Source organism: Mastacembelus armatus, chromosome 3 (genome assembly GCF_900324485.2).
Source record: "Mastacembelus armatus chromosome 3, fMasArm1.2, whole genome shotgun sequence".
Taxonomy (NCBI): Eukaryota; Metazoa; Chordata; class Actinopteri; order Synbranchiformes; family Mastacembelidae; genus Mastacembelus; species Mastacembelus armatus.
The window spans coordinates 16,572,589-16,716,767 of NC_046635.1; the positions used below are offsets into that span (position 1 = coordinate 16,572,589).

General features: G+C 41.8%; 7 protein-coding genes across 8 annotated transcripts in view; 2 read left to right on the forward strand and 5 right to left on the reverse strand.

Moving 5' to 3' along the window:
* LOC113122653 (potassium channel subfamily K member 2-like) overlaps positions 1 to 1,737 on the reverse strand; it is a 7,180-nt gene extending 5,443 nt beyond the window's left edge. Inside the window, exons 1-4 of the mRNA XM_026294137.1 lie at positions 1,722 to 1,737; positions 1,557 to 1,663; positions 1,269 to 1,381; positions 306 to 396 (exon numbers count right to left, since the gene is read on the reverse strand). Of these exons, the coding sequence (XP_026149922.1) occupies positions 306 to 396; positions 1,269 to 1,381; positions 1,557 to 1,663; positions 1,722 to 1,737 (327 nt within the window). The remainder of the gene's footprint in view (positions 1 to 305; positions 397 to 1,268; positions 1,382 to 1,556; positions 1,664 to 1,721) is intronic.
* A 20,991-nt stretch (positions 1,738 to 22,728) lies between these two features.
* Positions 22,729 to 30,666, forward strand: cgref1 (cell growth regulator with EF-hand domain 1). Its single transcript, XM_026293946.1, has 7 exons — positions 22,729 to 22,949; positions 25,592 to 25,697; positions 26,012 to 26,086; positions 27,605 to 27,678; positions 28,023 to 28,147; positions 28,263 to 28,364; positions 29,031 to 30,666. Exons 1-7 carry the CDS (start codon positions 22,745 to 22,747, stop codon positions 29,319 to 29,321), a joined length of 978 nt encoding a protein of 325 aa, XP_026149731.1. The 5' UTR covers positions 22,729 to 22,744; the 3' UTR covers positions 29,322 to 30,666.
* A 426-nt stretch (positions 30,667 to 31,092) lies between these two features.
* drc8 (dynein regulatory complex subunit 8) lies at positions 31,093 to 35,937 on the forward strand. Of its 2 annotated transcripts, XR_003294867.1 has the most exons (8): positions 31,093 to 31,123; positions 31,549 to 31,618; positions 33,027 to 33,099; positions 33,380 to 33,456; positions 34,050 to 34,092; positions 34,790 to 34,856; positions 35,031 to 35,206; positions 35,680 to 35,937. XR_003294867.1 is itself a non-coding variant. In XM_026293961.1 (7 exons), the coding sequence occupies exons 1-7, from the start codon at positions 31,099 to 31,101 to the stop codon at positions 35,141 to 35,143; spliced, it is 468 nt and encodes a 155-aa protein (XP_026149746.1). In that variant the 5' UTR covers positions 31,093 to 31,098; the 3' UTR covers positions 35,144 to 35,333. The 2 variants fall into 2 exon arrangements, 1 of the variants encoding a protein (XP_026149746.1); XM_026293961.1 differs by lacking the exon at positions 35,680 to 35,937 and having other exon boundaries at positions 35,031 to 35,333.
* A 3,212-nt stretch (positions 35,938 to 39,149) lies between these two features.
* On the reverse strand, positions 39,150 to 55,675 carry adpgk2 (ADP-dependent glucokinase 2). The gene is made up of 7 exons (XM_026293972.2): positions 55,182 to 55,675; positions 51,517 to 51,676; positions 50,732 to 50,922; positions 50,501 to 50,597; positions 50,210 to 50,346; positions 42,309 to 42,445; positions 39,150 to 41,824 (listed from the first exon to the last, which is right to left on the reverse strand). The coding sequence occupies exons 1-7, from the start codon at positions 55,375 to 55,377 to the stop codon at positions 41,261 to 41,263; spliced, it is 1,482 nt and encodes a 493-aa protein (XP_026149757.1). The 5' UTR covers positions 55,378 to 55,675; the 3' UTR covers positions 39,150 to 41,260.
* A 1,894-nt stretch (positions 55,676 to 57,569) lies between these two features.
* On the reverse strand, positions 57,570 to 66,248 carry ctsba (cathepsin Ba). Its single transcript, XM_026294108.1, has 11 exons — positions 66,092 to 66,248; positions 62,821 to 62,948; positions 62,640 to 62,725; positions 62,265 to 62,379; positions 61,717 to 61,832; positions 60,619 to 60,704; positions 60,380 to 60,526; positions 59,791 to 59,907; positions 59,532 to 59,660; positions 57,971 to 58,051; positions 57,570 to 57,691 (listed from the first exon to the last, which is right to left on the reverse strand). The coding sequence occupies exons 2-10, from the start codon at positions 62,941 to 62,943 to the stop codon at positions 57,978 to 57,980; spliced, it is 993 nt and encodes a 330-aa protein (XP_026149893.1). The 5' UTR covers positions 62,944 to 62,948; positions 66,092 to 66,248; the 3' UTR covers positions 57,570 to 57,691; positions 57,971 to 57,977.
* Positions 66,249 to 70,182: 3,934 nt separating this feature from the next.
* Positions 70,183 to 93,932, reverse strand: xkr5b (XK related 5b). Its single transcript, XM_026294014.1, has 13 exons — positions 93,824 to 93,932; positions 92,177 to 92,266; positions 91,991 to 92,096; positions 88,374 to 88,540; positions 76,665 to 76,798; positions 76,445 to 76,523; positions 76,073 to 76,242; positions 75,680 to 75,791; positions 75,032 to 75,199; positions 74,752 to 74,942; positions 74,460 to 74,543; positions 71,202 to 71,385; positions 70,183 to 70,823 (listed from the first exon to the last, which is right to left on the reverse strand). Exons 1-13 carry the CDS (start codon positions 93,930 to 93,932, stop codon positions 70,183 to 70,185), a joined length of 2,235 nt encoding a protein of 744 aa, XP_026149799.1.
* A 3,250-nt stretch (positions 93,933 to 97,182) lies between these two features.
* Positions 97,183 to 100,300, reverse strand: eva1ab (eva-1 homolog A, regulator of programmed cell death b). The gene is made up of 4 exons (XM_026294015.1): positions 100,255 to 100,300; positions 99,625 to 99,735; positions 99,379 to 99,507; positions 97,183 to 97,295 (listed from the first exon to the last, which is right to left on the reverse strand). Exons 1-4 carry the CDS (start codon positions 100,298 to 100,300, stop codon positions 97,183 to 97,185), a joined length of 399 nt encoding a protein of 132 aa, XP_026149800.1.
* Positions 100,301 to 144,179: the final 43,879 nt, after the last annotated feature.

Here is a 144,179-nt window from a genome sequence, read left to right on the forward strand (position 1 = left end):
TGTGCTTGTCTATCTAATAAATTGAAGATGAAAAATAAAAAAACTTGAGATAGCTGTGAGAAAGGCAAAAACTGGAGCTGTTAAAGAGAATGCCTCAAAGAAATCTTGTGTGAGTTATTGTAAGTGTCCCAGGACGGTTTAATAACTCATAATAGGACCGAACCAACAAAAATGGAAGTGCTTCTTTAGTCCTGTGCAGCTGTACAAGCTGTTCACAATGCTGAAACCTCAGCAGCTGTGCTGAATTACAACCATGTGTAGTACACACAGTACTAAAATCAGTTTAAATGTGAGATTGGTTTTACCTTAACCATCTCCTCCAGTTGACTCTGGTTCACACAGGAGTGTCTGGACAGGAACTCAAGCTTCTGGGTCAGGATGGCCAAACGCTGGGCACTGGAATGAGAAAGATGGTAACTAAAGCTGAGAAATAGTTGCAATCATGTCTTTATGTTTCACAAACAAAGTCAACCCTGCTCAAAACTCTTTTTTTTTAAAACAGCAAACAGTGAAAACAGTACCAATGAGTCTCCAAAATCAACCTGTGCTGATTTTGTTCAAACTGATTAAAAGGACTAAACTAGTATTAGTTTGCAGTTTATTTTCACTGATTAGCAAATTACCACCAGCATTTTGTCCTCTAAATTGATCCAGTATAAAGATTTGGAATAAGACCTAATGTCATAAGAGTATTTATAGTGTAGTGTTCTACTGGAGTTTGATGGTAGTTTTTTACTCTTTGGTGAAATGAATTACATCCAGTTGTTTACTTGCTGTTAAACTGCCAGTAGTGAATCTAGAGATCATATGCATAGGCATGGTAAAAGATATTGTCCTGCAAGCATACAGAACTAAATTTCAGAAGCCCAGCATTTGAATCGGGTGGGACTCCACATTTTATAGTTACCATCTAAGATTAGTAAAGATTTGTTACAAATAGCCACTGCTGTACAGGTTCAGCACTACAAGCTGAGAGAACTACATGGTTTTCAGTATATGCAGAAATTCCGGCAGACCTAAAATATATCGCATTATTTTCACAATAAAAGAAAGATGTAAAATTGCTCGTTAAAAATGTCCACACGGCATCTTTTACAAGGAGCTAAATTTGCAGTTTTCAGTGCCACTGGGGAAAACCCTAAAATAGGTGAGCAATTTACAGCTAGTAGACAGTGTTGGGTATGATGGGTATAGGTGGACTCATGAGCAGATGACTTTTCAGGCCTATGAGGCAGCCAGACAGTTAAACATATATTTAGCCTGTCTACCTTTCATGAGGCTGTTCCAGGGACTTGAAGACTGCTGCTCCCATCACCAGATACAGAACCACCAAAAGAAAGATTGCTGTCACTGTCTTCCTTTTCATCACTGTGGCAACCACCTGCAACACTTCAAGTCATGAATCAATCCACATACATACACAAGAGGCAGCCTAAAATATCCTTTAATGCCAAAACCTTAAATACATGTTAGTTTTTCCCACTGAAAAACAATAACTGTGTGATGAAAATAAAACTCTACTTTTAAAGTTTGTACTTTTTTCTCTATCCTCTCACCTCACTCTCCTCCCGGAGAGTCAGTGTGATTGGCTTCGTGGAGAAGGAGAGACGGGGCTTGTTGTTGTGTGTGGTGTTTTTACGGTCCAATAAGTCTGGAGCTGCCACTGTGAGGTAAAATGAAAAAAACATACCATTGATTTTCTCCCAACACACTTCCCCTACCTGTCTCTGCTAACATGCTCTAGTCAACATGTTTGTCTGTTCATTGTCTCAGCTCAACTCAAGCTTTATTGTCATTCTTCAGATACACTGTATACAAAAGAACAAAATGTTGTTAGTAATGGACCAAGGTGCATAGATAGTGACAAAACAATTTACATGGGTGGCTTGAGAGGGATACATCACAATGGCAGAGAGTCTGTATGCAGTGTGCCTAAAAAGTCCTGCAGCTGGCCAGGACACTCTCCACTGTTCCACATTAGAAGGTGGTTAGAATGAGACATGGAAGGCTGGCTCCCTTCAGCCTCCACAGGAAGTGAAGATGTTGTCCCTTCTTCACAGTGGAGTTAGTGTTGGGAGTCCAGGTGACATCATCAGAAATTTATACACCAAGAAACTCTCAACTATTGACTCTCTCAACTACTGAGCAGCTGATGAGCAGGGGAAGGTGGTCAACCTTCTCTAGAAGTTCACATTAAGAGACAGACTGTTGTTGTGACACCAGCTCACCAGTGATTACACCTCCTCTCTGTACAGTGTTTCATTGTCATTGCTGATAAGGCCCACTACTGTCGTATCATCAGCAAACAATGAGGTTGGATTCCGATTTTGCCGTGCAGTTGTGGGTGAGAAGCATGAACAGCAGTGGGCTGAGCACACAGTCTTGGGGGACACCTGTGCTCAGTGTTATGTTCTGCTACCAATATAAACTGACTGTGGTCTCTCTGTCAGGAAATCTAGAATCCAGTTGCAGAGTGGAGTGTTGAGGCCCAGTAGAGTTTCCTCACCAGTTGCTGGTGGATGATTGTAATCAATACTGAGCTGAACTCAATGAACAGCATTCTGACATATGTGTCCTTTGTGACCAAATGTGAAACAACAGAATGCAGGGTGGAGAACATAGTGTCATCAGTGGAGCGGTTGAAAGAGTATGTAAATTGCTGTGGGTCCAGTGAGGTGGGCAGAGTGGAGTGAATGTGCCTCTTGACCAGACGCTCAAAGCACTCCATCATGATGGGAGCAGTAATCATTGAGACACCTCATTGTTGACTTCTTCAGCACTGGGATGATGATGGTCTTTTTGAAGCTTGCAGGGCCCACAGCCTGGCTCAGGGAGATGTTAAAGATCTCTGTAAGGACACCTGCTGGCTGGTCAGCACAGTTCCTGAGTACTCTCCCTGGTATGTTATCCCAGCATGCAGCTTTCCATGGGTTGACTCTAGGTAGTGTCCTCCTCATGTCTTTTGTAGCCAGGCGGACCACCTGCTTGTCAGGGATGGGTATGGACTTGCATGTTTGTGTGTTGTTAAAAGTTCTTATAAATAAATTATCAAAATGTTCTTTAAATGGCATTAAAACCATAACATTGGCAAAAACATGAATCAAGCACAAGTGTTTAGTCCTTTTTTCTCACATTCATAATGCAGTGCTTCAGTCTGTAATGTGTGTGCTTTTTAGTAAAACAGCATGCAGTTCATGAAAGGAAGAAGGGTAAAAGAGACACAAGTTGTAAAGTGTGTATTGTAAATGTAAGACAACACTAACAGTTAAACTATGAGTGTGAGAACATGAAAGAAGAATCTAAAATAACTGTCCTGTGGTGTGCAGTTCCATCCATCCATCCACGCTATACTGGCTAATTCCTATTTCAGGGTCTCAGGGATCTGCTGGAGCCTATCCCAGAAATGTGCTGTATAAGTATAAGACCATATGTACTTGGTGTGCGACAATGTAGTTTTTCAGTAAGTCCATAATCAAAATAGACTGCACTTGAATAAGCAGGTAAAAACTGATGAAATGACTCAAATTAGATATTATATTAATGTGATTTCAAGTGTAAAAAGCCCAACTACTATGAGATACAATTAAACTACTTTGAAAATTAGGAAAAATATTGCTATAACGTTATAATATAAGCTATAACGTTTTTTTTTTTGTATTGTACAGAATGTGAATGTGTGTGAGTGATGTGTTAACTAAACAAAGGGATGAATGGAGGGTTAAAGATCAGCAAGGAGGAGGAGATGACATGGCAGGGTCAGGAGGTCTGGTACACCCAGAAAGTTTGTTACAAACAAAAAAGAAAAAAATTATTGACAGTGGTGCTTCATTTAAGCAGATATGACATATTTCTCAAAATTTTACAGTAAACTCTAAAACTGTTAAGAGCATTTTATCAGCAGACAGGATAACCAAACTATATTGTTTTCTGTTTTTGACAGAAACTACATTTGCATTGCAGTCTACATTTCCATACCAAAAGTTCACAGGTGACGTGTTATAGTTTGAACAAACTGTTTAGTTTGCATTTCTTTGGCAGATAACAGGAACCCAGTTTTAGGTGGTTATAGTTTTCAAGATTGCAGAGCTTCTGCAACATGTCAATTGATGTGAGAAATCAGAATATAAATAAAGTAAGTGCACCCCAGATGTTTGGTGGGAATATTTGTTTGTTTGGCAAGTTGATATATTTTACCAGAGCAAATATCTTCAGTTTTAAAACTTGCAGGCAGTGTGTGTAGCTGGGTGGGAACCTGAGCCGCTGGACTGTCACATTTTCGCATCTGCACCTGTCCTGCACCAGGTGAAGACATAAGATAAATGGAACAAGCCTTGCCTTTATTAGCATTAATTAATTAATTAACATCTTAACACCTACTCTGATTATATGCACAAAGTTCGATTTTTAAATTGTTCCTTAGAAACTTATTGCAGCACTCTTGCACTCGCAATTCCGTGTCATGGAATTTACAACTTTGTTAACTTAATACTTACTCCTTGCTTTTGTTTATCCGATGCCCTCCGCTCTCCTCTTCTCATCGGACTCTCTCACTGCGTTTAGGGGAATCTTTCCTCCTCTGCTTGTTGCCTCCTTGCGGTGCTGAACCGGAGGGACAGACAGGCGCTCCGTTTTTCTTCCGCTCCTCTCCTCTATTTGTACCGCTGATCAGACAGTGATGCTACTGCAGTTACTTTTATTGTATCAACAAGTACACAGCAGAGTGTTTCTTCTGGGCTTTTGTCATCCTGCCCCTATATGTCTGCTCTCTCGCATCCACTACGCTGCTGGCAATTTGAGCGCACCGGTACAGTGGTGGGATAACACAAGATGAGGGAGCTAGAGGGGAGGCGTGGAGATAACGCAGGGAAGGGTGGAGGTGACCCCAAACTGAGGTCCGCAGAAAAAATGGAGGTTCATCACGCAGTTTGCTGAGTCCCCATAGTGACTGGAGCTACTGCAAGGTTGTTCAGTAGAGTAGAGGCATAATCTACCTGTAGAAAAATGGAAAGCAACCATGCACATTTACTCATACTGTATTTAAGTTTTTATTCGTTGTTTTGTATTTGCACATTAGATATTTGTACCTTACATTTTGAGTGTTGTACATCCATCCATCCATTATCTATACCAGCTTACTCCTATTTAGGGTGAAAAGAATCTGCTGGAGCCTATCCCAGCTCTCTTTGGGTGAAAGGCAGGGGTACACCCTGGACAGGTCACCAGGCCATCACAGGGCTTTGAGTGTTGTCATTCTGCTAATTTATGGTTTATTTATGTTCTGCTAAGTGCATTACAGACGTAAATATTACACTGTTTGCCATACCTCATTACTTTTCAGAAACGGATTAATAGCCTAATATATGAAACAGTATAATTGTAAAACTGCAGTGGAAAATTCACAATCTATCCAGCAGTATATAAAGTTATTCACATTATAATTATTAGACCAAGAAACTATGATCATTCAAACAGCATATATGGTTAAAATAAGTTCCACCTTTACCATAGTATTAAAGTGATGCATCAAAAACAACAATAATAATAAAAATAAAGAGCAAAGAGAACATACATTAGTAGCGGTTCAAAGTGTCACTCTCCTGTGCTAAGTAGCAACTGTTCATCATTTGTATCAGCATGACATGTGTTATACTATAATGTCTATAGGTGGTGTTGAGCTTACACTCATACATACAGCAACCTGCACATGCACGGACCATACTGTAGCGCATACTATAATGAATGTGTACTTAGAAACTGAAGCAAAGAGAAAGCCTTGTGGTCAGGGTTTGCTGTGCACTGTGATGATTGTGTGTGGATCTTTGTTACTTTACTTCTGAACTGCAACTGTTTTGTAAGGAACATATTTGATAGTTTATATATATATATATATATATATATATATATATAAGCTCAGAGTGGATCACATCCTCTCTACTCCCTAACATGAGCCCTGCACAGCTTGGTCTGAGTAACAGCGGCCACACTGGCTTCACCTGTGGTCAGTAGTGTCTGAAACATCATCAGGGCATGTGCAGGGTATTTGCTCATGAGCGCCAATAATGTGTTACTTTGTGGACTAATTATTGTTAGACTGATTCATGATTGCTGTATGTCCAGTTGCAAAGTTTCCGGGGGAAAGGAACCTCCATGACTCAATAGTAGAACTCGAAACAAGCGTTGATGCAAATAGGAAATCCCCCATAGAGTAGGTCATCTCATTTTAGTTCAGCCCATAGCTTTGTCTATGTAGTCTACAGCTTCCACAAAGGTTGTGCCTTTGTAGAATGTGTTCTTCAAATGATGCAGCCTCTGAAATGGGGCACAGCTTTGGTTTCTGCTAATACAGCTCTTTGGTCTAATCTTTAGTGGGAACCTGCTTACATGTTGAAATATGCGAAAAAGTGTGATTATCAAATGTCATTGTTAGGTTAATGTTTTCACTGAAGTTGTAACATTGAGTTGTTGTAACCCATTGATCTATTTATCAAAGTAACCCCTCAAACTGTCCCACAAACATCTTGAAGTAGGCTCTTAAGCAAGCATGTAACAATGTCACTACTACTACTACACCAAGTGGTGAACCTCTTCATGTTCTCTCCTACTTCTTAGAACAGAGTGGACCCTTCTCTTTTTTCATTTTTTTTAATTTAGGAAAATCAGTACAAGGTCATCATTGCAAGATGTGGAATCCATTTTTGGTAGCTTGGCTTTTAGGAACTTGTAGTTGCATATTCAGTTCACAGTTTATGTGTGGTGCACTGTCAACTAAGCTCTTCATTCTTCATTCATTCTCCACCTAGTGGATATAAAGAACTGTTTTCAAAACCTGTTTCCTGTTAATTTTTGAATGTCTATATTTGTGTGTGTGTGTGTGTGTGTGTGTGTGTGTGTGTGTGTGTGTGTGTGTGTGTGTGTGTGTGTGTGTGTGTGTGTGTGTGTGTGTGTGTGTGTGCAAGCCCTATGCAGGTCTTGGTGCCCCCTCAGATGCCTGTGGAGAAATGACCCTGGGTGCTAAGTGTGGGCCATCTGCACACAATTAGAAATCCATGAAGTAGAACCATGTCAATGTGAAAATTAGTGCCTCCTCTGATTTGCCAGCTCTACTGACCTGAACTTGTGGAATGTGACAGCAACTATTTCAAACAAACTCCTACTATGGAAGTGCAGTGGTGGAAGTAGTAAAAGTAAGTAAAAGTAGAACAGTAAAGATGAGAGAAGAAGAAGTTAGTTCACTGGTTCCGAAATTAGATGACAACCTAAGGGCCTAGAGCTGATTAATGGGAGAGGAAAAAACGAGTTCAGAAACACACAATTAGATTTATTTTCTTTTATTTTTAATTTTGAGAAATTTTGTATAATTGTAAAAAAATCAAATTGTATATTTGAATTAAAAAAACAGAGATATTTAGAGGGAAAATTAGTCTTTAGTGGAAGTGAGTATAATCATAAAACTTAATTGATCAATTTTTTTCTTAAATACAGTACTTAAGGAAAAGTAATTAGTTATGTGTCTAGGTACCACAAATCTTTTGACAGGACCCAAACACTTGTCCATTTCTATAAAGTTCTAACATTTTCTGTACTATTAGTTTTCTTCTTGACACAAGGGATGAGTGAAATTTATAAGATATTGTCTTTGTAAAATGTAAATAATAAGCAGAAAATAGCTTAAAGATGGCAAGTTTAATTGGCAAGTAGCAGAATCACGAACAGTGCTTTCATGTGCTGATGGGTCAATTTTGATATTTTGATTGACCAAGACTACCGGCTGTATCAGTCCTTTATAACCAATCAGTAGCGGCCACTCAGAGTTCACACACATGCATTTGCTGAAATACAAAACTTTGTCATGTTAACACATCAAAAGGTATTTGTTGAGTTTACACATGAGGGTGGTAAACAAAAAGTAACCTGAGAAGTTAGTAACCTGTAAAGTAACAATAGAAATCAGTTTGAACAGATGTGGTACAGTATATCTCTGAAAGCACATTTTCTGATAGCATAGTTAGCAACGCATAGATAGCAACACTCCTCTGTCACCCCTACAGCTCCACCTTCTCTTCATAGTTTGAGAATAAGCATGAAGCCCATTACTTGAATGACAACAAATGCAGCTTCCCATTTTAAATTGCAGCATGACAACAGCAACAAGAGTGCAGAAGACTGTATGTGCCATTGAAATTAACAACACTCAACTACTTCTCAATACTTTCTAATGTTCAGTTGGAGGGGTCAATAATATTGATTTATCATGGCTTAGCAACAACCTACAGGTGCCTGAAGTAAGAACAGACAGTCACACGTTTTCAGTAGCAACCTAACAATTAACAACAGCTGTTGGTGGTATTGTGGGAGGCTCATACAGTGAATGCCAGGAGTATGGGTCTACAGTAGCAGCAATGACCAGTAATGTAACCATTATCACTGCAAGCTTCTGTTGATTTTATATTGAGGAACAGTGTTAAAAATAGCTCCTTGGTTAGTTAGTTCACTGTCCCTCCTCTGAACATGTCCAAACCATCTCAATCTGGCTTCCCTGGCTTTTTCCCCAAAACATCTAACATGAGCTGCCCCTCTGATGCACTCATTCCTGATCCTATCCATCCTCGCCACTCCCAGAGAGAACCTCAACATCTTCAGCTCTGTTACCTCCAGCTCTGCCTCCAGTCATTTTCTCAGTGCCACTGTCTCTAAACCATGCAACATTGCTGGTCTCACTACTGTCTTGTACACCTTTCCTTTCATTTTTGCTGACACTCTTTTGTCACACATCACACCTGACACTTTCCTCCACCCATTCCAACCTGCTTGCACACGTCTCTTCACTTCTTTTCCACACTCTCCGTTCCTCTGGACTGTTGACCCTAGGTACTTAAAATACTGCACCTTATTCACCTCTACTCCCTGTAACCTCACTGTTCTATTTGAGTCCCTCTCATTTACACACATGTACATGTACTCTGTTTTACTGCAGCTAACCTTCAATCCTCTCCTTTCCAAAGCAAACCTCCACCTCTCTAGATTTTCCTCCACCTGCTCCCTGCTCTCACAACAGATGACAATGTCATCTGCAAACATCATGGTCCACGGAGATTCCTGTCTAACCTCATCTGTCAGCCTGTCCATCACCACAGCAAACAAGAAGGGGCTCAAAGCCGATCCTTGGCGCAGTCCCACCTCCACCTTGAACTCCTCTGTCACCCCTACAGCACACCTCACCACTGTCTTACAGTTCTTATACATGTCCTGCACCACTCGAACATACTTCTCTGCCACTCCAGACTTCCTCATACAAAACCACAGCTCCTCTCTCTGCACCCTGTCATACACTTTTTCCAAATCTACAAAGACACGATGCAACTCCTTCTGGCCTTCTCTGTACTTCTCCATCAGCATTCTCAAAGCAAATATTGCATCTGTGGTATTCTTTCTTGGCATGAAACCATATTGCTGCTCACCAATGCTCTCTTCTGACCTCAGCCTAGCCTCCACTACTCTTTCTCATAACTTCATTGTGTGACTCATCAGCTTTATTCCTCTGTAGTTTCCACAACTCTGCATGTCTCCCTTGTTCTTAAAGATGGGCACCAGTACACTTCTCCATTCCTCAGGCATCCTCTCACTCTCCAATATCTTATTAAGTAGCCCAGTCAAAAACTCTACTGCCACCTCTCCTAAACACTTCCATACCTCCACAGGTATGTCATCAGGACCAACTGCCTTTCCATTCTTCATCCTCTTCAACGCCTTCCTCACTTCATCCTTACTGATCTTTGCTACTTCCTGCTCCACAACAGTCACCTCTTCTACTCTGTTCTCTCTAACATTTTCCTCATTCATCAACTCTTCAAAGTATTCCTTCCATCTTTCCATCACACTTGCGGCACCTGTCAAAACATTTCCATCCCTGTCCTTGATCACCCTAACCTGCTGCACATCCTTCCCATCTCTGTCTCTCTGCCTCGCCAACCTTGCCCTCCTTAGAGTCCAACCTATCATACAAATCCTCATATGCCCTTTGTTTAGCCTTTGCCACCTCTACTTTGACTTTACGCTGCACGTCCCTGTACTCCTGTCTGTTCTCTTCTGTCCTCTCAGTGTCCCACTTCTTCTTAGCTAACCTTTTGCTCTTAACACACTCCTGAACTTCCTCATTCCACCACCAAGTCTCCTTATCTGCTTTCCTCTTTCCAGAAGACACACCAAGTACCCTCCTACCTGTCTCCCTGATCACTTTAGCTGTAGCTGTCCAGCCATCTGGAAGAACCTCCTGACCTCCCAGAGCCTGTTTCAGCTCCTCCCTGAAAGCCCCACAACAACTTCCACCACTTTCAACTTCCACCACTTGGTCCTCTGCTCTGCCCTTGTACTCTTCATCTTCCTCACCACCAGAGTCATCCTACACACCACCATCCTATGCTGTCTGGCTACACTCTCCCCAGCCACTACTTTGCAGTCACTGATCTCTTTCAGGTTGGAACGTCTGCGCAAGATGTAATCAACTTGTGTGCTCCTGCCTCCACTGTTATATGTCACCCTATGCTCCTCCCTTTTCTGGAAAAATGTGTTCACTACAGCCATTTCCATCCTTTTTGTGAAGTCTACCACCATCTGTCCTTCTGCATTCATGTCCTGCATACCAAACTTACCCATCACTTCCTCATCACCTCTGTTTCACTCACCAACATGTCCGTTGAAGTCTGCCCCAATCACCACCCTCTCACCACTAGGGATACCCTGAATCACCTCATCCATCTCCCTCCAGAATTTCTCCTACTCTTCTAACTCACATCCTACTTGTGGGGCATAACCACTGACAACATTCAACATCACGCCTTCAACTTGCAGCTTCAGGCTCATCACCCTCTCATCACACTCTCTTCACCTCCGGAACATTCCTAGCAAAATCCTCTTTCAGGATAACTCCTACTCCATTCCTCTTTCCATCCACACCATGATAAAACAGCTTGAACCCTGCTCCTAATCTATAGGCCTTGCTACCTTTCCACCTGGTCCCCTGAACACACAAGATATAGATATCCACCTTTCTTCTCTCCATATCAGCCAACTCTCTAGTTTTCCCTGACAAAGTCCCTACATTCAAAGTCCCTACTCTAAGTCCTAGACTCCTGCCCTTCCTCTTCTCTCTTTGCCTACGAACACGCCTTCCTCCTCTCCTTCTTTGACCAACAGTAGTCCAATTTCCACTGGCACCCTGTCGGTCAGCAGCACCAGTGGGGGTCGTTGTTAACCCGGGCCGCGACCGATCTAGTATGGAAGTCATATTTGTGATTCGCATGTTTGATTTGGCTTACATTTTATGTTGGGTGCCCTTCCTGACACAGCCCTCTGCATTTACCCGAACTTTGGGACTGGCACATGAAGATGCTGGATTGTGCCCCCTTGTGGTTGCATTGAATGTTCACCTTGCGTGTATGTCACAAATTAATTTGTAGCATAACCAACACAAAGGGGAAAAAAAGTAGCATAATTCCCCTGACGGGTTTTCACAAGCACTGAATTTCAACCAAACTTAAAGTCTAATCTTGCTGGTTATTCTGCCCCAGCCCAAGACTTCCTTGGGCTGGCACAGAGGAACTGAAATTGACTCTGCAAAAAAGCAGATGGAAATCAAAAACCGGGACTTGGAGGTGGAAGCCATGCAGCTAAGAGTAAGAGCTCTAGAAATAGAGGAGGCAGCTACTGAAGGTACCACAGTCATTTTCCTCTGGTCACCATGACAGATTTGATGTGAGCAAGCACATTACACTTGTACCAACTTTTAGAGTAACAGTAGTATATTTATACTTCAGCACAAATAGGTGCTACTTTAAGGTAGCTACTTTTCTTCCATCATTTAATTTTTCCTGTTCATGGTCTATGACTAGACTTGTTTGGATTTTTAGGTTTTGGTTAGGTAGGTTTAGGATTTCTTTACCACCTATTGTTTGTTGTTTGGGCCAGGCTCATCTCGTACAAATACAATAGCAGTATTATATACTACAATATCCTCTGAACCCAGTGTATAGATGTGCTTGACTGAAACTTGTGTTACTTCTTTGTGAATCTTGTTAGGGGGGGCAGTTTAATATTGATTTTTTTATTATAGAGAGATTAGTGATATACTGGAGCAAGACATTTTCAAAGCATGTCAGGAAAAGCACAGTACCAGGAGCCTGAAATTACATCCATTACCTGTTTTACACCTACATGCAATTTAGAGCTACCAATTAACCTATCCATAAGCTGCATATCCTTAGCATATCATCTTAATTGGAGGATCCTGGAGTGTCCAGAGAAAACCCTCAAAGGCAGGGGGAGAACATCCAAACTCCACATAGACTAGGATTCAAACCTGGAACTTTCTTGCAGTGCTAACCATTGCTCCACTGTGCTAGAGCCTAAAACTGAAGCTACTACACTGCTTTCCCTACAGGACAGGTCAGAATGTCTTCTGTCAGAAAGTATATTCCCATATTGTTCCAACAAACTTTAACCTGAGTGAGTCTAATCAGCCACAATCAGCCACAGTAACTGACCTATGTGTAGGGACTTTAAGGGAAAAATCGGAATAAATGAGTGGAAAATAATAAGAATGGCAGATGCTTCCATGCAGCTGGACTTGATGATGCAATTAACATCTTAAAATGTTCTGTCACCTGCATGAAAATGCAGGATGGGCCCAGTTTCTTTTCTCCGACATACGGACAGGCATAAGGTTTAGTTAGGTTCACTCAGTAGAGGAGTGGACTATGACATTAAGTCTGTTGGAACTCTGGTACAACCTGCTTCAAGTACAAGTAAAGAGCCCTGGCTTTGCTTCAGAAAGCAAACCAGGGTCTCTGACCAAAACCCACATTGTCCCACAGCACTGTCAAACTAATTATCCAAATTACTTTGTTGTTTCTGTTCAGCCAAAGAATACATACAGTCAGGGCAGCAGGGGACTTAACAATAACAGCAATACCAGAGTGATCTTTCCTATGAAACTGGGTCTGCCAAGAGGCCCCCGAATTCACCCAACCTTTCATGCCCCCCATGTCAATCTGGTCTGTTTCAGTCCTTTCTTCTTTATTTCGTGTTACTTGTGTTTTGGACTTTTGCTTGTGTTTTCTGACTATGGTTTGTGGATTACAGGCTGACAGCAAAGGGTACACAGGCGAAGAGCTTTGCTAGTGCTTTGGATTACACATTTCTACATGGATTTTACTGGCTATTTGGTCTCTAGCTTGTTTGTGACGATTTATGTGGATTATGGTATTTCGATCATTGTTTGATTGTGTTTCTGTGGGCTAGGTGAGTGTGTGTGTAAACACCACTATTTATTTAATCTAGGCCACCATTTAATGCATGTTGTAAGATTGTCAGACACTCATGATTTACATTACCAATCCGCAGTGGAGAGGATTGTTTTCTGGTTCTTCAGAAATGGTGTTTCAATCTCCCTAATTCTCTGAACTCTTTTTTGTGAGTGGGTCCATTACATCTGCGGTTCCCTTGCCAGACAATTTCTCCTATATTAGCTTTTCTTCATTGGCATCAAGGGTATGAACTCTTTTAGTCACTACTGTAAGTACAAACCAGGATTCAAACAATTTCCACTGAATTTTCCAGTCATGTAAAATAATATAGGATCAGGCTTGAAATGTGGATTTCTCCTTTGGGATCAGTGGTTGTCCCAAAAAGGAACCAGAGGAAATGCCTCAAGTCCATTTGTTTTGCCTTCTTTTTGGATTTTTGACCATAGACTACTTTTTGTTCTCCCCGGTTTAAGTTAAGTAGCTCTGGTTTGTCGTTGTGAGTTTTTGTCTGTGTCTTGCTTGTTTCCCTAGCTCCTCTTGTGTTCAGGCTTTGTCTTGCTGCCCCATTTTCTCGTTCACCCTTTTTTGTTTCAGTGTTGCTTCTTTGTCTTGTTCATGTTCATGTGTTTTCCCTTGTGTTTCGGTGTTTCTTTGTCCTTGCCCTGTCCGCGGGGTTTTTCTATGGTGTCGGAATTCCCTGCCTTGTCCCTGAGCCCTTACAGGCTTATATGACCCTGTGTGTGTGTGTCCCAGATCCTCTACCTTTGCCCTTCTGTTTGCACTGGTCCGACTTTCTGTATTTCTTCTGTTTTTTTGTTTTAATACCTCGACCCAGTTCTCCTGTGTCTTGTTTTCTGTTTTCAAGTTTTGTTTTCTAAATAAAGCCTGATTTCTCTGAACCTGAAGTACCAGAGTGGGCGCTATTATTGTTCCGATATTCTGATAGCCCTGGTACGTGACAATGACACTGTTTTGGTCTTAGGTTGAGAATCCAAAATCAGAAGAAGAAAGTCTGTGATATTTTAAAGATATACAAATCACAACAACAAATATATTTACTGTCAGGTGCAGTAGAGTTTCATTTTAGTTTGAAGAATTTGAATACAGAAAAAGAACATGTGTCAAAAATGTAGTAAAAATAAATAATATAAAATCCCTCCAGTGATCTTTAGCAAACACCCAAACTGTCTGCTGGTCTAGTGTGTGAAGACCAGCAGCATAGTATATCTAAAAAACATTTTCCCTATAGGACCAAAGTAGTAACCCTGTAGGACCAAAGAAATGACCCTGAATGTGAATTTAATGAGGACCATTAATTAGTGCTGTGTGATTCACAGATCACACAGTCAGCAGTCAGTAGAAGATCAGCGTGATAATTAATTTTCAAATATTACATAATATTAAGTTTCCTTTATAATTGTGTGTGTGTGTGAGAGAGAGAGAGAGAGTACTTTGGTGTGGGTGTCAGTCTTAATTTGGGGGACATTTGTAGTTGTAGAGGCCACTAACTGATGTTTGAATCCAAGCCATTATTACAATATCAATACTTAATTTTTACAGTTTGCTCAGTTCAACTGTTGCTGAACTGCTTTGAATCTGAATAATTACTGTTCCCAAAGAAATTGTGAGACTAGTACCACATCCAAAATATGTCAGGAAGTGTTAGAGAAATTAAAATGTTTACCCTCCTGTGACCTGATCCACCTTACTTTAGTATAACTGAAACACTTCTAAATGGGGCCTATTGTGTATTGTGGAAATATAATTGTTGCTCTCCGTGAGCACAGTTTGCTCTAACCTTGACTATTTGATAAGGGCCCAGATGTCTTTCTGTGAGAAATCCCCTCCCTTTTTTGTTTCCATGAAAACTGATGTGTTAGGCTGCAAGCAGCCAGTGATCCTCATGCTGTACCAAGGTGCTGTGTGACTGTTACTCCTTGCAAGTAAAACTTCTATATAATCTTACCGAAGTTCGTCCTCTGAGTCTATTTGTTAAAAGAATTGACCTAACAGGAAAGTATGATTCTGAAGTAATTATACTGAACACAGAAGAATTGTAGTTTAGAATATGTCCTATGTCAAAATAATGTACCAGTGCTCATTCTGAATAATAGGAGGACAAATTAAAATTATAAGTGTTATGAAAAATTGAAAATGCATACTGAAATAATAAAAAGAAATACAATTCTCACAACTAAGATTTGAGTTTTGTCACAGTATATTTATGTATAAAAGTCACAACATTTATAATATAACATTATCCTTCTTATTCATAATGTTATACAGATGGGAGTTCAATTCAATTCAATTCAATTTTATTTGTATAGCGCCAAATCACAATACAAATCATCTCAAGGCACTTTACAAAAACTAAAACTAAAAACCCAACAATTCCCTTATGAGCAAGCACTTGGTGACAGTGGAGAGGAAAAACTCCCTTTAACGGAAGGAAAAAACCTCCAGCAGAACCGGGCTCAGTTTGGGCGGCCATCTGCCTCGACCGGTTGGGGTGAGTGGATAGAGCAGAGAGAAAAGAACAGCAACAATAAACAACAGATAGACACTGCAGGTTGGTGGGACCAGTAACTGCACATCAGCGATATACAGCTCCAGGACCAGGGACACCTGCAGAAGGTACAGAGAGAACAGAGAGAGAGGGAGAGAGCACAAACTAGGGGAGAGAGAGAGCACAAGGTTAGTGACATTCAATGGTGGAATATACAGGAGGTGGGAGGAGAGGAAGAGAGGGGAGGGGAAGGGAAAGGGGGGGCGGGGGGGTTAGGATAGGGGAGCTCACTGCACCGATGGTCCTCGGGCAGTCTAGGCCTATAGCAGCATAACTAAGGGATGGTACAGGGTTGCCTGAGGCCAGCCCTAACTATATGCTTTGTCAAAGAGGAAGGTTTTAAGTCTAGCCTTAAAAGTACAGAGAGTGTCTGCCTCCTGAACCCAGGCTGGGAGCTGGTTCCACAGGAGAGGAGCTTGATAACTAAAGGCTCTGCCTCCCAGTCTGCTTCTGGAAACTCTGGGAACCACAAGTAGACCTGCACTCTGAGAGCAAAGTGGTCTATTGGGATAATATGGTACTATGAGGTCTTTAAGGTATGAAGGAGCTTGATTATGAAGGGATTTGTATGTGAGAAGAAGGATTTTAAATTCTATTCTATATTTTACAGGGAGCCAGTGAAGAGAAGCCAATATAGGAGAAATATGATCTCTCTTGCTAGTTCCTGTCAGGACTCTGGCTGCAGCATTCTGGATTAATTGGAGGCATTTTATGGAGATATTGGGACATCCAGATAGTAATGAGTTACAGTAATCTAGCCTTGAGGTAACAAATGCATGGACTAGTTTTTCTGCATCATTTTGAGACAGGAAGCTCCTAATTTTGGAAATATTGCACAGGTGAAAGAATGCAGTTCTAGAGATTTGTTTTATGTGTGAGTTAAAGGACATGTCTGGGTCAAAAATAACTCCAAGGTTTTTTACAGTAGTGCTGGAGGCCAGGGCTATGCCATCTAGAGTAGTTATAATTTTAGAAAAGTTATTTCTGAGATTTTTTGGCCCAAATATAATGACTTCTGTTTTCTCTGAATTTAAAAGTAAAACGTTACTGGTCATCCAGGCCTTTATGTCAGTTAGACAGGCTTGAAGTCTGGTTAACTGGTTTGTGTTAACAGGTTTAATAGATAGATATAACTGAGTGTCATCTGCATAGCAGTGGTAATTAATAGAGTGCTTCCTAATGACATAGCCTAGAGGAAGCATGTACAGGGTGAACAGAATCGGTCCTAGCATGGAGCCTTGTGGTACTCCATAACTAACTTTTGTTCGTGTGGAAGGTTCATCATGGACATGAACAAACTGGAATCTGTCCGATAAATAGGATTGGAACCATTTTAACGCTATTCCTCTGATACCAGTCACATGCTCCAGTCTCTGTAATAAGATGTTGTGGTCAATGGTGTCGAATGCAGCACTAAGGTCTAGGAGGACAAGTATAGAAACAAGTCCATTATCTGAGGCTAAGAGCAGATCGTTGGTAACTTTTAACAGTGCTGTTTCTGTACTATGATGTGCTCTAAATCCTGATTGAAAATCTTCAAATAGTTCATTCCTGTGTAAGTGGTCTGATAGCTGCTTAGCAACAGCTTTTTCTAGGATTTTAGAAATAAATGGCAGGTTGGATATTGGTCTATAATTAGCCAAGACACCTGGATCAAGACTAGGCTTTTTGAGTAAAGGTTTGATTACTGCAGTCTTAAAGGCCTGTGGTACGTAGCCTGATACTAGAGATAAATTTACCAAGTCTAATAAAGATGAGTTCATTAATGGCAGGGTGTCTTTAAGCAGTCTAGTCGGGATGGGGTCTAAGAGACACGTTGATGATTTTGATGAAGCAACTACTGATGTAAATTCAGAGAGATCTATAGGAGAGAAGCAGTCTAAACATAACTGAGGTCCTACAGATGATTCAAGAGCTACTGTAGTAGAAGATTCATTTATTGCAGGTATAGGAAGCATCTGCTGATATGAATGAGTATGAATAGTTTGTGTATTACACATATCAAATACAAAATTACTGAGACATCTTGTGGTCAAATAAAAGAAGCGCAGTGCATGTTTCTTCCCACTCTGTTTGTGTGCATCTACAGTGGGTACGGAAAGTATTCAGACCCCTTTAAATTTTTCACTCTTTGTGTCATTGCAGCCATTTGCCAAAATCAAAAAAGTTCATTTTATTTCTCATTAATGTACACTCAGCACCCCATCTTGACAGAAAAAACCAGAAATGTAGAAATTTTTGCAAATTTATTAAAAAAGAAAAACTGAAATATCACATGGTCATAAGTATTCAGACCCTGTGCAGTGACACTCATATTTAACTCACATGCTGTCCATTTCTTCTGATCCTCCTTGAGATGGTTCTGCTCCTTCATTGGAGTCCAGCTGTGTTTAATTAAACTGATTGGACTTGATTAGGAAAGGCACACACCTGTCTATATAAGACCTTACAGCTCACAGTGCATGTCAGAGCAAATGAGAATCATGAGGTCGAAGGAACTGCCCAAGGAGCTCAGAGACAGAACTGTGGCAAGGCACAGATCTGGCCAAGGTTACAAAAGAATTTCTGCAGCACTCAAGGTTCCTAAGAGCACAGTGGCCTCCATAATCCTCAAATGGAAAAAGTCTGGGACTACCAGAACTCTTCCTAGACCTGGCCATCCAGCCAAACTGAGCAATCGTGGGAGAAGAGCCTTGGTGAGAGAGGTAAAGAAGAACCCAAAGATCACTGTGGCTGAGCTCCAGAGATGCAGTAGGGAGATGGGAGAAAGTTCCATAAAGTCAACTATCACTGCAGCCCTCCACCAGTCGGGGCTTTATGGCAGAGTGGCCCGACGGAAGCCTCAGTGCAAGACACATGAAAGCCTGCATAGAGTTTGCCAAAAAACACATGAAGGACTCCCAGACTATGAGAAATAAGATTCTCTGGTCTGATGAGACCAAGATTGAACTTTTTGGCGTTAATTCTAAGCGGTATGTGTGGAGAAAACCAGGCACTGCTCATCACCTGCCCAATACAATCCCTACAGTGAAACATGGTGGTGGGAGCATCATGTTGTGGGGGTGTTTTTCAGCTGCAGGGACAGGACGACTGGTTGCAACTGAAGGAAAGATGAATGCGGCCAAGTACAGAGATATCCTGGAAGAAAACCTCTTCCAGAGTGCTCAGGACCTCAGACTGGGCCGAAGGTTCACCTTTCAACAGGACAATGACCCTAAGCACACAGCTAAAATAACAAAGGAGTGGCTTCGGAACAACTCTGTGACCGTTCTTGACTGGCCCAGCCAGAGTCCTGACCTAAACCCAATTGAGCATCTCTGGAGAGACCTGAAAATGGCTGTCCACCAACGTTCACCATCCAACCTGACAGAACTGGAGAGCATCTGCAAGGAAGAATGGCAGAGGATCCCCAAAATCCAGGTGTGAAAAACTTGTTGCATCATTCCCAAGAAGACTCATGGCTGTACTAGCTCAAAAGGGTGCTTCTACTCAATACTGAGCACAGGGTCTGAATACTTATGACCATGTGATATTTCAGTCTTTCTTTTTTAATAAATTTGCAAAAATTTCTACATTTCTGGTTTTTTCTGTCAAGATGGGGTGCTGAGTGTACATTAATGAGAAATAAAATGAACTTTTTTGATTTTGGCAAATGGCTGCAATGACACAAAGAGTGAAAAATTTAAAGGGGTCTGAATACTTTCCGTACCCACTGTATAAATATGTGCCATATATAAAAACTATATTTTTTAAAAGAAGCATACATATAATTTTATAATCTGCTCAAAACATAAGGGAACACTTAATCATCATAGTGTGACACCAAGTCAGGGATATCAATCTGTCCATGTAGGAAGCACAAGTGATTGTGAATCTGTTTCACTTGCTTTGGTGCAAATCGAAGCAACAAGTGCAATGGAGAGGCAAAAGCAAGACAACCTCCAAAAAGGAATGATTTTGTATGTGGTAGTGACAGACAAATGTTCTCTTCTTATAGTACCTGATTGATTCATCTCAGGTTTTGTGTTTTGTCAGTTTCCTTATGAGTAGCATGAGGCAGTACCTTTAGCCCAGTCAGGTTGCGCAGGGAGTCCAGTTACTCCAAGATGGCACATCCATGCATGCAGTTGCAAGGTTTGCTGTGTTTCCCAGCACAGTCTCAAGAACATGGTTGAAATACCAGAAGAACGGCTGTTATACCAGGAGAGCTGGCCAGGGTCTTAGATGGACAACAACCCAACAGCAGGACCAGCATCTGCTCCTTTTTACAATGAGGAACAAGAGGAGCACTGAGAGAGCCCTAAAAACAACCTCCACCAGGTTACTGGTGTTCATGATTCTGACCAAACTATCAGAAAAACACTCCATGATGATGGCATGAGTGCCTGACGTCTTCTAGTACCACCTCGCATGCTCACAGCCCAGCATTGTGCAGCTCGAGTAGCATTCACCAGAGAAAACTAGAATTGGCAGGTCCACCACTGGCGCCCTGTTCTCACCACTGACCACTGCTTCCTTCGTGCACTCTGAACAACACTGTTGGTGTTGCTCTCCGGGTAAGCGAATCACTTTTGTCTTGCAAGCGTGTCGTGTTGTATACTTCGTCTACAGACTAGCAACAGACTAGCTATAGTTTAACACACCTAAAAACTAACTAAACTCTGAACAATTCATTAACTGCTACATTCCGGTACTAGTCAAGTACCTTTCTATTTTGACCGGTATTTATTGCGATTTCCTGACTTAGCGCTCGTTAGCGTACCGGTTAGCTTAGCTAGCTAGTTAGCTTAGCTAACATGGCCTCTCCCTCTCTCTCTCTTTCTTGCTCGGTGTGCCACATGTTTAGTTATTCCTCTGCCTCCTTTAGAGATAATGATACCTGTAATAAGTGGCGCTATACAAATAAAATTGAATGAATGAATGAATAATCCTGTGTTTTACATTCTGAATACAGTCCTCCATGAGTTGACAAACCATTTTTATGTGATTTTGTTCTTAACAAATTATTCAATCTATATTACTAAGGATTTTTAAAGTGAATAATTCGTTCATCAAAAATCAGTGTGTAATTCAATTCAGTTCGTTTTTGTATAGTGCCAAATCACAATAAACTTTACATAGAACCTCAACAAATCCCTTATGAATACCACTTGGTGACAGTGGATTGGAAAAACTTCCTTTAACAGAAGAAACCTCCAGCAGAACTGGATGGCTATTTGCCTCTACCAGTTGGCGTGAGTAGATAGAGGAGAGAAGGGACAACAACAATAAACAACAAATAAACAATGCGTAGATTGGTGGGGCCAGTAACTGCACATCAGCAATATACAGCTCCTGGACCAGGGATACGAGCAGAAGGTACAGAGAGAGTGAGAAGGCACAGTGTTTAGCAGTATATTTTACACACTTGGGTTACACACAATTGCAACTGTTTGTTATTCAAATCAATAAGGCTCATAGTTATCTTTTGATCAGTTTACTAAACAGAATCCACTATCAGTTGACTGATATGTAAAGATTCAGAAAATAGAAATAAATGCCATCACAATGTCCACACCTTTCAAATGATCAAAAGCCAAAAAAAAAAAAAGTTAAACTAACTAAAGAAGATGGGATGAAAAATGTTTGGCAATTTTGCATATTAATAAAATAATCATCTGTTTCAGAAATACTACAGATAACTTTTGTGAATTTAATAGAATAATATTTGTGTGGTTGTGCAGTTGAACAGTAGCCTGTGAAGTTCTCTGCCAAATTTTGTTTACATTAAAGCTTTACAATAAAAACAACATGCAAAGCAAAAAAGGCTGAACAAATTAAACAGATGGAGAAGGACAGATAGGGGGGGTAGGCTTATGAAATAGCCTAAATAATAAATGAATAAATATATAGCCTCAAATTTGTAGCTTAACTACTGGCTAGGAAGGTATATAATGCCAAATAACACAGACATTTAGAAATGATCTCATACTAACGCTAGACTATGTTACAGCTGTTCTAAGTCTTAGTTTTAAAAGCTTAGCGGATACGGACGTAAAAGCCCATCCCGAGGACTGCTCCCGGAATCGGACTGTTGGTGAGGACGTGGCGCAGCGAAAAACCCGGAGACAGGAGCACAAAGAGGAGGTCTCTTCCACGTGGACCCTGTCATTGACCAAAACACGCTCCGGTCTCTGTGGCCGCTGGAGGGAGGGAGGAAGTCATAGAAATACACACATAGTGTTTCATAGGTGTTTATGAAGTACGTCTCATCCGCCGCCATATTGTGTCGGTGGTACCTGCCTGTTCTGACCAGCCTCAATAGCATAAAATGCTAGACTTTGGTGTTTTTGGAATCTCTAAAAGAAATAACAAAAGCAAATTACAGGGAATCACAGGTTACATGAGAAAATTTTATCTTACTTATACTACTGTTATAGATGTGTAATATATATCAATAAATACTCTTAAGGTGATAAAGTTTATATATAACATTATTGTTATTATTATTATTATTATTATTATTAATTCGATTAAATTCAATTTATTTGTATAGCGCCAAATCACAATACAATCATCTCAAGGCACTTTACAAAAAACAAACGTATAAACAAACAAACAAAAAACCCAACAAATCCCCTATGAGCAAGACCATGGCGACAGTAAGGAGTGAGTTTTAACGGAAGAAAAAACCTCCAGCAGAACCAGGCTCAGTTTGGGCAAAAGAAGAAAATATTGTATTAACATTATTATTATTTGTAACAAACCATCTGTGAAATAATTTGTTAAATTCAATGAGATTTTTTTTTATAGGCCTTCTGCCTTCATACGGTTTTCACAAGTAGGAAGTACGATATCCCCCGTCTTAACATGGCGGCCAAGCCGACGCGCTGCTGCAATGAACAAGAGGCTCATGCGGCATGTAAATGTAACAGTTCTATGTGAAAGCGAGGGGAGGCGAGTGCCGCCGCCGTTGCGCAGTGCAGAGCACTTGGCGCAAGCAGGACGGAGCGGGACAGAGAAGCTCTCCAGATATGAACCTGTAAATGCAAACCTTCCCGAATTAAAGCTATTTCCTACCCATACATCAACAATGAAGAAAGGTAGGCACATTAGCACTGTGAATACAAATAGACAGCAGCCTCTATTCATCAGAGGTTACGGAAGGGTTCAGTCTGAATGTCACTACATATAAATATGTAATCTAGGCAAGTCTTAACAGATGCGTAGTCAGTAATACTAAATGAGGCTGTTATTTTCATTCTTTAATTTATTTTAGTTTTAATGCAGGATTGGAATTCAAAGCAGGAAGGCAGCGAATCAGAAACTATTGGTGTTTTAATGCATGTGTTCAAGCTGTAATAATGCTGCAGTGAGTTAGTGCCACCCAGTCTATGGGGTTCTGTGAGCCTTGGTGATGCTGCTGCTTCACAGGACAAAGTTGTGATCGCAATAATCCAGAAATCTAACATGTTCTTGTCTAGATGGACTGAAGACTAACAAACATATTCTCTGTGAAAATATGTGTATATGTCAATGTTTGATTATACAGTACTTAACATTATACTGCCATTATTTGAGAAAATTTGTGTTTATGAAAAATATTACAAATTGCAATGTTCAGTGATTGGAAAGGAGTAAACCTAGTTCAACCCTTGTTTTGAGTTTTACGACCACAAAACCCACAATCTGTTTACAAAATAAAAGGTGCAGGAGTGCAACACTTTTATGGTATATGTATACAATGAATGGTTTGTGTTTCATTTATATGCTCTGGTGGTGAGGAAGATGAAGAGGACAAGGGCAGAGCAGAGGACCAAGTGGTGGAAGGTGAAAAAGGAAGAATGTTGTGTGGCTTTCAGGGAGGAGCTGAAACAGGCTCTGGGAGGTCAGGAGGTTCTTCCAGATGACTGGACAGTTACAGTTAAAGTGATGAGGGAGACAGGTAGGAGGGTACTTGGTGTGTCATCTGGAAAGAGGAAAGCAGATAAGGAGACTTGGTGGTAGAATGAGGAAGTTCAGGAGTGTGTTAAGAGCAAAAGGTTAGCTAAGAAGAAGTGGGACACTGAGAGGACAGAAGAGAACAGACAGGAGTACAGGGAGATGCAGCGTAAGGTGAAGGTAGAGGTGGCAAAGGCCAAACAAAGGGTGTATGAGGGTTGGACACTAAGGAGGGAGAGGTGGATTTGTACAGGTTGGCGAGGCAGAGAGACAGTGATGGGAATGATGTACAGCAGGTTAGGGTGATTAAGGACAGGGATGGAAATGTTTTGACAGGTGCCACAAGTGTGATGGAAAGATGGAAGGAATACTTTGAAGAATTGATGAATGAGGAAAATGTCAGAGAGCACAGAGTAGAACAGGTGACTGTTGTGGAGCAGGAAGTAGCAAAGATCAGTAAGGATGAAAGTGAGAAAGGCATTGAAGAGGATGAAGAGTGGAAAGGCAGTTGGTCTTGACGACATACGGTGGTGTGGGGGGGTGTTGGCCGCCCTCCTGATTTCTTGTTTTTTTGCACACATTGGTGTTCCGGCTCATCAGACGAATTTGGATGTTGGTTGGGGATAGCGACGGGTGAACGCATCATGCAGTTTTTAAATGAAGGTTTTTGTTGTTGGGGGAGGGCAGAATCCAAATCTGCATGGCCCTGTTTGCCCCCTAAACCTAATAACTGGTTGGACCAATCTTAGCAGCAACAACTGCAATCAAGCGTTTGCGATAACTTGCAATGAGTTTATTACAGCGCTGTGGAGGTATTTTGGCCAACTCATCTTTGCAGAATTGTTGTAATTCAGCCACATTGGAGGGTTTTTCGAGCATGAACCGCCTTTTTAAAGTCATGCTGATGGACTTGCTGGTGTGTTTTGGATCACCCAAGTTCGCTTCAGCTTGATGTCACGAACAGATGGCCGGACATTCTCCTTCAGGATGTTTTTAGTAGACAGCAGAATTCATGGTTCCATTTATCACAGCAAGTCTTCCAGGTCCTGAAGCAGCAAAACAGCCCCAGACCATCACACTACCACCACCATATTTTATCGCTGGTATGATGTTCTTTTTCTGGAATGCTGTATTACTTTTACGCCAGATGTAATGGGACACACAAAAAGTTCAACTTTTTGCTGGAAGTAGCAGAGCTGAAGATGTTGAGGTTCTCTTTAGGTGTGACGAGGATGGATAGGATCAGGAATGAGTACATCAGAGGGACAGCTCATGTTAGATATTTTGGAGGAAAAGCCAGGGAAGCCAGATTGAGATGGTTTGGACATGTTCAGAGGAGGGACAGTGAATACATTGGTAAAAGGATGCTGAGGTTAGAGCTGCCAGCAAGGAGGACTAGAGGAAGACCAAAGAGGAGGTTCTTGGATGTAGTGAAGGAGGACATGAGAATAGTTGGTGTGGGTGAGGAGGATATAGAGGATAGGGTTAAATGGAGGCGGATGATTCACTGTGGTGACCCCTGAAGGGAGCAGCCGAAAGGAAAAGAAGAATCTCTATGTGTAACATATAGATTCTGAACTGTGCTGTGATCACTTTATACAATTGGGCCTGCCCAACCACCAAGACATTTCAGTATAACTTTATTGTTATAAAACTGGTACAAACTTCAAATAACAACACAATGTGCAACACACATGCTTGTTCTATTTAGTTGCACCTTTTGACACAGTGTGAAGTATAGGTATTGATTTCTGTTGGCAAAGATACAGTGGTCTGTCATGAGGCCATGTCTGTGTGCTTATAGGTGTGTTCATTGAGTCTCACCTAGAAAAGTTGGCCCCATGTGTCCTGTCCCTGTTCCTGTTCATACAGCTGTGCATGGCTGCACCAGGTCTACCTGGGACACAAAGGTAAGACCACCTCTGTACCCACTCAGCCACACTCTCTCCTTGTTTCTATTGGTCTCCTGAGTAAATATGTTACAAAATGTTTTGTCACAAAACCGAATTCATAAAATAGAAGTGTTTAAAGTAGATCCTTTTCAAACAAACAAACAAAAAAACTCATGTTTTGTGCAAATAGGGAACAGATCTGTTGCCAGCATTGCCACTGAAAGAAACACCTCATATTTTGTGGCTTTAGTAGAATAAAGTGCTGTTATTAAATGGAAGTAAAAGGAAAGGCTTTCAGAGTGTTTTATTTCAATTATTTGTTTTTTATGAAGAGAGGAATCAGCCAATGCACGACACCCTTCAGTAGCACTACCCAATCCATTTGGCACTGGGGAGGAGGACCGCAGGTGAGTGACACATAGACAGTGTGATTGTGTTGCACATCTAACACTTACACGTTTATTTATAAATTCAAAATCCAAAGAAGGATTGAAAGTCTCTAAGTAGAAAGCCCATTTTGCCTCCCTTCCTGTAGGAACTATAAGGAAACCTTGAAATGCTAAACATTTGCTTATTACATTCTATTACATAGAATAAAGATCTGTCATTCACTGTTTTGTCAAACTTATTTTGGTAATTAAACTAAGGGTGCCTGTGTTTACAGGTAACTACTGGGTACAGTGATTAGTACTAAGCTAAAGGATGAGTGCACACTGAAGAAGGCAGACCTTAAGCATCTGTGCATGTTTTCCTGTGTGCTCATATGTGACTATTTAAACTTAAAGAAAAAAATTGCTCTGGATGTGCAAACACATTTGTGTTTTATTTTTTAGTAGGTGGTATTAAAATCAGAGTGACAGCATGGAAAGCACATCCAGATTTTTTTAACCTGTCATATTTTTAGTGGATTGCACAACTACTGTCTTGTCACTCTGTGAACTTTGGCTGCTGTGTTGGACTAATGACACGGTCTCCAACATATACTGATAAGAACACAATTTTACACAATTTTGATTTATTCAGGGAGCAAAATTAAGAGACATGCCCTAAATGCCACAGTGTGCTGAGCACTCCATAGCCAAAACATATTTCCACTTATCAGTAAATGTGTACATTATTCTAGCAAACTGAGTCTGCTGTTTGTACAGGTAAATATTTGTCAGCTGTGTAGAATTGCAGTTGATAGGCTCTTACCTCCCTAGATAAACACTGCACATTGATTCGTGTGTGTAGTCAGAATTAATACAAATGTCATTTTTTTAAGAAACTTTTTTAATTGTAAGGAGAATGTTGGAAGTATTTTTATATCTTATGTAAAGCATGTTGAATTGCTTTTTTGTTGATACGTGCTATGCAAATAAACATCCCTTGCTTTGCCTGGACTCAAGACTACTAATCTTTAGGCAATAAGACAGCAGAATCACCTGAATTAGCATTAACAAACACTTACAAAGGCAGAGCAGCGCAAAGGACCAGTGAGCGTCACTGTGGGCACAAGTGTGGCTTCTCACCATCTGGTTCATGCAAAACCTTTAGATTCCAAACGACTGAATAAACATGAGTTTAAACATCATATTTGTTGATGAGCTGACACCCCCATCTGGCATGTTGACTAATATGTTTGGTAGCCCAAAATTCTGCCGTCTTGTGGCTATATATCATATAGATCACCTGCTGTAGTAACAGTACCATCCAGCCTCCTTACAAGTAGTCAAGCATGTTTGTGTATATTGAACTGTGCTATAAAAATAAAATGTAAATGTATTATTAAATTATCCACACAAGTATTTTTATTATAATTTTTCCTTTCTATTCTATTCAATATATGTGACTCAAATCCTACAGAATTGAACAAATCTGACCCCTAAATGTTAATTAATGTCTCTTAGTGTATTGAAATATATTGTGTACTCTGTGTACCATAGACTGCTGCAGAGTTACATTTGGTCCAGTCTGAAAGATGGCCAAGGTGGACCAGACCTCATCACCTGGGAGCAAGGTAGAGCTCTGCACCTTTAGGGGCTCTGACATAGGATATTCCTTTTGATTATCAAACTCTAATTACACAGACAGTAGTTTTCTGGAATAGTTAGGAAAGTATCCAGTTGTTATAGGGGTTTTCTACAGCTTTGGCTTTGGAATCCTTCTTATGCTGATGAGTTGACATTTTCCAAGCTCTTTGTCTGTAATTCTGGTAGAACATCTGTATCTATGTCACTGAAATTGTTTTGTTCGTGTAAACAATGGGGCATTTTCTCACTATATCTCCTGTGCAGCTCTGCAACAATGCCGTATTTGAAATGTGTGCGCTGTTAAATTTGTAATTCTTCTGTTTTGTGTCAGAGGTGTTCTTCCTGTTTCATCTTTATGACTATGATCGTAATGGGCTCTTGGATGGCTTGGAGATGATGAAGCTTCTTTCAGACTATAACGCCCATCATACACCTGAATCACAGGCCAATGAGCTGGTGAGGAGGAGTGGCTATAGGTGCCATTATATTTATGTTTACTTGTACATGTCTACTATCTACATCCTTTGTGGCACCTTTCCCTGACCTTGAGTATGTGTATACCTGCTTTCAGGTGGTGTCCCTGGTAGATTTTTTATACCAGACCCAGGATCTAAACCAGGATGGTCTATTGACCCCATCAGAGCTGTTGTCTCCTCAATTACTTTACAAACAGGTGTTGTACAAGTCCTAATACAGTCTCTATTGATCTATTGATTATGATGATAGAATCTAATATTTATTTAGTTTATTTAGTGTTTAGTTTTATTTATTTTTAACTTTAGTTATTATCATTTCATTTTATATATAGGCAACTTACATGACATTCAAGGACACCTTACAACAAAAACAAAGAAAATCATTGTTACAAAATAACAGACTGAATACAAACAATCACATAAAAGCCACCCTGAAAAGATGTGTCTTTAGGCGGGATTTAAAAACAGTAAGACTTTCACTATTTCGCACATCTTGTGGTAACAAGTTCCATAAATAGGGAGCTGCATAACTACAGGCTCGAGAGCCCATAGAAGTTGTGCGAATACGAGGAGTGATCTTAGAGTATGAGTAGGAGTGTAAATATGAAGAAGATCAGACAGGTACGAAGGAGCGAGGTTATTAAGTGCATTATACACAAGTAGAAGTACTTTAAATTCAATACGGTATTTAACCGGGAGCCAATGTAAGCGTTCTAGAACAGGAGTAATGTGTTCAGATATGGGAGATCTGCAGATAATCCGTGCAGCTGAGTTGTATACTAACTAAAGTTTAGGAAGACGTTCTCTCATGTTAATATTAGGTTAAATTTTAGTTGACTGTAGTGTGACACTTTGCATCACAGGTCTCCGAAAACAACAATACATCTCACCAAGTGGAGCAGGTGATGGCTGAGGAGAACCTGTCAAACCCCACTATTGAATCCGAGAAGCAAGAAGCAGCGGAGCAGAGAGAGGAGGCTCATGAAGAGATTCAGTCGCAAGAGGAAGAGCAAATGCAACTTAAAGTGAAGACAGGAGAACAAGAAGACTTTAAGCAAATAGACAAACAAAATGAACAATTCCAAGAAGCTCCAGCAGTGGAGCAGTTGCAGGACCATGGGGTGCCTGTACACCAGGGGCAACCAGAGATATGAACGTACACACCTCCACACACTAGAGAAACAAACATGCTGGCTCTGTTTGTTCAATCATTCTGGTTTCTTTGGTTCAGCCTGTTGAAGACTGGTGATAGAGCTAAAAGTACTGCTAGTACCTGAAAAAGCTTTTCATTTTCAGTCCAATAAATGGTCCCTCTTTAGATCTGACTCTGAGATTCTACAATCCATTTCATCGGACTGTTAGCCATGTAGAGGGTTGGTAAAAAGATACATCAGTCACTGTGTTGGAATACTCTTCCTACAACCAGTAGTGGTTTTGTTATGACTGCAAAATATCTAGAACTGAAAGGGATGGTCTTGAATTCAAAATACATTTTTTTTGTATACATAAAACAGAACGCATAATTCTCCCAGTAAGAGAAAGAGCTGATCCTCCATCCATCCATCCATCCATCCATCCATCCATCCACCCATTATCTATACCTGCTTGTTAGGGTCATGGGGCTCTGCTGGAGCCTAAAGGAGCTGATCATTTCATTTTAAATCATGTGACAACTGCAAAATGTGCTTAGTCTGGAATATACATATATATTGCTTTAATTGTTTTTCTGATTGTTTTTCTCATACCTTGAAAGGTTTGCATGTTTTTAATATATCACTATTTTTTAAGTACAAACTGTTGTTTCATGTACACGTTGGGTGGCTTCATTGCATCAGGACTGTTTAACCGGTCTTATTTCAAGCCACCCAGTAGTAGTATAAAAATAAATTTGGTCCTCCCTGAGAACTTCTTTAACCCACACAATAATGTAATTCATTAACTGAAAAAAATGTGTTTATTTAGAAGAACATACAGTACTGTCCAGGCCTTAATTTTTCTGTACTTGTGTACAATCAAGTTTCCATTATGTTTTGTTGAAGGAAATAATGTGTCTGAAAGAGATGGGAACCATGAAATTACAGAACAGAAAGTGCTCCTGTGCCATCTAACATCCCTGGGATAGAACAGGAATGGCCCTGTTAAAAAAGAGCTATAGTTTACCTAGTGTGTTTACAGTGTGTTTTTTGTTCAACTTTTAAAAAAAAATAATTTATGCTTTTAATCAGCTGGTGAAAATAACATTGCCTTGTCCCTTAGTACCTTCATTATGTGTCCTGTTTCTCAGATTTGTTCATTTGGCGGGATTCCATCCATCAATCAATCATCTATAGCCGCTTATTCCCAACCAGGGTCACAGGGATCTGCTGGAGTCTATCTCAGCTCTCTTTGGGTGAAAGGCAGGTGTACACCCTGGGCAGGTCACCAGTCCATCGCAGGGCCTTGGCAGAATTCGATTTATATAAAATTAAGTTTTAAAGGCAGAAACACAATACACACATCCAACACTGTATGTTATTATACTCTTAAAGAAATAAACACAACATAGAACAGTTTGCATTACTCTTTTACATAAACTGTTTTAACATTACATGTCATATTAACAGAGTTTAAAGTTAGCTTGAATATCAAAATTTTCCATTAAAACATAAAAGCTGAAGACGGCAGACGAAGTATTATGTCGGCAGAGTACAATTAAAGTTATGAATATTGGTAACAAGCTCTTGCCAAAAGCTCTGTATATTACAGTGAAAATTTAATTTCAAAATTTTTGAAGAACAATGTCCTAAATTAAAGTATTAAGAATGCATTTGGTTTTCTTATCTATAGGTTTAGGTATTTGTAAAGTTGTTACTAATCATTAACCGCATTGTCACTTGTTTGCTGATTAGGATGCATGGTGGTTACTAGGCAACAGAGCAGCTACAATCAAACATGGCAGCGAACAAGCACGACGGAGGTTCGTATGATTTAGCTTTAACTACGCTAGCTAATCAACCTTAACTAGCTTTATACCGACAACAAAACGGCAGTTTCGGGTTATGTAAAGCTTTAGATGAAGTGAAACTGCATTTGTGGATAATCACATGCCACTTTTGTGATAATGGCATAAATGCCGTTTCCCTAGCGAAATCAGTTAGCTGTTGACGATTACCAAGTGATGTGCTACTTTCTTCCATTTACTAGCTAATGGCAGACTGTTGTAAGCCACTCATGTGGCTCAACAGTAACCGCCACAGGACTGTCCCATCGGTGAATATGCAGATTTGTATTTGGATGAAAAGATCTGATACTAGAATTACAACTGAAGCTACAACTAACTAACGTTAAAGCTGACGCTAACCTAACTCTTGGCTTGGCCCTTGTTTTTCCTTTTTGTGTCAGATGTCCACAAGAAGATTAAAGCAGCTTTTCAAGCGTTTGACTATGAATCTAACGACACAGTGAATGTGCGGTGAGTTAATTCAGGTCAAAGTGAGATGGCGATTGTGGGACAATATTGCATTATTCTAACACAGTAGTACAGTATTAGGGCTTTAACCAATTTGTTCAATATATTCAACTGAAAACACCAAAATGCTGAGTGTACTGTTACAGTACACAAAGGGAAACTAACAAAATATCATACTGGAGAAGCCAATATCAATGAATTTACTTTTATTGCAATTTATTACAGATTAAATAATTATGAAAATTACTACTAATTATTTTTCTTGCATACATCTCATTTATGAATCATTTAAGCAATATAGGCAAGGCAAGTTTATTTGTATAGCACAATTCATACACATATGAGTAATTTGAAGTGCTTTGCAGAAATAAAAGACAAGTTAAAAGTACATAGGCAAAAATCAAAATAAGAAACAGCAAATAGTAGAAGATTAACTTGAAATGAAATTAAAGGGAAAGGGGGAGGAGGAGCTCTATATTCATCTTGGCTTCTGAGTATCTGGGTAAATACTGATGTATTGTGGGGGTTAGTAAGAACTCAAGAGGGTCCCTTAGAAGGTTATTACAGCTAGGGGAAGTAATCTCATTCTTTGATTAAGTAAAGGAAGCACTACCACAGTGTAAAACTACTCTGTTACAATTACACAATCTTGTTTAAGTTATTACAAAGTATTGTACATTAAGTGTAAGTGACGGTAGTTAAGTCATGTGAAAGAGTTTTGTGCTTTTAGTTTGGTAATTTCCTCTTGGGGCGTTGTGCGTTGGATTAAGACGGCAAAGGACCATAAAGTAAACTTACAAAAGCATCAGTTTTAGGCTTTCTTCTTCGACCGGGTGCTACATTAAGTATTATTAAGAATTACACGTTTGCGAAATAGGATATTTGTTATCTTCCCCACAGTATATTTATATATGAACAAGTTATTACATTGGAAAATAAAAATCAAAGCTAATCATTTTTTCAGGATTTCAGGGACTATACTGTCGAATCAGCCACATACCTAAAACATCTGTGTAGCTAATAGATCATCATATTTTAAAAGCTGATCATGTATTTTGTAATGAGTGTAGTGCATTGTAATGTACAACCCATGGTTTCAGACAGTGAAACTATAACCAAGAATTACAGAATCTCACACCACCAAGGATGCTTTGTGCTTTAAATTGTAAAACTATAACAAAAACAGTGAGTGAACAAAATTAAGGTGTAGTTTATGAGGAAACACATCTTGTGTAATATTTTAAATGTCTCCTTGCAAAGTTGATTTGACACAAAATGAGGATGAGGCTAAATATTGCGCTCGTGCTCTAGAAGAACTAGAAAAGCAAATATATAATTTGTTTAGCATTTAGCATCTATTTAAAATTGTGATTTTAGCATTTTAGTGTTAATTTCTTATCGTGTTTTGTAGGGAGATTGCCACCATAATCTATTCTCTGGGCTGCTTCCCCACACAGAAAGACATCCATGACTTTATTGCGCAGGTCAGAAGAGTATCTGCTTACATTTTTGGCCATAATTAAGATGAATAAAGCAAACAGTCAAATAAATCATCTGAATCTTTCTTCAGGTGTACATTTAAAATTAATTCTAACATTGCAATATCTACTTTGAAAAATTATAATCAAGATGCTTAAAAGATGTAATAGACGGACAAAGTGTTTTTTATTATGCTAGCTATTGCAATGTTCTAAGCAGCCTTTTTTGTTAGATACAGAGCTTGTTCAAGAAGTAAAGCCCAGCAGCCTTGTCCTGTTCATTCAGGTGGAAGAGGACCATACAGGATATGTTCATCTGGAGAAGTTCCTCCCAGCTATGACCACAGTACTGTTCGAGACCAAGTAAGACAGTGCGGTTATCTCTGGTGTATATTTCTGAAATATTTTAAATTAGATGTTACTGAGGGTAGTAAATGAATAACATGTCAGTACTACAAATTTTCAATGGAAGGCTACGTTTAGCCTGCACGTGCACATGCATACGTCATATGTATATGTCACCACGCAGCTGATACTGCCACCTGGAAGGCGTAGTAAATTGATTGTCATTTTCAAATTTGCACAACCCACAACTGCACACGCTAATAGTAAATAGTGCCGCCTAGTAGGTGGAATAAAATGATGTCATTTACAAATTTGCACCACCCTGAACTTGTTGAAACCAATGACAATTAGCGCTGCCTAAAAAAAGGAGAAATTAATGACATATATTTTATTGGTTCATGATGTCACGTGGTCATATGATCGGATACACCCACTTTTGACCCCCCCTCCTTGCGCCCACCCTAGATAAACCATAATTATATTACTCACAGTGCTTGGTTTTCTGAATATTATGATGTTTATTCACCATCTGGAAAATTCATTAAGAAGGTCAATGAGATAGACACAAACACCAATTGTGTCTGTGTATGATCTTTTCCTTTGTCTGTTAGGTTTCCTCCCATTCCTGAGGACCTTGTACTTCAGGCCTTTGAGGTAAGACCAGTGGATGTTTCTTGGCTAGTTACAAGAAAAAGAAGTGGAGTCAGGTGATAGCAACCTTGAAGTCCAATCAGTAGAATAGACGCGTGGTTTAGAACTAGCTTGAGTTATAAAAACCCTCAAACAGCGTCAGTGTTCTATTTACAAGCATCAGCTGATGTGAGCCACACCTCATAAAAATGCCATCAAAAGACCTGTTGCTCAGGGCAACAGATCCTTTGATGGTGGATCAACCTGTCAATTAATGAGCAATTCAGGATATCAGTCTCTAATCTGAGTGAAAGTTCTCAGATTCAGTGACAAGTTTTCTGGGTGAAATAACATAAATTATACCCCCTAGAGTTTCTGCATAAGTTGCTTCTTGTATTTCACATCATGTGACCAACTTCCTGTGTTTTCTTAAAAGAACCACTGTCATCAAAAAACAATGAATTACCTAGAAACGTAGGGATTAAAGGGATCACTTTGTATGCTTAACAGGTGTATTGAATAAAGACATGAAAGATCATGTTTTATCAGCTTGGAAATACTGTATTTGTGTTTGTGACATTGGTGAAGCTCAGATCACATTTTATTATCAATTTATGCATAAAACTAGGAACAGTGCCATTACTTTTTCTTGAAACTGTATCACTTAGTTACTGGTATTATTTAAAAAAACACTCAATGAGTGCACTAATTGTGGTTTCAGATTTTGGACAAAGAAAAGAAAGGATACCTGCAGCCCGACCAGCTGATAAAATACATGACACAGGAAGGTAAAATTGAAATTTTCAGTTTATACTCCTAAATAACGAATGATTAGTGTGTGGTCAAATGCAGCAGATCATCTCCACTTAGATATGTTATTCTCATTATTCCCATCAATTATCCTATAATGTACAAACGTTTTTCAAACCCCAGTTGTTTGTCCATGGTTGTCTTCGCACCAGGTGAGCCCTTCACTCAGGAAGAGATGGATGAGATGCTGACAGCATTCACTGACCATGAGAACAACCGTATCAATTACAAAGTCATAATCAGCCAGCTGACCACTGACCCATGATTTGTAGTCAGTGTCACAGTGTGGGTGTGTGTTAGCTTATCTGCTGACAGATATTACAGACAGGTTTGTGTATTAAATTTATGCTCCCCTGCATTTGCATATTGTACCCAACCTTTCTTTCCTTATACCTAAGTCTGACATCTCAGAGATGCACGCATTCCCCAGAATCACATTAAATTGGAAACTACAATCAGTTGTCAGTTTATTGGGTATACCTAGCTAACACAAATAAATAAGATACACTTTGCATGCATGTTAGACTGCACAACACCACTGACTAGTCAAAATTTGAATAGCTAAACTGGATAAGTAATTGACGACATGTCTGTATCAGACAAATTATAATATGTACATAATACTGAAAATATAACAATCGCATAGTGGTTAATGACACTGAGCAGTTGAACGTGAATTTTAATCAGAAAAGGTGTGTTAATAAAACAAAGGCATCTTGATGGGGAACAGATTTCGACGCACCTTTGCAGTTAGCTGTTATGTTACTCCATGACTTATATCTTGTGTTTGCTTTCCTTCAGACTCTAACTGTGAAAATGATTTGGTTGAAATCATGTATGCTCCCAGCACTCAGACATGTACAGTGATGCCGTTCAAGGCGCCGCATATGTCAATTCTGGTTTCCTCAAGGTAATGTTACTGATAGCAAAAATTAGCACTGGCTTTTATTCATTATTCACATTTCACAACAAATCAATCCAGTCCCTTAGGAGGACATTAACTGTTAACTTGTGTAACAGTATAGCTTTTGTACTGCTGTACCGTTTACCAGTAGTCTATGCAGGGATTTAAACGGCATGGGGGCACACCTCTGACTGCTCTGAATAAACATGAGCTGTCTCAGGGGCTGCATCCTTCGAAGGCTGTATTAAGGCTGTAAAATTTCATATAAGGCAGTGTCACAAGATTTTGGAAAGTGGCATACATGAATACGTTTACTATATATGTTTACTATATATATAATATATTTACTTTTGCTTACCTCCTAAGCTGCACATCTATGCTGGAAGCTTTGGAGTTTTTTTTTTAATCACGTGTGTAGTATTTGGCACAAGGGAAAACACTTTTGGTAAAACAGAGTCAAACTCATCTTTCTGTGTGTGATGCAAACAAAGGGCATGGTAGTCGAGGAGGCCAAACAACACATTACAGACAAACTGCAAAAACTGTCAAAAGCATTATTAGGAAATCACTGTTTACCAGTGCCCTTTAAAACCAGTGGCACAAGGCCAAAGCGACATTCTGTCAGAGCATCCAGATAGGCTCAAAAACCCATTGCGTTGTTGGATGTGCTCGTTGCTAAGCTGCATGGGCATTTTCCCGTTGTGGAGTGGCTTCTCTGTCCCAACAGGTGTCAGAACAAGAACTAGGATCATCAACTGCCATGTTGAACTATGGTTTGGTGAAGAATCCTCCAGAAAAAGAAATACCTCAGACCTGCATCAATTCAAGGACAATACGTGGAACACATTATGCAACACAATTTTGAAATTGCAGATTTTGAGCAACACATATCAAACATGTATCAAGCCAGTTCATCATCATCAAGAACAGTGAGTGAAGCGGGAAAGCAGTCATTCCCACCCAGAGTCAAAATACTTTCATCCACCTTCTTCTCCAGAGCCTGCACTATCACAGGTATCCTGCATTTACTTCATTATGTGTGATGATGTATATATGTATGATAATAACTTCATATCTCATTTATGTGTGTATAGAAAAGGTATGATGTGCCAGTGACATGATATATATTTTGTGTTTGAGAGGCTTCAGAGCTACATGCATTCATTCATGCACTCAGAAAACACAACAAACGCAGAATATGTGGTATGACATTTCTCTAGTGAATAATGAAGTTTCTCCACATTTTTTTGATACGACAGTTGCATTGAAATGTTTTTAAATATAGTTACTTAAGTCTGCACTGCCCATGTCAGCATGCCGTGTCAATACATATGAGAGACTATAACTTTCAAAGGCATTCTATTTGATGGATGAATTAAATGATTTTTCCTACCTTCCAGACATTCATTTCATTCTACTACTTTATCAGAATAAAGGTTTTGACACTTAAAATATTCTTTCCATATGTAGTCCATCATCTCCAGGAAAATGTGTATTCATTTTTTCAGTTGTATAATTGAGGAATGCATGTAAGTGTTTTGCGACCGTCTCATTCGGTCATTTCTTGTTTACCATTTCACTCGGTTTTCTAGTTTCCAGTTTCATTCGGCTTTGTGTTTTTTCCCCTCTCCTGGTGATCCCAGGAGAGGTTATAAAGTCTTTGGTTCTGCATCTGGGTCCTGCCGCCTCTCCTTCACTCCTGCACCTCACACCAACTCCTGACATAATTTATCATTTCCATATAGTTCTACTCAGATTGCACATCATTATTGTTACTGAAGCTATTTTTAGCACCATGGTTTTTATTCAATTTGCACGTCGGTTACTTTGCACATAAGCCATTATTGCATGCTACTTTGCACTACAGTTGTATATAGCCTATATTTCTATTTCTTTGTTATATTTTTTGTTTCTTTCTGTACACAGTGCATTTGCTATTTATCTAGTTTATATCTTTATTACTTGTATTTTGGCATTTCCTATGGACGCCAAAGAAAGTTTCATTGTACAGGGAAACATGTTTTCCTTACTGTGCATATGACAGTAAACACTTTGAAATCTTTGAAATCTTTCTTCAAAAGATTATTGAAGTCACTTTCCACCTTGCTGCCAAACAAAACAATGTATGGAACAACATATACATAGTGAATGAATGATTCTCTATGAAGAAAGAACTCAGCTCTGCCATCATGGTTTGTCAAAGGTAATCTGTCTTTGTTGTGATTGGCAGATTCCAGGTTACCAAAACTTAATGAATTGTATGCACAGTTAATGATGTCATGCATTACTACTGCTACTACTAGCAGTAATAGTAATTAGTTTTAATGATAATTAACACCTATGGTCATGAACTCTGGGTCATGACCGAAAGAACGAGATCGCGGATACAAGCGGCTGAAATAAGCTTCCTCCGCAGGGTGGCCGGGCGCTCCCTTAGAGATAGGGTGAGGGGCTCGGTCACCCGGGAGGAGCTCGGAGTAGAGCTGCTGCTCCTCCACATCGAGAGGAGTCAGTTATGGTGGCTCGGGCATCTGTTTCGGATGCCTCCTGGGCGCCTTCCTGGGGAGGTGTTCCGGGCATGTCCCACCGGGAGGAGGCCCCGGGGAAGACCCAGGACACGCTGGAGGGACAATGTCTCCCGGCTGGCCTGGGAACGCCTCGGTGTCCTCCCGGAAGAGCTGGAGGAAGTGTCCAGGGAGAAGGAAGTCTGGGTATCCCTGATTCGGCTACTGACCCCGCGACCCGGCCCCGGATAAGCGGAAGAAGATGGATGGATGGATGGATGGGTGGATGGATGGATAATTAATACTATTCCTAGTATGTAGATAAAAATGTATGTTTGGACATGAGGTAAAGGTCTAAGTTTGTGATGTATTACTCCATTAGGGAGGAGGAATGAAACACGCACTGTTGCTATTGTAACACAGACCATGTGGCTCCACTGCAATGCAGTCCCAGATTAGAATCTGATGACAAGTTCCTTTCTGTGTATTTCCATTTTATCCTCATGTCTCAATGACTTTCTTTGGCTTCCCTCCTCCAAAGACCAGAGGTCAGAGTTAAAACAGACCACTAAGTTTTGGTGAATTGGACAATCAAAGACAAGTTGTGTCAGTGTCACTGGCTCAGTGGCAGAAAAATAGAGGTAATTTAGTCATTTAGGTTATGACAGTAGGGAGAAAGGAAACAACCTTCATCCTGGTGTTTGATTCTGTGACAAAAAGCGTGACAGTCCCTTGCTATTCAGCACAAGCATCTAGAAATGTTTTCCATAAATTCAATGATAAAATTTGACAGACATGCAAAGACATAATGGTCATGATTCTTGCCAATAATGAACTCAATTATAAAAAACAAAGGCAATGACTGCTTTGAGTATAGCGTTTTATTTTGTGTGACTGCACTGAATGGTCAACATGCATGAATATATGGTAAGGTTTTATTTCACAATAAGAAACTCAAACTCCAATCACCATGTGTAGTGAAGATAATAAAACAGAACACTACAGTAATAGAAAAAGTATGCATTAGACATTCCCTGGTCATTTAACACCAAAAGTAAAAAAAGAGTAAAAGGCTCAATTACTTTCAGTATAATCAAACAGCTTCAATACAGTCTTGCTAAAAGATAAAAAAAATTTAAAGGAAGTCTCTCACCTTTGGATTCTGATTTTCTCTTGATCTCATGTCATGTTGCATTATAGCATGAATAAACATTTAACAAGTAAAAAACAAACCAAACTAATTGACATTACATTATGTAATCAAGAAAAAAAATACTCTGCATTCAAGTTGAGGTGTACTGGTGAAACATACTTCATTCTGAATGGAGAAAATAACTGAAGCTTGGTCTGCGGTTGGAATGTTAGATATCCAAATAATGACAAATACAACAGGTGTATCCCCATTTATGTCCAGTCACATCTGTATATAAAGTCTGAAATAAAAGCAATTCCTATCCTGAAAGTCATCTAGATATAGTGCACTATTTTCAGATATGGATCATCTCAACATCAATTATTTTGGGAAAAACATAAAAAAGTAGTAGCTTTGACAAAAGAGTGAGTGTGTGTGTGTGTGTGTGTGTGTGTGTAGTGATGAGCAACGGCCCTGACCAACAGCACCAACACATTTTAGGTCTTCTTTGGAGCTGGAAGCGGAGGGGAGAAACATCAGGCAACAACAGAGATGAAGACTAAATGAGGAAAACAGAATTTCAGTGTGGTCCCCAATTCCACAGATTAGAAGGATTCATAGTAAGTAACACCATGGCTTCAAGTCAAAATCCCAATATCATGTCGCTAACCCCTCTTAGAACAATGTAAAACTAAAGATGACATTGCGTTCCACAGCAATATCAGATGAGAATGCAAAAATGCAGCTGCCATTAACTGCCCCTTCACAAAGATGTTGTCTAAGGTAGTGCACACAGTTTTTGGTCCTTTAAGAGCATAAACAACCATGGATGGTAGGGACATATGACAGATAATACATGGCAAACATGGAAGAGAGAAAATATAAGGAGAAGTAGAGAGATTTCTGAAATCATATCTAATCAACAGTAGTGTCTTATTGTTTTTTGCATTACTGCACAGCAACTGACACACAATAATAATCCAAAAACAAGTCAAACACACACAAACCAATATACACATTTTTCACATATTCTGGGAAGAACAAGAGGTGATCACGTCTCTAGCTTTTTACTTGCAATCCTTCCCTTCTTCGGATGAAACAGAAGAGGGAAGAGGCAGGACAAAGCTCACACCTGACCTTAAAAAGCCTCAGTCTGGCTCTACTAAAACTGCACTTGTTGCAAGGAAGGTGAAGTTAAAGGCTTTTTAACTTGTTGGATGAGTATAAACACCTAACCAACATGGTGCCAAGAAACCAAAGATTCAGCTTTTTTAATTATCAAACACTGGATACGTCTGCTGCATAGTAGCAAACTTGTCTTTCAAGCACAACAGACTTCCAGTGCATCAAACTCTTAATACACAATTCAAAAACACTACGCCACAGGTCTGGTAGTGTGGTTTTATAGGACAAGGTTGTGTCTCTTTGACTGTATCCAAGCCTCATCCCTGTTCATCTCATCCTTAGTAAAAGCCGAACCTTGTAGGTTCTGGCGAAGTTTAGGACAGGACATGCAACTCTCTACAGTCAGATAATGGGCAACAGTGACTTGGCATAGACAAGGCAGTGTCTGCTCAACATTCTTTAACTAAAAATCTAAATCAAACATTAATAATCACTGCACCCCATCAACTGACTCCTATGAGTGACAGTTGGTCTTTATGGTCCACCTTACACCATGTCATGCAAAGGAGATAACATCTGCGTGATACCCATTGTAACCACTACTTTTGTTTGCCATAGCAGCCATTTTGCATCACACCAATATCAAGTTTCCAGAATCACATTATTTGCTAACATCAAGTTAGTACTACACTTCAACAGATCATTTAGTACTGTTCTCTAGATCTGCAGCACAAGGCCAGCAGCTGAGATGTTGTCCCCTCCACCTGCAGTTTGGTAGACCTCAGTGCACACCAGCACTGGTGCAACGCAGATCTCATAGTCCTCCTCCTTCCAGCAGCTGACAGGCCTGGTCTCTTGCAGAGGGATACGCTGGCTGCCCTCCTGCCGACTCACAGAAAAAGAGTCGTCCATAATGAGTCTTGCCTTGTTGGGGTTAATGTCATTAGAGCCACAAACATGGCGGTTAGCTGTGAGAGAAGCCTTGGCGGTGGCTGACATGGTGTTCTTCCACTGGGAGCCGCGTGTCACAATCATGGCCTGAAAGGCCAGTGTGTGGACATGGAGGCGGGTCAACGGCTTACCTGTAGCTTTAGCACCATTTGTGCCGCTTTCTGTACTTGTATACTTGTAGCGCTGGTTCAGAATGCGATAGACCTCCCTCATCTGGTCGAGGACAGTTGCTACACGAGGGTTTGGGTCTGACAGCACTGTGATGTTGGAGCCTTTAAGCAAACTGAGCAGGTTGGGAAGCTCCTGCTCATTCATCCCCAATGAGTCAGCCTGAAAAAGCGCAAACAGGATTGTTTAAAGTACTGACATGCATTTAACTGAACAATACATCTTTAAATCAATCAAACAAAAACATAACTGCTGCACTTGATATATTCTTTCATCATGATCATGTTTTCAGAAATAACACTGTTGACTGACAGAGCTGATTGCAATTAAAAAACTACAATACAAATACAAATTTTAATACTGACAATTTTTTAAGATATATGCATATGCAAACAAAATCTAGTCTACTCTCATACATCAATATGTAACAAGTTGAAAAATAAAACTGTGCAAATGTGGGAAAACAAATCTAGTTTCCACTGTGTCAGATGCATTCTACAAATTTATCTAAGCAGATCTAGTTTAAGACTACCTGGTGTAGTTTGGTTCAGTTTTTCACAGGAGAACAGTTCATATATTTTTCTTCCATGATCATTCTAGTCTCATATAAATTAGAGTCTTAGTTCATTGGTTTAGTTATACATACATGGGGGATAACATAGTGAAGTAGGTCTTCCATGATACTCTCCTCCACAAAACTGGCCATCTCAAAATGGACACCAATTTGAGGAGATGAGGAGGACAGCAGATCGGCCAGGCGGACGAGGAGAGCATCCCGCTCACCTGGAATGATAGAGGATGTAGCGATAAAGCAATCCTCTCAGCAACCCCTAAGATTAAAGTGTAAAATTCTTCATGCCAGGGGGGCTCACTTTTGGGTGGCTATTTTCCTAAAAACCTAATTAATAGCTTATGTGACAATATAGCTTTGGCCTCCAGTACTCCTGTGAAAAACCTTGTATTTTTGACAAGATATTGTATGCCCTGTCTCGTCTGGTCTCTCATTCTCCCCTCCCTCCTGCAACCGGGCCCCGCATAAAGCAGCAGAAAATGGATGTTTGGTATTGTATTGTTATTTTTGCATGACACTTAGTGATGGGCAAATGATACCGAGGCTTCGGAGCTTGTGTCACTCTTCCTGAAGCGGAGTGATTCGAAACACTGTGTCGGAGCTTGTATCAAAACACCAGTGTCAGTGTTTCGCTTCGCGCTTCATTGCTTCAAAATGTTTCAAAGCTTTTCATTGGCTCATAGTCTTTCAGTGTGTGTCATTGGCTCATGGCGTTTCAATGCATTCTGAGCCGATGACAGCTTGACAGGTTTGACAGATTTGAGTGGTTTGGTGCCATACCAGCTATATAAGATACATCATTCTGCTTCAGGATTTGGAGAGGGAGAGTGAGAGTATTTTGGCAAGTTTCACGGCGAGTCCCACCAATAAGCGACGTTCTAAAGTTTGGGATCATTTTGATCTCAAGAGGTCTGAACTTTTATTGCTGTCATGGGATTGAAACAGTGCCAGTGCTTCAGTCGTGCTCTTTAGAGGTTGCTATTGCTTCAGTTGTCCACCAGATGTCACAGTCACTGAAGTCTCGAAGCTTTGAATCTTTTTCCGCACAATTGTCAGGAAAGCCTCAGTGCTTCATGAGGCTTCACTTGCCCATCACTAATGACACTGGAAATTTTTTTAGTTGGTGAGACCACTTACTGCTAACTAAAAATGATCAAACCTGGTCTTATTATCTGAAGTTTTCTATCAAAAGTTGTGGTGAGAAAGGATTTATTTCTTTTTGTTCAACTTAAATATTAGTCTGTAATATGAGAAGGGTATTGCAGAAAGCGAGTTTAGTGAAAACTCAGAGTAGTTTATTCCTGGGCCCAGATAAAAATCATTAGATGGTAACCAATAATTTATCTTTGCTAATATAACTGTTTATATTATTGGTCAGTGTCAGGACAGAGATGTCTCCTCGCATGTACAAGGGGGTTGAAAAAGGCCCAAATAGGCAAAATATTAGAGGAGAAGCGGGATACTAGAGAAGCCTTCCACCCAAAGAGAGCTGGGATAGCCTTCAACAGATTCCTGTGACCCTAATTAGAAATACGCGGGTATAGAAAATGGATGGATGCGATACTAGAGAAAGGATGACAAATGAAAATTAAAGTGGATCTGGAGGAGGTGGGCAATTGGTAACTCTTTGTCTTCAGTCACTGTAAATATCAATATAGGTAGCTGATCTCACAGCACAGCTGCACCTAATCTTTATTAGGGATGCAATATTCGAACACCGAAAATTTTCGGCCGAAAATGGCCCAAAGGTGCATTTTCGGTTTTCGGCCGAAAGACTTATATCCTCCAAAACATTACGGCCGAAATGCTGTGATGATGCAAACAGAAACCGCGACCTGCACGTGCTTGTCTGAAGCAACATGTCTGCGGTGTGGACGTATTTCAGTGTATCTGAAAAAGACCCACGGACAGCGATTTGCAAAACATGTAATGCCGAAATTTCAAGAGGGGGTGCATCTGCAAAGACTTTCTCCACGTCGGGTTTAATTTATCACCTGAAATCCAAACATTCCGATCGCTACGCTGAATATGAGAGGAACGCGGCACAGAAAAGCAAAACGCCCCCGAGCACGCCCACTCCGTCTGCTCAATTTTACAACCTTTCAGCAGGCCAGTAGGCCTGTACATTATTATTTAATGTACACATGAGTGGGGTCAAGTTAAACATTTTAGTTTGAATTTTATTTTATACTGTGCATTGTTGCAATGTGCTAAATAAATATTTGCATAATTTGTAATTGATTTATTCCTTGAAACTTTAATATTAATTTATGCAATTGCAATGCCTTGGTTTTAGTAAAGTTAGTATACAGCCATAGCCATAAATGCAATGGTACTAATAATTGGCATAATTTCTTTCGGTGTTTTGGTTTTCGGCCTTGGTTTCCTCTTTTTCGGTTTTTGGTTTCGGCCAAGAATTTTCATTTCGGTGCATCCCTAATCTTTATATGTGTTTTTTTGGTTTCAACAATACTACAAGCCAGTACATCTGAAAAAGACCTGGATACATAGACGGCAAAGCAGAGTCTGGCCAAAAACTACTGCTATGGCTGCCGAAATGTAGCTCATGGAACTTGTTTTCAAAGCAAGCAGAAACAAATGCAGAATCGAGGCCTATGAGGCATAATCTGCCTGCCAAGGTGATACTGTCAACATGCCCTTTCCCCTTTTCCTTATTTTAGTTTCTGTCCTTAGAAACAGCCAGCACTTAAAAAGTGGTCAAAATCCAGCCAAATTCAACACCTGACTATCATGAGCTTAAATGACTTTTACAGGCGTGACAGGGTGTAAGGTCTCTAAGTGTCCTCAGTTCATTAGCTTTCATACTGTTCTGAGACACAACACACAGTGTGTTGGATTTTGGTGGTGAATCATTGATCACATTGTCCATCATCACCTTGTTAGTTTCGGAAACGTCAAAAGTTTTTCTTTTCGCTCCAGTGACAAAGTTGTACATTGTCCAAGGGCAAGTGCCTTGCTGTTTCCTCCTGTTGCAAGCGTGTTGTGCTATATTGTTCGTGTACAGCAGGGGTATTGAACTAAAATAGCAACAGACTAGCTTTAGTCTAACACGCCTGAAACCTAATTAAACTCTCTAAACAATTAATTAACCGCTACACATTCCGGTACTAGCCAAGTACCTTTCTATTTTGACCGGTATTTATTGCTATTCCCAGAGTTGGCGTTCGTTGGCCTACCAGTTAGCTTAGCTAGCTAGTAACATGGCTTCTCCCTCTCTCTCTCCCTTTCCTGCTCGGTGTGCTACATGTTTAGTTATTCCTCTGCCTCCTTTAGTGATAATGATACGTGTAATAAGTGCAAGGTTCTGCTAGCTTTGGAGGCGACGATGTGTATTTTCCCAAAACAATGTCGCATTCCGTAATTTTCTCTGGACCTCTCCCTAATCTGACCAGTGATGACGTTTAACCGCACGTCGTAGTTCCGTCGCAGGCTGTCTAGGTGGTGTCCAGCAAACATTGTGGGCTTCATAGATAATTGGGCCACTTTCTGGGGAAAACCTGGTCTGGTAGCAAGGGACGGCATCCATCCCACTTTGAATGGTGCAGCTCTCATCTCTAGAAATTTGGCCGAGTTTATTAGTCAACCTAAAGTTTGACAATCCAAAGTGGGGACCGGAATACAGAGACTCAACCTAAAACACCTCTCTGCAGTTTTCTTAAGAGCCGTCGCCCCCCTAAAACCACACAGATTGTGTCTGCCCCTCAAACATATAAATCAAATAAATCAGATGTTAACAGAAGGGGAGTTATTCATAAAAACCTAATAAAAATTAAGACCACTCCTCTTATTGAACAGAAAAACAGAACAGTCAGATGTGGATTATTAAATATTAGGTGTCTTTTGTCTAAATCTCTGTTAGTAAATGATTTGATAACTGATCACCAAATTTACTTACTCTGTCTTACTGAAACCTGGCTACAGCAGGATGAATATGTCAGTCTGAATGAATCAACCCCCCTCAGTCATAAAAATTGTCATATTCCTCGAAGCACAGGTCGAGGTGGAGGAGTAGCTGCAATCTTCCACTCAAACTTATTAAACTTTCATCCTCAGAACAGTTATAACTCATTTGAGAGCCCTTACTCTTAGTCTCTCACATCCAAACTGGAAAACACAAAAACCAGTTCTACTTGTCATTGTGTACCCTCCACCTGTCCCTTACCCAGAGTTTTTAACTGAATTTCCAGACTTCTTATCTGATTTAGCACTTAGTTCAGTTAAAGGCATTATAGTGGGAGATTTTAACATTCATGTAGATGTTGAAAATAATAGTCTCAGCCGTGCATTTAATTCAATATTGGATTTCAATTCAATTTCACTCAAGATGTTGATAAGCCCACCCACTGTTTCAATCACACACTTGATCTTGTTCTGACCTATGGCATCGAAATTGAACATTCCAACATCCTATTTTGTCAGATCATTCTTTAATAACTTTTGAATTTAAGATGATAGATCATGCAGCATTTGGAAGAAAATTCCACTGCAGAAGCTGTTTATCTGACAATGCTGTTAATAAATTTAAGAAAATGATTCCATCCTTATTTACATCTATGCCATGTACGAACACAGTGGAGGGCAGCATCTTACACAACATCTTATTACAGAGACTGGAGCATGTGACTGGTATCAGAGGAACAGCATTAAAATGGTTCCAATCCTATTTATCGGAGAGATTCCAGTTTGTTCATGTCCATGATGAACCTTCCACGCACACAAAAGTTAGTTATGGAGTTCCACAAGGCTCTGTGCTAGGACCGATTCTGTTCACCCTGTACATGCTTCCTTTAGGCAATGTCATTAGGAAGCACTCTATTAATTACCACTGCTATGCAGATGACACTCAGCTGTATCTATATATGAATCCTGTTAATACAAACTAGTTAATCAGACTTCAAGTGTGTCTAACTGACATAAAGGCCTGGATGACCAGTAACCTTCTACTTTTAAATTCAGAGAAAACAGAAGTTAGTGTATTTGGGCCTAAAAACCTCAGAAATAGCTTTTCTAAAATTATACCTACTTTAGATGGCATAGCCCTGGCCTCTAGCACTACTGTGAAAAAACCTTGGAGTTATTTTTGACCAGGACATGTCCTTTAACTAACACATAAAACAAATCTCTAGAACTGCCTTCCTTCACTTGCGCAACATTTCAAAAATTAGGAACATCCTGTCTCAAAATGATGCAGAAAAACTAGTCCATGCATTTGTTACCTCAATTCTAAATTACTGTAACTCATTACTATCTGGATGTCCCAGTATCTCCATAAAAAGCCTCCAGTTAATCCAGAATGCTGCAGCCAGAGTCCTGACAGGAACTAGCAAGAGAGATCATATTCTCCTATATTAGTTTCTCATTGGCTCCCTGTAAAATGAAGAATAGAATTTAAAATCCTTCTTCTCACATACAAATCCCTTCATGATCAAGCTCCTTCATACCTTAAAGACCTCATAGTACGATATTATCCCAATAGACCACTTCACTCTCAGAGTGCAGGTCTACTTGTGGTTCCCAGAGTTTCCAAAAGTAGAATGAGAGGCAGAGCCTTTAGCTATCAAGCTCCTCTCCTGTGGAACCAGCTCCCAGTAAGGGTTCAGGAGGCAGACACTCTCTGTACTTTTAAGGCTAGACTTAAAACCTTCCTTTTTGACAAAGTGTATAGTTAGGGCTGGCTTCAGGTAAATCTGAACCATCCCTTAGTTATGCTGCTATAGGCCTAGTCTCCCCAAGGAGCATCGGTGCACTGAGCTCCCCTAACCCTAACCCTAACCTCCCTAACCCCCCCGCCCCATCCCTTCTCCTCTCCTCTCCTCCTCCCTCCTCACATGTATATTCCTCGATTGAATGTCAGTAACTTTGTGCTCTCTCTCTCTCCCCTGATTTGTGCTCTCTTCCTCTCTCTCTGTACCTTCTGCAGGTGTCCCTGGTCCTGTAGCTGTATAATGCTGATGTGCAGTTACTGGCCCCATCAACCTGCAGTATCTATTTGTTGTTTATTGTTGCTGTCCTTTTCTCTCTCCTCTATCCGCTATCCCAAATGGTCGAGGCAGATGGCCGTGCAAAGTGAACCTGGTTCTGCTGGAGGTTTTTTCTTCCGTTAACCCTCTGGGGTCGACGCACGCGCCGGCGCGTTTTGACGCATCTTTTTCTGATAAGGCCGAAACAAACTTAAATTACTCCGTCAATTCTGATCGTACAGATAAAAGAAGCATATCATTCAAATCTGTAAAGGGTCTAGTTTTAGTGGTATACCATCATAATAACAACAAAACCTTGTGCTTTTTTTAAATAAAGAAAGCCGACAGGGTGCGCTCTCGGACTTTTCTGTCTCTGCCATTTCTCTTCACAGACGCGTAAATAAAACAACCCGAATCTCAGCGAATACTTGGCTCCTAAAAATAAGAATTATATGGCTAGAAAGCTTGAAATGTTTTCTTTTGAGTGAAACAATTCAAGTCGAAAACAAATCATCACTTTTTATTTAATCCGTATGAACGTAAGGAGAAGTCCATTTTTTCCTGTCTCACCTCATTACAGGTAATGCGGTCCCGCCTTGTACACTGTCCACTGTTCACATGTAAATAATCTCAGGTGAACCAGGTAAATATGTGCACGCCCCCGAGAAATGACACAAAATATCAAACTTCATCATAGAATTTACTCACTTTTTCGGCCCGTTTGGATGATGGTGCGTTACGCACGTGAAGCGGCGCTCCTTACATTCCACACAGAGACAAATAGTTTAGCTTGTCCTCAGAATAAAAACACTGATTTTAACTCAAATGAGGATCGTTTGCTCCTCATTGTGTTGTATTGTACAGCACTAATCCGTCCCATCTACATTGACTGAAAGGCTCATTATGCGCGCCTTTGTCTGGACGTTCAGTGCGTCTTTTGTGTTCTCAGGTAAATCACATGACTATTCATCCTTAGACACACCCTCTTGCATATGGCCTTTCTGGACAAAAAGTGTCTTAGGAAATTTAAATCAGTGTATTGTTTTCTGTGAATGTGTGAACAAGATGACATTCACAGCACTCTGAAGTAAACACTTTAGCCTACAACATGCTGGTCTCCAAAGTCTTGTGAACCAATGTTCTGTTTGTGTTTTATGGTCTTATTTCAGTGAGTAAAAAATTGTAGTTTTTCACTAGCCATGCATAAACACTTTTTTCTCAAAAACACAATAATGTATAAACTTGCTGCTCATATATTATTGTAGCCAATTTTGTGCTGATTACAGTGTTATTAGACTTTAGACATTAATATGTTTAAAAAACACTGAAAAAAGCACAAATGTCAGGACATGTCAAAATTTGTCCAGGCCCCAAAAACCCCCTCAGACCCCAGAGGGTTAAAGGGAGTTTTTCCTCTCCACTGTCGCCAAGTGCTTGCTCATAAGGGATTTGTTGGGGGTTTTTTGTAAAGTGCCTTGAGATGATTTGTATTGTGATTTGGTGCTATACAAATTAATTGAATTGAAATGACTGGCTGGTGGTGACCATTTATATTGCATAACTGAGTAGCGCCAATGCAATGTGACAACACAACATGGTTATCCACGTATGTTTGCACTTTAATAATTATGCAAATACTTTGTAATTATGGCCAAAATAAATACTCCTTTAGCAGAGGCCTACTCTACAGATGTTCCCTAGAAGGAACAAGGTTACTTTCAGCAAAACTTAATTGGCACAAAACTCAATTCACAAATAACAAGAACCCCAAGACCTTATTTGACTTTCACGTTTATCTCAACACAGACAACTTATTAAATAATTGTGATAAAGTTAGCCAAAAACAACCAACATCCCCACATCTACTCAGCAAACTATTTTTTTTTTAAAGAGTTCTAGGTGCTATTCTATTTCACAATCCAGAGCAGAAGATTCTAATAATACATACATTCCTCATCAATAACAAATAAGGGGTTAGCACCAGTTTCCTATTACCTGACTGGAAGGGGAAGTTATCCATCATCTGCAACCCACCAACCACAAGCAGATCTGGTTTGAATTCCTCAAGTTCCTCAGCAAATTGCTCCAGGGATGCCAGGTATGGATTATGGTCATCACTGTGGATAATGTACCTATAGAGAACAAGCAAATAAAGCCCAGTACAGTCAGCTTTATTTATCCCAGAGACATTAAACACATATGTACATAAACACACAATGTCCACAGTTTACCTAACACAATCCCTGAGATTCTCCAAACATGTACAAATGTTCAATTAAGCCATACCTATTGGCTCTACGTGAGGTATAGTGGCCCCAGCTAGCTCCAGAAGGATACTCTAGGATCAGATGAATATCTGGCTCCTCTACAATGTTACCTGCCACTGGAAAGACAGACTAGGTTAAGGTGAATGGAGGAAGATATAACAGTGTTTTGAGAAATGGAAAATGGTAGAGGTAGAGAGAAGCATAGAATTGGAAAAGTTAAGAATATGTGTCGGTGTAAGCTTGTATGTACCTGTAATGTGCTGGGACAGGATGTCAGTAAAATCAGGGCTGAAACTTCCCCCTAGCAATACATCACATCCCTCAGTTGCCATGCGACCAGCCATTACTGGGGCATTGCCACCAACTGACCACCTGTTGCCAGGTAGGTCACGGGAAGCCTCCACCAGCTCATTAAAGAGAGTGTCATTTAGCATAAAACGTCTGCAAGAAAGAAAATACAGCGCATTCAGAAAGTATTCAGACACCCTTCACTTTTTTCAGTTTTGTTATGTTGCAGCCTGATACTACAATTGTTTCAATTCATCTCTTTCTCATTAAACTACACTCGGTACCACATAATGACAAAGTGAAAACATAATTTAAGAAATCATCTGTAAATTTATTAAAAACCAAAATCTGAAATATCACATTTGCATAAGTATTCAGACCCTTTGCAACAACATGTAAAAATTAGCTCAGATGCCTCCCATTTCTCTTGCTGAGATATTTCTACACCTTGATTGGAGTACACTTGTGGTAAATTAAATTGATTAGACATGATTTGGAAAGGTACACACCTCTATAGAAGGCCTCACAGCTGGCAATGCAGTCGCAGTGAATGTCTTCATTTTACAACATTTGTAACATGAATAGGAAAACTCAACTAACCAGTCTTAGCACATAAAAGAAAAAGTATTCAAGGACTGCAAGAGCATGTGTACTCTATTTCTCCTACTGTGACTTTAGGATTAATTACCTGAACGAGACCACACCTATTTAATGGCTAGCTCTTGTTCACACAAACACATCACTTACTCTGCAGCAGCTCCTGGTGCAAAGAAGTAGGCAAAGCTCTGAGCCAGCTGTTCTGCATTTTCTATGTAGTCATGATGAATGGGCTGGTCTGTGGGAGGGAGGCCAATCTTATTAAGCAATGATACCCCATCCACTATCAGGTCAACACAACCTCCGAAGCCTGAGAATGAAAAACATTGACACGGAAAAAGATAAAGAGAGATAAATATGTAATAAAAACAGGCAAGTAAACAACTAAACAGCTTGGGCAACAAAAAGGAGAAGATAAACTGAAACTAAAACTAAATGACTGAATCACACAGGCAGTTTCTTTCAGGCACTGCAGTAAACTAAACAATACGAAGAGAGTAAAGCCAATTATAATGGCAATACATGCACTTTCACCAAAGTGCATGTATTGCATGTAAAACAATGCTATCCTGTTGCTGTGGCTTTTGTCTGGTTACATGCCAGTACAGTTTCAAACATCTGTCTCATCAATCCATAGCTTTCCATTATAAAACATTTTCTATCATGTCTGAACATAAAGTGCACAGACAACCTGACACTTAGGTAATTGAAACAAGACTGAAATAGTCACACAGTTGAATTACTTTTGAATATCTGAGTGTGGTGTAAGTCTACCTTCAAGTTGCTTTGTCATTGCATGTTTATTTGCTGCTAGCTCACCATCTAGGTGATTTTCTGACCTTTTACCTGGATATAAAACAATGTTCTTGAATATCAATACAGAAGAACAGGTAGTGTTGTAGTGTTTAACTCTAAGCAGGGTGTCCGCGGATCCTTAAAAAGTCTTAAATTCCATATTATAAAACTAAGGCCTAAATTAGCATTAAAATGTCTTAAATTCACGTTTCAAAGGTCTTAAAATGAAATCTAACCGACCCCATAAAGAAGATTTTATTTTCATCTTGAAATCAATTTGAAAGCCTTTCGCGTATTTGTTACGCAGAACGAAATACGCAGAACCAACTAAAATACGCGTTTGAGGGGAGTTCATTTAACACATGCTTTCTGGCAGCTGCGTGAACTGCGGTAAAGTTTCAGCATTAGTGTTTTGCCATGGGTAAATGTAAATTTAATGACAATTGGTTACCCTAATTTTGCGCCGCGGTTAAGTCCAGTTAGTGGCAACGTATTCGAGGTCCGGTGCAGGCTGTGCAAAAAAATTTAAAACTCGGAACAATGGGTATGAAAGCTTTGGAGACCCACATGCGGTGTGAATAAGACAAAGCGGCTGTGGAAACCTGTCGGAAAACACCTGGCATTTTATTTTTGTTTTAATAAATCAAACGGTGTGTAAACAGTTTATATCAATAAACAGTGTGTTATGGTAAACAAAATTGGTCTTAAATTTCATTCAGCGTGGTATTAAAAAGGTCTTAAAAAGTCTTAAATCTAGCTCTTAGAAACCTGCAGATACCCTGTCTAAGTCACCACCTAATATATCCAATAGGAATACAAAATGAATCTGTAATATTAAGTGACATATTATGGTATTCAATCGAATTGTGAATAATAATAATGTAAAATGTCTGACAGCATGGCTGAATCTCTTTTTTAGCTGGGTAAAGGTTGGATGGATACATTTGGTCATTTCTGTTGTGCATTTATTTCAAGGTTCCAATGACAAGATTTTACGATTAGATTGTAAGAAATAGAAGGGTGTCACACATATACTATGTTTCCTTAAACCTGTCTGAAGCTGTTTGCACTCTACAGGTGATATCCTGGTAAAGACTTAATGCTGACTGTTAACTCAAGACAAGCTTAAGTCACTTTATTTGTGATATAAGGAAGACATTAGTTATTACAGTTAGGTTCACCTATGTTCAATGTACAAATATCACCACTGTGCCCATTCGTCTGTGCACTTTTCTTTTAACGCTCATCAATCCATACATTGATCTCCATTGATCATTGATCTCTGCATAGAACAAACTGGTCAGACAAAATGCTGATCTACACTAAAACAGAAGGCTCTTTACAGGTGTTGCTGGAGTTCTCCCTCTACGGTTTTAGGTACAGTCAGATGACTGAGTGAGCAAAAAATGCACAATAAGCTGACAATATCGATCTCAGCAATCAATGTATACACAATGGTGTGAAAAAGTATTGGCCCCCTTCCTGATTTCTTATTTTTTTTGCAAGTGTGTCACATTTTGTATCAGATCAAAAAAATTTTTTTTATTAAGTTTTTATTATTAAGGGAAAACAAAATCCAAAACTACATGGCCCTGTGTGAAGAAGTGTTTGCCCCCCCTGTTAAAACTTAACCATGGTTTATCACACCTGAGTTCAATTCCTCTTACGGCTGAACGATTTTGGAAAATAATCTAATTGCAATTTTGCGATTGCGATTTACAATGTGATTATTTTTTCAAAGCTTTTTCTATTCTGTATTTTTCGACAATGACAAGCATAAATAATTGAAGTATGAAAAAACAATATTTAGATAGATTAAACATAAATGTTCTTTTCTGTAGACCAGGCCTATATGTTACAATGAAATCCTGTGATGCAAGAATTGATATAAATTAAATTTTTATTTATATATATATATATATATATATATATATATATAGATATAGATATAGATATATAGATATATCTATATTTATATATAGAGAGAGAGAGAGACAAATAGATATGTATATTAGTACATGTGGAAGTTCCTGCTACTTTGTAGTGCAGACACTAATGTGCTTTTTGTGCAACGTGACAAACTTCATGTTACGTTGGTTATTGTCAGCCCTAAACACATTGTACATTGATTTATATGTATACTTAGAGCAGTCTAAATTCTGCTCTTAGTCAAACGCAAGTTGGATAGTTCCAAAAAAACAAAGACTGACCTATTTTAAGCCTAAAATGCTCCCACCTTACCCTCAGGTTAGCTAACTTATGCGTTAATTATTGATAATGAACGCAGGTTTACCTGAGTACAGTGAGCTGGAAGGTTTGATACTGTCGCTTGGTCAGCCACGTTTCTTACTAATTTATAAGCAAATTAACGGTAGCACTAGCTAATTTAAGAATATTTTATGTATTTAGATGTCTATCTCAAATTTGACTTTTATCTTGACCACAGTTAAAGTCAGATCCCAATGATCAGGGAGTCGAAGTAGGCTGAGGTAACTGGTTGAGATTAAGGCAACGTTAGCTAAGCACCAAGTCGCGAGTGGTTAGGGCCAAGGGCTTGTTCAGATAAAGCAAAAGGAAAACATTTCTATGCTACACCTAGAATTTACTACTAAACCTTGGATAAAGAGAAGGTAACGTTATATGAAGTGAGCGCTGCGACAAACTAACGTGAATATACGCTAAAGTTATCACTGCACATAAAGAAGCTTTGTAGCTAGTTCTTGAAATACTTTTAATAAACATGTTTTATGTTCACCTTACTAATACTAGCCAATTTCAAGATGGACTAACGTTAACTTAAATTACAAAGTAGTTACATGGTTATCAAATTTTACTTTTCTTCTAGCTGACGTTACTGCTAGTGAGAGTTCACAATGACCGAAGTTAACGTTAACAATGCGGCTACTAACGACAGTGCCAGCTATTTTACTTTTTGTTAGATAGAATATTAACCCAGAATCTTAATCATAATAATAAAGTTAGGTAAGGCTAGCTAACGTAAGGTAGCACACACCACTTACCAATAGCCACTTTCGGTCTGGCGACATCGTTCATTCCGACTTTGCGTTCAGCCCGAAGCAGCGAGGACAGGACCATGTCCAGTCGGTCGTTCAGTACTTCATTCTGGGGTGACCGGAACCACAGAGCCAACAGAACTACAAAAAAGGACACAAGGGGCCCATATTTCACCCACGAGACAAAACCTCCTCCCTCCATCGCTCGCTGGCTAGCTATCAACGGCGACTCACCGTGTTACGAACGATTGTAAAGAGCCGAGCGTTGTCTGTTTGTTTATAGAACCGAAGTGTCCCGCCTGACTCAAGTGGAAATGTAGTGAGCGCAATCCTGGATTTCTGCCATTTATTCAAAACGCCACAACTTTAACTGCGTTTTAAGTGTATATGTAAGCGCTATCTTTGTAGGTAAATGTCAAAATAATTATTCTTTTTGCCAAAGCAAACCGCTCCTCAGGTTGAATAATGGGCAGACGCCGGTGATAAAAACCAACACGATTTACAAAGGCGGTGTTTATCTTTGCTGACAACAAGGCGGAAATGGCAAACCTTACAGCCCCTTTACTGATCTCTTAAAACAAAATGTTTCCTTTTGCATTCCGGCTTTGATTGCTATTATCACTATAGAAATTTTAGCTTGCACATTCCATCCATTTGTGGAAAGTAATTACATTTACTCCAATACTGATTTTAAATAGGGTTAACCAACTAGTTTGGGATTTGGCCATTATGCTCACCTGGGAGGAAAATTATCTAGACTACAGAATACAAATATTTGGCTCTGGCAAACAAGGAAACTATGTACTGAATTTTCAGGTGTATGTACTGTGTGTCCACATTCCCCATAGCTGGTGATATAACCTGATCCTGGTACGTGGCTACATAGTCTAGGTTTACTATTTTTACTAGTTAAAATATAACTTAACATAACTTAAATATAACTATCATTGCTATGATACAACTCCTCCACACTGTGTAGCAAACTGTATAGCCTACTATCGATTTAGCACACTATTACTCACCTAGCCATGCTGGGTATGTTGTGTGTGTATTTCAGTGCTGTTGACTGTTTTTGACCTCTTCCATCAGTTTCTGCTGCCTTATGGATTTACATTTTCAGCTATTTCCTATAAAGATATATGTCACTTAATGTACACTGTATGGAGAGCATGTTTTGATACTCTTATTAACAATGATATATATAGTATATTTCAATAGACCACTATACCCTATCATGCTAACGCAGTATAGAATTAGTCATTGTACACTTTACACCACTTCTTACTCCATGTACTGTTAAATGACTGCTAATAACCAAGATAATCATAATATATTGATTAATATATTAATATTGATTGTGATGTTAAAATGTTATGATAAAAACAACTTTAAAACAATGAGTGTAAAACTCACACTGCATTTCAAAGGTTGCACAAATTTGTGGGCGTGGAAACAGCGTGCAGGTTTGTGGGTCTGGGCATGTGCAGAACAGGTAAGTATGATATCTCAACAGGTATCTCAAATTGACACAACACGTGCCGACGCCAATGATATTGGTGGATGGTTGCAATGCATTATGGGTGCTACTTATATGGTCGAAAGACGTAATGACGTTTTTTGGCACTTTGTTTCAGCCTTGTTTCAGGATTCTGAGAATTTATCCTTCTGCTATCTTATTGTGGTCAAGGAGCAGATCACTAGGAAATGTCACAGTGCTCCCAAGTGTCTGTCCGTCACTGGAAACACATTTTGCTTATCCATTTATCTAATAACAATGTGACCCACACTTTCTTTGAGAAGTCAATCCCACCTTGCGTGCATGGTTTCAAATCAGTCAGACAGAATTATGGATTGATTTAAAACATCAATGTGCATGTTAAGAGCATCAACACCACATTTGGTATCAAAGATTGTTTTATTTAATTTAGAATGTAATGTTATGTGGCATTTTTGATTAACAGACAAAAGCATTCAATTTCCAACCATGTTAAAAAAAGTTTGTCTGATGCTACAGTTTAAAAAAAAAAAAAAAAAAAAAAAAACAGCCACCAGAGTGCATCCACACATTATAGAATGGTGTTTGTGACACCAAGAATAAAAATGGTATTCAATAAAAACATAATTATCAAAAAAATTGCTCTAAAAGGCTTACATTCAAACCAGTTCAGAAAACAAAGATTAATAGGGGTACAAATGATTGATTTCTACAATGAGAGATAAAATGAAACGCACACGTGCTTTAAAAAACACTTGTACAACCTTTTGATTGACAAAGAGTTGGAGGAGCAATGCCTTGCACCAGCTCAAAGAACCACATTCAGTTTGCATGCAGGTCCATTGTTACTGTTATAAAGAATTTGCTAATCTACCTACATGAAGTAAAGGCTGCTTTGGATTCTGATGTAGAAAGAAAACTATATGCCCTTGTCTGAGATCAGTGGACTATAACTATAAAGACAAAAAGCAGGAGTGTGTCACCCTCTATTGATTATGTAGTCCATACTGCAGCTCAAAACCTGCAAAAAACAGTTAGTTTTTAGCCCACAGTCATTTGAGATTTTCCAAAGACAATAGAATAGCACACCTGAAATGTAAAGTACTGAGCTGGGAAACAATCAGAAGTCAATGTGGACCTATAAGGCCTGTGCACAAATACAAAGCCATGTAATCCAGTTTTGTTTTTGAGATTAAAGTGGCTCAAACATAATGCCAGTGCTGTACTCTATAGGCTCACAGTAAACACAGGTTTGTATGAGGCCAATACCTCATATTGCCATTATAATTTATTTTCTTACCTAATTTTTATTTGGGGATTCCAGCCACAATCTCAGATTCAATACCACAGTGATCAGATCCACGCAGGATTTTGAAGAATCCTGAAAACCAGAGACAAACAGACAAAGGACTGATTACAGATCAATTATCAGAACAATTGTTCTACCTTTCTGTCATTTAACACTTATTCTGACACATCCAGGGTCACAAGTGGCTGGGGCCAATCCCAGTTGACATTTGTTGAGAGGCAGGACAGACCTGGACAGACCACCAGTCTTTCACAGGGTTGACACAGAGCCACTCATATTCACATTGTCACCAATTAACCTAAACCCAAACTGCTTGTCTTTGGACTGTGGGATGAAGGTGGAGCATGAAAACTCTGAAAATTCTCTCTGTGAGGCAACAGTCTTAAGCACTTTACCACTGTGTCACCTGGAAACAATTGTAGGTATAAAATATTTTCACAGTAAATGCCCATTTGTTTCATTCAGAACAGCTGCTAGGAGTTCTATTTAGCAAAATATCATGGCTGTCTTGATTTACTGACAGTTAACATGTTTCACAGAAGCACTGAGTAGTAATACCACAATGCAAAAATAGTATGCTATTATGGATTTTGTATACAGAGTAAAAGGAATTTATTTTGAAAAATATTCCTATTTAGACCATTTAGTTATTACTGTAGCATATCAATTAATCAAATCAAATTTATTTACAGAGAGCCTAAAAGCACAAAGTGACCCCAAGTGCTGTTCATAAAATAACACTGATAAGTGATACAAAATACATAACCCTATGCATGTCACCAAACTAGTAAACATTAGTGGCCATCATGGACTGTAGCACTTCTCAAAGGTATAAGTCTTTAGTTTAGCTTTGAACCCCCCAATATCAGTAGAAGATTGCCAATCTAGGGGCAGAGAACTCCAAGGCCACACAGTCTCCATCAAGACTGCATCCTGGGCACATTTAGTAGGTGCTGACTGGTCGCCCTTTCATTTTATGAAAGAGCTCTGAGGAAAAACTGGAGCTACATTAAAAAAAAAACATTAAAACACACCATGAGGGGCAATTACTTAAAAAAAAAAAAAAAAAAAAAAAAAAAAAAAAATCTCTCTCTCTCTCTATATCTATTTATATCTCAATCCCAAATCTCACAGGGAACCAATGTGATGAATATAAAGTGGGAGTAATATGTTCAAACCTTTTAGGTTCCTGTTAGAATATGAGCTGCCACGTTCTGAACAAGAATGAACAATAGTCCAATCCCTGCATGTATGTAAATACAAGGGATAATGTTTACTGACTATTCAATTTTATTTGTAATATGTAATGCCAAATAATACAGTCATCTCACAGCACTTTACAAAAACAAAACAAAACAAAAAAAAAACCCTAATGAGCAAGCACTTGGCAACAGTGGAGAGGAAAAACTCCCTTTAACAGAAGAAACCTCCAGCAGAACCGGGCTCAGTTTGGGCGGCCATCTGCCTCGACCGTTTGGGGTGAGTGGATAGAAGAGACAAAAAAAGAACAATTATTTGCTGTGTAAATGCTAGTGAATGTGTCTCTGCTCACCTTTATCACCCCAGTCAGTGTTCCAGGAGTTAGCACAGAGCCAGTAGGGAACACTGTTCTCCTCCCCCCAACCCAGGACCTTGATGGCATGGCCACCCACAGCAGACCCAGACACATGCTGATACACACCTGAAATCAGAAAAAAGTCAAAAACATTTTACACAACCACAGAGAAAAATGTGCAATCAGCATCAACGGAGTGCAAGTTCACAAGTTTGTTTATACCATGTGTGTCTGTCAATGGCGCAAGTGTTCTTACCAGACTTGTATAGCAAAAAGTCATCATAAACAGTAAAGGCTCCCTCTACTGGGCCATTCTTGTAAATTTCATACTGAATCTGCTCTTCATTTGCCATCACACTGTACGATGTTTTACCTGCAAAATATTTCGAGTTAGGTTCTTGTGCTCCTTGTGTGTCTGTGTAAAGAGCAGTGCTCAGTATCATTAAGGTCAAGTTCATTTCAGGACATCACATGCATGCTACACACAAACACGACTAAAGGTACAGGACTTGTCATACTGTAGGTAAGAGCTAACAAATGCAATCAGCATGTATAACGTTTTATCCATGTTTTGATTACCATTAGATTTACCAACAGTTAACAAAGCCTATTAAACACATTTAGCCACACATTTATACAGTAAAGATGCATTAAAAATTTAAGAAAATTATAAAATGTGCTTCCTATAGGTTTGTTCTGTTAAAGTAGTTCTTGAAAAATTCTGAAATGCTTGAACATAAAATACTTTTAGAATTAGTATGATAAACATGTTTATCAACATGTTAGCATCTTTAACCCTAAACCCTCTCTTATTTAGAAAAGCCAACATTTTCCCTCTTCTTTACCATAGTGCTTGTCCTCGTTATAGCTGGGTGTGTATCCAGGTTCACACTTGTAGACACACTGAGGTGTGTCTCCACCCTCTCCCGTGCATGGAGGTCTGCTACCATTCACGTGGTGCTCACAGGGGGGGATTGTGTATGGACGGCAACCTACAGACCCAGACAGATAGCGTCAATGCAAATAGTGTAAAGTACCTTGAGTGTGCAAAAAAGCACTATGTAATCCATTTACCATCCCTCACCTATGTGGGAGTCATAGAGACCTCCAGAGACCAGTCCCTCCTGAGTCCAGAATTCCCAGGCAGCAGAAGGGTAGCCACCATTACATCTAAGAAGTGAGGGAAAAGAGCATGAACACCAAATTTGTCTACCTTCATCGACATCCAGGAAGTACTCTTTGTCTGCAAGGCTTTACAGTAGTACGACACACTAATTTAACTTTTTCCTCTCTCAGTACCTCTTTCACCGATACCAAAGTGTTGATTCAATAATGCTTATTCATTGTATCATGGTCAATACCCAATCTTATTAATAAGCTCAGTTTTCGTCCACATACTAAGTCTACTAAGTCTGTGTATTGGATTGGTGCCCCCCCCCATGGCTGTCAAAAAGAAGACATTAACGCAAACTAATTTTAACAGCACTAATTTTATTAACGTGCGATTAACGCGGCGCACATTTCCTGTTTGACCCATGACCTAGCCCGTAGTAGGAGAAATCGAAAATGAAGCATAGACAAAAGTGCAGCAGCAAACAGAAATGGAGAAAGAAAAAGGTATTCTGAACAGTAAATTCATTTAGAAAACGTGCCACATCCATATCTTCTGAAAGATTGTTTTCACTGTCACTGGCCATGTTGTTCAGAAAAAGCGAGCTGCCCTGTCATCTGAAAATGTTAACAGGCTTGTCTGTCTGAACAACTGTCTCAGTGCAAAGAAAGAGAAATAATGTGAACTTGCGTTCTTTCTATGTTCTTTTTTTCCATTAATAGACATGAACAAGTTCTTTGAAAAACATATACTGTCTTTGAAACATGTCTTATGTTCTTTATGGTGTATGTTTAGGGTGGTTTCACTAATAATAAACATACATTTGCATAAAGCATCCATGTTTGTCCATCTCCATGTTGATTAGAGTATTAACAACTCATGACAATCATGTGATTAATTCCGATTAAATATTCTAAGGACTTGACAGCCCTAATGCACGCACACCCACACAATTTCATTTGTGTAATCATTCCTGCAATGGCATACTTTTCTACTGAGTTCTGTCCACATAGGTCACTACAGCCATCTAGTGGTGAGTAGTGCAACAGTCCAAACATTACTGTGTCCTACCCCATGCCACAGCTGTTACAGCAGGTCAGCAGATCTTCAGAGGAGATCTCCACGCTGACTTTGCCATTGCTGTGGATGCACACACGGTCAGAGATGGCCTCTGCAGCACCAAATGCCTGTGGGCAGAAAAACCAAGACATATTACAAACAATTAATATGGAGAAACAGGCTACAAGTACTTAAATGACAATTAGGTACAGTTACGCTGAATAGTACATCTTAGTAGGTCTAAGAATGGAGGGTGTAATTTGGTTTTCCGATTATAAAGCCATCAAAGGCAAATAAACATGCCAACACCCCAACCGGTCGAGGCAAATGGCCGCCCAAACTGAGCCCGGTTCTGCTGGAGGTTTTTTCTTCCGTTAAAGGGAGTTTTTCCTCTCCACTGTCACCAAGTGCTTGCTCATAAGGGATTTGTTGGGTTTTTAGTTTTAGTTTTTGTAAAGTGCCTTGAGATGATTTGTATTGTGATTTCAAAATTGAATTGAATTGAAAAATATCCCAGTTACATGTGATTACATCTTTTGAGCAGTGTGTGTGTTTCTCACCCAGCAGGATCCACAGGAGCCCTGGTCTCTAATCTCTTTCAAAGTGGGACAGTTGGACCACTGGTCTCTGGAGTCAAACTGTTTGGGCAGCTTTAAGCGTCCAGTATATTGAACCCTGGAGAAGAAAAACAGTGTTGTAGAGTCCAGTATTATTATGCGCAACTCACAACCACAATGTAAGCTGACTTGACTTAGGTAGCTATATAGAGCCTTGCTCAGTGATAACGAAACCAGCACTACTTTATATATACAATATATATGGTGCATCTATGATTAGAGGAAAGTACAACACAGAAAATTTTTAGCACATATGAGCATAAGTGAAATTTGTCTTGTGTGTTTCACACTCTATAAAAGGTAGTATATGAGACCCACATGACTGGCAGTCTAGGCCCCTTCAGCATTGTACCACAGAGTCTCTGGACATAACTGTAGTCAGCATTATGGAAGTTGTGACCAGCCTGCAGTGAAGGAAGGAGATTGGTTAGGAAAATAGACTTGCTCATACCATTGTCAGATGTACAAGGTAAGAGTAAAAAATATATAAAAATCTAACCTTCCAGGTAGTGTTGAGCTTATTGATGTAGTTGACCATATCACTGGATAGTGGGTGGAGGTGGGGTCTGGCCAGGTTCACAGACAAGCTGGCAGCCAACAGCAGGAAGGCTGCACTCCACATTCTGCCTAAAAGACAAAATAAAGGAGACAAGTTAATTGGCTATTGACTTTACAAAACGTGATGGAGTATTTTGATTTTCCTCCACTTTACGAGTCAGAATCACAATTGGATTTATCACCAAGTATGTTGGGCACAAGAAATTTGACATTACAGTGGCTCTTAATGTGCTTTTCACAACAATGCCACAAAATATGCACATAAGTGAAGGAAAAATAAACATTAAATACGAGGAAAAAGATACAGATGAAGTGTGGAGTGTAGAAGAGCTTCCAGATAATTGTTATATATTCAAGGCTAAACTGATTACAATGTCTCAAAACCAAAGCTTTCGTCTTTGTAATCAATACAAGTCTGAGACAATGTAATGCTTGAAACAAATTACTCCCCAACTACACAATGAACTGAAACTAGACTGCTTAAAAAGCTCACAGCTGACCAGTCATATGTTACTTTTACAAGTGGGACAATGTACACAGGCCAGAGAAAACTTCTTATCCTCATGTTAGTCAGCATCTTTTACAGTGATTGAATAGACTGCATCAGCAAAGAGGAAATCACATGACATGAAATATGCATTTACTTTTGTACAAGATTCCACTTTACTGTAATCAGAGAGGGTTTCAGTTCCTATTAAATGTGCGAAAAAATTTTTTTTACTCATGCTATATAAAAATACCATTCACAGTATGATACATAGTGGGGACAATATTACCAGCTGAAATGTATTTGTTAGAGTCAAGATCACTTCCATGTTGTAGCCCATTAAACTGAAAAGCAGGGCATGCTCAGGGAACATAGAATGTTTAAACTTAATGCCACTGTGCTTCTGTATGGAGGTCATGGGAAAAATTAACACAGATTCAACCCCCCAAAAATAATGATGTTAGCTGATCTTAAAGCCTGGACAGCAGTGGTGCAGAACAGGGAGAAAATGTTTTAATCACTGGGTGATTGTGATATTTATCCGTGTTACAAAATTAGCCACTTATAGCAAATACTCAATATGAATCATTCTGTGTAACACATTTACAAATCGACTTCAAGAACTTCACAGATTCGTCGTGCTTCCGTTGGTTCATTGACACACACATTTTCTCAAAAATAAGTCTGCACACCAGTTTGGACATGTCTTGTTGCTGTTATGAAGAGAATCAAGTGAAAACACTTCAGATCTGTCTCAGACACAAACAACATAAGACTTCCAGTGTAACTGATTTCATATGACATGACTGAGTCCACTGAAATGTCCATTTCTATACCCGCTTATTCCTTAACCAGGGTCATGGGGGCTACTGAAATGTTGTCAGCAAAAATGTACATAGAGGAAGTAAGAGCTGATAATTCCTCTTTACAGAAAATGATTTGTTCTCATGGATGTGTTCACTTGCCATAGTGCAGTCACCAAAGTCTCAAATATGTGCTTATAAGTTCTCAAACTGCATTAATACCAAAAACTTCATAATATTTCGTAGAAAATGAACAATGGTGATTTTTTTGGCTAGGCATTAGAAACATGCTTTAAAACACAAGGTTTTAGTAATAGATTGGCTATACAGAAAGTTCTATGGGTCCTCCAGCTGTTGTGGGTGAACAATTTGTCTCCTCACTGCATGTGCATGTTATGATTTCTGTTTCTCTGAACCATCTACATGCTGCACAAGCTATCAGCTGCAGACAAATTCAGATTGACAAATTCACAATTAAGAGAAGTGACACACAAAAAAGTCTTGTAGCTGATTTAGGAGGTGATCAGGGGGAAGGAGAGAAAAAAAACGAAAAAAAAAAAAAAAACACTTGTCATACTGGCACATAATGGTTACAATAACTTGCTGAGTCATAGTGGAGGGCTATGAGGCCTTCTTTGGCCCTACCTTTACATCTGAATGTTAAATTCAAATGCTCTTAGATTGACCATTATTTTGGATGTTAACCAACCAGATTTTTAAAGGGGTTGTGAAATTCACCCCATGAGGGAGGGTTAAGACAAACAGCATGGTCAGTACATCGACAAAGGGGGGGGGGGGGGACTCCTTACCCCACTTCTTTACAAATTGATGTCTATGTTTAATCTTTAAGTTCAGAATTCAGGTATGCTGGCCTCGCTTTATACTCCTATCTTCTTGCTTCTTTACATTACACATTAATACTACTTCTCTTCCTTTGAAGAGAAAAACTTTAAAGTCAAATTCTTGTTGTCAAAATAGTTTTAAAAAAAATGCTGTACTTTTGAGAGGACAAGACCAAAGAATGTTTTTTTTTTCTCGTTATATAAACCTATGGCTCCAGAACACAGACCATGAAGTGGTGTTAAGATGCTGCTAAGTTTGAATCTCTCATAACATATGGAAAGTAACACACAGGCATTAATTATTGTCTGTACTTTTATTAACATAGCAACGTAAACATAACATAAACTCTGGTGAGACTGTAAATCTGGCAGCAATTCTTCCTCATTTGTTCACAGACCTAACGAAACACATTTCCTGATTTACTCATCTAGGGGCCAGGCCAATTATCATCGTACTTGCAAACATGAAAACAAATCTTTTTCGTGTGTTTAATAATTTTGCAGTGAAGCGAACAGTCCTTTGCAACAATTGTGGTGAGCCAAGTATGTGGTCGTTTATCAAAATTCAGTACATTACGGTTTACGTTCCCTGTGCTATGAAAAAGCAGGTTGCAATAAGACGTAGTTTCACTTTCCATTTCCCGTTTAAACGTGCTCGACAGTATTATGTTTCATATTCATTTTAATTTAGCTAGATATGAAGTTATTTTCCCCCCTACAGTCAGATTCCACCGGTTATTTTGGTGTGTCCTACTAATTAATTTTTGAGACGCGTGTCTAATTTGCTCCTATTACTACCTCTTACCATGAAGCTAGCGTTAGCGTTAGTTTAAAAATAAGTTAAAATGCTTAAATCGTTCGTTCTATTATAACAAGGCAGTCGATGTAAAATGTAAACGTCAACTGAACTGGTGAATAGTTTAACGCCATGCCAAACACAGAGTAGGTTTATTAGCTAAACGATAAATGTTGGCTAACAGATTGCTAACTCGTCGTGTAAACGACCTGTAAATAAATAACTTCTGACAACTGGAAGCTTAAGAAACAAAACAACACAGCGATGATAGCAAAATCTGTTACCTTGAAGTCGTTTGTCAGCTGTTGATGTTGCCGTGATGAAATCTTCAGCTCCAGGTCCCCCACTCTTCAACTGTCTCTGACTAACACACTTTGTGAAACGGCCCCTGTTTATCGTTTAGCCCTGAAACCACGTGAACCGATCACATGAACGTGGCTCATGTGACACGAAACTGTCACCCCCATCCTTCCCCTTTTCACTCCGTTGTAGGGCTGTCTTGGTTTGTTAGAAAACATATATAAACGGAAAAACGTGTAAAGACACCTAATGAAAGTCAGCGCTACTTCAGTGTGACGGGGCGCTGACCCCTCCCTGTCTCCACTAAATCTGTTAGAAGTATAGTTTAAAATGTATTTTTGTATTTAACTCACTGTTTTTGTATTTTTTCCAAATGCTTTATGTTTTCGTTCAACAGACCTAATTGTTTTATCTTATTATAAAGAATTACAGATCAGTACCAACAGTTACAGAAGAATGTGTTCACCAATGCCAAATGAATCAAACATGATCAGTAAGACACAACAGGACAGTATGGGCTTTGACTTTATTTTGTCACATCAACAGCACAGCTGATGACTCACTACCACCAACCACAGAAATCCCTTTCAGGATGAAGTGATTTGTGCTAATAACTGGAGGTTGTCCAGTGACAGTCTCATGTTACACCTTGTCTCAAATCAACTACACTGAAAAAACAGCACAAAAACAGCCTGGAATACTGCACCGTGGTTGTCCACACTTTTCAGTAAACGTGACCAAATACAAAAGAACATTTTAAAAATACAAAATTAGTAAGACGAGCAAACAGTATTATACACATAAGATACACAAAACATATCATACAACAAGTGTGGCTGTTGAAGCTGACTAAAACACTTATTCCTGATAATCAAGCCAAGGCATCAATGCAGTTCAAAGCATGTGTGTAGGTGGCTGGCTTATTGCTCTTGCATACACTGAGTACATTCTATTGTGTGTTAACGACTGGAATACGTACTTGTAGTTACAGTTAGTGTTTTCTTTCTCTATGGCAGTAGATACATTTCTCTGGCTGCGTGTAGAAATGAGTAACATGCAGTGACTCCTTTATCTATCAGCTGGCTGCAGCACTAAACTAATGTTTGATAAAGCACTTCTGCCAAAAGCATGATTTTTTTCTGTACATTGCAATTTACCATATTTTCTAAAAGCGGTACCCGGGTTTTTTATCACCTTAAATATGAGCAGCTCACCCATTTAACAGTGAATTACAGATGTAGACAATATTTTGCTTAAAAGCAAAGAAATAAAGAAAAAATAATAGTGCAGTTAATAGAAAATAGAAAAAAATCAAGACAAATACACATGGAAGACTATCATTAATATTTTTAACATATTCATAACAATAAATAATACTGGAGTTACATATTTTGAAACTCAGAGCAGCACGTTATTTCCAGGATTTCCCTTATATGAAATGTTCTTATTTAGTTTCCCTCCATGCAGTCACTACATGATTAAAAAGTTTTATACTAATAAACTAACACTCTGATTATTCTGTCATACAGTCAGCAATTAATTTTCACTGACAAAATAAAATATAATAAAATCAACTAAGAAGGAAAGGAACTTTTTGCATGGAAATGCAGTTCTACTGAGGTAGATCCAACTAATAGATAGAATGAAGGATGGCACAAACTGTATTTGTAATTAATGAGATTATTAGGAGAAAAAAGTTATTTACAATTATAGTTATTTAAGTCTATGTCAAAATAAGATTTCTCTAATTTATTCCATAAAGGCTCAACAGTTTTAGTGTTACACAGTATGTCATGTTAACCTAATAACTACTGGAGACTGCCATTTTTACAGTGAAATGTTAGATCTGTATTATTAGAAAAAACTAGACTACAGGGGTACAGTTAAAGATCAAATACAACTTTATGCTTGGAATATTCACAGCCATAAACTGTGCACATCCATTGCAAAACATCCACACAGGTACATAGCCACATTTGATGACATGGTATTTCACAGGTAAATTTCTTCACAGCACAAATACAGTTTCTAGATTTGCCTTTAAACTTCCTTTCATTAAAGTTAAAATGCAAAATATTAACAGTTCAGTCAGCAGACACACTAAAAGCTTAATTTTGCAAGTAAAATAAGTACATGGCAAAGTACAATAGAAAATTTAAAATAATGGGTCCACAAGAACTTGGGATAATTTCCAGAAAAATCTCCACAGGTAGTGAGCTAATTTAACTTCCATCCCAGCACATACAGGACTGTTGCCAGTGTAATTCACATTAAAATTACACATTCTGCTACTTCAGTTCATTATCCTGCATTATATTGTATCATACAAAAAGAAACAAAATGTGACTGTTAAGCATTTTTATAAATGACTTCCTCTTTGTTAAAGACAAAAACACACATTCATTAATTTATAACCTGCAGAAACTCAATGGTTTGCTGTACTGCATCTGTTCTTTGCTTCTTTTTGTCCAGTAATTTTTTGGATATAGAACATTACAAATATGCTGTTGTTTTTGAATGTTAAGTTAAGTTTTAGGTATTTCTGCAACTTTTTCTTAAAGTCATAAAAAATATTTTAAAAAGCTAAGTGTGTTTTGATCTCAAATATATCTTGAATACAGTGCTGTAATTTATTGAATTCATTTTTTTTCAAATTATTGATTCTTGTCTCTCACTCATCTGATATTCTGATAAAGATGGATGCATAAATTGACAAACTTTACCATTGCATAAGTTGTATTAAGAATTCTGCTTCTTTATACATACATATACAGTATACAGTAATATATGCAGTAATACAGTAATATATCTAAAAATATAATAAATACAGTGAGTAACTGACTGATGAATAACGGAGAAATGAACTGAAAGCTGACATCAGTGACCTTGACTATGCTTGAGTTTGCATTAAGTATACATTCACTTTAAATGTCATAACATACCAATGCTTTAATTAACTAATTTAAAAAAGAGGTACTGCACAGCAGTTGTGCAGACAGCATTTTTGGTTATTATAAACTGGTTTAATTTCCTACTCAATTAAGAAATGTCTTTCTCAGTGAGAGCAAACCAGCATTTTAGTAACTTCAACTTCATTCAGATGAATGTTAATGCTTAAGCTATAATTCCTAATCATCCATTTATATCCACTTATTCCTCTTTTAGGGTCATGGAGATCTGCTGGAGTCTAACCCAGCTCTCTTCAGGTGAAAGGCAGGGGTACACCCTGGACAGGTAACCAGTCCATCACAGAGTCACATATAGATGAACAACTACACACACTCACACTCACTCCTATGGGCAATTTAGAATCACCAATCAACCTGACATATCTTTTTTGGACTGTGAGAGGAATCCAGAGTACCTGGAGAAAACCCACACAAGACGACAACATGCAAACTCCACACAGAAAGGCCTCTGCTGGGCCTTCTTGCTGTGAGGCAACATTGCTAACCACTAAGCCACCGTGCTACCCCATAATCATCCTAATTTTAATTATTTCACCAGAGGGAACCTCAGCAGACAGTGCTGTGAAAATGAGACCTCGGTACTGTAGAGCTTCTGTGGTTAGTTATTAATAGGATTTACTGAAATTAGTGAAAGTGAAGCCACAATCATTAGCACCTTTGAAATGTTATGTTTTCTTTTAATGAGATTTACTCAGACTATGTTGTAAATACTAATCTAATGTTTACAGTAAATATTTTTCAGCAACTTGTTATATTAAACTGAAAAAATGCTAAAGTTTTACTTTTTGCCCAAATTTTGAATGGGTCATTTTTTTGAGCATCTACAAATACTGCTTAATGTGTTAGCTGGAATGACTGGCAAAGTTAGAGGTGTCAGTTTGTAAGACCTAAACCAACCTACAGTGTCATCCATGCATCTTCATCTTCTGTAATTTTAAAAATTACAATATTTTTACTGTATATGATTAAAATGAATTGAACTGAAACTCTGAAGCAATCATTGCCCAAATTAAGTAAAGCAGGAAGTCATGTGTATCTTCCACTGCTAAACTGAAAAAGACAGAATTCCCCACCACAGATTTCCTTTCCCCTTCAACCCTATCATCTTACACTGCCCTCTCTCTACTGTCCACAAACTGGACCGTCTGCTTGCGAGCGTGAGAGATGACTGGAGTGAGTGGAACAATTGGAGTAGCTGGTGTAGTACCACCAGGAGTCGATACACCAGGAGCTGAAGCAGCAAATGTTGATGCCACAGGTGTAGAAGCAGCAGGGGTTGAAGCACCAGGGGTAGCATCTGGAGTGGTGCCTGGCGTTGTACCTGGGGTGGCAGGAATCACAACCACCGGGGCTGGGGCTGGACTCTCAGCTCGGGGCTCTAATCGCGGGGTGGATGTGACAAAGCGAGCCTCTCTGATCCGGTAGGGACTTCGATAGCTGGAGATGGGTGACAGCTCAGATCCCCAGCCAAGATAACTTCCACTTGAGGGAGACTGTGCATCTGCGCTGAAGTACAGTGTAGTGCTAGATTCTCCGGTAATCCCTATTTTTTTCTCTGGGGAACTGAGCAGGAAAGGGGAGCGTCGCTCAGGTGACCAGCCGGGAGTCTTGATGTCCAGAGAACCGGCAGAAGATGAGGCCTCGGTCAGGGTTGCAGCATTACTATCAATGTGCTGGAGGCTTCCTGGCTGTCGTGGAGATGAAGGTGTGGGTGATCCGTAAGCAGCACTCTGAAACTCCTCCTCACCTTTAAGAATGAAATCACAGTGAATTAGAAGGTAAAGTGTGTTTACAACAATATGCACATGTACTAAAGAGAAAACCATGGGGAATGTCTACAATGACTACAAGGGATTTATAACTTTCAAAAACAAAAATTCAAGATGTAAAATATTTTAGCTTTTAAGTTAATAACAACTTGTGAGTTAGGATCTTAGCAATAGAGAATGAGAAACCAACAATCAACGTTTCGCAGCTGCATGAACCTAGGGGATTTCTGTTGAGTCTTTGGGGCAGTGATCCAGTGCTGTATTAATCATTTTATCTTCCTGTGGTTACTCAGTGTACTGTATGTTGTTGAGTGTTTACACCTCTCAAACTGTTCAATGTCTATCATGCATCCAACCTTTCTCCTCTGATGGCTGAGCACTGGATACTTCTTCGGTGGTCTCTTCAGGAATGACCTCCTGCACTGGGATAATTTCTGGAAACCTTCTCATATCTTGTATTGTTGTAGGAGGGGTTTTTCTCACTGGTCTGGCCACTGCATTGGTGGGAATTGGATTTGGTGGCTGGACCACCGCTTTCACCTGGGGACAAGACATACAGCTGAGCCTCAGACTGCAGATAGACTAACTGAAAGTAACCTGCACAAATATGGCTTTTTACTAGTAAATGTAGTGGCTGAGACTTGACCACATGGGTTGCACCACATGCTTATCCATACTGAGTCTCTCTTTATATCATTACATCCCTTTTACACAGAACAGGAGCGTATTTTAATAAAATCCTTTGTCTGGAACCCATAGACATTAACAAATACTGAGTTTGCTCCTTTGAGATGCTTTGCTGGTGTTTATAGCAGCTGCCTTCAGTTGTTGCTTGTTTGTGGATCTTTTTGCCTTTAGTTTTGTAAGTGAAAGTGTAAGTGAAAAGCAATCGGGTGGAGATCAGGGACTTAGCCAGTGAAAAATAAAGATTTCTTTGCCTTGAGAAATTCTTGGGTTGCTTTTCCTGTATGATGGGTGTGTGCCATTTGAGAGGAAAAACCTTAGATATAAAGAACTAGCTATGGAGGCAGACCAGTGTGGTTGGAAAGTTAAGGTCCAACCAGTGGGTTGGTTGTAGAGGGTTTGTTGAAAAGTCAGTCTTTTCTCTGTGTAGTTAACTGGGTATAAATCGGCAGAACCTAAAGCAGGCAGTGAGAAATATGGTAGTGCGTCAAGCTCCAGTGAATGGCTCTGAAAGAGATGGAAAGTGTGTCAGTGGGGCAAGGATAGGTAAGGTCTGGTGGTTGGTGTATCTTCTTTCTGAGCTGTTGAGAGGGCTTTCTCCATCAAGCAGCAAACTTAGTTCTACCAGTGTTTGGTGTTTGGCAGCAATCTTAGTTCTACCGATGTTTGATGTTTGGTAATAATCTTAGTTCAAGCAAATGTTTGGTTCTGGACTAGCAATGTTTTGTGCATAATACAGGCCTGAGGTCTGTTAGGCTGTTAGCCAGCAGGCTTTATTATTATTTATTTGCACGCTGCGTCAGCCAGGTCTGTGGAATACTGGTTAGCTTGCTGGTAGCATAGTCCTGCTAATATTGCATGAGGCAGATCTGTGGACCAATACTACTTTAGGTTACTGCTAACAGGTCAGTTTTTCTGCTGCTGAGCGGGCTGTCCAAGCAATAGTTAGTGTTATTTAAATAGTGCCAGTTTAAGCATATGAGGTTAGTTTCTCTTTCAATTCAATTCAATTCAATTCAATTCAATTCAATTCAATTCAATAAAATTCAATTCAATTCAATTCAATTTATTTGTATAGCGCCAAATCACAATACAAATCATCTCAAGGCACTTTACAAAAACTAAAAACCCAACAAATCCCTTATGAGCAAGCACTTGGCGACAGTTGAGAGGAAAAACTCCCTTTAACGGAAGAAAAAACCTCCAGCAGAACCGGGCTCAGTTTGGGCGGCCATCTGCCTCGACCGGTTGGGGTGAGTGGATAGAGGAGAGAGAAAAGAACAGCAACAATAAACAACAAGGACACTGCAGGTTGGTAGGGCCAGTAACTGCACATCAGCAGTTCCTTTTCTTTAGTTGCTCTAAGGTAGGCTCATGGCCTACTGGGCTGGTTTGGGTGTGTGGGTGGTTCTGGGACACTGGAATACACTGTTGAGCTTTCTTGGTGTTGTGGGCCCAACTCAATGAAACACCATTATTAAGAGGGTGCCCTATAGGGTGCCCTATTGACCCTGTAGACTTGCCTACACTCTCACACCCAGCTATACTAAGGCTCTGTGTGGCTTGTGTATTTTGAAGAAATGTATAAAATAGTATTAGTAGGTGAGTGAAGAGAGGGTGGAAAGCAACAGGAAATTACCATATTTTCTGGGTTTTTCTGGGTTACTCTTAAGTAACATTAAACTGCGCTAATGTTGGTGTGTGTGTGAAATCTGCAGTATAGCTCGTTCTTTTGGGCGGCATTTTCACTTGTGTTATACTAGGAGTTATAGTTTAGCATGAACATAAGCATTTTTACTTTTTTGAAGGCATAATATTATCTTCAATTGAGTCAAGAGTGCCATCTAGTGACTATTCAACAAAACTACTGTAAATATGCACATATAAGTCACTTTGCTGTATAAGTCACAGGACAAGCCAGAGGAGTAAAAAAAAAGTGCGACTTCTTTCTGGAAAATACGGTATGTGCAAATAGGTTTAGGATGGGGAAGGGTTGAGGCAAGATCTTGTCATGGGGCCTTGAAGATTTATGAAGGCATAGCCTGATAACCCCCTCTATGGGGCCACATGACGCGCAAATTAAATAGGGAGTTTCCATATGTAGGTTCATCCATTTCTTGGCACATTCCATTATGTGTTTTGGTAACTTTTTTAGTTATACATTTGGAATATAAAGCGGCCTCCTGTAGGTTTTACAGGATTTGGCTGAATCTGAGCTGAAAGTATAACCTTATACACTTCTAAATTCATCCTGCAACTTTTATCCAACCTGATTATATTGTAGTTGTATAAAAATTGCCAATTAAACCCAGGCACAGCTCCACTGCCACACGTCTACCACCTCAAGAGTGTTCTTGACTTGGCTAGATGTAGACAGAATTCTGTGGTCATCCACTTTAGTTGCCTTGTGTGGCCTTTGGTGGTGTTGGGATTCACAGTTAACTCTTCTTTTTAATATTGTTCCACACTGTTGTTTTAGCCAACTGATGGGTTTATTTTGTTTACATCCTAATGATGCCTCTTTTTCACTTGCATAGACACCTCTTTGGCTCTTATGTTGAGTGTTTCAGTAAACAGCTACTACATGCAAATGTTACACTCAGAACCATCCTGAGACCTTTTATCTGTGTGATTTGTCCGGGACTGCTGAGGGCACAGGTGGTCATACCTAGCCATGGAACTGTCCCATCATTTTGTGCCACCAAAAATGGGATTGGGTGTAAACAGCTAATGCCACACTTTTGTCAAACACTTTGAATTAAAGCTGAAAGTTTTTGCTTTACTTCACATACTGAGTCTTTCAAGTCAAAAGCAATGTATTCGTGTACAAATGGCAAAAAGCTTACCAAAGTCCCAATATAAAATGTACAAATTACTGTGATCTTAGAGTAAATGATCAGTTACAGTGCTAAATTAATCAAAGATCTTGCCTGTGGTGCCTGGGTCACCTGTGGTTGAACTGGTTGAGGAGCTGGTTGTGAGAGCGGAGGAAGCTGGGGTTGAACAGGTGAAATCTGAAAAATCGCAGCACAAGAATAAGGAACCCACTTAGGGCTTGCACTGAGGTTGCATGCCAGACAAGAAAGCATTAAGAAGCACACATTTATTCTCTTACAAGAATATAATAGTAATGAAATTCATACTTAATAACATGCAACTAAAAGAATTCTCATGACTAAAGCAATAATTTTCTAACCAGCGTTCAAAAGGAACATAACCCACCCGAGGAACATGATATTCATCGGGAGAGTGAACCTCTTCAGACAGACCCATCAGTCCGGCCAATCCCCCCTCACCATATGCAGACCAGATCTTTGCTACATTCCCAGTCTTCAGAGCCAAGCGAATCAGCAACCAGTGGTGGTGTTTCCAGCCCTCCCACTGGATAGGGAGGTCCATGAGGGTCCCACCCCCTGATGAGATTAACAACCTTATTTATTATAAGAACAGATAGATAAATTATGGAGACAGGAAGATAGGTAGATCTTTAAAAAGAACAGACCAGACAGTGTTGCATGACGATGGAAAGTGGGTGTGACTTTCTCCTCCAGTGAGAGTGTAGATCCACGCTCCGTGCAGGCTCCACCTATTCCTCTGTGACGAATACTCTGGAAAATCTCAAAGGACTTAGGGTGAAGGAAACGATAGTACAGTACCAATGCTATCACTCCTGGAGAGAAAGAGAGCAGAACAGGAGAAGGACTTTGGGTAAAGGTCTGTTGTACATGAATAGTGTATGAATCTAGAAAGATAAGAAAATGTCACTGCAGCCACATAAACATATGGGTGTGGAAAGCCATTAATGTGGAGGTGGGACTGTCTGTGAGATGGGTGTGTAGGCAGGGATGGTGGGTGTTATGTGAGAATGTGTAGAGTGAGTGGGTGAATGACACAACTGGGATGTATTTGGTTAACTGCATGTCTGTCTATTTTAATAGGTACACTGTGGAGGAATTCATATAGGCTGGGGCAAGAGACAGAAGTATAGCACATTGGTTCACTTATTCACTGTAAATAAAACACACTTTGAGCACCTGTGAAGACTGGGCTGGATCTTTCACCTAACCCCTTACAATGAACAAAGACCAAATGTGTTTGTATGTGTAGGTTTATGTATGTATAGTTTTTATACAGTGTGGCTGTGTCTAACCAATAAGGAAGCTGCAGAACACTGCAGCTGGGATGCCAACAGTATCCCAGGACACCATGGCAAATAACCAGGAGGAAGCCAGAAGAAGAAAAGTGTTCTCTATGAACATGACCTGAGGAAGACAAGAGTAACAAAGTAAAATGATTACCTCAAACTTAATGTTTATATAACTTCTCAGTTCAACATAAATTTGGGATTCTGTAGTGCACTCTGAATAAGTGCAAGTGCACTACAGAATCCCAAACTTATGTTTTCAGTGTTTTTTTGTTTTGTTTTGTTCTTATACTTAACTTTTAAGTTTTTAGTGAAACTGAAATTTCCCTTAAACTTAATATATTTTATATCAAAAGGATGGACTATCTCTGACAAGAATGAAGGGATGACAAACCATACCAGGTAGAACCCAGCCATGCGGTATCTCGATTGACCGCACTTCACATTGAGAAAGAGGAAGATGTGAATGGCTCCCAGGATGACATTGAAGAGTCTCCATCGACTTGTTGATCGTATGATATCAGTCTGCTGAGACACCATCCAGAAAGTTGCACCCAACCAATGAACACCTGGCACACACACAGACACAGACAAACATCTAACTAAATATTAAGCTGCAATGTGGGCATAAACACACTAGAGCAGATGAATATTGTTTACTATGGGCCTGACAGTGTCTTCACCCAAAAACAATTAAATGTATTCAGCTGAGAAACCAAACTTCTCATATGTTCTAGCAAAAAACAGAGAGATTCAACAAATAGGATTTACCAATGACTCCCAGTATCCACTGTTTGAAGATACGTGTAAAGAGCATAAGAACAGCAAATCGAGATCCCAACATACTGACCTGCAGACAAAAAACATCTAGTTGTGACACATACAATGGCAAAAACACACATATATCCAAACTGGCCTAAATAAACTGCTTGTTATACGGCGGGTGTAAACTGGACATAATAGGTGTTGGAGGGTTGCTTAATCTGCCCACCCTCCATAGCAGTCGGCAGAGAATGGCAGCAGGGGTCATTTGTAGGTGTCCTGGTCTGATGAGTGAACAAGCTCTGGCATAGAGGACCAAGGACCAGGCAAGAGACAAAAGACACACTGCAAAACACACCGAGGCTGGAGTTGAGAGACAAGAGGAAGGAGGAAGAGAGAAAAAGACGTGAATATTATGATAAACTGTAATGCTATGTTACTGGACATCACATACTAGGCTGCTGCAAATACAGTGGGTACGGAAAGTATTCAGACCCCTTTAAATTTTTCACTCTTTGTGTCATTGCAGCCATTTGCCAAAATCAAAAAAATTCATTTTATTTCTCATTAATGTACACTCAGCACCCCATCTTGACAGAAAAAAACAGAAATGTAGAAATTTTTGCAAATTTATTAAAAAAGAAAAACTGAAATATCACATGGTCATAAGTATTCAGACCCTTTGCAGTGACACTCATATTTAACTCACATGCTGTCCATTTCTTCTGATCCTCCTTGAGATGGTTCTGCTCCTTCATTGGAGTCCAGCTGTGTTTAATTAAACTGATTGGACTTGATTAGGAAAGGCACACACCTGTCTATATAAGACCTTACAGCTCACAGTGCATGTCAGAGCAAATGAGAATCATGAGGTTGAAGGAACTGCCCAAGGAGCTCAGAGACAGAATTGTGGCAAGGCACAGATCTGGCCAAGGTTACAAAAGAATTTCTGCAGCACTCAAGGTTCCTAAGAGCACAGTGGCCTCCATAATTCTCAAATGGAAAAAGTTTGGGACGACCAGAACTCTTCCTAGAACTGGCCGTCCAGCCAAACTGAGCAATCGTGGGAGGAGAGCCTTGGTGAGAGAGGTAAAGAAGAACCCAAAGATCACTGTGGCTGAGCTCCAGAGATGCAGTAGGGAGATGGGAGAAAGTTCCACAAAGTCAACTATCACTGCAGCCCTCTGTAAGCGGTATGTGTGGAGAAAACCAGGCACTGCTCATCACCTGCCCAATACAATCCCTACAGTGAAACATGGTGGTGGGAGCATCATGTTGTGGGGGTGTTTTTCAGCTGCAGGGACAGGACGACTGGTTGCAATTGAAGGAAAGATGAATGCAGCCAAGTACAGAGATATCTGGGAAGAAAACCTCTTCCAGAGTGCTCAGGACCTCAGACTGGGCCAAAGGTTCAACTTTCAACAGGACAATGACCCTAAGCACACAGCTAAAATAACAAAGGAGTGGCTTCGGAACAACTCTGTGACCGTTCTTGACTGGCCCGGCCAGAGCCCTGACCTAAACCCAATTGAGCATCTCTGGAGAGACCTGAAAATGGCTGTCCACCAACGTTCACCATCCAACCTGACAGAACTGGAGAGGATCTGCAAGGAAGAATGGCAGAGGATCCCCAAATCCAGGTGTGAAAAACTTGTTGCATCATTCCCAAGAAGACTCATGGCTGTACTAGCTCAAAAGGGTGCTTCTACTCAATACTGAGCACAGGGTCTGAATACTTATGACCATGTGATATTTCAGTTTTTCTTTTTTTTTTCATTAATGAGAAATAAAATGAACTTTTTTGATTTTGGCTAATGGCTGTAATGACACAAAGAGTGAAAAATTTAAAGGGGTCTGACTACTTTCTGTACCCACTGTAAATGCACAGTGCAAATAAATGGTAGAGAAATTGGACATTTTTAAAGTTGCATACATTAAGCAGACACAAAGCCGCATTATCAATATTGAGAGTCATGCTTCTGACCACCTAAAATGTTTACCCTATTTTCCAGACTATAAGTCGCACTTCGTTTTTACTGTTCTGGCTTAAGTGACTCATATGTGTATATTTACAGTATTTTTGTGAAGTAGTCACTAGTGTTTGATGGCACTCTTGACTCAATTGAAGTTATTGATATGGTATGAAATGAGATTTGAGACAAAAGGAACTACAGAAATGAGGACACAAAGTAAATAAGGTAAGTATTTTTTCAGTTTCAAGTCTGAGTTTATTTATTTATTTTTCAGTTCCAATTTTCTATTTTTCAGTTTTGTTTTTTTCACTTCTCATTTTTTTCAGTTTCAGTTCTGGCACAAAAAACTTGTGGGGGTGGGTGTTACTTGCATTTCTGACAAAATGGTAACTGAAAAACCATAATAGCGGCCAAAGGAAGCAGTAGGTAAGTGTGCATTCTTCAGTTGCATCTCCTGGATGGAGGTGACAGTGATTATCTGCAACATTTGTCTGTGACATATGTTGATTTCTTTCTGCTGTAGCCTGTTTTACTGGTTACAGCCAGTTTCACAAGCCTGACTGTTGCCTTCCAGTCCTTCCTTAGTTCCTTGAAGATAATATTGATATGATATGGAATGAGATTTGAGACAAAAAGAACTACAGAAATGAGGACACTGAAAGTAAATAAGTATTATAAGTATTTTTTCAGTTTCAATTTAATGTTTTTCAGTTTTCTATTTTTCAGTTTTGTTTTTTTTCAATTCTCTCTTTTTTTTTTTTAACTGCCTTGCAGTCCCTCCTCGGTTCTTTGAAATTGTCATTATTCAGGTCCCCTTCCCACTCTGTCCCGTGGCATTGGCTGATTCAGCAGAATACACCTGGCTCCACTCAAACAACAGGTTCCATAATGGTAACTTCATTGACAATTTTAATTTATTTTAGAACTGTTCCTCTTTTTTCTTGAAGATGGCCTTCATTCAAACAGGTTAGGTAGTCGCATGCTGGTGGCTAACATTCAGCACGTGGTACAAACAAGCACACATGACTAATTTACATCACACACCCCCTCCGTGACCTCTCACCCTGCTTCTTCCTCTGTTTCCATGTTTTAGTTTTGTTTTTTTCAGTTCTCATTTTTTTCTGTTTCAGTTCTGGCACAAAAAACTTGTGGGGGTGGGTGTATTTTTAGATCTTTTAATTTACCCCGCCCCTTTTTTTGCACATGGCCGAACAATGCATACCCAAATTAAACTAGCTGTTGTCTTTACATTTTAAAGGTTATATTGATGAACTTGGTTGTCATTTAAAGGATAAGCTTTCCAGTTTATTATTTCACGCTTTAAAATATGAAATATGACTCCCCTTCCCCCCGTAGCTGCGCCCCCGGTGCGTGCCCAGCGTTGTCAAGGAAACGTACTGTAGCCATGTGGACCATTTAAATCCCCTCTCCCTTTCGCCTGCAATATAGCATGACACATCGTTGGAAAAGGCTTTTCATTGGCTACAACATATGTCAGTCATCATTGACAAACAATGCAACTGGCTGATTTTACTGTTATTAGAAGTTGTTCTCTCCCTCTCTCCCTCTGGGTGGGTTCTGCTCTGAGTCATGTCTCCCATTGGTCTTCGTACTTACTTACACTGTAAAACGTAACGAACAAGTTTGATTGAGGGCTCATGTGCTTCACAGAAGCTTGCTATGTCACGATTGTGTTACGGAGGAGACTTCATCCACAAATGAAACCAAAGGACTGAAAGGGAAAGGGCTTTATTTCACACAGACAGTTTACATACAATGACCAGTAGGTGTCCATGTAGAGGTAGGTCAGACATGAGTGAACAACATGCAGATCAAAAGCCTTGCTTCACAATTATTGTTGCGAACGGGATCTCCGTTGTTCACTACACATGTCACATAAGCGCAACTCCAGTCAGGACGAAAAGGCACTGAGCCCCTGCTCAGTGGAAACTAACTACCAGCCTGTGTAAAAGTAATAGGAGAACACAAGGGCGCAACAAAGGGTACTTCCCTGGTCTCCTTTCGTCTCTGTGAGGTGAATGGCGGCGAAATGAAAATCACAGTCGATCCTCCGACGACTGGGAAGCACAACGTATCCTCCGACGTGTGCTGAAAAGTTACGTGCCGTGAGTGGCGGGGAGGATGAACAACAGACAACCTGGCAACTGCCTATGGCACCACCAGGTGTATAAGAACCCCTGCGGGACAAATGAGGCGCAGGTGAAGGCAATCACTAATCAGAGGAACTGAAGAGAAAACGAAGACACAAACCCCAGTTCCCGTCATGATCCTCCAAAGTAAAAACAACCGGAAGTCCCGACTGCGGATCATGACAGTACCCCCCCCTAAAAAGGCTGGCTCCTGACGGCCTACAACAAAAAAAAACACAACCCCTCAAAAACCCACGAACAGGGCGGGCGGTGGGTGGCCTCAGGAGGAGGGCGCCAGAGGGTGGGAGGGCGGGCAAAACAAAAAGTCCCAAGTTGAAAGTGCAATGGCGGGTGGCCACTTCGGTGGCGTGGGTCCGGGACCACGCTGGCAGACGGCCTCTCCAACGGGCGTGAGTCCGGGACAGCTCTGGCGGACGGCCTCTCCGGCTGGCGTGGGTCCGGGACCACGCTGGCGGACGGCCTCTCCGACGGGCGTGAGTCCGGGACAGCTCTGGCGGACGACCTCTCCGGCTGGCGTGGATCCGGGACCACGCTGGCGGACGGCCTCTCCGACGGGCGTGAGTCCGGGACAGCTCCGGCTGGCGTGGATCCGGGACCACGCTGGCGGACGGCCTCTCCGACGGGCGTGAGTCCGGGACAGCTCCGGCGGACGGCCTCTCTGGCTGGCGTGGGTCCAGGACCGCTCTGGCGGACGACCTCTCCGGCTGGTCTGGACCTGGAACCGCTCTGGCGGGTGGCCTCTCCGGCTGGTCTGGACCCGGAACCGCTCTGGCGGGCGGCCTCTCCGGCTGACATGAGTCCGGAACCACTCTGGCGGACGACCTCTCCGGCTGGTCTGGACCCGGAACCGCTCTGGCGGGCGGCCTCTCCGGCTGACGTGAGTCCGGAACCGCTCTGGCAGGCGGCCTCTCTGGCTGGCGTGGATCCGTACTGGTCGAAGCTGCGGAGACAGTGGCTGCTGCGGCTCAGGACCCTCTGGATACTCAAGAGGCGGCGGCGGCAGGACACAGCGCACAGGTGGCTGTGGTGAAGGCTCAGGACACACAGGACACCCAGGTGGTTCGGACGGCTCAGGCACGGGAGCCCTTGGCTTCGGCTCTGGTTGCTGAAGAGGCACAGGCTGCAGAAGAGACTCTAGCTCCGTCTCTGGCTGCCGAAAAGGCTCTGGCACCGGCTCTGCCTGTTTAAGAGACTCTGGCTCCGGCTCGGGCTGCTGAGGAAGCTCTGGCTCCGACCCCGGCAACTGCGGAGACCCCGGCTCCGACTGCTGCAGAGTCCCCGGCTCCGGCTCTGGCTGCTGCAGAAGCTCTAGCTCCGAACCCGGCAGCTGTGGAGAACCCGGCTCCGACCCTGGCAGCTGTGGAGACTCTGGCTCCAACTCTGGCTGCTGTGGAGACCCTGGTACTGGCTCTGACACCGGCTGCTGAGGTGGCACTGGCCCAGACTCTGGTTGCTGCGGAGACCCCGGCTCCGGCTCTGGCTGCTGCGGAGGCACCGCTACCGGCTCCGGCTGCCGTGGGGACCTTGGCTCCGACTCTGGCTGTAGAGAAGGTTCTGGCTCCGACTCTGGCTGTAGAGGAGACACTGGTACTGGCTCCGACTCTGACTGCAGAGGAGACCCTGGTACTGGCTCCGACTCTGGCTGCCGTGGAGGCCCTGGCTCCAACTCTTACCGCAGAGGAGACACTGGCTCCGGCTCCTGCTCTGGCTGAAGAGGAGGCACTGGTACTGGCTCCGACTCTGGCTGCTGTGGAGGTCTTGGCTACAACTCTTGCTGCCGAGGAGACACTGGTACTGGTTCCGACTCTGACTGCAGAGGGGACACTGGCTCTGGCTCCTGCTCTGGCTGAAGAGGAAGCACTGGTACTGGCTCCGACTCTGACTGCAGAGGAGACGCTGGCTCTGGCTCCTGCTCTGGCTGAAGAGGAAGCACTGGTACTGGCAGCGGCGGCTGCGGCACTGGAGGCGAAGGCGGCTGCTGCTGCGACGGCTCGGGAACCACCGGTGACGGCTGCCGCTGCGGCGGCTCGGGAACCTCCGGTGACGGCTGCGATAGTTGAACCAAAAACTGGGGAAAAACATGGTTCATCGGCAGGGACAGTTCTTGGCTCATCCGGACCAGATCTATAGCGGTAGACAAGGTCGAGAGAAGAATGTCACTGCAGTCATCAGGAGGAGATAAACACGCGGTCTGTAGGAGGCGCTCACAGGCGGAGATGGCTTGGGTGTAGTTGTCCGGATCCTGTACTGCCCCAGAAAAAGTCCGGAACAGCTGTGCCTGCCAGTCCCTCTCGAGAGCGTCGGTTGCTGGGCTGTGGGGACGTGAGACGGAGCCACAGGCTGAATGTTCGGAAGAGGACGCTCCGTTTGCTGAGGGTCTAGGGGCAGGACTGGCTTGGGGGCTTTAGCCCGACGTCGATCTCGCTTCTTCCTCGGGACCCCAGGTGGTGAGGCGGCCCGCCCAAGAGCCGAGGGTTGCGACGCCGGGGACTGCGGGACTAGCGACGGTACCGGAGGTTCCGGTGGCCGCGGTGGCGAAGGACCTCTTGGCGCTGGACGCTGTGGGGCTGGGTGCCGTCGCTGGGACCTACTCCTACGAGGCAGACCCCCACGCTTGATTGCTAGGCGGGTTCCACGGAAAGCGTCTCGATGGAGACTCCCAACCCTGTCGTCCTCCTCGAGGGGCACTTCGTCCACAGCTTCATAGCGAGTTCCCCAACCCGCCTCCCAGGAGGTCAAAACAGACGCTGGAGGGTACCCAGGACCAGTGGCAGGCTCATCCCAGGGGTCCTCGCAGGAGTAATCGCTGTCCAACGGGTCATCCAAAAATGACCCTGGGGAGTAACGTCGAACCGGCCGATTCCCAGGGGAGGGGCCGCTAATTGGGTCGACACGGAGCGGACCCCCAAGCCCACAAACGGGAACAGGTGTCGAGAGGTCATCATCAGGCTCGTCCTCGCTGTCTAGGGGGTCGTCCAAAAAAGACCCCCTGGAGTACCATGGGTCGTGTTTCTTGGCCTGATTGCAGAACCAAGTAAGGGGGTGAATTCGATCCGAGGTTTGCTGCGAGGGATCTGACGAAAATGGGAAGCTGGGCTGAGACCGAGTGAATAACCCCCCCATCCTTAAACACCTCACCGCAGGTGCAGGGGGGGAGCATGGCTGAGGCAGGGGAAGAGCCTTGGATTTGGTTCCTCGGTTCCGTCGAGAAGGCATGGTGAATACTTAGGTAAGTAGTCCCTTGGTGTCTGGTGCTAGCAGATGAAGTCTGGTCCGTCTGCTGGCCAGGTTGTTCTGTCACGATTGTGTTACGGAGGAGACTTCATCCACAAATGAAACCAAAGGACTGAAAGGGAAAGGGCTTTATTTCACACAGACAGTTTACATACAATGACCAGTAGGTGTCCATGTAGAGGTAGGTCAGACATGAGTGAACAACATCCAGTTACATGCAGATCAAAAGCCTTGCTTCACAATTATTGCTGCGAACGGGATCTCCATGGTTCACTACACATGTCACATAAGCGCAACTCCAGTCAGGACGAAAAGGCACTGAGCCCCTGCTCAGTGGAAACTAACTACCAGCCTGTGTAAAAGTAATAGGAGAACACAAGGGCGCAACAAAGGGTACTTCCCTGGTCTCCTTTCGTCTCTGTGAGGTGAATGGCGGCGAAATGAAAATCACAGTCGATCCTCCGACGACTGGGAAGCACAACGTATCCTCCGACGTGTGCTGAAAAGTTACGTGCCGTGAGTGGCGGGGAGGTTGAACAACAGACAACCTGGCAACTGCCTATGGCACCACCAGGTGTATAAGAACCCCTGCGGGACAAATGAGGCGCAGGTGAAGGCAATCACTAATCAGAGGAACTGAAGAGAAAACGAAGACACAAACCCCAGTTCCCGTCATGATCCTCCAAAGTAAAAACAACCGGAAGTCCCGACTGCGGATCATGACATGCTATGTGTAGCTGTAGTGAATAAATGGCAAAATCAACCGTAAAATGAACCGGATTAAAACGTTTCATGAGAAGGACGATGGTTTTATGGATTTACTCAATTTTACTTTTACGTCTTTTGGACTAAAAACATGGATGCACTATGTTCCCTGGAGTCTAATGCAAAAAATGATATTGAACACTTGCTGTTTCAGTACATGTGTGGATTTATACACACCAGCAAAGATAAGAAGTGGCGTTTTTCCAGCATTTGTACTCTTGTTAAACATTAAGAAACCGTAGTCGCTGTGATAATTCAATCCTAAATTGCTTTATACCATTTCAATTGTGAGACTTTCTGCTTTCAAACGATATATAGTTTGTCAGACTTTATTCAAATTTGTTCAACGATCATTGGTAATATATCTGGAAATACAGCCCAAATACAGTTTTCGGTCCACCCCTGGGCCCAGGGTTAGTTAAACTCTTTTAAAATCTCTCAATTTGTTAATATGCCAACACATGAAAAAGGCCACACATTAGATTTAGTTCTCTCTACTGGTCTTGCCCCTACTTTGGTTAATACATGTGATATCCCAGTGTGTGACCATAAAGCTATGGTTCTCTCCCTACAATTACTCTGCGTTGAAAATCCACAGTACCTTCAATTGTGCAGGAGAGCAGAGCAGCTCTGGAAGGCCAATAAAACTGAAGCTGCACTTATTGCACTTAGAGGACACATGCTTTCTTATCAACAGGCTGTTAAGACTGCTCAAAATTATTACTAATTGATTTCAAACTGCAAGCATAATTCTTGAATCCTTTTTAAAGTGATTTATGGTCATTCATGGTCCACCATCTTCTCCCCCCAAGCCTAATGTGGAGCTGGCAGAACAGTTCATCTCCCACTTTGTTCAGAAGGTACAAGGCGTCAGATCCCAATGTTCACTGGATACAATTCCACCCAAACTCCTGAAGGAGGTCTTTCTCTCTGTCAGCCCCACAATTTTACACATTTTACACATAACCTTCTCCTCTCCTCTGGCCACTTTGCAGACTCTTTTAAGCATGCCATCATTCAGCCCCTTTTGAAAAAGCCTAATTTTCATCATTTGATTTTAGATAATTTTAGACCAATCTCCAAATTATGCTTCTTATCCAAAATTTTAGAGAAAGCCATCACTTCCCAGCTTTTGTCTTTTATGAATTCTAACTCCCTTTGATACAATGGACAATGCCATCCTCTTAGAGCACCTTAATTCTTGGGTTGGTATAAGAGGCACACCTCTCAAACTACTAGGTCATACATCCTAAATAGAAGATTCTCAATCTCTCTGAGTAACTGTAACTCCTCGACAGTGGAGCTGAGATATGGATCTGCCAATTAAACCATCTAACTCCAATAGTGTGAATTATCTCCACAAATGTTTTAATCAAATTAAAAACTGGAAGGCAAGCAAGTACCTCATGTTTACAGATTCCAAAACAGAGTTTATTCCTTTTGGATCTCCTGGTTTTAGTCATCAGTTGAACTTGGAGCTCAGGGGACTTGCAAGCTAGAAATTTTGGTGTTTTATTTGATTTTAAGTTGAGTTTTAGAGATCAGATAACTAGTGTGGTCCAGTCCTGTTTTGATAAATGATAAAATCAGCTTTTGGCCTTTGGCTGATTTTATTTTGGGGTTTTATATATTGTTCTAGGTAGCCTACTGTAATGCTTAGTGTGTGCTTTTATTTGTTTGACTTATAGGGCCTTTTCTTTTGCATTGTTTCTCACACTGTAAAGCACTTTCACTGTTTAGAAAAGTGCTATTTAAATAAAGTTAGGAATATTGTACTGCCAAAAAAGTAAAAACATTTATCTTCATGCTAAAGTACAACTCCTAATGTAACACAAGTGAAAATGCTGCCCAAAAGAAAGTAGTGGAATAGTGCAGACCTCAAAGTTCAGGTAATAAAGTATTCAACTTAAACAAAGTTTGGAGTGAGTGTTGGCATTCAGGTAACCCAAGAAACGGGGGCATGCCACTCCCCCCACCTGATCTTGGTGCAGTTTAACATTACTGGTGGAGTTTACACAGATGAATGAATTTTGTAACGCAGGCCTGCTTGTTGTTGCTTGGTCTACGTTCTTCATAGGCTAATTTAGACTATAGCAATTTATGTTTTTTTCAGTTCAACAAGGCTGCTTTTGGCAAAAGCAACTTATATAAATAAGTATAATAATAAATAAATAAATAAATAAATATAAATAACTTTTCTAAAATTATAGCTACTCTAGATGGCATAACCCTGGCCTCTAGCACTACTGTAAAAAACCTTGGAGTTATTTTTGACCAGGACATGTCCTTTAACTCACACATAAAACAAATCTCTAGAACTGCATTCTTTCACCTGCGCAACATTGCCCAAATTAGGAACATCCTGTCTCAAAATGATGCAGAAAAACTAGTCCATGCATTTGTTACCTCAAGGCTAGATTACTGTAACTCATAACTATCTGGATGTCCCAATATTTCCATAAAAATCCTCCAATTAATCCAGAATGCCGCAGCCAGAGTCCTGACAGGAACTAGCAAGAGAGATCATATTTCTCCTATATTGGCTTCTCTTCATTGGCTCCCTGTGAAATATAGAATAGAATTTAAAATCCTTCTTCTCACATACAAATCCCTTCATAATCAAGCTCCTTCATACCTTAAAGATCTCATAGTATCATATTATCCCAATAGACCACTTTGCTCTCAGAGTGCAGGTCTACTTGTGGTTCCCAGAGTTTCCAAAATCAGACTGGGAGGCAAAGCCTTTAGTTATCAAGCTCCTCTCCTGTGGAACCAGCTCCCAGCCTGGGTTCAGGAGGCAGACACTCTCTGTATAAGTTAATAAGTTATAAGTTAATTAAGGCTAGACTTAAAACCTTCCTCTTTGACAAAGCATATAGTTAGGGCTGGCTTCAGGCAACCCTGAACCATCCCTTAGTTATGCTGCTATAGGCCTAGGCTGCCCGAGGACCATCGGTGCACTGAGCTCCACTACCCTAACCCCCCCCTTCCCTTCCCCTCCCCTCTCTTCCTCTCCTCCCACCTCATGTATATTCCACCATTGAATGTCACTAACCTTGTGCTCTCTCTCTCCCCTAGTTTGTGCTCTCTCCCTCTCTCTCTGTTCTCTCTGTACCTTCTCCAGGTGTCCCTGGTCCTGGAGCTGTATATCGCTGATGTGCAGTTACTGGTCCCACCAACCTGCAGTGTGTATTTGTTGTTTATTGTTGCTGTTCTTTTCTCTCTGCTCTATCCACTCACCCCAACCGGTCGAGGCAGATGGCCGCCCAAACTGAGTCCGGTTCTGCTGGAGGTTTTTTCTTCCGTTAAAGGGAGTTTTTCCTCTCCACTGTCGCCAAGTGCTTGCTCATAAGGGAATTGTTGGGTTTTTAGTTTTAGTTTTTGTAAAGTGCCTTGAGATGATTTGTATTGTGATTTGGCGCTATACAAATAAAATTGAATTGAATTGAATTGAATTATATGGCATTGTACTATATCAAAACTAGGGGGCACAAAAACACAGGTTGAAAAACATTGACACACACATTTTAACAGTTCGTGAGCGCAAACATCCCACTTGTGAGCACAAATGTGAAGTCTGCAGTATTGCTCTACCTGAAATTTAAATCAAATCTGAGTTTCCTTTACAAGAAAAAGTTTGGAAACTTATTTGTTTGAAAATTGTTAGCTCATTAACTGCCGATTATTGTTAAACACATACTATATATATACTTTCACTGCCACATGCCAAATTACATGTGCCATGTGCCTTAACATATGTATGTTCTAAAACTCATACTGAGTCTCTCCCTTTACCTGGGGATTTAATTCCTATATCAGTACAGATGAGCACATAGGTCTGCAGGAGCGTCTCGGGGAGGGTGACCACCAACGCCTCAAAGAGCCTTAAGGCAGATACGTCAGCCTGCTGCATGATCTCCCCATACACATCCTCATCTGGCAGACGCATACACTCCCACAGCCTGTGAAGGCCAGTGACAGAGATGAATAAAGAGGGAGAGACACATAGATTATATACCGTCAACCATTAACAGTAGTAGTTCGTAGTTTGTCTGATTTGTTTTGTAATTGTCCCAGTCAGCCATTCATCCATCCATCTTCTATACCACTTATTCTATTGAGAGGGCAGGGGTGCCAATCCCAGCTGACTCAGATCACCAGTCTATCACAGGGCTGACACACCTACAAGCTGTAGTTATTGTTATATTAATCTTCTTCTTTTCCTTTTGGCTGCTCCCTTAAGGGGTCGCCACAGCGAATAATCTGCCTCCATTTAACCCTATCCTCTGTTTCCTCCTCACCCACACCAACTATCATCATGTCATCCTTCACTACATCCAAGAACCTCCTCTTTGGTCTTCGTCTAGGCCTCCTTCCTGGCAGCTCTAACCTCAGCATCCTTTTACTATTCACTGTCCCTCCTCTGTATGTCCAAACCATCTCAATCTGGCTTCCCTGGGTTTTTCTCCAAAACATCTAACATGAGCTGTCCCTCTGATGTACTCATTCCTGATCCTATCACTCCTCGTCAGTCCCAGAGAGAACCTCAACATCTTCAGCTCTGCTGCCTCCAGCTCTGCCTCCTGTCTTTTTCTCAGTGCCACTGTCTCTAAACCATACAACATTGCTGGTCTCACCACTGTCTTGTACACCTTTTCTTTCATTATTGCTGACTCTTTTGTCACACATTACACCTGACACTTTCCTCCACCCGTTCCAACCTGCTTGCATACGTCTCTTCACTTCTTTTCCACACTCTCCGTTGCTCTTGACTATTGACCCTAGGTACTTAAAATCCTCCACCTTCTTCACCTCTACTCCCTGTAACCTCACCATTCTACTTGAGTCCCTATCATTTACACACATGTACTCTGTTTTACTGCAGCTAACCTTCATTCCTCTCCTTTCCAAAGCAAACCTCCACCTCTCTAGATTTTCCTCCACCTGCTCCCTGCTCTCACTACAGATGACAATGTCAACTGCAAACATCATGGGCCACTGAGATTGCGGTCTAACCTCATCTGTCATCCTGTCCACAACAGCAAACAAGAAGGGGCTCAAAGCCGATCCTTGGTGCAGTCCCACCTCCACCTTGAACTCCTCTGTCACCCCTACAGCACACCTCATCACTGTCTTACAGCTCTCATACATGTCCTGCACCACTCGAACATACTTCTCTGCCACTCCAGACTTCCTCACACAAAACCACAGCTCCTCTCTCTGCCCCCTGCCATACGCTTTTCAGAATTTACAAAGACACAACACAGCTCCTTCTGGTCTTGTCTGTACTTCTCCATCAGCATCAAAGCAAAAATTGCATCTGTGGTACTCTTTCTTGGCATGAAACCATACTGCTGCTCACAAATGCTCACTTCTAACCTCAGCCTAGCTTCCACTACTCTTTCCCATAACTTCATTGTGTGACTCATCAGCTTTATTCCTCTGTAGTTTCCACAACTCTGCACATCTCCCTTGTTCTTAAAGACAGGCACCAGTACACTTCTCCTCCATTCCTCAGGCATCCTCTCACGCTCCAAGATCTTGTCAAAAACTCTACTACCACCTCTCCTAAACATTTCTATACCTCCACAGGTATGTCGTCAGGACCAACTGCCTTTCCACTCTTCATCCTCTTCAACGCCTTCCTCACTTCATCCTTACTGATCTTTGCTACTTCCTGCTGCACAACAGTCACCTCTTCTCTTCTACTCTGTGCTCTCTAACATTTTCCTCATTCATCAACTCTTTAAAGTATTCCTTCCATCTTTCCGTCACAGTTGTGGCAGCTGTCAACACATTTCCATCCCTGTCCTTAATCACCCTAACCTGGGACAGTCGTGGCCAAATGGAGAGGGAGTCATACTTGTAACCTGAAAATTGCAGGTTTGAATCTCAGGTCTACCTTCAATACCATGACTGAGGTGAGACCCTTGACCAAAGCACCCCCAACTGCTTCGTGGGCGCCGCAGCGCTGGCTGCCCACTGCTTCGGGTGAGACCCTTGAGCAAGGCACTGGACCACCAACTGCTCCCCGGGCGCTGCAGCGCTGGCTGCCCACTGCTGCTCCGGGTGTGTGTTTGTTCACTGCTGTTTGTGTGCACTTTGGAATTGGGTTAAAATGCAGAGCACAAATTCCAAGTATGGGTCACCATACTTGGCCATATAAGTCACTTTCACTGCTGCACATCCTTCCCATCTCTGTCTCTCTGCCCTGCCAACCTGTACAAATCCACCTCTCCCTCCTTAGTGTCCAACCTATCATACAAATCCTCATACGCCCTTTGTTTGTCCTTTGCCACCTCTACCTTCACTTTACGCTGCATCTCCCTGTACTCTTGTCTGTTCTCGTGTCCTCTGTGTCCCACTTCTTCTTAGCTAACCTTATCCTCTTAACACACTCCTGAACTTCCTCATTCCACCACCAAGTCTCCTTATCTGCTTTCCTCTTTCCAGATGACACACCAAGTACCCTCCTACCTGTCTCCCTGATCACTTTAGCTGTAGCTGTCCAGTCATCTGGAACAACCTCCTGACCTCCCAGAGCCTTTTTCAGCTCCTCCCTGAAAGCCACACAACACTCTTCCTTTTTCAACTTCCACCACTTGGTCCTCTGCTCTGCCCTTGTCCTCTTCATCTTCCTCACCACCAGAGTCATCCTACACACCACCATCCTGTGCTGTCTGGTTACACTCTCCCCAACCACTACTTTTCAGTCACTGGTCTCTTTCAGGTTGAAACGTCTCCCTACTCCCTACTCCAACACTCCTGCCCTTCCTCTTCTCTCTTTGCCTACGAACACGCCTTCCTCCTCTCTTTCTTCGACCAACAGTAGTCCAATTTCCACTGGCACCCTGTAGGTCAACAGCACCAGTGGCGGTCATTGTTAACCCGGGCCGCGACGGATCCGGTATAGAAGTCACATTTGTGATTCGTATGTTTGATTTGGCTGAAATTTTACGTCGGATGTCCTTCCTGACACAGCCCTCTGCACATACCCAGACTTGGGACCGGCATATGAAGACACTGGATTGTGCCCCCCCCCCTGTGGTTGCATTTTATTGTCATATCAATATATTATTGTTATAAGTGATTATATACTGTATATGTATAGTTATTGTTGTAATTATTATTTATTTATTGTTATATGTTATTATTACAGAGTCACCAGTCAAACATATGTCTTTGGACTGTGGGAGGAAGCCAGAGAACCCAGAGAACTCACACAGACACAGGGAGAACATGCCAATTCCACACAGAAAGAAAATTTACTGTGCTACGCCCATTCCAACTTAGTATTGAAATTACCATTATATATCACTGACCAATTAAAGCAATTCTGACCTCCCCCTTATCATTCTTTCCATATCTGCATGACACACACATAATCACAGACTTACACAAAGTAAGCCTACCTTTTAAAGATCCCCAGGTGCAGTATGTGTGTCCAGGTGAGAGACTTCCTGCGGATGCGTCCATCTGACAGGTACCACAGATAACTGAGCCACTGTGGACCCCAACCTAAAAAATACAAAATGAGATAAATTAATATCAGTCATTCTACTGTATCTATCCTCTCTATCTGATTGTTATTTTCTCACCTGGAAGCAGGAACAGCGCAGTTAAGCCAGCAAGATGGGCATAGCAATAGTTGTGACCCACCCACAAATAGTACACAAAGCAGTAGATCACTAGGGAAAAAGAATACACTCACATGTATAAACAAGCTGTAAACAGATAAATACATTTATGAGTGAGCTGTAACATTAGCTGTCTGATAAGGTTTGTAATAACCACTGAATTATAAAAACACAAACACAAAATCCTGTAGTGAAATCCTGACCGTATGTACAATGTTAAGATGGGTGTTCTTCACGTGAACATTTCTGTTAAATGTTACATTATACTTCTACTCCACTACATTTCTGACTTTTTACTTCTACGTAGTCGGTAGTTATTTTGCGTTATTTTGCAGTTAAAATGCGTTGAACTAACCAATAGTTCACTGTAGAAAGCAGTTTTGAGATCCACCTAAAACTATCTGCATTTAATAAGCGTTACTAATCAAGTAAGATAATACATACATAATACAGTATTGTTATTATACTGTAACAGCTACTGAGTAATTTCACTTGTGATTTACATAATTTAACTAAATAAAGGTTTGAATACAGGACTTGCACTCATAATGGAATGTTTCCAAATTCCAGCATTTTTACTTTTACATTAGTGAAAGACATACAGTAAATACTATTTCTCACAGTAAATACTATTTCTCTGCTAAGTCCCAAAATAACCTTATTCTGTCCAAACCTTGCCTACACACCAACAAATCACTGTTAGTATTAAACAAATTGGTGTAATGAATACAACACAATACCATTACAATAATGTAGCATCTCTTGATATTATAACCTAGTGTATTCCAACTGTTGTAGTACTTGAAGATGATGGCTGACAGAATGTCTATTTTTTCAGATGACATCTGTCCTGTATGTAAGCCCATTTAGGGCTTATTGACAAGAAAGCAGCTGATACTTCATCTCTTCATTCAGACTCTACTCGTCCCACCCTCTGAGGCGCTGCAGATGTTCCTCCCTCCTTCCATTCGTCCTGTCATGTAATCTGAACCGTTTCAGCTGCTACAGAGCGGGACTGTCTAGGCAGACTAGGCCTCATCATGGGGTATGTCCATCCCCTCTCACAATCATGCACCTCAAAAAAAAAAAGAGCGGTAAAATATGACAACACGGCTCTGCTTTGCTTTTTATTCAGGGAAGATTACACAGGAATTAAAATGATGCAGCTTTTTCAAATACAAAAAAAAACTCTTGCATGAGTCTGCACTTTTACAGAGGATAAAAATAGTTAAAGAGGTGCACTAGTGCTGACTGCAGATGCTTATCTGACTATTATTCATGAGAAGAGACACAAGTGAAAACAAATTACAATTACGGTAGCATTTTGAACCCAAAAATGTCTATCTGGTCCTGAACATGGGACACATATCTCCGCCAACCCGTTTATCTGTACCCTGTGGCCAAAACGCACGAAAGTGCCAGTACAAGCCAGTAAAATCACACCAATAATACGCACGGTATAGCATCCAATTTCATACTATCAACACAGCGTTAGTGGCACAGCTCTCGAGTTAATGGGAATGTGTGTGCAGAAGATGTACGTGTGTGTGCGTGTGTATTGTGTGTGTTTGTGTGTGTGTGTATGTGTGTGTCCCAGGTAGGACTCACGCGCCGTTCTCTCTGCAACGATGAGAAATGCGGTGAAGACGAAGACGCAAACCTGGCAACACAGCATGCATGAGCCTCCGTGGCTCGGAGTCGCCGTGTAGTATCTCATAGCGGCTTTAAAATATGAAATCTTAAATTCACAGAGCTAGCCCAGTGACTGTGTAGGCAGTTGTTTTGGTCCCGGTGTAGGTTAAGTCGGTCCAGCTGCAGTATCCCGCTCCCTCTGCTCCGTATCCCCGTCCAAGCGTCACTGGCACTGCCCGTCCCGTTAAAGCGACAGGACGGGGAATTGTAGGCTAAGTCATCCATGAGATGGTAGGATACATCCAGTTTCTTGAATACTGTGACTAAATTCAATATTATCAGCATTTAATGGCCAGACCTAGTCGTTTTTTAAAATAATATCCTAGTCTCCAGGCCCTACATTTTTCCTCACCAAGTCAGAATATTTTAGCTAGACTTAATTTTCTCACTTCTTAAGAGTAACATAAATTCTCAGACATTAGTCACAAGACTCAGAAAGCAGAAAGCAACCTCCATCTATGAAATGTTTTAATGATAATCATTTAATGGATCTGACAGATTGGTCAAATTTCACAGCATTCCTTGCATTCATTCATTCATTATCATTATGTTTTAATATTTCATTTGCCTCCATCGGACAGATACTAGGTTCCCGTCTTATTTATCATTTCTTCTGCCTTCTGCAGAACAGTTTAATAGGGCAGAATAAATGATAGTGTGATGAAGTGATAATCAACTACTGTTTAATGAGACCATTTTTGTCAGTAGTGTTATCATTTAACATTTAACCTATTGTCACTTCATTTACATTTCAGGTATCCAGCTATAAGTTGTCTTTTTGTGTTTTCATTTTCTTCTTTGCATTATTCTTTAATGACACGATCCAGGGTATTAAACATTTCAATAAATTGCACAAGTCAGATACCAACTCTGCAGCCATCCAGGAGACACTTGGCAGAACTGACACACTTTACAACTGTAAATGACAAAACATTTGAAGAGATCATCTCCAGTCTGAGTTCATCCACCTGTAGCCACAATGTTTTACCTACTAGACTTCTGAAATCAGTACTAAGCAGTTTGTTACCACAACTCACTCAATTAGTTAATAACTCATTACAGTCTGGAACATTTCCAAGGGCCCTGAAAATTGCCGTCATCAAGTCTCTCCTGAAGAAGAGCAGTCTTGATGAACAACTGAACAACTACCGGCCCATATCAAACCTGCCGTTTTTAGGCAAAATCTTTGAAAAAGTTGTTTACCAACAAGTTACTGACTTCTCATGCTTAAACAATTGCTTTGATGATTTTCAGTCAGGTTTTAGGCCCCATCACAGCACTGAGACTGCACTCATCAAGGTGACAAGTGACATTCGTCTGAACACCGACGCTGGCAGAGTCTCTGTCTTAGTACTGCTAGATCTAAGTGCTGCTTTTGATACAGTGGAACATGTGATCCTGTTACAAAGGTTAGAGGACTGGATAGGCATCTCTGGTACTGCCCTTAAGTCCTTGATGACAGGAAATATTTCATTGAAGTTGGTAACTGTGTCTCAGACCAAATGGCGTTGACATGTGGGGTCCCCCATCTATCATCTTGGGGCCCCTTTTATTCAATCTTTACATGTTTCCTTTAGGCCAGTTAATACGCAGCAATAATGTGTTCTACCATAACATAACACTCAGATTTACATTTCATTCACAGCTGGTGAATATGGACCAGTCGATTCACTGTGTCACTGCACTGAACATATTACTCTGTGGATGCAAAACAACTCTCTCCAAATAAACAGTGACAAGACTGAAATAATCATCTTTGGGCCACAGAAACAAAGAGAAAATGTCAGCAGTCACCTTGAGTCTCTTTCTCTAAAATTTAAAAATCAAGTTAGAAATCTAGGGGTAATCATGGACTCAGACTTGAATTTTAACAGCCACATTAAATCGATAACATTGTCAGCTTTTTATCATCTCAAAAACATTGCCAGAATCAAAGGGATCATGTCTAAACCAGACTTGGAAAGACTCATCCATGCATTTATTTCTAGCAGGTTAGATTACTGTAACGGCCTGTTCACGCGGCTCTCAAAAAGAGCTGTAAGGCAGCTGCAGTACATTCAGAGCGCTGCTGCTCGGGTACTGACTAGAACCAGGAAGAACAACCACATTACTCCTGTTCTCAGATCTCGGCACTGGCTTCCTCTCGCTCAGAGAATAGACTTTAAAATAGCCCTGCTTGTGTATAAGTCTCTTCATGGCTCAGCACCACATTACATCTCTGACATGTTGATGCCATAGGAACTATCTCAAACTCTGAGAACATCAGGGACAGGCCTTCTGTTCGTGCCCAGAGTCAGGACTAAACAGGGAGAAGCAGCCTTTCAGTTCTATGCAGCTAAAACCTGGAATAGTCTTCCTGATGATGTTAGACAAGCCTCATCTCTGGCAATGTTTAAGTCCAAGCTAAAAACCTTTGTTTTTAGCTTGGACTTAAACCTTTGTTTTTAGCTTGGCATATAACATACTGTATGACAACTGACAGTGTTTTATCCAAACATAATCTTTCCTAACAGCAGATGAGATATGTGTACAACATACCCCAAATGATCAAAAACTACTGAAAACATATGCCACAATTTTTATTTTAATGAGGAACTTGAATAGTATGTACAGAAAACAGAGTTCATAAAATACTGGAATAAAAGTTATTCATTTTTTCAGTTCATTGCCACAGGGAAAGGCTGCATAATCTTCTTAGACATGATGAGCTGCTATCCTATTGTGCCAATGCACCTACAGCTGAAAAGATCCAGCTTACAGATGCACCAAGCAGATCTACTATACCGGGTTATTGTATTATTTTGTATCCATTCTGTTACTGTATATTATACCACCAAAACTGGCATGGAGCCAGTGTTTCTCTCCATTCCCTTTGTTTGTATGTTACAAAAGTTACAAAATAAATAGTATAAAAATAATAATAAATAGTAGATTACCATTACGGCTGCAGTTCCACATTTTAGGATTTTTGCATGTCATATCATGTCATATCTCTGTAGGTGCATTGTGTGTTGTGGCACATGGATATTCTTTCCAGGAAGACAGAGCCATCATAGCTCATATGTTTCCGTTGTTGGCGTACAGAAAGGGGATTGCTTCAGGGAGAATATCAATAATATTTTTTTGTTGGTGCAACACAAACTATTGAGTTATACTAAAAATTACTAAATACTAAATTTTTCAGTTTATGCTGTGTTGGTTCATTAATTTACCTATTTATTTACAATTCATCCACCTGTCTGCCTGTATATCCTTATGTCCTTTCGGTTTTTGTGTCAGTAATATCTGTTGAGGCTCTGAGTGACTGTATTGATGTCTGGTCGTCCATTCATCCAGATCTCTCTGAGAATCCTTTCCCGATCTTCTAGCCGCTGGTACCGGTCCAGTTCTGACAATACATACACAGACACAAAAAGGTCAAAGCATACACTATCTAGTCACATTTTCATCAAAATCTATACTGGTTAAACTGCATTAATTTAAAACATAATCAAATATATCAAATATCAAATATATAAAATATGTAAAGTCCTGTATATTGCTCAAAAAAATAAGGGAACATTTTAATCACACATTTGATTTTGAACAAATTAAGTTAAAAATCTTCACTAATATACATTGTATAAACTGTTAAGAACAATTTGTTGTAACAGTCAATGTAAACCAAAATGATGACTGTATTCACAATCACACCAAAAATCAAAGTGAAAAATTTACACTACCGGCTCACTGAAGCTGGATCACTTTCATCATAATAACTCATTAGTTACATCACAAGTGTGTATTACGTCCATGTGTCTGAATGCACTCCCAACAACATGTGGGATAAGTCAGGATATGGTGTTCTGGAGGCAAACCTGCATCAGGGCATCCGTGAGCTACTGGCTACTGGAGGGTGGTGGTATTTGGTGGCATTGGATGGACTGAGACATAATATTCCATAGATGGTCAATAGGATTTAGGTCAGGAGAATGTGATGGCCAGTCAATTGCATCAATTCTTTCATCATCCACGAACTGCCTACATACTCTAAAGGTCTGTGCAGCTCTCTAAGAATATTATATGTCTCCCCAAACCGTCACTGATCCACCACCAAACCAGTCATGCTCGATGATGTTACAGGCAGCATGTTACCATGGTGTCTCCAGACTCTTTCACACCTGTCATATGTGCTCAGTGTGAACCTGTTAAGAGAACAAGACGCCAGTGATTGAACTGCCAATTCAGGTGCGCTCTGTGAATGCCACTCAAGCTGCATGATGCTGGGCTGTAAACATGTGAGGTGGTACTAGAAGAAATCAAGCCCTCATGATATCTGTTTTTCTGAGAGTTTGGTCAAAATCTGTCACAACAAGGACCCACTTGCAGGTGAACATGAGCTAGACAAGAGCTTTGTCTGGCTCATGGAGAAAGCAGCAAATGGAGAAATGTCCAGGAAGCACAATCTCACTAGTCCAAACAAGGCGAAAGTTCAGGAGTTAAAACCCACAAACTACCATGGCAAATAATCCAGAGTATGAAAGCAGAGATCCGAGGAGTCATGAACACAAATCTAACATGGCATAACATAAAAACACACCAGCAACTAAACTACAGGGACGAGAGCTATATATACAAAACAGGACGAGACACAAAACAATCACGCAGGGGTAAAAAAAAAACAATAAGCACACACTAGGGACAGGAAATACTTTCAGAATAAAAGACAGGAAACAGGGATTGTGACAGAATCATGCGCACCAGTAACCTATTGGAAGTCATTTTTAGGGCCCTCTCAGTGCTCCCCCTGTTCCTCCTTACACAAAGGAGCAGATACTGGTCCTGGTGTTGAGTTGTTGTACATCTATGGCCCTGGCCAGCTCTCCTGGTATAACAGCCGTTCTCCGGGTGTTTCCACCATGTTCTTGAGACTGTGCTGGGAGACACAGCAAACCTTGCAATTGCATGTATGGATGTGCCATCTTGGAGTAACTGGACTCCATGTGCAACCTGACTGGGCTGCAGATGCTGCCTCATGCTATCAGTAGTGACAAGGACACTGGCAAAACACAAAACCTGAGAAGAATCAGTCAGGAAGGATAAGGAGAGAACATTTGTCTGTCACCACCACATACAAAAACAATTTCTTTTTGGGGGTTGTCTTGCTTTTGCCTCTCAATTGCACTTGTTGCTTTCATTTTCATCAAACCAGGTAAAACTGATTGATAATTCACTGCCTGTTAAATGGACAGATATCCCTGAAGTTTAACTGACTTGATGTTAGACTATGAAAATTAAGGGTTCCCTTAATTTTTTGAGCAGTTTATTTTATGACACCAAATGTAGATTGCGTATACAATTTTAGATAATATGTCATCGTCATTGTCAATACAATTTTGTGTTATCAAACATTTAGCTAACCATGAATCTGTTCTGATACTGTTTTAAAGGCTTGTACCACACAAAAACACACGGACACTACAACAATCAACCTTCTGCTGAAGTGAACATTGTAGCATGCAGCAGAGCTCTCTCAAATCGTCTGCGTCGTCGTGACAACAAGTCAGATGTATCATCCCAGTCCTCTGACTCGCTGTCCCCAGCACGCCCAGGCCCTGAAGCTGCAACAACAGCAGTCATATCTCGGTTACTGTCATCGGCCTGACGGAGGGGAAAACTGTGATGGCGACAGGGATGATGCCTGTTCCTGTGGTGTTGCCGAGGGTCATTGCTGTTGCCATAGTGGCAGTCTGCTCGACAGTGTATCTGGAAGACGATGGCGCAGAGTGTGACAAGAAGGCCAAAACACACACCGCCAAGAAACACTAATGCTGTCTTCTCAGGTTGGTCTGTGAGAGAGGGTGAAATAAATAAAGTTTACAATGAGTCCTTCTTAAGAGTCCTTCTTAAGACTTCATGTCTTGAGTTTTGTCCTGTCATGCAATGTGATTTGTGGTACCCTATACAGATTACACAGGTGTGTATCGATTTTCTATCCATCTGCTACCCATTCCCTGTTTGGTGCCAGAAACATGATTGCTTGTTGCTGATTTACTGCTATCTTGTTGATTCTGGCTTCTTTGAAGTAACCCGCTTTTTAGTCCATACATTGTCCAGTGTTAGTGGGCAGTATAAATCTTTTAAGTGTAAACATGAAAAATGTGTTCTGATTTCTTCAAATCCAGAAATGATAATTTTGTTGAGCTGTGAGAGGAATGGGAAGATAATGTGGTGATCTTGTTGACCTTGGTGACCAGAAAGAGAGGTCCAGGGCCCCAAGCTGGTCCATGGGATCCCAAAAAACAAAAGTAAACAGTGGGGTCCTTTTACTTCCTTTAAGTTATAATGATGACTACAGTCAGAATTACCTGCTATGAAGGTGTAAGCTGCCAGTATGTTGCTAAGCATCGCCATCTCCGGGGAAACCACCATCACTACCATATTTGTGTTTCCTGTTGTTGGCGTGCTCATGATTACACAGTAACCTGAGCTTTTTGTTTTCTCCTGGATAGGTCAGTGGAATTCACACCTCATGGATCCCCTAAATTGTAGGTTTGGAAGGTGGTGAGAAAACAAAGAGATAGAAACAGGCAGAACAACAGGAAAGGTTAGAGGAGCACTATATCTCCTCTCTTCTCTCCCCCTCACACCATTGAATGTCGCTAACTTTGTGCCTTCTCTCTCCCATACAGTAATTTGTGTTCTCTCTCTATGCCTCTCTCTCTCTCTGTAACTTCTGGAGATGTTCCTGGTCCTGGAGCTGTATATTGTTGATGTGCCGTTACTGGCCCCATCAACCTGAACATTGTTTAATTGTTGTTTATTATTGCTGTTTTTTTTTCTCTCCTCCATCCACTCACCCCAACCAGTAGAGGCAGATGGCTACCCAAACCAAATCCAGTTCTGCTGAAGGTTTCTTCCCTGAGTTTTTCCCCTAATAGCAGCACTAGGCTTCTAATGTATCTAAATATCAGCTGGAGTCAGGTTCCATTCTCACATTCTTAGTAACCTTGGAGTCCAACCAATGAAACAAGAATAGAGGTGTGATTTAGAACTACACTGACTCATAAAAACACTGTGTTAGTGTGCTATTCATAAGCATTATGCCTCACAAAAAGATTTCTCCGAAAAGCTACAATCAAAAGGTCTTTATTTGCATATAGCTTCTTGAAAACATTAGATATTAATCAGACCACATTTGGACATATTGTCTGTAAATGGAGCCAGTTGGGACATGTGGCTTCTCTCCATAGAAGTGGGCACACAGCCAAGATCCTTCCAAAGGAACAACACAGAATGCTGAATAAGGTAAACAAAGAACCCTAGAGCAGGGGTGGCCAATCCTGATCATCAAGAGCTACTGCCCTGCTTGTTTTCCAACCAACGCTCCTCTTCCAGCTTCTGATTGGCTGAACAGAGCTGGTCCAGGTAATCAGGAGTGAGTAGGGTAGCGATCGTTGGAAAACAAGCAGGGCAGTAGCTCTTGAGGACCAGGGTTGGCCACCCCTGCCCTGGAGTAATAGCTGAAGACCTGAAGGATTCATTGAGGCTGGTGAACATCTGTTCATTTAAAATAAAATATAGCCGCCAAAGTTGGTTCAACCCCTAATTAAGACACTGTTGCCATTATGTTTTCTGTTTCATTTCTTTGTATCACATACAGGAGTCTGTGCAAAAGAAAGATACAGTAAATAGATCAGCTTGAGGATGGTGGTTGGACATAGATGAGGTGACAACAATATTACTGAAGAAAACAGAAAGTACTAGAGTTAAGGTAAAGATTTTTGCAGGACAACAAATTGTGTAACATGCTTTTATGCAGTAGTCTACCTGCTGGACAGGCACATGTTTGTATACACACACACACTCATATTTCTATCTAGCCTAGGACACACAGACATAATGCATTTCCTAGACCCTTACCACAACCACAACCATGACAAATAAATGCCTTTCCCCAACCCCTATGCTAACCTTGTCATAAACCTAATTCTAATTCTAACCTTAGAAGTCTTAACACTCAAATCGAGTCTAAAAATGTGAGGACAGGCTAAATGTCCCAACTTTGCCAAAAGGTCCTCATTTGGTGCAATTTTGCTCAAAAATGTCCTAACAAATGTTGAAATACAAATACACACATACACACTAACATACACACAAATCAACACCAATGTACTGTGTTTCATATGCTTTGAAAAACTTTGCAGCCTCAAATGAGTACTGCAAGTGCAATACACAATCATGTTACACACTTTGTAGTTCTTGCACTGTGGATATTAGTGCAACATTTATAGTCAATACTGAACTAGTTGTATAGATTAGATTAGATTAGATTAGCCTTTATTGAACCCTGTTGGGGAAATTCAGTTCAGGCCTTCAGACTAACTTTTTACATGGGTTGCACTGGTGTGCCTCACTTTTTTATTTAGTGCACCTAACAAAGGTTAGGCTAACCCGGATAGAGCTCTGGCGAACATCTGCACATTGGAAAATAAATTGAACTATCTCAGAATGGACTCAGTAACAATAAGGGAGGTATTTTGTGAGACCTGGCGGAATGACACGGTCGGTGAAGATGCAGTTAGCATTGTGGGGCTAACTGTGTTCCAGGCCAATAGAAACAAGTGTTATGATGTGGTGGTGTGTGCTGAAGAGATGAGTGAAGGAGAGGCATAGGGCCCAAGTGCAGGACAGGAAAGTATATTTATTTCCTCCTGGGATTACCAGGGCTCAGGAAAACTATAAACAAAGTTACTCAAGCATCCACAACAAATGTTAACTAGTGGCATCAAATACTAGTGTCAATGCTCCTGCAAATATAAATGAGGAAGGGGAGTCTTTATAGAGGGCAAACAAAAGGCAGAGAAAGAACAGGTGAAATTAATTACAATTGATTAACATAAAGGGACCAGTACAGGGAAAAAAAGGAAGTGACCACAAAATAAGACTCTCAGCGGGAAAAAATGAGGTGGAAAGTATATACATCAACAGCAGATGGTGCAGCACCGTGGGATGAATATCTTCACAATGTTTGTGAGATATTGAACTATTAACAATGAAATGTCAACTCTTTTATCTTCTAAGGGAGTTCTCTGTTATAGTGATCACTGCTGTTTACATAAAACTGCAGACATAAAAAAGCCTTGAATATCCTCTACAATGCCACCAACGATTTACAAAGCATCCACGGGAATATTCATCATTGCTGGTGATTTTAACTAGGGCAATGGGAAGAAAGTGCTCCCTCATTTTCATCAACATGTGGACTTTACAAGTAAAACGATCAGGTATTTGAAGGGAGTATACAAAACAACTCCTCGCCCCCACCTTGGCTCATCTGATCACACATCTGTGGATATTAACACCAGCCAATCATTGCTGATCAGGACCAAACCCTTTTCAAAACAGGTGAGGGTCTCGTCAGAGGGAGCTATGTCTGCATTACAGGACTACCTCAACTGTACAGACTGGTCTGTCTTTAAGGAAGCTGACACTATCAATGATACCACAGATGTTGAGAAGTATGCAGAAACCGTCTTGGGCTACATCCACAAGTTTACAAATCAACATTACAAAACCATCACCATGCAGGCAAATCAAAAGCCATGGATGTCCCAACTGAACTTTGTGCCCTTTTGAAAGCGAGGAATTCAGCCTTCATATCAGGTGATGCAACTGCTATTAGATCAGATTAAACTAAGCCATCAAAACCACTTCCACAAAGACACTAATAGACTATGGTAGGGAATTCAGTGTGTCACAGACTACAGTGCACCACCTCAGGTTTGTGATGACAGCGTGGACTTTCTAAACCGCTTAAATAAGTATTTTTGCAGATTTGAGGAACTAAACAACTCACCAGCAGTAAAGTTGACTCCCAAACATGAGGTGCTGTGTCTTGACCCTGCTGATGTCCAGCGGACCCTGAGGAGTATGAATCCCCAGAAAGCTGCAGGTCCTGACATGATTCCAGGCCATTATAGGTGTGCTGATAAGCTGACCCAGGTCCTAACAGACATATCGTCACCCTCTTAAAATAATGGCCTAAGTCATAATTTCAAGTTTTTAAAAAAACAGATATATAGTATATTATATTTATTAATCATTTCACACAAAAAGATTATGACAACTCATGACTATTGACATGCAAATAATGCTGTTATTCAATGCAGTTATTCATAATTGTTATTCAATTATGTAACATAAGAGGATTAGATGATTTAGGCCAATGTATGAATGTCAAATTACATCTGGAATAAATGACTTCGGTAAAACAGTGCACTTCTTTTTTTCCCACTACTCTGACAGACCATGGGGAAGTGTAAGCCAAAGACATTTGAAAATACCAGTGGAGCACACAGAAACTCAGCAGTGAGTGGCCCTTTAATTCAGTAAATGCAAACTCAAACAGCAAAACTGTAATCACTCTTAGATAAAGACAATTGGGCCACTTTCTGGGGAAAACCCGGTCTGGTAGCGAGGGACAACATCCATCCCACTTTGGATGTTACGGCTCTCATCTCTATAAGAGTTTTTTAGCCAACCTAAAGTTTGACAATCCAGAGTGCGGACCGGGATGCAGAGACTCAGTCTACAACGCCTCTCTGCAGTTTCCTTAACATCACCCTGTACCAATCCACAGTACCTACCTGCTTCAAAAGGTCAGCCATAATTCCAGTTCCCAAACAATCCATACTCACGTCCCTGAATGATTACCAGTTGCACTAACACTAATAATTATGAAGTTTTCAAGAGGTTAGTTAACAATAATATAACATCTGTCCTATACCCTCCTTGCTTGATCCACTTCACCTCCGCTTAGAGCACCTGGATAGGAAAAACACACACGTCCCTATGTTGTTTGTCAACTTTAGATCTGCATTCAACACAATAATACCCCATCACCTTGTCACCAAACCTTGCCTGGTCAGACAGGGATGATGCCTGTTCCGCGTAAAATCGACGCCTCGTGGCAGGTAAGTCGCTCAGCTGATGGCAGACAATGAAAGGTTGCACAGAGAGCGCATACCTGCCATACCCAGCACTTGTAATGAGACTTCTGTAGCTCCTGCGCCCTCTGCCGCCTCTGTTTGACAGGTTAGTGTTTATTCCAAGGGACTGTAAATGTCTAATCTTTACGGGTCGAACAGGGATCAGTGTGGGCGAGTGGGTTGAGGAAGCACAGGCCTATATGAAGGCACGGCACCTGGCACCAACCGATCAGGCATTTTTTCTGTACGACCACTTGGAGGGAGAGGCTAGGGATGAAATTAAATTTCACCCCAGTGCAGAGCGTGGGGACCCAGCCAAGATCATTTCCATCCTCCAGGAGCTTTATGGGGGCGTTAAGTCATACGTCACTCTACAGGAGACATTCTTATCCAGGAGGCAACAAGAAGAGGAATCACTGCAGGAGTTCTCCCTTGCTTTGATGGGCCTCAAGGAAAGAATAAGACAACAGGCTCCTGGAAGTATGCCCAATGCAGAAACCCCTTTGCGGGACCAGTTCGTTGAATACGTTCTGGATGGTTCCTTGCGTCGTGAGTTGAAACAGTACATGCGCCAGCACCCCGGGTCAACGTTACTTGAAGTCAGGGGAGAGGCAATAAGATGGGAGTTGGAGGGCTTGCCATCTAGTATGCAGGGTCAGAAGTAACTCGGTGCCCTCAGCATTTGGCTTGCAGTATGCCATGCATCGGGGCCCACAAAGGGAAGCTAACTCCATGCACACTGAAATAAGTGAAATGAAGAAGCTTCTGAAAAAGCAGCAGGAACAACTTGACTTCCTGACCAGAAGCATTTCCTTTCTCCAGACGGCACAGAAGTGCAGTCGCTCACCCCATCGAGGTCCCTTCATGTGCCAACGCTGTCAACAGCTGGGCCACATTGTCAGTGATTGTGATTCTATCTATGAAACCTGTTAACACAAACCAGACTTCAAGCCTGTCTAACTGACATAAAGGCCTGGATGACCAGTAATGTTTTACTTTTAAACTCAGAGAAAACAGAAGTCATTATATTTGGGCCAAAAAATCTCAGAAATAACTTTTCTAAAATTATAGCTACTCTAGATAGCATAGCCCTGGCCTCCAGCACTACTGTAAAAAACCTTGGAGTTATTTTTGACCAGGACATGTCCTTTAACTCACACATAAAACAAATCTCTAGAACTGCATTCTTTCACCTGCGCAACATTTCCAAAATTAGGAGCATCCTGTCTCAAAATGATGCAGAAAAACTAGTCCATGCATTTGTTACCTCAAGGCTAGATTACTGTAACTCATTACTATCTGAATGTCCCAATATCTCCATAAAACGCCTCCAAATAATCCAGAATGCCGCAGCTAACAGGACAACAGTTCCTGACAGGAACTAGCAAGAGAGATCATATTTTAAAATCCTTCTTCTCACATACAAATCCCTTCATAATCAAGCTCCTTCATACCTTAAAGACCTCATAGTACCATATTATCCCAATAGACCACTTCGCTCTCAGAGTGCAGGTCTACTTGTGGTTCCCAGAGTTTCCAGAAGCAGACTGGGAGGCAAAGCCTTTAGTTATCAAGCTCCTCTCCTGTGGAACCAGCTCCCAGCCTGGGTTCAGGAGGCAGACACTCTCTGTACTTTTAAGGCTAGACTTAAAACCTTCCTCTTTGACAAAGCATATAGTTAGGGCTGGCCTCAGGCAACCCTGAACCATCCCTTAGTTATGCTGCTATAGGCCTAGACTGCCCGAGGACCATCGGTGCACTGAGCTCCACTACCCTAACCCCCCCGCCCCCCCTTTCCCTTCCCCTTCCCCTCTCTTCCTCTCCTCCCACCTCATGTATATTCCACCATTGAATGTCAATAACCTTGTGCTCTCTCTCTCCCCTAGTTTGTGCTCTCTCCCTCTCTCTCTGTTCTCTCTGTACCTTCTGCAGGTGTCCCTGGTCCTGGAGCTGTATATATCGCTGATGTGCAGTTACTGGTCCCACCAACCTGCAGTGTCTATCTGTTGTTTATTGTTGCTGTTCTTTTCTCTCTGCTCTATCCACTCACCCCAACCGATCGAGGCAGATGGCCGCCCAAACTGAGCCCGGTTCTGCTGGAGGTTTTTTCTTCCGTTAAAGGGAGGTTTTCCTCTCCACTGTCGCCAAGTGCTTGCTCATAAGGGAATTGTTGGGTTTTTAGTTTTAGTTTTTGTAAAGTGCCTTGAGATGATTTGTATTGTGATTTGGCGCTATACAAATAAAATTGAATTGAATTGAATTGAATTTGAGTTAAAATCAGTGTTTTTACTCTGAGGACAAGCTAAACTATTTGTCTCTGTGTGGAATACAAGAAGCGCTTCTTCACGTCCGTGACGCGCCATCATCTAAACGCGCAGAAAAAGTGAGTAAATTCTATGATGAAGTTTGATATTTTGTGTCATTTCTCGGGGGCGTGCACATATTTACCTGGTTCACCTGAGATTATTTACATGTGAACAGTGAACAGAGTACAAGGCGGGACCGCATTACCTGTAATGAGGTGAGACAGGAAAAAACGGACTTCTTACGTTCATACGGATTAAATAAAAAGTGATGATTTGTTTTCGACGTGAATTGTTTCACTCAAAAGAAAACATTTCAAGCTTTCTAGCTATATAATTCTTATTTTTATGAGGCAAGTATTCGCTGAGATTCTGGTTGTTTTATTTACGCGTCTGTGAAGAGAAATGGCAGAGACCGAAAAGTCCGAGAGCGCACCCTGTCGGCTTTCTTTATTTAAAAAAAGCACAACGTTTTGTTGTTATTATGATGGTATACCACTAAAACTAGACCCTTTACAGATTTGAATGATATACTTCTTTTATCTGTACAATCAGAATTGACGGAGTAATTTAAGTTTGTTTCGGCCTTATCAGAAAAAGATGTGTCAAAACGCGCCGGCGCGTGCGTCGACCCCAGAGGGTTAACCCTATCCTCTGTATCCTACACACCCACACCAACTATCCTCATGTCCTCCTTCACTACATCCAAGAACCTCCTCTTTGGTCTTCCTCTAGGCCTCCTTCCTGGCAGCTCTAACCTCAGCATCCTTTTACCAATGTCTTCACTGTCCCTCCTCTGAACATGTCCAAACCATCTCAATCTGGCTTCCTTGGCTTTTTCTCCAAAACATCTAACATGAGCTGTCCCTCTGATGTACTCATTCCTGATCCTATCCATCCTCGTCACTCCTAGAGAGAACCTCAACATCTTCAGCTCTGCTACCTCCAGCTCTGCCTCCTGTCTTTTTCTCAGTGCCACTGTCTCTAAACCATACAACATTGCTGGTCTCACCACTGTCTTGTACACTTTTTCTTTCATTATTGCTGACACTCTTTTGTCACACATCACACCTGACACTTTCCTCCACCCGTTCCAACCTGCTTGCACACGTCTCTTCGCTTCTTTTCCACACTCTCCATTGCGCTGGACTGTTGACCCTAGGTACATAAAATCCTCCACCTACTTCACCTCTACACCCTGTAACCTCACCATTCTACTTGAGTCCCTATCATTTACACACATGTACTCTGTTTTACTGCAGCTAACCTTCATTCCTTTCCTTTCCAGAGCAAACCTTCACCTCTTCAGATTTTCCTCCACCTGCTCCCTGCTCTCACTACAGATGACAATGTCATCTGCAAACATCATGGTCCACGGAGATTCCTGTCTAACCTCATCTGTCATCCTGTCCATCACCACAGCAAACAAGAAGGGGCTCAAAGCCGATCCTTGGTGCAGTCCCACCTCCACCTTGAACTCCTCTGTCACCCCTACAGCACAACTTACCACTGTCTTATAGCTCTCATGCATGTCCTACACCACTCGAACATACTTCTCTGCCACTCCAGATCTCCTCATACAAAACCACAGCTTCTCTCTTGGCACTCTGTCATGCACTTTTTCCAGATCGACAAAGACACAATGCAGCTCCTTCTGTCCTTCTCTGTACTTCTCCATCAGCATTCTCAAAGCAAATATTGCATCTGTGGTACTCTTTCTTGGCATGAAACCATACTGCTGCTCACAAATGCTCACTTCTGACCTCAGCCTAGCCTCCACTACTCTTTCCCATAACTTCATTGTGTGACTCATCAGCTTTATTCCTCTGTAGTTTCCACAACTCTGCATGTCTCCCTTGTTCTTAAAAATGGGCAGCAGTACACTTCTCCTCCATTTTTCAGGCATCCTCTCACTCTCCAAGATCTTGTCAAAAATGTTACTGCCACGTCTCCTAAACATTTCCATACCTCCACAGGTATGTTGCCAGGACTAACTTCCTTTCCACTCTTCATCCTATATTCAATGCCTTCCTCACTTCATCCTTACTGATCTTTGCTACTTCCTGCTCCACAACAGTCACCTCTTCTACTCTCTGCTCTCTAACATTTACTCATTTCCTCTTCAAAGTATTCCTTCCATCTTTCCATCACACTTGTGGTACCTGTCAACACATTTCCATCCCTGTCCTTAAGCACCCTAACCTGCTGCACATCCTTCCCATCTCTGTCTCTCTGCGTCGCCAACCTCTCCCTCCTTAATTTCCAACCTATCATACAAATCCTCATATGCCCTTTGTTTGGCCTTTGCCACCTCTACCTTACGCTGCATCTCCCTGTACTCCCGTCTGTTCTCTTGTGTCCTCTCAGTGTCCCACTTCTTCTTAGGTAACCTTTTCCTCTTAACACACTTCTGAACTTCGTCATTCCACCACCAAGTCTCCTTATCTGCTTTCCTCTTTCCAGATGACACACCAAGTACCCTCCTACCTGTCTCCCTGATCACTTTAGCTGTAGCTGTTGTGGGAAATATTACCTTTATTTCATTATAGCTTAAGGTATAAGGCATTACTACAGTTGTAGGCATGAAGCATTTGGTTTGTGCAAAACAGCAGCAAGCTTAAGATGTGAATATGTTTACCAGTAATTGCAAGGTTTCTCACAGTGCAAGAAGTGAACTAGACATAACATCAGATAGGATGTGCCTGTTGCTTTTGTTGTTGTATTCTGTCTTACAGGAACAGGTTGACCTCTGCCTGGAGGCATAGCAACAGTGATACAACAGGTCATCCCACCGTTCTCAACTTATGGGAGAGGAACCCGCCAACTTCCTAAAGATTGCACATTTCACTCTGTAATATTATCACTGGGTCAGGGAAAGACAGAAGTCAGACTTTGTGAACTGACAGAGAACACTGTTGGTGTTAGGGACAGTCTGACCCAGAGCTCTGCAACTGCTTTATTCAGTGTGTTTTAATAAACGGCTAATTTGAGACCATATTTATTGCCTCCGCTTTATCTATCAAACGAACACGCGGAACTGAGGGAGAAAATTCTAGTTCCAACACTGTCCAGTCATCTGGAAGAACCTCCTGACCTCCCAGAGCCTGTTTCAGCTCCTCCCTGAAAGCCACACAAGTCTTTTCCTTTTTCATCTTCCACCACTTGGTCCTCTGCTCTGCCCTTGTCCTCTTCATCTTCCTCACCACCAGAGTCATCCTACACACTACCATCTTATGCTGTCTGGCTACACTCTCCCCAACCACTACTTTTCAGTCACTGATCTCTTTCAGGTTGAAACGTCTGCGCAAGATGTAATCAACTTATGTGCTCCTGCCTCCACTTTTATATGTCACCCTATGCTCCTCCCTTTTCCAGAAAAATGTGTTCAGTACAGCCATTTCCATCCTTTTTGCAAAGTCTACCACCAGCTCTCCTTCTGCATTCCGGTCCTGCATAGCAAACTTACCCATCACTTCCTTGTCACCTCTGTTTCCCTCACCAACATGTCTGTTGCAGTCTGCCCCAATCACCACTGTCACTTCTTTCACCATTGTCATGTCCTGCACTTTGTGACTTCCTGTTTCTTTTATTTTGAAAGGATCATGACAGGATCTGGTTTTGTTTCGTTCTGTTTCACTTTACGTTGACTTGATAATTTTGATTTGTTTCACCTGTTCCTTGTTTGGTCTTTCTGTTCATATACCTTTGTTCAGTCACTGTTTCCTTGCCAGGTTGTCTGCCCACCACTGCATAACACTGCCTATGTTAGCCCTTGCCCATGAGAGAGAGTTTCTAGTTTGCCTTGCCTTTGGGTTTCCTTCCTGGGTTTTTGTTAATGGACCTTCGCCTTGTGTTAAGTTAAGTGTCCTGGTTTTTTGTCTGTGTTCTCACCATGTTTTGTGCGCTCGTGTGTTCAGGTTTTGTCTTGTTACCCTGTCTATGTTAATTCCCTTTGTTCATGTCTTGTTCCCCTTGTGTTCCATGTTCATGCCTTGTTTCCCTTTCATGTTTCATGTTTTCCCCTTGGTCTGGTTAGTCCCCAGTGTGTGTGACCCAGACCCTCATGCCCTGTTCCTTTTCATGTTCATGTGGTCTGGTCTGGTTAGTCCCTTAGTGTGTGTGACCCAGACCCCCATGCCTTGTCTCCTCTAGTCCTCATGCTTTGTCCCCTCTAGTTCATGTTTTGTGTTTCTCTTGTAGTCTGGTGTGTCTGAACCCCTGTCTCGTCTCCCTGTCCTTGTAGGCCTGTGTGACCCCAGTGTGTGTGTCCCAGGTCCCACGTCTTGTCCCCTTGGTTTTCATGTTCTCACGTTTTCTGTAGTTCTTGTTCCTGTTCTTGTTTTGAATATCTTGTCTCCTGTGTTCTTGTTTTTGGGGAATAAAGTCTTGTTTTTGAACCTGGAGTACCAGAGTGGGCACATCATTGCTCCTAAACTAATTTTAGCCCTTCAGATCGTGACACTCATTACTAGGGATACCGTGAATCACCTCATCCATCTCCCTCCAGAATTTTTCCTTCTCTTCTAACTCATATTCTACCTGTGGGACATAACCACTGACAACATTCAACATCACTCCTGCCCTTCCTCTTCTCTCTTTGCCTACGAACAGGCCTTCCTCTCCTTCTTCTAGACTAGAAGAAATTGGACTAGACTAACACTAGTCCAATTTCCACTGGCACCCTGTAGGTCAACACCACTGCCAGTGGTGGTCGTTGATAACCCGGGCCGCGACCGATCCGGTATGGAAGTCATATTTGTGATTCGTATGTTTGATTTGGTTCTAATTTTACGTCGGATGCCCTTCCTGACACAACCCTCTGCATTTATCTGGACTTGGGACTGGCACATGAAGACACTGGATTGTGCCCCCCTGTGGTTGCATTACTTAAATGAATAGTACAGTATTATTCCATATTCAAATTACTCCATCCAAGTTAAAAGCCTTTCTTTGCTTGAACCTCTCACAACATATAGAAATATGCAACCTTTGATATAATGCCACAAGAGGCAGACTTAGTGTATAGAGGCAGGCTTACTTCTGACCACTGGCCAAAAAATTAGCCACTCCAAAGGGCACTGTATAAGTGAAACACATTTATTGGTTCTTCTTCCACAGCTTAGTAAAGAATCTAAAGTAACAGTACCCAACTGCCAGAATATTGAAATATTCTCATTTTCAATTCATAAATGGACACAAAAAATAACATTAGCAAATTCCAAAAGTAATAAAACTGCAAATAACCAAAATATACTCAAAACATAATAAGAATTAATGCTCACAACCAAATGTATTCAGCAAAAAAAGTGTATTTAGCTTGTTCATACTCTTTGTTTTAAGGGGTCACAACTTCTTATAAAAGAAGAGAAGAAATAAATGCATAAAACTATTCTGTATTTTGTACCACTGAAATTTTGCAATCAATTTGCCCATTATGACAAATATCTAATGACTGGTGTAGCGCTTTGACAGACATTGACAGTTTTACTGCTCTAGATATAAACCTGTCTATGTCAGCCTGTCCTGCTAATAAAAGCTCTTGAGGATAATGCTAATTAGCAACTATCACATATGGTAGGTACAGTGTTGTGTAATAGTGTCAGATAAGAGCTAGTGTTTATATTATCATCAGTTGTTCAGTTCACTAATGCTCAAATCCCACCCTTTACTGTAAATCCCACCCTTTACTATAAGTATTAATTTATCATAGATGGATGTGTCCTAAGTTACTTTTATTCTCTTTATCTGCAAAAATGCCATCCTTGAATTAAGAAATATCTGCACATACTGAGCCCCATTTAATTGTTTCATTGCAAATGAGCCCAGTTATATTATGAGGACAGACCAGACAAAAGCCATTAAAAGTGTGAAACAAGCTTTATAATCTCACAGTCTTAAGAGCAGAAGTGTAAAGCAGCTGAAACCTGTACTCATGCAGTGAAGCTGTAAAGACATGGCAAAGGTTTAAACTTGAACCGATAAAAAATGGATGATGCTCTCAGAGAAGATCAAACTGGCCTAATTTTTGAAAATGCTTTTAGCTATAAAAACTCAAAAACAGAAAGTGCAGCAATCTTGACATCAAACCTGAGAACACGATGATAAACAAATCTGCAGTTTCTATGACATAGTGTGGAAAATATGTTACCAACAAAATGCATTTTTGTCTCATTTTTATATATCATTAGCATAAACCTTACACATATATGTAATTACCCTGAAATACATCAAGTGCAAGAGGAAACAGCACAACAACATCTGACACTGCAGTGCAACATTAACACAACCAAACAAAACCTCCAAGCAATGTTAAATTCACTGACTGTCAGGGTCATTTTGTGGTGATGTGCACAAATGCTGCAGGACGTGACTGCCCTTCTCCCTTCCGCTCTACTACTCAGGCTCTCTATATTTTGTGTTAGTGCCTGTTACAGCAAATAAATAAATAAATAAATAAATAACCATACAGTAATATATAGTTTAGTACATTAAAAGATTGTTTTTTTTTGAGCATGTCATGAATTGCTCTAATTTTTAAATGAAAGCCTCAATCCTTTTGTTTCATGATGTAACTGCACCTATACAACCTTGATGAACACAAACAAGAGAAGTCCATCAGTGTTACAGAAAGAATGTGCCATAATTTACTACAATAAGCATCATTTATGTAATGAATGACATTAGTATGATCACTTGGCTGCAAGCTAGTTACAATCAGTCACACTGTGTCCAAAAGCATAAAAAAAGGAGCTGTAACACTAGTACTATAATTACACAAAAGAGGATCTTTTGTGTACAACAAATCCCTTTTGCATCTGTAAAGATCAATAATTAACATGTTATATCTTGTTTGCTTAATTGTTAATTTAGAGTACTTATTCGCTTGAAGCAGTAACTTTCTGGAGTCACCAGTTGTGCCCTGGAAACTGGTTCCAGCAAGAAATAGTCCTGCATATAACTCACAGTAAAATAGCAAACTAATGTTTTTTTCATTTTGGTTTTTGTAAGGATTAAACACATACAATATAATGTGTTCATTTATGTGCTTTGAAGGTATTACGTGGACTTTTGTTAACCTTTGGATAAAGCCAGGCTAGCTTTTTCCTCAGTTTCCATTCTTTTTGTGCTAATCTAAGCTAACAGGTTACTGACTGGCTTCATATTTATATTACATGAGACCTGAGAGTGGGATCGTATAAATGAAGCACAGTGAATCAGGTGTACTGCTTTGCGGCATTTCAGGTGGAATTTCAAAAATGACAAGATGCTTGCAACACTAAAGTCTAAATGCAACATGCTGGGTCTGGCTGGCAGAACAGAAAGTTCAAGCCAATGGAAGAGAGAATAAAAAGGACTATGTGGAGGAAAGACAGCAATAGAAAGAGAAGAGACAACCTACAACATGCTACACTTCATAGCACCACATCATAATGATCATCTATAAAAACAACAATAACATCAGCAGCAGCATCACATGCAAATCTGAATATCTGCAGATGCACACATGTTGTTTATACTTACATTTCAATAATGTAAAGATCCATCAGGGTAGTGTTTACTGCTCTGTCTCCTCTTCCTCTTCCCTGCTTTGTACTTCTCTGCTCTGCACTCCCCTCTGCTCTCTACTCTCTCCTCCCCTTTCCTCTCCTCTCCTATTATCTTCTTTCTGTTTTTGCCTTTCCCTCAACAACAAAAAAAGCCAAAGAAAGGTGGGATGTTGCTCCAAATGTTTTCAGGAGAGGAGTTTTCTGATTTTCCATTTTAGTTTCCCCAGGGTTTTTTTTTCTAGCTGAAGCGTCAGAGGTTGGGGTTTGAGGGCAGATACTGTAGGTGATCTGAGATACCCAGATAGGTCGACAAAATCTCTTTCCACTACTGCATCTCTGCAAAATGTCTGCATCCCCTTCTCTTTCCTGTCTCCACCTTACTCACATACATTTAAAAGGAACACACAGGTACATGCATATAGCTCTAAATGCTGACTTGCCACAATGAAATATTGTTGCGTGCAGCAATCTAGAATCAACCACTAGAGATGCTGTAGCTTTTTGGCAGTAGCCTTTTATTTGAACAGACACTAACAAGCTTCCTGTGTTCCATACACCACACAACTCCAAGAAGGAAAGCTTGAGATTTTACACCCATCACATGGGAGAACATGAGGGAGTCTACTAACAGACAACACTTCTGACTGATTGTGCAGACAAGAAAACGTTCGCCTCACATTGATTACATGGGAGACACCTAAAGGCAGCTAACAGATATGAGAACTGACACACATAACAGGCTAACTGAACACAAACAATTAACTATTTACAGTAACTGGCAGTGCTGCAAGGAATGCTGGGTAAAATCATCCCTTGTGCACACTACATAGCCCCCCTCTAAGAGGTCTAACTGTCCCCAGAGCCCTTAGTACACCACAAAGTCCTGAAGATGTGAGGGCAGCCGCCGTTGCTGCCTCCTTGACCTTTGAGGTTCCCCCTCTGCGGGAAGACGATCTGGTTGCTCATCAGTCCCTTCCGCTTGGGGTGCTAGAAGCTGGTAGGGTGCCAGTCTGTCTCTATGAAGGACGACAGCCCAGTTGCGCCCCACCAGCTTCACCCGATATGTCACCTCAGTCAGTCTGTCCAGCACCGTACATGGCCCAACCCAATGGCTCATCAGCTTAAGCGACATTCCTTTCTTGCGTGTTGGGCAGTACACCCACACCTGCGCACCAATCTCCAGAGGCTCCCCTCTGCACCGTGTATGCCCACAGGACCATGGGGAGGTGAATATCCCAGTCTCTTTGTCACTGGCTGGTGAAGATTGCCAGCTGGGTAGCCCGTCACTCTGAGGATGAAGTAGAGTAGTACGAGTCTTCTTGATTCCCATCCGCCGCCTCTGGTCACTATGCAACTCCTCCGGAGCCCCAAACCTGCAGAACATCTCATTCACCAGCCGTTCTGCTGTGGTCACTGCACTCTGGTCTGGCCTCTGGCCACTTGGTAAAATAGTCCATCGCTACCAGTATGTAGCGGTTCCCAGCATCAGTTGTAGGAAAAGGGCCCAGGACATCCACCCCCACCCGCTCCATGGGGGCTTCCACTTGGTACTGCTGAAGAGGGGCATGTGACTGATGACTTGGGCCTTTCTGTGCTGTGCAGGAATCACACCGATATACAAACATCTGCACGTCCTGACGGCATCCTGGCCAGTAAAATCGAGCTCTCAACCTGTGCAGGGTTTTGGCGATCCCAAAGTGCCCAGCTCCAACCGACCCATGGATCGCCTGCAGGACCTTTGGTCTGAGCCCCCGGGGAACCAACAGCTGTAGAATATGGCGGTGGCCTCTCGGGGCATCCCAGCGACGGTACAGCAACCCGTCCCTCAGGAGCAACCTAGACCACTGGGAATGGTAGGCCTTGGTCTCTGTGTCCATAGCAGACACCGCTGCCCATTCTGGCTTCTGGCCTGCCATGAGCCAGCAGTGAATGTGCTGCAGGACAGGGGCATCCTGCTGCTATTGCTGAAGCTGCTGGGGTTCCAGGGCCTCGCCGTTATCCTCTGGGTTGCCTGCCTGCATAACTACCACCACAGGTGACAGAGCAGCCTGACTTTCAGCTATCCGGCCTGGGTTGGCAGCTCACCACCTCACAGGGCCGTCGAGATAAGGCATCTGCATCTGCACCCGCCCAGCTCGATGGTTGATGTCAAAGTCATAGCTCTGTCGCACCTCTATCCACCGAGCCAACTGCCCCTCTGGCTCCTGGAAGCTCAGCAGCCAGGTGAGCGAGGCATGATCTGTCCTCAGCGTGAACCTGCGGCCATACAGGTATGGATGGAAGTGCCGAATCCCTAGGACCACAGCTAGCAATTCTTGGTGCGTGACACAGTAGTTCCTCTCTGGGGGGCTGAGGAATCGGCTGAAGTAGGCAATCACCTGTTCTCCACTCTCCCCCTCCTGAGACAGCACTGCTCCCACGCTTACATTGCTGGCGTTCGTGTCTAGGATGAAAGGCCGCTGCGAGTCTGGGTAAGCTAGCACTGGAGCGTCAATCAAAGCAGTCCGCAGTCTCTTGAAGGCAGCCGCACAGACCCCGTCCCACCGAAATACCTGGCTTTTCTGTGTCAACTGGTGCAGGGAACTTGCGATGGTAGCAAACCCCTGAATGAACCGCCGATAGTAGGAGGCCAGACCCAGGAAGCTACGCAGCTCTTCAATGCTCTTGGGAACAGGCCAGTCTCTCACCGCTGCCACTTTTGCAGGGTCAGTGGCCACTCCAGCTGCGCTGACCACATGACCCAAGAAAGCAATCTCTTGCCGGAACATAGAACACTTTTTGGGGTGCAGCTTCAACCGTGCCTGGCAGATGGCCTGGAACACTTCCCTTAAGCTGGCTAGGGCAGTTCCAAAGTCCGCTTCCTTAACAAGCCTTAGCCGTTGTGCGCTAGCCCCCTCTGAGGGATGTCTCCGCTGAGTATCAAGGGTTGTGGATGGGAACCATCTGAAGGTAGCTCCCTGTGTCCTGTCAGAAAGCATCCCTTCCTCCTGTAGCTGTCTGATCAGATCATCAATTTCATGACTTCTTGCTGCCATCTTGTTGTGAGCCAATCCCACTTCTGACACCAGTGTGTCGTGCAGTGATCTAGAATCAACCACTAGGGGCGCTGTAGCTTTTGGGCAGCAGCCTTTTATTTGAAAAGACACTAGCAAGCTTTCTGTGTTCTATACACCACAACCCAACACCAAACCCAACAATTCCCTTATGAGCAAGCACTTGGCGACAGTGGAGAGGAAAAACTCCCTTTAACGGAAGAAAAAGGAAGGCCATCTGCCTCGACCGGTTGGGGTGAGTGGATAGAGCAGAGAGAAAAGAACAGCAACAATAAACAACAGATAGACACTGCAGGTTGGTGGGACCAGTAACTGCACATCAGGTATATACAGCTCCAGGACCAGGGACACCTGCAGAAGGTACAGAGAGAACAGAGAGAGAGGGAGAGAGCACAAACTAGGGGAGAGAGCGAGCACAAGGTTAGTGACATTCAATGGTGGAATATACATGAGGTGGGAGGAGAGGAAGAGAGGGGAGGGGAAGGGGGGGGGGTTAGGGTAGGGGAGCTCAGTGCACCGATGGTCCTCGGGCAGTCTAGGCCTATAGCAGCATAACTAAGGGATGGTTCAGGGTTGCCTAAAGCCAGCCCTAACTATGTGCTTTGTCAAAGAGGAAGGTTTTAAGTCTAGCCTTAAAAGTACAGAGAGTGTCTGCCTCCTGAACCCAGGCTGGGAGCTTGATAACTAAAGGCTCTGCCTCCCATTCTGCATTTGGAAACTCTGGGAACCACAAGTAGACCTGCACTCTGAGAGCGAAGTGGTCTATTGGGATAATATTGTACTATGAGGTCTTTAACGTATGAAGGAGCTTCATTATGAAGGGATTTGTATGTGAGAAGAAGGATTTTAAATTCTAGTCTGTATTTTACAGGGAGCCAATGAAGAGAAGCTAATATAGGAGAAATATTATCTTGCTTGCTAGTTCCTGTCAGGACTCTGGCTGCAGCATTCTGGATTAACTGGAGGCTTTTTATGGAGATATTGGGACATCCAAATAGTAATGAGTTACAGTAATCTAGCCTTGAGGTAACAAATGCATGGACTAGTTTTTCTGCATCATTTTGAGACAGGATGTTCCTAATTTTGGAAATGTTGCGCAAGTGAAAGAATGCAGTTCTAGAGATTTGTTTTATGTGTGAGTTAAAGGACATGTCCTGGTCAAAAATAACTCCAAGGTTTTTCACAGTAGTGCTGGAGGCCAGGGCTATGTCATCTAAAGTGCCTATAATTTTAGAAAAGTTATTTCTGAGATTTTTTGGCCCAAATACAATGACTTCTGTTTTCTCCGAGTTTAAAAGTAAAAAGTTACTGGTCATCCAGGCCTTTATGTCAGTTAGACAGGCTTGAAGTCTGGTTAACTGGTTTGCGTTAACAGGTTTCATAGATAGATACAACTGAGTGTCATCTGCATAGCTGTGGTAATTAATAGAGTGTTTCCTAATGACATAGCCTAAAAGAAGCACGTACAGGGTGAACAGAATCGGTCCTAGCACAGAGCCTTGTGGAACTCCATAACTAACTTTTGTGCGTGTGGAAAGTTCATCATGGACATGAACAAACTGGAATCTGTCTGATAAATAGGATTGGAACCATTTTAACGCTGTTCCTCTGATACCAGTCACATGCTCCAGTCTCTGTAATAAGATGTTGTGGTCAATGGTGTCGAATGCAGCACTAAGGTCTAGGAGGACAAGTATAGAAACAAGTCCATTATCTGAGGCTAAGAGAAGATCGTTGGTAACTTTTAACAGTGCTGTTTCTGTACTATGATGTGCTCTAAATCCTGATTGAAAATCTTCAAATAGTTCATTCCTGTGTAAGTGGTCTGATAGCTGCTTAGCAACGGCTTTTTCAAGGATTTTAGAAATAAATGGCAGGTTGGATAATGGTCTATAATTAGCCAAGACTCCTGGATCAAGACTAGGCTTTTTGAGTAAGGGTTTGATTACTGCAGTCTTAAAGGCCGGTGGTACGTAGCCTGATACTAGAGATAAATTTACCAAGTCTAATAAAGATGAGTTAATTAATGGCAGGGTGTCTTTAAGCAGTCTAGTCGGGATGGGGTCTAAGAGACACGTTGATGATTTTGATGAAGCAACTACTGATGTAAATTCAGAGAGATCTATAGGAGAGAAGCAGTCTAAACATAACTGAGGTCCTACAGATGATTCAAGAGCTACTGTAGTAGAAGATTCATTTATTGCAGGTATAGGAATCATCTACTGAATTTTATCTCTAATAGTTGTGATTTTATTTGTAAAGAAACTCAAATTCATCACTGCTGAGAGCTAAGGGAACACTGGGCTCAACAGAGCTGTGACTTTTTGTCAGCCTGGCTACAGTGCTGAAAAGAAACCTGGGATTGTTCTTATTTTCCTCTATTAGTGATGAATAGTATGCAGTTCTGGCTTTACGGAGAGCTTTTTTATGTGTTAGTAGACTGTTTTTCCAGGCTAGAAAAATTTCCTCTAAGTTTGTGGAATGCCACTTCCTTTCCAGCCTTCGTGATGCCTGCTTTAAGGTACGAATATGTAAATTATACCATGGGGCTAGTCTTCTCTGATTCACTAACTTCTTTTTCAGAGGGGCTACAGAATCAAGCGTTTCATGCAGTTAGGTTACAGCACTGTCAACAACATGATCAATTTGGTAGGGAGTCGGATTGAAGCAGCTGCCCTCCACTATGGCATATGGCACTTGGCATAGATGTAAATAAAGATGGAATCATTTTCTTAAATTTATTAACAGCGTTGTCGGATAAACATCTGCTGTAGTGGAATTTTCTTCCAAACGCTGCATGATCCATCATTTTAAATTCAGAAGTTATTAAAGAATGAAGAAGGATTTGGGGGAAAAACTATTAGATGTTCAATTTCGATGCCATAGGTCAGAACAAGATCAAGGGTGTGATTGAAACAGTGGGTGGGTTTATTAACATTTTGAATGAAACCAATTGAATCTAATATAGAATTAAATGCAATGCTGAGGCTGTTATTTTCAACATCTACATGAATGTTAAAATCTCCCACTATAATGACTTTATCTGATCTAAGCACTAAATCAGACAGGAAGTCAGGGAATTCAGTTAAAAACTCTGAGTAAGGGACAGGTGGACGGTACACAATGACAAGTAGAACTGGTTTTTGTGTTTTCCAGTTTGGACGCCAGAGACTAAGAGTGAGGCTTTCAAATGAGTTATAAGTGTTCTGAGGATGAAAGTTTAATAATAAGTTTGAGTGGAAGATTGAAGCTACTCCTCCACCTCGACCTGTGCTTCGAGGAACATGATAATTTTTATGACTGAAGGGGGTATGTATAGAATGTGTATATTGCTACAAACGTTTTGTGTCTCGCATCATAAAATAGCATCGAAATTACTACTCAGAACTGCTATCCCCACTGGTCTACAGCACTGGGTTCTCAACTGGCTAGTGCCCCAGGAAGGAAGCAACTGCCGCAGTTCCTTGGCTTTGCCATCTTTCCTGGCATTTCATCAAAAATCATTGCATCCTAGCAGCCCCCTCCACCAACTCACCTCCTCTAAGATGCAGTTACAGTCGGTCACCTACCTGCAAGAAGTGACATTCATCCTCTTGAATAGCTGCTCTGCTCCTGTGTTAGTGGTTCCAGATCCCACTAGGGAGTTTCTCGTGGAAGTACACACCTCAGACACAGGTGTGGGGGCGATTCTGTCACAAAAGTTGGTGAAGGACCAGAAATTACATACAGTGGGTACGGAAAGTATTCAGACCCCTATAAATTTTTCACTCTTTGTGTCATTGCAGCCATTGTCCAAAATCAAAAAAGTTCATTTTATTTCTCATTAATGTACACTCAGCACCCCATCTTGACAGAAAAAACCAGAAATTTATAAATTTTTGCAAATTTATTAAAAAAGAAAAACTGAAATATCACATGGTCATAAGTATTCAGACCCTGTGCTCAGTATTGAGTAGAAGCACCCTTTTGAGCTAGTACAGCCATGAGTCTTCTTGGGAATGATGCAACAAGTTTTTCACACCTGGATTTGGGGATCCTCTGCCATTCTTCCTTGCAGATCCTCTCCAGTTCTGTCAGGTTGGATGGTGAACGTTGGTGGACAGCCATTTTCAGGTCTCTCCAGAGATGCTCAATTGGGTTTAGGTCAGGGCTCTGGCTGGGCCAGTCAAGAACGATCACAGAGTTGTTCCGAAGCCACTCCTTTGTTATTTTAGCTGTGTGCTTAGGGTCATTGTCCTGTTGAAAGGTGAACCTTCGGCCCAGTCTGAGGTCCTGAGCACTCTGGAAGAGGTTTTCTTCCAGGATATCTCTGTACTTGGCCGCATTCATCTTTCCTTCAATTGCAACCAGTCGTCCTGTCCCTGCAGCTGAAAAACACCCCCACAACATGATGCTCCCATCACCATGTTTCACTGTAGGGACTGTATTGGGCAGGTGATGAGCAGTGCCTGGTTTTCTCCACACATACCGCTTAGAATTAATGCCAAAAAGTTCAGTCTTGGTCTCATCAGACCAGAGAATCTTATTTCTTATAGTCTGGGAGTCCTTCATGTGTTTTTTGGCAAACTCTATGCAGGCTTTCATGTGTCTTGCACTGAGGAGAGGCTTCCGTCGGGCCACTCTGCCATAAATCCCCGACTGGTGGAGGGCTGCAGTGATAGTTGACTTTGTGGAACTTTCTCCCACCTCCCTACTGCATCTCTGGAGCTCAGCCACAGTGATCTTTGGGTTCTTCTTTACCTCTCTCACCAAGGCTCTTCTCCCACGATTGCTCAGTTTGGCTGGACGGCCAGGTCTAGGAAGAGTTCTGGTCGTCCCAAACTTTTTCCATTTGAGGATTATGGAGGCCACTGTGCTTTTAGGAACCTTGAGTGCTGCAGAAATTCTTTTGTAACCTTGTCCAGATCTGTGCCTTGCCACAATTCTGTCTCTGAGCTCCTTGGGCAGTTCCTTCGACCTCATGATTCTCATTTGCTCTGACATGCACTGTGAGCTGTAAGGTCTTATATAGACAGGTGTGTGCCTTTCCTAATCAAGTCCAATCAGTTTAATTAAACACAGCTGGACTCCAATGAAGGAGCAGAACCATCTCAAGGAGGATCAGAAGAAATGGACAGCATGTGAGTTAAATATGAGTGTCACTGCAAAGGGTCTGAATACTTATGACCATGTGATATTTCAGTTTTTCTTTTTTTAATAAATTTGCAAAAATTTCTACATTTCTGTTTTTTTTCTGTCAAGATGGGGTGCTGAGTGTACATTAATGAGAAATAAAATGAACTTTTTTGATTTTGGCAAATGGCTGCAATGACACAAAGAGTGAAAAATTTAAAAGGGTCTGAATACTTTCCGTACCCACTGTATATTTCCCTTCTTTTCAAGAAGTTTATTTATTTTTTAATGGAATTATTCCAGTGACAAGGAACTGTTGGTGGTGAAGTTGGCTCTGGAACAGTGGCATCACTGGCTGCATGCCATCCTTGGTGTTGACGGACCACCGCAACCTTATATTTCTGAGGTCAGCTAAAAACCTAAATGCCAGATATGGTGGTACGCTTTTGGCAGGTTCTATTTCAACCTCATCTTGCCCAGAAACCAAGAAACATGAGGTTTCTCACCAGTTCCAGTCCATGGAGGCAATTTAAGAGGCAGTGAATACTCTGTCTCACAAGTCACAAGTGTGGCTGTTCCAACTATGGCAATGGATGGACATCTGATGTCAGCAGCCCCCAATTCCATCCATTGCCAACTATGGCAATGGACCAGGAATGGCTTTAGAAAAGCTCGTAGCAGTCCAGTAGCTGTTGGGGTGTATCAACCAGTAAGCTGACACTGCCATACTTCTATTGTGTGAATGGGATGATAATGGGAACAAGCAACTTGTTCAGAAAAAACAGAGGTTTAAAGCTCTATATAACCTTTGAGCACAGGACAGTACGTTTAGAAAACCATGGCAGCATTATTACCTCAGTATCATCATCATCATTCAAAAAAGCTTCAAAAATATCTTAATCTTGTCCTACATACAGAATACTCAACACATGCACAACTTATCATCCATAATGCATCAATTTCTGCACCTCCTGCACAATGACATGAAATATTAATTCTTAACTCTGTTTAGCGGGTTTTTGAAAGAATTGTCAGTCATCTCTGAAATAGCAAGGGATAGGAGTGACGTGTGTAAGCTACTGGATGGGAACATTGAACCTGTACTGGTATTTCACTTCATTATTCATTGCTGAGGGGTGAACCGTCAGGTCAACACTGGCAGTCTTGTCTCAGTCCATCAGCAAAATAAAACATTGATTACATCTACACTTTAACTTGAATAGCATTTTTGGTGATGAGCTTTTATTTGTTATGGAGTGTTTTCACAATGCAGTCTTACTACTTTAAGTAGAAGAAGCTCTTCCTCAGTCTCTCAGTACTGGATTTGATGCAATGAGACTTTTCCCTGGGTGATGAATATCTTTGATAATGCGAAGCACTCTGGACCTGCACTGACTGTTATAGATGTCCTTGGGGTTAGGCAGTGCAGTCCTGGTAAGGCGCTCAACACACTGGATCACTCCATTTGGGACAGATATGTCTTGAGATGAACAGCTCCTGTACCAAGTACTGATGCTACAAGTGAAGACTGACTGGATGATGGTAGTATAAAATATCTACAGTAGTGAGGAGGAGACCCCTAAACTTCCTTAGCTATCTAAGGTGGTATAGATATATTGCTTTTTTCACCATTGAGAAAATGTGTGTGGTCCAAGTCCTCAGGGATGTGAACTCCTGGCACATCTAGGTACACACTCATACGCATCCCGTAGATCCTCAGGGTGGTTTGCCAATACATCTCTTTCCCTCTCCTGACGTCCATGACCTTCTTCTTGATTTTGGAGATGTTCAGGCCCAGGTTGTTGTCCTTACACCATGAAGAAAATATGCCACCTCTTCCAAATAAGCTGCCTCATTGTTATCTGAGATGAGGCCTGTTCCCACGGTTAGTCATCTACAAACTTAATGATTTTGAGCTGTGGATTGCCTTGCAGTCATAAGTGTGAAGGGAGTAGAGCAGGGAGCTTAGGTTGCAGCCTTGGGGGGCACTGATGGTCAGGGTGATTGTACTTGAGAGCTGTTTTCGAATCTTCACTATTTGAGGTCTGTTTGACAGGAAGCTCAAGACCCAGGAGCATAAGGAAGAGCTTAGCCCCAAATTAGTGAGCTTGGTGATCAGTCTATGGGGAACTATGGTGTTAAATGCTAAGCTGTAGTCAATAAATAACAGCCTGGCATAGTTCCCTTTATCAGCATCTAAATGGGAAAGTGGTGTGGAGACGGCGTCATCATGACTCCTGTTAGCTTCATAGGCAAACTGAAGTGGGTCTAGGGAGTTGTGTAATGATGTGCATAATAGATCTTTCACAAGTTTCTCAAAACATTTCATTACCACAGATGTCAGTGCCACAGTGTCTGCAGTCATTCAGGCAGCTAGGGTTTAGCTTCTTGGGTACAGGAACAATGATGGACCTCTTGAAGCATATGGGGATATGCAAGGAACATGTTGAATATAATTATGAGCACTGCAGCCAGATGGTCTGCGCAGATATTCAGCAACTTTCCAGTAATTCCGTCTGGACATGCCACCTTCCTGCTGTTCACTCATCTCAGAGCTCTCCTCTCTCTGCAAACTTCACCTCAAATTGAGCTTAGAAAAGGTTCAGCTCCTCCACTAATGAAGGATCTGTATGTCACGCTGTTGAGTCGACCTTTGTAGTCCGTGATTGTTCTTAGTCCTTCCCAGTAGTAGTAGTATAAGTGTTCATGTCCTGAAGGGGGGAAGGAGGGGGGTCAAAAGTGGGCGTATTATTATATTTGAAAAAAAATAATTCATCAGGTGGGACGTCAAGAGCGCTGGTGGACAGCCAGTCATCTGGGCAGCCGTTTGTTAAATATGCATCTTTTTCTATTTATCTGTTTAGTCTAAAATGTTATCATCAAGTTGCATAGTTTTTTCTTGCTCTGTTACTAAGGGGATAGGCTACTGATAAAAAATATGTTTCAACATGAAACGGGGTTGTATCGGAGCGCTACTGGATAAATTGTGTTTAGGAGAAGAATGCGGTAAAGGTAAGAGAGAGAAGACGCGATGCAAATGTTTTTTTAAAGCAGAACAACGTGTTTTATGGTAATCCTAAAGTTAGAGCTCTGTTACAAAGGTGAGGCTTGCTCATCTAGTACGCATGGTTGCCACGTGCGAAAGCATACGCGCAAAACAGGGGAATACCTTACCGGTATTTAAAAATGGCACTGTGTGGCGTTTGCAGAAAACACTGGGGACCTACAGTCTGGTAGAATATCTCTGAAGAGGCATCAAAAGAGGGTGCTTTTAGGAGAGATAAACAGAGGTGGTAAGTACAATGCTGATTCAGAGAAAAATAGCGTTAGAACGGTTGATGTTCAATGGATGTGTAATGCTACAGAGTGGATACTAGTTGCTTATCAGTGATGGGTGTTACCAACAGACTAGTGTTTGCGGGCAACACCTCCCAAACACGGTGCAACTGAATTGTTACGAGGCAACGAGTCCCCTGCGATAGAGCCGTTCAGACGGCAGAGGGCGCTAGAGACACCCTGGGAGGGGTGACCTTAACCTACAGCGCCCAGCAGGGGGTTTTATCACACAGAAGGTAGGAGGGAAAATGCATTTCATCACTAATTAAATACATTGTATAATAAATAGCTATGTATAAATACAGTATTTTCAAATACATTGTATAATAAATAGCTATGTATAAATACAGTATTTTCAAATACATTGTATAATAAATAGCTTTATATAAATACAGTATTTTGAAATGAGATCCCAAGATCTCAGATACAAGCGGCTGAAATGAGCTTCCTTCGCAGGGTGGCCGGGCGCTCCCTTAGAGATAGGGTGAGGAGCTCGCTCACCCGGGAAGAGCTCGGAGTAGAGCCGCTGCTCCTCCACATCAAGAGGAGCCAGCTGAGGTGGCTCGGGCATCTGTTCCGGATGCCTCCTGGGCACCTCCCTGGGGAGGTGTTCCAGGCATGTTCCACCAGGAGGAGGCCGGGAAGACCCAGGGAAGACCCAGGACATGCTGGAGGGACTATGTCTCCTGGCCTGGGAATGCCTCGGTGTCCCCCCGGAAGGGCTGGAGGAAGTGCGCAGGAAGTCTGGGTATCCCTGCTTAGACTACTGCCCCCGCGACCTGGCCCGGATAGGCAGAAGAAGATGGATGGATGGATTTTTAAATGTGTGTGGGTGTGTGTGTGTATGTGTGTGTGTGTATGTAGATGATTTACAGGCTGCTAAAAGAGTGAGAGACTCCTCATCATACAGGGCCCTGTGGACAGAGAGGCAGAAGAATAGCCCTGTTCAAACGCCACCTGGTGGGCAGGACAATTTTTCTCTGGTTACAGTTCAAAGTGATGTAAATTCCTTGTATTCAACAGTAGACTTTACTGACTTGATGTTCAGTCATTATGGGTCAAGTCAGGGTTTGACACAGCAGTCTGAGGGGTGGTGTGAGAGATCACTCTTGCAAACACCCTGTGTAACCCCACCCGCTGATCTGAGGGCTGTAGGGCAAGTGTCAGCCCCAGATGGTGATACAGCTGCTTGTGGCCATTCTTCTTCCTCCCCATGTCCAAATAGGGAGCCAGACGCTGTTGAAATGTGTACTGGTGGCGGTGGTGGTGAAGAAGCTGTGCACATTTCTGCAGACTTTGAGGCATTCATAGCTTATTATCTGGCTTCTTCCCCCCTAGCAGACACAACCTCCTCCACACACAATTTTACAATTAGTGGGTCAGACAGATGTGATTCAGGGCTTTCTTCCCCACTCCATTCCCCTGTAAGTGGATGTGACGCTAACAATTCTTATTCTTCTTCAGAGTCACAGCCAGTTCTCTATCTTCTACTTCAGAGGCTAATACTGCTGCTGCTGTAGCCACAGGGTCTGTTGCAGTACACGAGCAGCCTATTGCAGCAGCAGGTGTATCCAACGTAGCAACACAGACTAGTGGTGAAAACATTTTCTCTGTGCTGCAAAACATCACAGAGCTGTTATCGAACATCTGTGCTAGTCTGAGAGGGTTAGATGAAAAGCATAATTGCTTGAATAGCAGGGTAGAGCAGTTTCTCTCATCTCATATAAAGCTAGAGTCGTACATTGCAGACACAACATCAGGCTGTACATCACACATAAAGGAAACAGCAGCTGATTAGTACAATTTTAGACAAAATACACTAGTTTTTAAAAATGGATGGGCATGACAATCAGAACGGTGCCGCTATTGATAATGACTACCCTAGGCCTGCCATGTCACATGATGAATTCCTATGCTGGGCTGTAGAGACGCATGAGAAAAATACACATTTTATGAATATGTTGAAGACTCCACCATTACCAAACTCAATGTAGCACTATGTCCTGCTGATTTTCTCAGATGGTCTGAAAACACACGTATGAAATCAGAACAGCTCAAAAGAAAAATCAATCGTCTCCCACAGGGTGCTGTGTCTAAACGCAGCGTCTTAGTAGATGCTGCACAGAGTCAGAAGGACCTATGAGCCTATGAGCATGCTGCTGATCAGAGTATGCCAGGTGGAGTCGTTGGTTCAGTGAGTGCAGAGCCCACTCTCCAGCCACATAGCCTGCCATCTACTAGTTTTGCACCTGAATATGTATCCATGGTCGACACCCCGCTGCACGGAGCAGGTGCCATCAGTGTTAGGGACATTCCTACCTACGATGCCCTGGAGCTAAGACAGCCTATTAATTTTCAAGATATAGACATTGACAACAACTCCAAACAGGTATCTGCACTCATTAGGGAGAGGCTGGTTGATGTAATAAACAGTCATAGAGGTATCACGGCAGGGCAGTGTGTTAAATGTAGTACTGAGAGGGCCATCCTTGGTTAGCGATGTGCAAGTTGTTTTTAGGCATGATGACGGCTATGACGTGAATGTTTTTACGGATGAGGTGGCCCAGGTGATCCAGAGTAATGACGACTCAATGACAGTTGGCGACCTTGAGTTTCTTCAAGTGAAGTGTAGCACCACAGAGTGGTGGAGGTGCTACACAGCTGAGGCTGGTCCATGTGCCTTATGATGAAATTTTGTCAAGAAAGGGCAAGCATCTGTACAGCCCAATAATGATACCTCACACAATAATTTATGTTTCAGCATGTGTGTTATTCACTCAAAAAACCCCTCAATGGAGGATGTGGAAATATTACACCACGCTAAAGGAACTACACAGCGCTGTAGGTCTCCACCACACACAGCAGGTAGCTTTTAGCGATGTCACTAGATTCGAGAGAGAATTAGGGGTAAAAATTGTAATTTTTCATCATAGCGGGGGTAGAAAACAGCCACTCTGCTTCCAGACACATATCACCCCTCATCCGCAGACCATTTGGTTGTACTTGCATGACAATGCAAGACTATGCAGCACTGTGAGGAGCGTGGCAAAATTTACAGGCGTTGTAAGTGGTCACCCAAGCATGAATGTGCTGAGCCCCGCTGTGGTTATTGGGGTACACCAGGGTTTCATATAGCCCACGCCCCCTAAAGAAGATGAGGAGACCCATGAAACTTATATTCTGTACAACTTTGAAACCAGATACCGTGATGGCAAGCATGAGGTCAATTTTGTATGTGCCATGGAGATGAACGGTGATCCCTACCCATTATGTTTCAGAGGTGTCAACTGTATGGCAGCGCTTGTCAGACGCTATATGTGTAACAGATATAAGGGATATGCATTCATAGCTCATAATGCTGCAGCTATATCATACTTGAATACTCACTCCTTTTGTGATCATGAAGTGACAGGGTCATTCTCATGTACGACGGGGACTATCAGCAACACTGGATAGACTTGTTCAGTTTTCTGCCTATGAGTCCGGCTAAAACCCCGGCAGCTCTAGGGTTTAAGATTCAACAAACCTCTAGATTTAACCAGGGGTTAGACACATAAATTCAATACAATTGAGAATTAATTTTATGTAGGTCTGTACCCAGCGCCAGAGTTCTACGGCTATGACAGAATGTCCCAGAGGGAGCAGGTAAAATTCATGACGTGGTACAATAGTGCTAAACAGACACCCTTTGAAATGCAGTTTTCACTGGCCCACTACTGCCGCAATGATGTGGGTGTACTGAGAAAGGCCTGCATGATCTACTGTTTGGCATTTCTGCATGGGAGTGTTTAAGACGCTGTTCCTGCCTTATGAAACTCTGGCTCTCATGTACAACGGCATGTACACGGAGTGCAATACAACATTTTCAGACGTGTCCGTGCAGTGGTTGGAATATGTGGCTTATTCTGAAAAGCAAGTGATTAGACTTGCACTCAGAGAGCTTTGTGAAGTTTGCCCCCCACCCAATGCAAAACTTCGCAAAAATAGTCTCAATTGTTTGTATTTCATTTGTGCTGGTTTGTGGTTTATGAACGTTCCGTTTGTGCTACTTTGGTTTTTAAAATATTAGACATTACATTTTAGGTGATGACGTCACCAGCCCCCCTACATGCTCCAATTATGCTCCACTATTAGTTTAAACACCAACTATCTTGTCTTATTTAAAAACCCAAGAGATAAATATCAAGTGACACTGATAGACAGGCAGATGTTTCCCGGTAATACCAAATACTTTTTAGAAGCATTTAATGATGCAAGAAGTACTTGAACTTCTTTCTCTTAACTATACTAACCTAGTAATATTAATATACAAGTGCAGGAACAGTGGCATCATAACAGTATAAGGCAATGTTTGGCTTGGTGGTGTCTGAATATATAATGTGGCCCTCAGTATGTATTGATGGAACCTCCTGGTTGATAGGACGGCTGACCAGAAGAGTCATACGTCAGTGTTTGGGGAGGTCTTCTGCCTCTACCTCGATCTCTTTAGTGGCTCTAACTGAGGGACTGTTTGTTTAAGACTGTTAGTGTCAGATCGGGCTGGGTTACATTCCTGTTCCACCTGTTCATAGTCAGAGTCTCTTGTCTGTTCATGGTCGTTCTCTTCCTGCTCTAGTTGTTCTTGCTATTCTCCTTGCCCACAATAATTCAATAACTGTTGATTGAATTGTTCCTGGTCGAGTGTGTGTTCCTCAGCCATGAGTCTGGACTGTTTTCTGGGCTTCTCCGTTGGTGTGGTCATCCTCGTTTGCCCATTGAAGGCTGGAGACACTACAGACATGGTTGGTCGTGTACATGGACCACTGGCTTCTTTTGCTTGATGCAGGGGCATCGCTGGGTGACATAGGCCTCAATATCTTTTTTCATGAAGGGCCAATAGAAGTGGTCTCTGGCTAGTCCAATAACTCTCTCTGACCCCAAATGACCCATGTCATCATGGAGATGCTTCAGTACCAGAGGTCAATATCCAGTTGGTAAGATGTTTTCATTCACCAGTCACCCTGTATAGTAGGTCACTCTCCATTTGCAATTTCCCCCACTCATGCAGTCTTTTAACAGGGCCACTAGCTTTTCTTTTGTCATCACTAGTCAGTTCTCTTTGTGACCCTTTGAGTTTGATTAACTCACCAATGGCTGCGTCAGCCTGCTGGACCCTGACAAACTCACTGGGGCTAATGGTTACCATTAATGGTAATGGTGAGTTCACTGATGACTCTGAACAAGACTCCAAGACTGAGTGCTGCTACATAGGCGATGTCTTGCTTTTTAGCCACCTCACTTCCCTCCTAAGTGGCATGGATGGCAACTCTGGTGAGCTCCTCAGTACACTCCCCAACATAGCTGTCAATGTCCAGTGGGAGGCGAGAGCGAGTGTCAGCATCAACATTAACTTTTCCTGGCCTGTACGTGATGTTAAATCTGAAATCAGAAAGCTCTCCGACCCATCTATAACCCGCCACATTCAGTTTGCCTGTGCTCAACATGTATCTCAGTGGACTATTGTCTGTATATACAGTGTAGTGCATAAAACAAACTTTTCACATACCGCCCACTTTAATGCCAGAAAAGAGTGGTAATTGTAGCTCTTTTCGACAGGAGTCAGGTTCCTTGAACCATATGCATTGACTCTGTGTCCCCTCCTGCCACTGGTATCAGACTGCAAGTCCCTGTTCACAGGCATCGGTGTGGAGGTTGTGTGTTGGACTGGAATGTCATTTTTGAGATTGATTGTTATTTGGAGGCTGGGAATGTCACCAATATCATGATCATCACGAGCAAAAGCCCCTGACTCCTCAAACAACATTTGTTTTATCTCTGCCTGTCATGGATGCTGAGGGGGTTAGAAGCTGGACCAGGGAAACGCCCACTCTGGTACTCAGGGTTAACAAAAGACTTTATTTAACACAAAAAGAAGAACAAAGGAGGAACTAAGCACATAAGCGCAGGGAGGTCTGGGTCACACACACTCAAGGAGACGCTCCAGACACACAGGGAGACATGAACAAGAATACAGGGAATTGGGGCATGAGGTAGTCTGGGTCACACACACACATCCAGGGAGACGCACCAGACTACACACAAACAACCAAGGGACAACGGTCTGGGGTCACACACATACCTCGAGGACACACCAGACTTCACACGGGGTTCACGGGTCTGGGGTCACACACATACCTCAGGGACACACCAGACTTCACGGGTCTGGGGTCACACACATACCTCGGGGACACACCAGACTTCACACGGACAACAAACAGGGAACATGAAACACAAGGCGAGAACAAAAACAGAACTACTTAACTTAAACCCAGGAGACAAAAGGCAGTGACGGCAGATCTGGCAAAACAAACGCATGTGAAACAGAGCAAGCACATGTAGGGCAGTAATGGCAGAACAACAGCATTTTGGGCAGATAACCTGGCAAACAACAAAGACTGAACCAAGGTATAAAAAGGGAGGAATACAAACAAGGGACAGGTGAAAACAATCAACTAATTGGGTCAGAGTTAAGGGAACAGAACCACAAAGACTAGTTCCTGTCATGATCCTTCAAAATAAAACCAAAACAGGAAACCAGGAATACGGATCATGACACTGCCTGTTGTTCTTTTGTCAATATCCACAGGTGGATGCCACAGGTCTGAGATGGGTGGGCCCTTGCCACTGCCTGGTAGTGAGTCAACAGTATCTACGTGAATTCCCTAATTATTATTATTAGGACTGTCTGTGTGAATGACATTTTCGATTGGTTCAGCGCTGCCGAAGACTGTTAACCTGGGCAAGGTTACACTATGTTTGGACACTGGTACTTCAATGAAACGTCTCCCTGTCTACAAGTCTCTACAAGCCCTGCTCCAATGTTCTCCAGCTTTACACTGTCAACCTTAGACTGAAATAGCAAAAGTGAGTAACAAGCCCATCTGTACTAGAGCATACTCTTCCTGTGGGTATCTCTGGGTCTGGATGAAACTCACTATTGCCTCTGCACTAGCACCATCTATTCAATTCAATTCAATTCAATTTTATTTGTATAGCGCCAAATCACAATACAAATCATCTCAAGGCACTTTACAAAAACTAAAACTAAAAACCCAACAATTCCCTTATGAGCAAGCACTTGGCGACAGTGGAGAGGAAAAAACTCCCTTTAACGGAAGAAAAAAAAACCTCCAGCAGAACCGGGCTCAGTTTGGGCGGCCATCTGCCTCGACCGGTTGGGGTGAGTGGATAGAGCAGAGAGAAAAGAACAGCAACAATAAACAACAAATAGACACTGCAAGTTGGTGGGGCCAGTAACTGCACATCAGCGATAAACAGCTCCAGGACCAGGGACACCTGCAGAAGGTACAGAGAGAGAGAGAGAGCGAGAGAGAGGGAGGGAGAGAGCACAAACTAGGGTAGAGAGAGAGCACAAGGTTAGTAACATTCAATGGTGGAATATACATGAGGTGGGAGAGAAGGGGGGGGGGGGGGGGGGGATGGTTCAGGGTTGCCTGAAGCCAGCCCTAACTATATGCTTTGTCAAAGAGGAAGGTTTTAAGTCTAGCCTTAAAAGTACAGAGAGTGTCTGCCTCCTGAACCCAGTCTGAGAGCTGGTTCCACAGGAGAGGAGCTTGATAGCTAAAGGCTCTGCCTCCCATTCTGCTTTTGAGAACTCTGGGAACCACAAGTAGGCCTGCACTCTGAGAGCGAAGTGGTCTATTGGGATAATATGGTACTATGAGGTCTTTAAGGTATGAAGGAGCTTGATTATGAAGGGATTTGTATGTGAGAAGAAGGATTTTAAATTCTATTCTATATTTTACAGGGAGCCAATGAAGAGAAGCCAATATAGGAGAAATATGATCTCTCTTGCTAGTTCCTGTCAGGACTCTGGCTGCGGCATTCTGGATTAATTGGAGGCTTTTTATTAAGATATTAGGACATCCAGATAGTAATGAGTTACAGTAATCTAGCCTTGAGGAAACAAATGCATGGACTAGTTTTTCTGCACCATTTTGAGACAGGATGTTCCTAATTTTGGAAATGTTGCGCAGGTGAAAGAATGCAGTTCTAGAAATTTGTTTTATGTGTGAGTTAAAGGACATGTCCTGGTCAAAAATAACTCCAAGGTTTTTTACAGTAGTGCTGGAGGCCAGGGCTATGCCATCTAGAGTAGCTATAATTTTAGAAAAGTTATTTCTGAGATTTTTAGGCCCAAATATAATGACTTCTGTTTTCTCCGAGTTTAAAAGTAAAAAGTTACTGGTCATCCAAGCCTTTATGTCAGTTAGACAGGCTTGAAGTCTGGTTAACTGGTTTGTGTTAACAGGTTTAATAGATAGATATAACTGAGTGTCATCCGCATAGCAGTGGTAATTAATAGAGTGCTTCCTAATGATATATCCTAAAGGAAGCATGTACAGGGTGAACAGAATCGGTCCTAGCACAGAACCTTGTGGAACTCCATAACTAACTTTTGTTCGTGTGGAAGGTTCATCATGGACATGAACAAACTGGAATCTGTCCGATAAATAGGATTGGAACCACTTTAACGCTGTTCCTCTGATACCAATCACATGCTCCAGTCTCTGTAATAAGATGTTGTGGTCAATGGTGTCGAATGCTGCACTAAGGTCTAGGAGGACAAGTATCGAAACAAGTCCATTATCTGAGGCTAAGAGAAGATCGTTGGTAACTTTCAACAGTGCTGTTTCTGTACTATGATGTGCTCTAAATCCTGATTGGAAATCTTCAAATAGTTCATTCCTGTGTAAGTGGTCTGATAGCTGCTTAGCAACAGCTTTTTCTAGGATTTTAGAAATAAATGGCAGGTTGGATATTGGTCTATAATTAGCCAAGACACCTGGATCAAGACTAGGCTTTTTGAGTAAAGGTTTGATTACTGCAGTCTTAAAGGCCTGTGGTACGTAGCCTGATACTAGAGATAAATTTACCAAGTCCAATAAAGATGAGTTCATTAATGGCAGGGTGCCTTTAAGCAGTCTAGTCGGGATGGGGTCTAAGAGACACGTTGATGATTTCGATGAAGCAACTACTGATGTAAATTCAGAGAGATCTATAGGAGAGAAGCAATCTAAACATAACTGAGGTCCTACAGATGATTCAAGAGCTACTGTAGTAAAAGATTCATTTATTGCAGGTATAGGAAGCATCTGCTGAATTTTATCTCTAATAGTTGTGATTTTATTTGTAAAGAAACTCATAAATTCATCACTGCTGAGAGCTAAGGGAACACTGGGCTCAACGGAGCTGTGACTTTTTGTCAGCCTGGCTACAGTGCTGAAAAGAAACCTGGGATTGTTCTTATTTTCCTCTATTAGTGATGAATAGTATGCAGTTCTGGCTTTACGGAGAACTTTTTTATATGTTAGTAGACTGTTTTTCCAGGCTAGAAAAATTTCCTCTAAGTTTGTGGAACGCCACTTCCTTTCCAGCCTTCGTGATGCCTGCTTTAAGGTACGAACATGTAAATTATACCATGGGGCTAGTCTTCTCTGAATCACTAACTTCTTTTTCAGAGGGGCTACAGAATCAAGCGTTTCACGCAGTGAGGTTACAGCGCTGTCAACAACATGATCAATTTGGTAGGGAGTAGGATTAAGGCAGCTGCCCTCCACTATGTTTATACTTGGCATAGATGCAAATAAAGATGGAATCATTTTCTTAAATTTATTAACAGCGTTGTCGGATAAACATCTGCTGTAGTGGAATTTTCTTCAAGACACTGCATGATCCATCATTTTAAATTCGAAAGTTATTAAAGAATGATCTGACAAAACAGGATTTGGGGGAAAAACTATTAGATGTTCAATTTCGATGCCATAGGTCAGAACAAGATCAAGGGTGTGATTAAAACAGTGGGTGGGTTTATTAACGTTTTGAATGAAACCAATTGAATCTAATATAGAATTAAATGCAATGCTGAGGCTGTTATTTTCAACATCTACATGAATGTTAAAATCTCCCACTATAATGACTTTATCTGATCTAAGCACTAAATCAGACAGGAAGTCAGGGAATTCAGTTAAAAACTCTGAGTAAGGAACAGGTGGACGGTACAAAATGACAAGTAGAACTGGTTTTTGTGTTTTCCAGTTTGTATGTGAGAGACTAAGAGTGAGGCTCTCAAATGAGTTATAATTGTTCTGAGGATGAAAGTTTAATAATAAGTTTGACTGGAAGATTGTAGCTACTCCTCCACCTCGACCTGTGCTTCGAGGAACATGATAATTTTTATGACTGAGGGGGGTTGATTCATTCAGACTGACATCTCCATCTCCATCTATCTCCATAGCCCCAGCAAGGAAGTTGGACAACACAGACATTAGCTTAGGTCTGCTCTCATTACCCTTAATAAGTTCCTGAATTCCATCGAAAAGGTAAGTACTTGTTCTTCCAGGTATGATCAAGTAGACTTACATTGGCTCTTGTGTCAAACAGAACAGTAACAGCATAGCCAGCCATATTGCACTTGAGTAGAGATTTTTGGCCGATGAGTGGGGCTGAAACCTATAACCACCCTCACCTGGCTTGTGTGTTAAGATTCTCTGAAGGGGGGACCTTTGCACAAGACCGTTCAGGGGTTGTCCTGCTGCCTTGACCGGGCAGATTTGATTTTATTTGAGTTTATAATGGTTATAGCAATAAGTCGGTGGGCAGGGCTGGTCCAATATTTGGGTCTGCATCACCAGGTGCTTCAGTGTCTCTATTGCTTATGTCAATGCCTCCACCTGGGTGCTCAATCCCTGTATTGTGTCATCCTTATAGACTGTTAACTTTCGCCTCACCCTTCGCTTTCTCTTCAGGTTCAGCCTGTGTGCTGTGAGCGTGTCACCTTGCGGGTGGGGTTGCGGCCAAGTCTACGTTTTCTTTCACTTTCCTCCGTTGTAGTTCTTATTGCTAGTCGCAGCAGAACTTCATCAGGGTCGGCCAACAGAGGCTTGACCTTTCTTCGGACATCTTCATACTTCTCTCCAATGCCCTGACATATCGTGTTCAAAAATATGAACTGTACTGTGGATGCGTCATATTTAACCACTGAGTCATTCTGTTTGGCAGCAAACATTATCTTCTGCTTGAGTCCAACCATCCTGTACAAGAATTGTTGTGGTGTCTCATGTACATGCTGCTTGGCACACATCGAGTCTTATAAGAGTTCTGTGCCACTCTTTTCACCTAAATGAGACTGGAGGAAGCTTTTGAGCTCTTTTACTGTCAAGTCGTCTTTGTTTGTCAACATATCTCTGAAGCTGCCAGGCTTAATTGCCCGGAGCACTCCTCTAATGACCTCACCCTCTGTATGTTTTTCCCTTCCTCAATTTGTTTACCGTCGTGGCAATAAGCACTTGGAGGCAAATCTCAGGTTAAAGGATGGCAAATTTAATAGGCAAAACAACAGATTCACAACAGAGAATATGGGCTGCAGAATGGGTCAATATCGATTGACCACGAACCCAGGAAATGATCAGCTTTTATATCAGTTGGACAGCATTAATTTACACACCAGTCACTCACATGTAAATCATGCTGTCAGGATGGCATACATAATATAATTAGGGTCTCTGTGACTTTCCGTCTGCTTCCTTGTGAATGCAAGCCGTGTCAAAAGTCTTTGTTGAATTAACACAGGACACAGAAGCAGACATATTGTCTGTCAGTTGAATTAACACAGGACACAGTAGCAGACATATTGTCTGTCAGTTGAATTAACACAGGACACAGACACATTGTCTGCCATTTCGTTGTTATTTTTCCAGGAATAATGCTCAGGGCTAGCCACTGATGTTGTCTTCTTCATGAAAAGGAACTTTCCAATCAGAGATGTAAAGAGATACAGGGGAGGCATTGTCATTGAGTAATATTTGTATCATGCCAAATCGCAATGCAGTCATCTCAAGGCACTTCACAAGAACCAAACAAAAACCCAACAAATCCCTTATGAGCAAGTGCTTGGCGACAGTGGAGAGGAAACACTCCCTTTAACAGAAGAAAAAACCTCCAGCATAACCGGGCTCAGTTTGAGCGGCCATCTGCCTCGACCGGTTGGTGTGAATGGATAGAGCAGGGAGAAAAGAACAGCAACAATAAATAACAAATAGAAACTGAAGGTTGGTGGGACTAGTAACTGCACATCAGCGATATACAACTCCAGGACCAGGGACACCTGCAGAAGGTACAGAGAGAACAGAGACAGAGGGAGAGAGCACAAACTAGGGGAGAGAGAGAGCACAAGGTTAGTGACATTCAATGGTGGATTATACATGAGGTGGGAGGAGAGGAAGAGAGGGGAGGGGAAGGGAAAGGGGGGGGGTTAGGGTAAGGCAGCTCAGTGCACCGATGGTCCTCGGGCAGTCTAGGCCTATAGCAGCATAACTAAGGGATGGTTCAGGGTTGCCTGAAGCCAGCCCTAACTATATGCTTTGTCAAAGAGGAAGGTTTTAAGTCTAGCCTTAAAACTACAGAGACCTTGCTGTATTCACCTGTCTTGACATTTTTTGGAGCTCGAAGTGTGGGCCCTGCCCAATCAGCACTTCTCCCCCCTCACTGAGGTGAACAATTCAGGTGACAAATTTGACTCTCTGTGCATTGTTGATCGTCTTCCGCAGCAGCTGTTTCCTCGTCCGGTCTGGGTGCGTCTAAGTGGGGGTCATTGTCTGGTGTTGGAATCCTCTTACAGTGACTGACATGGATCCAAGAAGGACGTCCCTCCACCTTTACTGCCGTATTCGTAGTCAGCAGCACCTGATGTGGTCCGATGAATCGTCTCTGCTTCCAGTGTTTCCTTCACTGGTCCTTGATGAGCACGTAGTCACCTGGTTTGAGATCATGAAGTGTGGTATCTGCAGGGCTAGACAAGCAGCTTTCACCTGTGGATGAAGGGCTGAAGGAGAGGCTGAAAGCTTTGCACAATAATCTAACATTGCAACTTCATGACTTCCACTCATTAGAGCTTGTTTGTTTGGACTAAGTCCTACACTAGGAGGTTTCCCAAAAATGATTTCAAACAGACTTAGCCCATGTGCATTTTTTGTTCTTGTACGCATGTAGAATATGTGGGAATGCAGACACTTTGTGTGACTAGTATGCAGCATACTGTGTAAAGTGTACTCCTGTATGTTTTGGACACATGATAGGGTCACCGCTCTTCACTATGTCTTTACTATGAGGGGAGACAAAAGGGAATAACAACACCATATAAGGTAATGGTCCAAATTCCTTTTGTGGAAAAGTACTGGTATGTGGAGCGGTGGCCATCAGCTATATCTATCCTATAGTTTTCCCCTATAGTTCAGATCTCTCCGTGTGTCCCATGAGGGTTGATCTCCAGAGCGCACTGTATAGTTTTAAATAAAACCTATAATCAGCTGAACCACTCCAGACGTCTTTGTGTACTTCCTCATCAAACGGACCAGGGTAAGTTATATGCGAACTCAACAATTTGGTGGCCCGTACGGGGATGAGGAAAATTGGACTGACTGCCTGAGGAACGCATTGACAATATATTTGGCGCCAAGGACAGGTGAGAAGAAGCCTTTTCATGAATTCTGCATAATTGGCATATTCTAAAGTTATAATTGTCAATGTGTGAATCGGGATAGTTATAAATCTGGATGGTTTGGGGTGGTAGGTCGTCATTTCGTGTTGGATCGTTTGACGAAAAAATAAAATAAAACCGTGTTGGATCGGTAATAATAGAAAAACCGTGTAGGATCGGTTAACTTTAAGTTTTTTTTATTTTTCCGGCCTTGGCGGACCCACTAGTTCTCGACGGGGAACTGGCAGAGCTGGGTTGCAAGACCCGGGGAACTGGGAAACCCCGAAATAATAAGTCATGTCGGATTGACTCATAAACAAAGGACGCTGTGTTAGATAGGTTGTGTAGAATTTTTGTGCATTTGTGTGGATGTCGAGGAAGTTTGAGTGAATCTATGACAGTGTGAATCAAAGAGTGGGGGGTGTGGACAGTAAGTGTGTGTGTGTGTGTGGAAAGCACCAGAGATAGAGAGAGACAGGAAGTGTAGGGGCGCAAGGTTTGTGAAGACAGAGAGAAAGGCGGAAGTGAGAGAAGGTAAGGTAAGTAAGGCTCCGCCTATATTTGGTTCCCTCTACTGGAGGAAGAGGGAATTGTATTACAATTTATTTGGCTCCCTCTGCTGAAACAACTAGGGATTGCAATAACAACTATACATAGAATACATAGGAATAACTATAGATAAAATAAAATAAAATAAATAAATAAATAATAATAACAATAATAAGAATAAATAAGTAAAGAAAAATAAAATAAATATATAATATAAGAATAAATGATAATAAATAAATATAAGAAGAATAATAAATAATAATAACAGTAAAAATATATAAAATAAAGATAGACCACGCATTAATTTGGAAGGCAGACTCGAATACAACAATGGAAAGACACCTAGACCAGCAGGTAAGTGATGAGGAATGGGGCCCGCCTGAAAAATGGGTGAAACTGGAAATTCAGGTGGCATCAACCCTGGCGGCAGGTCGGCTGAAGCAGGGGCAGAAGAATACAAAAGAAGAAATGGAAGAACAATATAGGAAGAAGTTAATGGATTTGATTAAGGAAAAAGGAAGAAACCCACAGGATCGAGCTGCGCTGATCCCATGGATATGGGAGAAGGCACATGGACACGAGAAACGGGCCAAGGAAGCAGGAATGGAAGGAGAAAAAGCTTCCATCTTTTGTAAAGGTAAGTTCAGACAGAGAAAACAGGAAGAGGAGGCAGGGGCCAGTACCTGGATTAATATAGCCCTGCTGTGGCAGAGTACCCAGCATCTACACAAGGATAAGACATGGAAGGCCAAAGAGGGAGCTGACGAGAAATTGCCACCACCTTATTTCATAAGTAGTCTATCGGCACCCTCGGTTCCTACTCTATATCCAGTAATAGAGATCAAAAAAGGAGAACTGCAAGTGCCTGATCTGCCTCAGCCTAGTCCACAGGCCCACCCACAGAAATCAGGCTATAAAGAGTATATCGATTGGGAAGCTTTGAAGTTAACTCCCTCTGGAAGTGGACGAAGCTCCCCGGATCACGCGGTAGAACCTGTTCCTTTTGCAGACAGAGCACATAGAGAGGGAGGCTCCAGGAACATTCATATTCAAACACCTCCTGAGACAAAGGTAAGTACTGATAGGTGGACGGACCGACAGATATTAGACCGGGAAGTTTTGCTGAAGTTCACCCCACAAAGACAACCAAAGACAGGACAGATAGTACTCTGGGCGGAAGGAACATGGCGTCCAGAGATAAAGGAGGCTGATGAAGATGAAATGAACAGTTCAGCTGGAAAGGTGAAGGGTAAACTAGAGGATTCAGGTTCTAGTGAGAACTACTGCCAAAAGCTTAGATCATGGGGACCCCCCAAGGGTCCCCCACCTCCCCCCAATCAGTCCACCCAATCCATTGAGGGTAGTGAGGACGAAAAGGACCGACTGGAGGATGTGGAGGTAAACCAGCATCATTCTTTTCAAGCACCCTTGTTGGCTTCGGGAGGAATAGTGAAGTATCGGCCGTATGGGCTCGGGGATGTGCAGGCGTTGGTGGATCAACTTCCCCCAGTGGCAGAGGGAGGAGGTTTGTGGCTTGGCAAGTTGGACAAGCTGACTGCAGGGCAGAGATTGGCTTTGGGAGACTTTAGGGCGGTTATTCAGAGGTGCCTGACCAGTATAGATGCACGAGACCTGGAGAGGGCAGCAGGGACTTTGTGCCGGCAGGATGAGGAGCCATTTGCGCAATGGGCTGGTGACCTGAGTAGGGTGATTAGAGAAAAATATCCATTACCCACTTCATCCGCCGTGCCCAAATTGGCATGGAACTCGAAAGAAAATCCAAGGACCTTTTTGGATCAGACTAAGGAACTGTGGGTGCGTCATACTGGGTGTCATCCTGGCAAACCAGGGCCCCAGAGGGAGTGGTATAGACAGGCGGTATTGGAGGGAGTACCGGAGAAGGTAAAAACTGCTATGTGTGACAATCCTGATTTACAGGGGGCCGACTCTGTAGTGTGGGAGAGACATCTGGTGCACCATCTGACTCGTGTTCAGCAACAATTGCAGAAGGAAGACGAGCAGAATAAGGGCCTCCAAACTCAGCTTTTAAAAATCCAGCTGTCAGAGGCCCGGCAAAGGGTTATTTCAGAAAAAAAGAAGGAGAAAAACGAGGAACCAAAGAAATTGATGTGGCAATGGGGAATGGATGCTCCGGAATCCCCGGACCTGTTTCACATACCGTCCTGGGAGCCGAATCGCCGTTTACCGGTGAATAGAGGGGGCTACAGGGGAGCTCCGAGGGGGGGAAATGGATGGAGAGGACGCGGGGGGCGTGGGGGCCCACCGCGAGGGACTTCAAATGTATGCTTCTTATGTGGGGACACAGAACATTGGGTAAAAGACTGTCCTCACAGAGGTTACTTCGCCCGAGGAAGAGCCCGGGGGGGACAGGGTGCCGGTTCGTATCGTGGACGAGGTGGCCCTCCATCCTACAACATGCCAGTGATGGACTGGGGATCTCCCGTGACTTGGGATGATTCCTACCAAGAATGATACACCCTATCGAGAGGCTCGGACAGCAGTAAAACTACGGCAGATCCGCTGCTGCCCGTGATGGTCAATTATATGAAGTTGTCGTTTTTGGTCGACACTGGGGCAACATGCTCGACTTTGAACACCACCTCAGAATCTACGCTGTCGACGCAGACTACCACAGTTATGGGCTTCTCGGAGAAGAAACAGACTCTGCCGGTGACACTGCCACTACTCACACAAGTGGGCCATCAGTGTGTCCACCACACTTACATCTACTCTCCGGGCACTCCTGTCAACCTCCTGGGCAGGGACTTACTGATCAAACTGGGGGCGACTATTCTCTGCTCCCTTGAAGGATTGAGTGTGACTCTACCAGATGGCACATGCTTGCCTTGTACCCGGTATTCTACCGGGGAATGTGCGCAGTTCCTACTTAGACCCTCTGAGGAAGAGGGAGCAGACATTTACTGGGTTAAACTTTGCCCTGAATCACCAGACCAGGGAGGCATCTGGTCAGCATATCAAAGGTGGCGCCCCTGGATCTCGCTCCTTGACCCCTACGTCCCTCCCCCGGACCCTCTCCATGTTACCCTCTTCTATGACAGGCTCCAAACCGATTGGTACAGGGAAGAGTTCGATCAGGTCGTAGGAGATTCTTGGAGCATCGATACGGAAAATATTTATGTTGCACCAGAAGGTGTGGCGGCGGCGGTGAAGCTGCTCCCGGAACAACAACAGTGGTATCAAATGGAGGAGGACTCTGCACCTCATGTGTCTCTCGCACTACATCCGAGTCATGACGCCAAAGAATTGGGAGGTATCGTTAAGAGGGTATTGACTCACTCAGATTGGAAGCCCACCTCAATACCGCAGGTCTCATACGCTCCCACTATACAGACTTTTTGCATCCAGCTTTCCGCAACAGACACGGCGATATTGGAGCATTGTGAGGTTTCTAGGTATCACGGGAGAGAAAAAACAGACCATCATTTGGCTGCCAGCATGCTTGCCACTCTGCCGGACTCACTCTGGGCGCATTCGCCCACGGATGTGGGATTGACAGATTGTGCGCCAGTCACTTTCCAGGTACAGGAAGGGCCCCTTTGTGGGTCCGCCAGTACCCCCATAAACAGCAGGCAGCAGAGGGGATCCGGGACACCATTGAAGGCCTCTTACAGGCAGGCGTCTTGGAACCCTCCTATTCCAATTGGAATACTCCTATTCTCCCGGTTGAGAAGAAAGGTACCGGTAAATATCGCATGGCCCACGACTTGAGAGCAATAAATGATATTCTGCTCACGCCTACAGTGCCGGTGCCTAACCCCTACGTTGCTCTGGCTAATCTCGACCCAGCACAGAATTGGTTTACCTGTATTGACCTGGCCAATGC

What these genes read in the sequence shown, in the direction of transcription:
- cgref1 (XM_026293946.1), top strand. Translation starts at nt 22,745, where the DNA reads ATGAACAAGAGGCTCATGCGGCATGTAAATGTAACAGTTCTATGTGAA. An exon ending in ACTGGGGAGGAGGACCGCAG is followed by an intron (nt 26,087 to 27,604) that starts GTGAGTGACACA and finishes TGTGTACCATAG; the next exon opens with ACTGCTGCAGAGTTACATTT. An exon ending in CCTCATCACCTGGGAGCAAG is followed by an intron (nt 27,679 to 28,022) that starts GTAGAGCTCTGC and finishes GTTTTGTGTCAG; the next exon opens with AGGTGTTCTTCCTGTTTCAT.
- drc8 (XM_026293961.1), top strand. Translation starts at nt 31,099, where the DNA reads ATGGCAGCGAACAAGCACGACGGAG. An exon ending in ACAGTACTGTTCGAGACCAA is followed by an intron (nt 33,457 to 34,049) that starts GTAAGACAGTGC and finishes TTTGTCTGTTAG; the next exon opens with GTTTCCTCCCATTCCTGAGG. An exon ending in AAAATACATGACACAGGAAG is followed by an intron (nt 34,857 to 35,030) that starts GTAAAATTGAAA and finishes TCTTCGCACCAG; the next exon opens with GTGAGCCCTTCACTCAGGAA.
- adpgk2 (XM_026293972.2), bottom strand. Translation starts at nt 55,377, where the DNA reads ATGGAGGGAGGAGGTTTTGTCTCGTGGGTGAAATATGGGCCCCTTGTG. An exon ending in CAGACCGAAAGTGGCTATTG is followed by an intron (nt 51,677 to 55,181) that starts GTAAGTGGTGTG and finishes TTTCATTCTCAG; the next exon opens with GCTTCGGAGGTTGTGTTGAC. An exon ending in ACCTCACGTAGAGCCAATAG is followed by an intron (nt 50,347 to 50,500) that starts GTATGGCTTAAT and finishes TGTTCTCTATAG; the next exon opens with GTACATTATCCACAGTGATG.
- ctsba (XM_026294108.1), bottom strand. Translation starts at nt 62,943, where the DNA reads ATGTGGAGTGCAGCCTTCCTGCTGTTGGCTGCCAGCTTGTCTGTGAAC. An exon ending in AGCTCAACACTACCTGGAAG is followed by an intron (nt 62,726 to 62,820) that starts GTTAGATTTTTA and finishes CCTTCACTGCAG; the next exon opens with GCTGGTCACAACTTCCATAA. An exon ending in TGTAACAGCTGTGGCATGGG is followed by an intron (nt 60,705 to 61,716) that starts GTAGGACACAGT and finishes CTCACTTCTTAG; the next exon opens with ATGTAATGGTGGCTACCCTT.
- xkr5b (XM_026294014.1), bottom strand. Translation starts at nt 93,932, where the DNA reads ATGAGATACTACACGGCGACTCCGAGCCACGGAGGCTCATGCATGCTG. An exon ending in GCATGGCTGGGTTCTACCTG is followed by an intron (nt 75,792 to 76,072) that starts GTATGGTTTGTC and finishes TGTCTTCCTCAG; the next exon opens with GTCATGTTCATAGAGAACAC. An exon ending in GTTCTGCAGCTTCCTTATTG is followed by an intron (nt 75,200 to 75,679) that starts GTTAGACACAGC and finishes CTTTCTCTCCAG; the next exon opens with GAGTGATAGCATTGGTACTG.
- eva1ab (XM_026294015.1), bottom strand. Translation starts at nt 100,300, where the DNA reads ATGGCGATGCTTAGCAACATACTGGCAGCTTACACCTTCATAGCAG. An exon ending in AGCTTACACCTTCATAGCAG is followed by an intron (nt 99,736 to 100,254) that starts GTAATTCTGACT and finishes CCTCTCTCACAG; the next exon opens with ACCAACCTGAGAAGACAGCA. An exon ending in TCGAGCAGACTGCCACTATG is followed by an intron (nt 99,508 to 99,624) that starts GCAACAGCAATG and finishes CTGTTGTTGCAG; the next exon opens with CTTCAGGGCCTGGGCGTGCT.